Source organism: Rhipicephalus microplus, chromosome 10 (assembly GCF_043290135.1).
Source record: "Rhipicephalus microplus isolate Deutch F79 chromosome 10, USDA_Rmic, whole genome shotgun sequence".
Taxonomy (NCBI): domain Eukaryota; kingdom Metazoa; phylum Arthropoda; class Arachnida; order Ixodida; family Ixodidae; genus Rhipicephalus; species Rhipicephalus microplus.
This window is the reverse complement of record NC_134709.1, coordinates 30615236-30724715: the sequence shown is the minus strand read 5'-3', so window position 1 is coordinate 30724715 and position 109480 is coordinate 30615236. Positions and strand designations below refer to the sequence as shown.

The 109480-nt window shown below is 44.0% G+C and overlaps 5 protein-coding genes across 9 annotated transcripts; 1 reads left to right on the top strand and 4 right to left on the bottom strand.

Moving 5' to 3' along the window:
- Positions 1 to 9600: 9600 nt before the first annotated feature.
- LOC119180747 (dnaJ homolog subfamily C member 25 homolog) lies at positions 9601 to 23897 on the bottom strand. Of its 2 annotated transcripts, none has more exons than XM_037431882.2 (10): positions 23706 to 23897; positions 21572 to 21600; positions 21411 to 21476; positions 19539 to 19592; positions 18797 to 18851; positions 18173 to 18279; positions 16462 to 16533; positions 15683 to 15748; positions 12226 to 12552; positions 9601 to 9757 (listed from the first exon to the last, which is right to left on the bottom strand). In XM_037431882.2, the coding sequence occupies exons 1-10, from the start codon at positions 23815 to 23817 to the stop codon at positions 9638 to 9640; spliced, it is 1008 nt and encodes a 335-aa protein (XP_037287779.2). In that variant the 5' UTR covers positions 23818 to 23897; the 3' UTR covers positions 9601 to 9637. The 2 variants fall into 2 exon arrangements, with proteins under 2 accessions (XP_037287779.2, XP_075731469.1); XM_075875354.1 differs by lacking the exon at positions 23706 to 23897 and adding an exon at positions 22814 to 22864.
- Positions 23898 to 25349: 1452 nt separating this feature from the next.
- LOC119180981 (uncharacterized) lies at positions 25350 to 33567 on the bottom strand. Its single transcript, XM_037432134.2, has 4 exons — positions 30424 to 33567; positions 29089 to 29185; positions 26885 to 27133; positions 25350 to 25903 (listed from the first exon to the last, which is right to left on the bottom strand). Exons 1-4 carry the CDS (start codon positions 30454 to 30456, stop codon positions 25680 to 25682), a joined length of 603 nt encoding a protein of 200 aa, XP_037288031.2. The 5' UTR covers positions 30457 to 33567; the 3' UTR covers positions 25350 to 25679.
- A 146-nt stretch (positions 33568 to 33713) lies between these two features.
- On the bottom strand, positions 33714 to 81598 carry LOC119181767 (lysosomal alpha-glucosidase). 2 transcript variants are annotated; one of them, XM_075875349.1, is made up of 29 exons: positions 81460 to 81598; positions 79042 to 79176; positions 76092 to 76342; positions 75404 to 75573; positions 74089 to 74257; positions 72729 to 72825; positions 72047 to 72159; positions 70769 to 70894; positions 69472 to 69606; positions 68790 to 68942; positions 66759 to 66875; positions 65627 to 65756; positions 63526 to 63667; positions 62138 to 62271; positions 61440 to 61474; positions 61193 to 61309; positions 59562 to 59710; positions 58470 to 58554; positions 57285 to 57338; positions 56942 to 57072; positions 55965 to 56050; positions 42625 to 42860; positions 42091 to 42226; positions 40512 to 40643; positions 40255 to 40434; positions 38669 to 38766; positions 36901 to 37011; positions 36064 to 36202; positions 33714 to 34953 (listed from the first exon to the last, which is right to left on the bottom strand). In XM_075875349.1, the coding sequence occupies exons 1-29, from the start codon at positions 81485 to 81487 to the stop codon at positions 34787 to 34789; spliced, it is 3756 nt and encodes a 1251-aa protein (XP_075731464.1). In that variant the 5' UTR covers positions 81488 to 81598; the 3' UTR covers positions 33714 to 34786. The 2 variants fall into 2 exon arrangements, 1 of the variants encoding a protein (XP_075731464.1); XR_012886491.1 differs by lacking the exons at positions 33714 to 34953; positions 36064 to 36202 and having other exon boundaries at positions 40255 to 40454.
- A 210-nt stretch (positions 81599 to 81808) lies between these two features.
- On the bottom strand, positions 81809 to 95580 carry LOC119181766 (gamma-interferon-inducible lysosomal thiol reductase). Of its 3 annotated transcripts, none has more exons than XM_075875352.1 (4): positions 93683 to 95580; positions 92096 to 92372; positions 89224 to 89343; positions 81809 to 81946 (listed from the first exon to the last, which is right to left on the bottom strand). In XM_075875352.1, the coding sequence occupies exons 1-4, from the start codon at positions 93988 to 93990 to the stop codon at positions 81833 to 81835; spliced, it is 819 nt and encodes a 272-aa protein (XP_075731467.1). In that variant the 5' UTR covers positions 93991 to 95580; the 3' UTR covers positions 81809 to 81832. The 3 variants fall into 3 exon arrangements, with proteins under 3 accessions (XP_075731467.1, XP_037288904.2, XP_075731466.1); XM_037433007.2 differs by lacking the exon at positions 81809 to 81946 and adding an exon at positions 85594 to 86142; XM_075875351.1 differs by lacking the exon at positions 81809 to 81946 and adding an exon at positions 86151 to 89167.
- Positions 95581 to 102602: 7022 nt separating this feature from the next.
- Positions 102603 to 106893, top strand: LOC119181278 (gamma-interferon-inducible lysosomal thiol reductase). Its single transcript, XM_037432482.2, has 2 exons — positions 102603 to 102730; positions 105651 to 106893. Exons 1-2 carry the CDS (start codon positions 102624 to 102626, stop codon positions 106552 to 106554), a joined length of 1011 nt encoding a protein of 336 aa, XP_037288379.2. The 5' UTR covers positions 102603 to 102623; the 3' UTR covers positions 106555 to 106893.
- The last annotated feature ends 2587 nt before the right edge of the window (positions 106894 to 109480 follow it).

The following is a 109480-nucleotide window of genomic DNA, read 5'->3' as shown; positions in this document are numbered from 1 at the left end:
ACAAGTGCAGCCGATCACGGGCAAGCTGACGGGCTGCATGGGCTCGAGAAACGACATCGCTGGCGTACTCAGTAGACAAGGGGGCAGCCGAAGGAAGGAGCGTGTCAAATGGTAATGCTGGATGTCGGCCAAATAGCAAATAAAACGGCGAATAACTAGCTGTGTCGTGCCGTGAAGAATTGTACGCGAACGTGACAAAGGGGAGTGCTTTGTCCCAGTCACGGTGATCTGGCGAAACGTACATTGACGGTATCTGCGTCAGCGTTCGGTTCAGACGCTCGGTCAATCCATTTGTCTGTGGATGATAAGCGGTGGTAAGCTTGTGCTCAGTGGAGCAGGCGCGGAGAATATCCTCCACAACACGTGAAAGAAAGTACCTTCCTCGATCAGTAAGCAGCTGCTGCGGAGCGCCGTGATGAAGAATGACTTCATACAAGAGAAAGTCAGCGATGTCAGTGGAACAGCTTGTCGACAGTGCTTTAGTGATGGCAAAGCGTGTGGCGTAGTCTGTGGCGACTGCAACCCATTTATTTCCGGAGGTGGACGTAGGAAACGGGCCCAACAGGTCAAGGCCAACACGGAAGAATGGTTCCGTTGGTATGTCAATGGGCTGTAGGAGGCCAGACGGTAGCACAGAGGGGCGCTTGCGGCGTTGGCAGCGGTCGCAAGCAGTGACGTAGCGAACCACAGAACGATACAGTCCGGGCCAGAAAAAGCGACGTCGCACACGATCGTAGGTACGAGAGACGCCTAGGTGACCGGCTGTAGGTACGTCATGTAGTTGTTCGAGAACGCTGGTACGCAGGTGATGGGGAAGCACGAATAGTAATTCCGGGCCATCAGCGTTGAAGCTGCGACGGTACAGAATGTTGTCGTGCAGTTCGAACAGGCGAACGGAAGGGTCTGTCGGAGCAGAGGTCAGACGCTCGATAATGGAGAGTAACGACGGGTCACGTCGTTGTTCGGTGGAGATATCACCCAAAGCGTGGATGGAGAGAACGCAGGGGTCTGAATCAAGGTCTGTCAAGTCGGGCGTTTCAACCGGATAACGTGACAGTCTGCGTCTGTGTGGAGGCGTCCCGACTTGTAGTGGACCACGAATGAGTATTCTTGCAGACGGAGCGCCCAGCGACCAAGACGTCCAGATGGGTCCTTTAGCGATGACAGCCAGCAAAGAGCGTGATGGTCCGTAACAACGGAAAAAGTTCGGCCATACAGGTAAGGCCTGAATTTCGCCACGGCCCACACTAAAGCTAGGCATTCACGCTCAGTGATGGAGAACTTCCGTTCGGCAGGTGAAAGAAGACGACTGGCGTAAGCAATCACGCGGTCCTTCCCGTGCTGTCGTTGGCCAAGGACCGCTCCAATTCCATGGCCACTGGCATCGGTCCGAAGCTCTGTAGGTGATGCTGGGTCGAAATGGGCCAGTACTGGTGGCGTAGTCAGCAGATGGATAAGAGCCGAAAAAGCGTCCGCTTGCTCTATACCCCATGCGAAGGGAACGTCCTTCTTTAAGAGATCAGTAAGCGGTCGAGCGATGTCGGCGAAGTTGCGGACAAATCGACGAAAATAGGAACATAGCCCTACAAAACTTCGGACGTCCTTGGTTGAGCGTGGTTCAGTAAATTGTTGTACTGCTCGCACCTTTTCGGGATCTGGTTGAACACCATCGGCACTGACAAGGTGGCCGAGTATGGTGATTTGGCGACGTCCGAAATGGCATTTTGCAGAATTGAGCTGGAGAGCAGCTCTTCGAAAAACATCCAGAACAGCTGACAGACGTGTTATATGGCTGTCAAAGGTGGGCGAAAAGACGATGACATCGTCTAAATAACATAAGCAGATGGACCACTTATATCCTCGGAGAAGGGAGTCCATCATGCGCTCGAAAGTTGCCGGCGCATTACACAGTCCAAACGGCATTACTTTGAACTGGTAGAGGCCGTCGGGCGTAACGAAAGCGGTTTTTTCACGATCCATGGGGTCGACGGAAATTTGCCAATAGCCGGATCGAAGGTCGATAGACAAAAAGTATTGGGCACCATGGAGGCAATCGAGGGCGTCATCAATCCGAGGCAAAGGGTAGACATCTTTGTGGGTCACTTTGTTTAAATGGCGATAGTCCACGCAAAAGCGCCAACTGCCATCTTTCTTCTGAACGAGCACGACTGGGGAGGCCCAGGGGCTGGATGAGGGTTCTATTACGTCTTTAGTATTCATTTTATCCACTTCATTTTGAATTACTTGGCGTTCCTTGTGAGATACGCGATATGGACGCCACCGTATAGGACTAGCATTACCAGTGTTGATCCGGTGAGTCACTGCAGTTGTTTGGCTGAGAGGGCGGTGGTCAAAGTCGAAAACGTCTCTATATGATGTTAGCAGACTACGGAGGCTGGCAGCTTGCACTGCAGTGAGGTCGGGAGCAATCATCTTGTTAATGTCATCTGCAGGCAGAGTGTAATTGCGGCCAAGACAGGGGGATGTAGTGTCGGTGTCCAAACCAGTAACGTTGCAGCTGTCAAGTGGAGATAGGGTGGCCAAAGACATGTCTTGCGGAATAACTTGAGTCAAGAGACTCACGTTGAGTAGTGGTATAACCACTGTATTATTAGCGACGGCGACAACAGTGTGATCAAGGGCGACGTCTCGGGCCATCAGTACGTCGACTATAGGAGTGACGAGGTAGTCACCGTCGGGCACATGACGTGAGCACGACAAAGTGACATATGTAGCAGCTTGCGGAGGCAAGCGAACGTGGTGACGAGAGCGTAAACGGGGAGAATAGTCTGCTGGAAAATCGGCAAACTGCGGCAGTTCAAGCTGAAGAGCACCAGTGGCACAATCAATGAGCGCAGAATGACGTGACAGGAAGTCCAAACCAAGTATTAGGTCATGAGGACACATTTCAATGACGGCAAACTGAACTAATGTAGGATGACCAGCAATGGACACACGGGCCGTGCACATCCCTTGAACATCAGGGGTCCTCCCATCAGCGACACGAAGTTTGTGGGAAGCGGCAGGCGTGAGCACTTTATGTAGGCGTCGGCGAAGGTTCGCACTCATTACAGAAATGTGCGCTCCAGTATCTATAAGGGCAGAAATAGGCACACCGTCAACGGCAACGTCTAACAAATTTTGTTTCGTCGGAAGCGTCAAGAGAGGATTTGTGGAGGGAGTCGAAGATGCAGCGTCACCTCCGGGCGCTGCACCATTTAGTTTTCCGGGTAGGCAGGGGCGGGGTTGAATGGAGATGACGGCCTGCGAGTCTGCGGTGAGCGAGACGACTGGCGACGTCCTGGAGGCGAACGCGACTGATGACCATGCGGTGACGGAGATCGGCTGTTGAACCTTCTGTAGTTGTTTTGCGGAGAAGGCTGCACGGCAGACGCGAAGCGGGTGCTGTCCTGTCGGTAGTGAGGTTGAGATGAAGTCCGAGGTGGCGAGGACCAGCGATAATTGCAGTAACGGACGACATGACCGATACGGTGGCAATGAAAACAAATTGGTCGATTGTCGACGGTTCTCCACGCCGCAGGGTCGCGAGATCGGGCCGTGAACTGCTGCTCGCGATAGGACGAGGGTGGACGCCATGAAGCTCGCTGCGGGCTGGGCAAAGCGCACACCGAGGGAATACCTATGCTGGCGAGTTCTTGGCGGACGATGGCTTGAACCATGTTAGCAGTGAGTGGGGTGGTGTCACTTGCAGCGGTGTGAGCCGGAGCAGAGGCAATGGCTTCAAGTTCGCGCCGTACAATTCGGGTCACCTGATCCGATGAATCTAGAGGTGGTGGCTGTGTTCTTGCACGGTCTTTGCAAGATGATGTTGCAGCCGTATTCGGAAGGCGGGTGAACACGCTGTTAATCCGCCGGCTCTTCGCTTGCTCAAAGCGCCGACATTCTTTTATAATGGCGTCCACTGTAGAAAAATTTTTGCAGATGAGGAGGTTGAATGCGTCATCCGCAATCCCCTTAAGAATATGCCCGACCTTGTCAGCCTCCGGCATATCGGCATTGGCTTTGCGACACAACGACAACACATCTTCTATATAGGAGACGTAAGACTCGGTCGAGGTCTGCGCCCGAGACGCGAGCATTTTGTTCGCGGCCATTTTTCTTCCAATCGGCTTTCCGAACAGGTCTAGCATTTTCTCCCTGCACACTGCCCAACTCACAAGTTCTGTTTCATGGTTCTCATACCACGATTTGGCGGTTCCCCTAAGATAGAATTACAGGTTTGCCAGCATAAGAGTCGGGCCCCATCGGTATCGAGTACTCACACGTTCGTACTCTGCCAGCCAATCTTCAACGTCAACTTCATCTGGATCGCCGGAACCGCTGAACGTGCCAGGATCCCGCGGGGGTTCGAGCACAAAGGTTGTGGTCGCAGAAGGAGATGTAGTTACCGCATCATCTCCGGCCGCAGGAACACCAGGAGCAGATGCAGACGCCGTACTCTCTGTCATTGTTGTGGAATGACCCTTCAAACGTCGGCCGCTGCGAAGTTCCGTTGCGAGGCGGTTGCCCAGCACTTCCACCAAATGTGACGGAGCGAGGTCTTGGCTTACAGGACAGCGTCCACCGAGAGTCGGCAGCCGAACAAGATGTCTGAGTTGCCTCTCGTGCAAGCGCCTAACGCACAGGCGTCTTCTTCATCTTCGCTAAGTGCCACGCTTGCTCCTGTCGATGATGCACCGTAACAATATGTATGTATGCGAGTGAGACTGGACGGTAATTTTTAGGTGAGTTCTTCACTCCGGATTTATAATCAGTATTACTTTGCCAATTTTCCAGTCGTCTGAGTTTTCCAAGCCACAGCTACTGTCGAAAGACGTGGTATTTAATGCAACGATAGTTATGGAAATGGTATTTTTCAGAATCTTAGAGTTGACATAGCCAATACCGGCTGACAAGGATGCCTTAATTTACTTAATCCGACTCGCGATACCATCCACCGTGATTTCACTGGGCTGTATGTACTGAAAGTCGTATTCATGGACATTTGGCACATCGGAATGACCTTACTGGCTGAATACCGATGAGAAAAATGTATTAAAAGTGGCACCAATGAGACTGGTTGTTTTGTTCGGCTACAGTGCCTAGAATAGGAAAGTCACAGCTTTGGCTCAATTGCGAAGCAATGAATGCGGTAGCAACATATTGAAATGTCACGCGAAAAATGGCAAGCAGATCGAAACGTGTCCCCGCGTTGCTCACGCGAATAAGTGTCTCAGTTGTTACTTCACTATGTCTGAAAAGCGCGCCCTTTTCGCAAACGGGGACAGCGCAGCGAGTGCAGTAACCTTTGTGCGCCTGGTAACTACAGCGGAATCGTTCCTGTGAAAGCCCAGTGCGTGCGATTCTCCCCACCTCGAGATGAGCGCGCGCAGGCGGGAGCGTCCACCCTCTTCCTCCCCTCTCTGCGGGGCAAAGTACGCTTGGTAAATCAGAGCTCGCGCCACCGCGTCGCGATGATCCGGCGACGCGTACTCATGGTGCCATCTCGCTAGTAATGCTAAAACACGATAGTTCCCCCGAGATGGGCGTTGCCGGCGGTAAGTGGTAGATATAAATAACTTGCCGTTTCAACTTTGAGATAGGTGCTCCTCCGTGGCTCATAACGCCTCACACTCATAAGCAAGGGGTCGGACGCTCGATTCCGCGACTTCTTTTTCTAGATTATTTTTTTTTGCGTTTTCATGTATGTAGATACGTATACATACGGTGAATGTCACCGGCGGCAAAATCTAGCCAACAGTGTCCATACAATTGCTATCGCAATAATATATTCTAGGCACTGCAGCTCGGCTCTAGATGACGCGAAAACAGTCTGCGCTTGCTCTCGATCCCGCTTGAGCGCAAGCAGCCGCCGGAGCACGCAGGTCATGCCCTCGCGTAGTCCGTTTCATAAAAACTGACAGTGTAGTGTTCCACTCATGGAAAACGAAAGTGATACTTACTCGATGCAATGTCGGTAGCACGTCCGCTATAAACACTCGTCGATGATAGCGCGGAAGATGCGTCGTAATGGCGCGGGGCGGAGTGAACACGCGAGCACGTGAATGACGCACTATCAGCGCTGCGTAAACACCCATCGTCGGAAACACTGCACATGCGCAGCATGTGCTTAGCGGTACACTCTTTCCACCACGCGCACCACGTCATGAATACGCTTGTTCGTCGCCAGCCAGCCGAATTTTCATTTGCTAAGTTGATGCATCCTGCTTTTTCAATTATTTTTGTCTTTGAGATTTTTTTAATAAATAGTTGAAATGAAAATTGTTTACATTAACTCCAACATTTTATTGGAGATGGGCCTTGGAACGCTGGACACGCCAACTTAACAGACAAAAAAAGCGGCTAGCAGAAGACAAACAAGCGTACTTATGACGTGGAGCGCGTGGTGGAAGGAGTGCATCGCTGAGCACATGCTGCGAATTTGCAGTGTTTCCGACGATGGCTGTTACGCGGCGCTGATAGCGTCCTCGGCTACGCGCTCGCGTGCTCACCGCTGTAAGTACGTAGTTCCGCTCCATAATGCACTGCGCGAAAGACGGACGGAAACACGAAATAGAGAAAAAGAACAGACAAGCGCAGGACAGAGAAAAAGGACAGACAAGCGCTGCCTTATTGTCTGTCCTTATTGTTTCCGTCCGTTTTTTTTTTGTGCAGTACATTATAGATCAGTTTCAACTTGCCCAACTAGCCATTCTTCCGTAGTTCCGCGAGTCCATGTAAAGTCCACACACACAAGACAAAAAAAAAAGGGGTGAAACACGACTATGTATGTACAGTGTCAATTTTTATGAAAGGGAACACGGGAGCGCGTGGTCTGCGCGCTCCGGATGGATGGATGGATGGATGGATATGGCTGTACCCTTTAGATCGGGCGGTGGCTAGCGCCACCAAGCCGTGATACTTAATGAACCGAGAACTAGATTTTTTTTTCTTTAAAAAGTGAGTTTGAGGATTCGTACTTTGCAATGAAGGGTTTAATTTTCACTCGTGCCTTGACTTTAGCCACCAATCAGATAACCTCCTTCTAGTGAAGTCTACCCGCTTAAAGTCTATTTTGCCCTCCCGGTCCCTAAACCCCAGTGCTTTGAAAAACTCTGCGCCATCATCCTGAAGTATAGGGTGAAGCCCTTCACAGAACATTATCAAGTGTTCGGCAGTTTCTTCTTCCTCTCCACACGCACTGCATACTGTGTCTACCCCTTCGTATTTGGCCCGATATGTCTTGGTTCGCAGTACTCACGTCCTGGCCTCAAACAGTAGAGAACTACCCCGAGTATTATCATAGATCCTTTCCTTGGCAATTTCCTGCTTAAAAGTTCGATAGATCTTTAGTGCGGACTTCTTAATCATGCCCATTCTCCACATGTCAGTCTCCGTTTCCTTCACTTTCTCCTTAACCGATAGTTCTTTTTGGTTTGGCCACCTGCTGTTTTCTAAGTGTTTACCAGTCAATTTTCTGGTTCACTTTCTCCATTTTGTATAGACATTCTTCATGTACAAGTAGCTGAATACCTTCCTAACCAAATTCTCGTCCCCCCATTTCTCTCAATCGCTTCTCAAATTTTATCTTGCTGCTAGCTTCCCTGCCCTCAAATGATGTCCATCCCATATCACCTTGTACTCCCTGATTTGGTGTATTCCCGTGAGCTCCTAAGGCAAGCCTACCTATTCCACGTTGCTTAATTTCTAATCTTGCTTGAACTTTTGATCTCATGCACAAGACCGCATTTCCAAACGTCAGACCAGGAACCATGACCCCTTTCCATATTCTTCTCACAACATCATACCTATTATAATTCCACAGTGCCCTGTTTTTCATCACTGCTGCATTCCTGTTACCTTTAGTCGTCACGTATATTTCGTGTTCCCTTAGGTACTCGGTCCCATTGCTTACACATTCGCCCAGATATTTGTATTTATCTGTTATCTCTAGCATGACTTCCTGTATACTAAGCTCACTATATATACCTTCGTTATCATTAAAAATCATGACTGTCGTTTGTCGCCGTCTTATCGGCGAGACTACTGCGCGACGTATTGCCGCAGAAAGAAATTGATGTTACGTACACAAAGAATGATTCTCGGGCTCTAAAAGTTCTAGAAGCGCCTAAACTGCAGAGCTGAAGTGGTCCGGGTCGCTTTCATGCTGTCACCTTATCACGTACACCTCACGCTCTTTAATTGTGACCTAATTACCGGAATCACTTGCAATTATGTGACGAACGTGAGCAAATAATGAAGCTACATATCATTTTATTTGAGGTCACTGCATTAACTCTTGTTGCAGCGGTTTTTAGGTGCGAAGCTCCTTTGAATGTGGGTCGTCCCCTCGTAGTTGTATGTTGTAGTAGCCACTTCCTAGCTTTAGGAATTGCTCAATGCAGATGGCGTTATGTGTATACGTCCTTGGAAATAATATCACTAGATGGCGTTAAAGGTTTTCATATAATAAGAAAGTCGCAGCATATCCACGGAGCGAATAATGATCAGGGCGAAACGCACGTCCGTCCATCCAATGCGTACTCTGGTGTGATAGGAGCAGACTGATGAACGGTTCACCCTACTCATCATCATTCATCTCATAGATATGCTGTGATTTTTCGTTGAATCCGCTGCAATAATGAGAAATAATGTACCGTTTACTCAACTCGTACCTCAAGTCTGCCATTGTGAAAGCATATATGGTACTCTGCTGATGTCCTTAATGTAGCAGGCTCGATCCCAAGTTCAACGTAGATGGGAGGCAAAACGTCAGAGGCCCGTGTACTGTGTGATGCGTGTGCACGTTAAACCAATAGTCAAATTTCTGGCGCCCACCACTATGGCGCGCCTCATATCATGGTCTTGACTGGTAAAACAGTACGAGTATAATGGTTTTACTAGTATATGTATATACTTAAAATCTTAAAAATATCAAGCTTCTTAGAAAGATGTATCACGCAGTATAGACAAAAAAAAATTTAGAAAAAAGGCAGCGTTTCACAACATACAGTTTGTTATAGCTCTTAACTGCATTAAACTGGCTGTAGCTTGATTACGTGGCCACGTCCAGTAGATAAAAAGCGGCCCAGACATAACGATGAGGGTGACAACGTCTGCAGTCTTGTGCGGAATTTATGAACAAACAAAACATTTCTGGACATGAAACTAAAGGCAAATATAAAGTCACGTGCAACAGTAATAGCAGACAACAGTGCTTTGCAATAGGTGACGAGCTATAGGCGTGCGACAAGCAGAGTTTTTATCAACGCTTCAACTTGCAGCCTTAAAGAAGACAAGTCTGTTTGTCGAAAGGTTGGCTAGACTTCAAGCTAGACTTCAGACAAGCTTATGTGAACCAACGCAACACTGAATGTAACTTGAGTAAGATTTGACAAGAAGATCAAACTTTTTGGGGTAACATACAGTGAGTAGCATTTTTATCACAAGTTTGATTTGTACATATGCAAAAAAAAACAAACCAGAGAAACACACCTTTCAAAAACTACACCAAGCAGTCAGATGCCTTGTACCCCAAGACAGTAACCCTGACAACAGACTAGTCACGCTTCACACCCACTGCAGCAAGGGGGCAGCTCATGAAAAACATAAAAATAATTTATTGCCCGAACCCCGATCAGTCTTCAAATGTGATCTGTCCAGGTCCATGGTTTTTCATGTACCGCCGATAACTCTTGTATCGGGCACTTTCCGCAAGCTTGGCTTTCATTTCATCCTCCTGCTTTTGCTTCCACACCTGTAAATAAGCACACATGACGGCAGCATGTCATTTCCAAAGCAACACGATACAGTTGAGAAGCAACGTTTTTAGAATGAATTCAGTTTTGTAGCTCCGCTTGCGAGCCAGCACACATGGCCGAGGCGTGAATTTGCGACACTAAGGTTCCTTTCTGCTCCCTGATTAGCTCCTGCAACACGATGTATCAATGGTACGTTACGAGGGCTAATCGTCACGTGCCGCCAAGATCTCAGATACGCAAAAAATAGCTGCCAGTGACACATACCGCCTTTCTTCACGCTTGCTTGCTTCCTTGCGTCAATGTTTGCAAATGGCAATGGCTCGGGAAACAGTTATTTCAAATTTTGCACATGTGGCAGGGATGCAACTGAAGACTGCCATCATTTTGTGTCAGATTGTGTGGGTGGCTACAAAAGGGTCACCGGTCATCACTTTTTCGAATCACGGAGGGAACTTACAAGAAATATCTCGAGATTCTACAACACCCGAGGAAATGAGAACAAACCAAATTACAGGTTACCTAACCAAAAGGGTAAGTGTAAATTTAAGGGCTCGTTTTCTTTGTTATATACAGTATTAATGAGAACTATTAGACAATTAGGCCAGGGAAAATATAGGGGATGCTATTAGAAGTAATGGCAATGTAAATGTGAAGAAGAAAAAGTGGACGAAAAGATAACCTGCCACCAGCAGGATCCAAACCTGCGACTTTCAAATAACACGCTACCACTGAGCTACGGTGGCGGTCATCCCTCTGTCCCCTTTAGAGAGCATGTATGTCAGTCTACCTTGACGAAGTCGGGCTACTTTGATGAGCAGTAGTTAAAGTTGTAGATTTTTTTAAAAGTGGAAAGCGTAATTTCCCAGAGAACTAATAGTTGTCCTGTGTTTGGTGACTTGTTTTGGGAGGCAAATCTAAATACTTGAGCCTCTAGCATTTTCATTTCCGTACAAAATGTGATCGCCGTAGCCATAATCGAACCCGCAACGTGACGGCAGCCTCCCAGTCAGCAGCCGAACGCCGTAACCATTGTACCACCGTGGTGGTTAAACACAGGTCGGTGGCATGGGAATATTTGTGGAAGCGAAAAACTAGGCGTGCAAGACTGATACCATTATTGTAGGTCAAGTTGGATTATATTTTTACTATTAGAGAGCAAAGCTTGTGAAATGTTGCTTCTTGAAGCAGTGCGAGGTTATTGAAAATGATTCAACGGTAAAACTCAGCTGCTACGGCCGACGAAAGCTGCACTGACAATAGGGCGCAAGGGGCATGTAGCAGACAACGCATGATGTTAGGCATTAAATAAAAATGGCACTGCAGCGCCTCTAGTTTTCGCTACCGCCGTCGCGTCCACTTCAGAGAGCAAGCGCCTATGCGGAGCTGCAAAACGCACTAGGTTTTACAAACGTTTGTCCACAAGAGTGTACAACAGGAAAACCTAGGTACGCTTCATTAAAATGCATCCCTTTCTTCCGAAAAAAAAGCAGGTAAAACATTGCATATATATGACAAACGCATAGTAAACTGAAATCACACCTGAAATAATCGCCAGTATCGGGCAGCCAGTGTCATGACCACTATCATCACAGGAAGCTGGGAGAAGCTTCCACTGAGCCTGGTGACGGCAACATGCCACTTACACAAGGGAAGCTCATTCACTACATGATAAGTTGGAGATAACAAAGTTGTGTCACATGTTTACAGCACACTGGAAAATCGTGTTCTGTGTAAAGTAAAATGCCAAAGTAACGGAGTTTTCTTTCAAGGAAACTTATTCTATTGGTAGGTCACTTTAGATGCAGTCTAAAAGGGATACTGACACGAAATTTTCCAGTCTTTTTTTTGTCTGTGTGAGTGCTGAATGAAAGGCCAAGCACTTAACAGCCTAGACAGCATGTTGGTAAGCATGAATGCACCCTGAAAAATTGATTACAGTACATTGCTAAAGCTAGTTTCATTTCCACTGTAACCCGCCGTTAAAACGCAGTACGAGCTTCTTGCTGAGTGCGAGCACAAAATATGACATTTCCACGGCTGCTCTGCTCAGTGGCTCCATTTTCCACACCAAAGCAGCCATTTTGAATGTCTCGGAACCTGAAGTCATTACAGTTAGCGTTACCAGAGCGCGAAGTCACCAGGATAGATACTACAGCTTCATGTCACAATGGCGTGCGATCTGAAACTCTACATTATGTCAAAATAAAAATTTTACCAGCATTACAAAGTTGCACAACTGCTCAGAGCCACCTCTGTATACAGTAAATTTGTATGGTGGAGTAAACTCACCTTCGAAATAGCTGTCAGTACCCCTTTAATTCCTACGTACCGCTTTGTTTCTTTTGTCCTTTTTCCAGTTTCAATACCATAAATAAAGTTTTTAGCTGAACCCGAAACCCTACCTTCAAATTCCACTTTGCTTCCCACAGAGTGGGTCACATTAAAAAAGTACAATATGTGGCACCTTGAAGTTTTCGGGAATCCAGAGCTCGTCGCGGAAGAAGCCCTGCCGGTCACGTTCCTCAAGGGCGTCCCATTGAGACTGAGACAGTGCCATCTGCCGCCGAATGAGGTACTCCTTCTCAGGCAGGCCCAGTTCCTCACCCCGCAGGTTGAACTTGACGAACCAGCGGGCCTGCCACCAGAGATAGCTGCCTATAGTGTAGGGCAACAGCACTAGCTGAACCCAGAGAACGTGGCGCACTGTCGGCTTGCTGTAGCCGCCCCGGATGTCCACCTGCTCCTCGAGGATGCGCTTGAGCGTGTTTTCCTCCTCCTCCTTAATCTCCTCCTGCAAGCAGAGTGATGCCAGAAACGCAATGAACAATTAGCGAGGCGCCTAGGAGTGGTGTCGCCAGCCCACAGCACATTCCGGAATTTAACCCTCTAATGCCTGAATTATGAAACTGCTGAACAAAAAAAATTGTTTTCATTTTCCAGCTTTAAATAGCAACCTTTAAATAATTCCGAAGTAGTTAAATTATATAAGCTGCAACTTTATGCATTTGTTTATGCATGTTGAAAATTCTCCCTATGCCACAGAAGTGAAGACCTCGCAACAAAAAATGCACTTCAAAACTACTTAACATGTTGTATGCCACTGCTTGGGTTTGTACACAACAAACAAATGGAATTATTCAAGGTAGAAGTTACGTCACACAGGCGAGAAAGAAAGAAAAAGTGAGAGCTGTCGCATGCACTTCGTGCTATCCGCCATTAGCTACAAAATCATTCCTTCTAGCGTAGAATACCATAGCTGAGACGGCGCTAGATTTTTTTATGCTAACCGCTACGTTCCCCGTGAGTACTTAACAGCCAACATTAAAAACGGCACGAATTTCACGACTTGCTTGCTTGAAGTTCTTCCGTCAAATTCACAACACTCGGCAGTAACAGGTTGTGCCCCACAACACTTTCTTACTATTATTAGAAAGCGCTGCTGTTCGGTTGTAGGGGCTCCTCAGAATATGTGGGTGAGTACTTGACAGCCGGCATTAAAGGTGGCACGCATTTTGCTACTTGCTTGCTCGAAATTTTTCGGTATGTCGCGAATTCGCGACACTCGGCAGTAAAGGGTTAAAGGAGCCCGACAACACCTTTTTTACAATTATTAGAAAACGCTGCTGTTTGGTTGCCGGGGCTCTTCAGAACATGTATGCCGAACATCACTGCGCAGCACCCAGCTTAGAATTCACAATGAATTTTAATAGTCAGCCATAACTCACTCTTTCTACAAATGATGCTATAAACCCAAAAAAACTCTGCCATAAACCCAAAGTCGACGGAATATTGGCTGTTTGAGCATCGTGAGCTGTGTAGTTATTGTGACCGCAGCCGGATGTCACCACATGCACATGCGTGCTTGGAATTACACCGAACGTAAGCTGGACATTTGAACAAAAAAAGATAAAGTGCTCAATGTGACGAAAGGTGAAGAGCAGTCGTAGATTCTTGTCCCAATGTCATCACCCACACCCGAGTAACATTCACCCTGCTCGCTAAGACGAAAAGAGGGAAAAGGCATTCATTATTTGTTTATGAAGATTGAGCTGTATTGCTAATTACTGACTTTAGGAAACAAATGAGGCTTGCAAAATTCAACTTCTTTAGAAATTCACAGCATGGTAAAATGGTATACACGAGACTTCCTTTATCACAAATATTGCAGAGGGTTTCTGAAAACGCTCTCGAACTTTGCAAGTCCCATTTCTCACCTAAAGTCAATACAGTTGACTGTCAGTAATGATTGATATGTGGGGTTTAACGTCCCAAAACCACCATATGATTATGAGAGACGCCGTAGTGGAGGGCTCCGGAAATTTCGACTACCTGGGGTTCTTTAACGTGCACCCAAATCTGAGTACACGGGCCTACAACATTTCCGCCTCCTGTTGACTGTCAGTAAACAGAAATCTATCAAATGTAACTGCTTTTAGCTGGATCGGTTTCGCACCTGAATTCTGCACCCCTATTCACCTCTCAGTGAATGGAAGTCCTGTTCTATGGAACAAATTCTTCTGGTCTCTTCAGGTTCTGTTTAACAAGAGTCTACTGCATTTAGCAATTTAATTAAATAATCCTAATAACAATTTAATAAATCACAAAACGAAAAACTGTCTATAGTGCACAACATGGCTGTCAGCTATACGCAAGTCATTTCACCTGCTTGCCTATAATATTGCATTTTTAAGCTTTGGCTAGAGATAGCATGGAAACCTAGTATAGTGCATATACTTATTATTTTGATTTCAGTGAAACAAGTGGTATTTTGAGGGCCTCGTTTTTTTGTTAAACAAACCAAATGAGTCGAACATAGATTTAGGCCAGAGAAAGTGTAGGTGCTATTTACTAATTGTAATAAGGACATAAATTAAAATCAATTAAAGTGGAGGACAATTGATGGCCACTATGGTTTCCCTAGCCTAATTTAATTATCTATTGAATTCATTGGGTTGTATCTTGATTCAATGCTGTATACATTGGAGTTCTGACTGCTTTTACCAGTATATTCACAATATACGTGTTTATACTTGTTCTTAAATATTTTTGTCATACGTGTCTTTTCATATGCTTTCACAGTGTATATTGTATGTAATTATCTATCTTGATTAAATATTATACGTAAATTTCACTTTACATACATACCTACACTTGTTATCTTTGTGACATGCACCTATATCCTGTTATCCCTCACTTTCATCTGTTTTAGAATATTTCATATGTTTTAGAATATAGAAGACCCAGATGAGAGATCACAATATTGCCCCACATTTATTCAATTTGCCAACGAAACAATTTTTCATTTCTGATGCTTCCATCCGCATAGCCCCCAACAAATCCAAGCATTAAACCAGTAGTTTCCTGTTTGTGACTCCATGAATTTGTAACATGCCCCTATGGCCATGAGACCAGAAATTTAACCCTCAGAAAGGGTGAACGCCATTCTGTTTCAAAGAAATTTGATAAACCAGTTTATTACCTTTATTTATGGCCACAAAGAGCACACTAGATGAATTTTTAAAAAAGAAAGAAAATAAATACAAATGAAATGGTACTTTATTCAAAAATCAAAATCAATTCATTCAATCTAATCAACAAACAAATCGACTCCAGCATTAAACGTTAAAAATTATCAGCTGGTAGTATTGAAAAGTGTGCGCTCTACACACTGGGCTTCTAGTGCAGAATTCAAAATCTAGACATCTGACCCTCATTCACTATTCTAATGGCCAACATGTCACAGAGTTAACGAGAATAAAGCTACCTTATCTGCATCTGCCAAAATGATCCAGTGTTTTTCCTTTGCATTAAAGTATAGTTTGACTGCAGTTAGCTTCCTAACACAAAATGCGCAGTGAAGCTCCTGAACAAGTGAGGTGAGTGGTAAAGATTGGTGCGGTTTCTACTGCCAGAGGACTCACTTTTCTTCTTCTATCCTTCTTCTTGTTCGGGTTAAACAACCCTTCTTTTTTGGCAATCTCCATGGCCTGCAAACACACATGTTGGGGAATTACAAATAGGTCTGCAGAGAAGTAACAAGCAATGCGATTCGTCGTAGTAATCCATGGAGCATCTTACAAGAAATATAGGTGCTAAAGCGGTTTTCGTGCTGTCAATCACAAAGAAGTTGATCTGATAGCACAAATTAACTAGCCGTCTCTTTAGGCCTCGAGGCACTAGTGACTGCGCCCTTCGAACGACGCAGTCGCCCCCCCCCCCCCCCTCCAGAACAAAGCAATGAATGCGATACCATGATGCTTAATCTTTAACCGTCAGCTATTGACCCTGTAAAGCGAGGGGCGGATGTGTAACATGACGTAGCCGCCTGACAGTGGACCGACCAACACCAGGAATGTCAGCGATGGGGCCGCTGCTGAAAGCTCCACGTATTAAAACCGAATTGCCCCTGCTCTGGCCAGGAGATGAGATGACATTTTTACAAAAGCGCGTGACGAATTCGCATTGGAAACCTAGCACTCGCAATCTCGAAAGGGCAGGGCCTTTTGGGGGCGTCTACCGCAAGAGCGATTGCTATTTCATTCAATAATCCCGCTTGTACCTCCGAAGAAGTATCCCAGCAACACACTCCACACCTTAAATACACTATTAGCTGTACCATGATATGCAGCAAAACTGTGCGGTGAAGTGGCGTAGTTGCCATCCACTGAAAAAACATTGCAATTGAAAAATGACCACTCACTCTGAGCCTATATTTAGGCACTGTGATGAGGTGATCGATGGCAGCATGATACCTGTGCCACGCACCGTAATACTGAAAGAAGAGAAATTTAACTTTGTGAGCAAGCACAACCGGAACCTTGATATGCAACAAGGCAACTGTTTGGTGAAGAATTCATCAAAACCTTAAGAGCCCAAACTATCACTTGCCCTGTGCTATCGCATGCCAGATTTACCTTGGAACTGACCAAATCAGATAATGCCAAAGGCTGGCATTATGTAATTTCTTAATTCTTGCAGAAAAGAAAGATAAAAACCCATGTTTCTCAGTGATTTAAAATTAAGCACTCAATTTGTGGCCTACATCAGCTTTGGTAACTATTACACAGCAGTGCTGGACTTTGCTCTCAAATTATTACCAGCAAGAAGTTATCCGTGCTATACTTTCCTGCCAGTGTTTTTACGTCCATAATACAGTCTAATTTTGCTATGGCAAAGATTGGCACGTTAAAAACACCTTCATTTACACAACATTCGTTACAATCAGATTAATTACATGTTGATGTTACTGACAGTATCTTAGATTTGCATCATTATATTGGCATTCGCTATTGCATGGTTCAACTGTACCCTTGTTCCATGTTAAACATGCCAGCATGGCCTTGCTACATGTTTAATCCTTCGAGTGTTTTTGCCTTTAAGTACTACGGCAGTTTTCTGCTCCACAGTGTCTTTGCCGCATGGGTGCGTTTTCGACCCTCCACTTTATACGTCTTGCAGTAATAACGATTCATACTCGCTGGGAGGTGCTGCCGCCTCCTAGGACTCGCAAGAAGCCTTGGAAATGATTGTTCCTCCTTCTTGCGAACATGAACAGAACTGATTTCCAGCGTCAGCGCGGTGTGCGACAACGCTCGTTTGTGCTTTCGGTTTTGCCGCACGTTCGCAACGGAGGTGCACGAAACTTGATTTTCATCTCTATCGGCATTCCCTTACAAAGGCGGTGGAGGTCGATTTCGATTTTTTATTTGCATTGCACTTCACTAGTTTATCGACACTCACAGGACATTTTCGTTCTCCTTGGTTACCGAGTTTACTCTGCCCAAGGCAGCCACACGCAGAGAAGATGCCGTGCGTTTGGCAGCACAACTGTGATCGCTCCAGAACAGAGACGCTTGCTATATGTGCACACGGCCATAAGGTGCTGTGTGTATAGACCTGCTTGTTAAGAAGACCACGCTCTGACACGCTATTGAACATTTTGCAGTTCTCAATACCGCTGACATCAAAAAACTTCGTTTTCTTTTTAACAATTTTCCACCAAAAAACTGCAATAAAGTCATTTGACTACCTGGAAAAGGCTCTCTCAGGAAAATTTAACACTCAAAGAATTCAGCAGCACTGCCAAATAAGTCTGGACAGTGATACTAAATTCATTTGGCAGAATAGAACAATGGATACTACTAGGCCAGATGAAAGCATAACCTTTCTTTCATGAATTCCCCGCTGAAACTTCAGCACTAGTTATCAGTACAACATGAATTTTTAAATGTTGCCGATTCTTTCTAGTTTTGCAGTAAGGTTATCAAAACTTTTTTGACTGGTTCAGAACTTAAGAATCAGTCAATTTAGATTTACATTCCATGACTTCAAGCTTGTCAGAACAATCGCTATTTGACCAAATTGCCAGAAACAAGTAAATGCTGTGACAAGCACAACTAAAAACATCGTACCTGAACGGCTGAGATGACTGTAATAGTGACTGCAAGGACAATGCGAATGTCAACCTTGGGTGCCATGCGCGTGCGGTAGTACCGGTAATAATGCCGATATATTGCCTCTGAAATAGGGAGCAGGGTCACACAGTTATAGCCACAAAGCACAAATCTAACATCCACGAATAGCATCTCAAGGCACTTCTAATTTCATTACCTATACAAGACCTATCAAACAAATCAGGAGTTTGAAGTTCAACAGTGTGCTTTACCAGCAAGATACCACTGGGTAAGATTGAGTCAGCTGTTTACATGAGACATCATTACATCTACTATGGTAATTATACTACACTTCCCTAACAATAAGTAGTAATTTATTACACTTACATGTACTATAAATACACATGTTGGTGATCCAACCTAACTTAGAAAATTATCAATACTGGTTTATCAAGAGATATTGAAAGGGTGGTACACTAGAACAGTAAGTGACCTACAACAAACGTAAAAAGTTGCATTGGCAGTCAATATATAAAATACACACACACACACACACACACATATATATAAAGATGCACACATATATATGCAGTACAGTAAAAAATCTACTCGTACAAAAACTTCAGAAAATCTGCTTGGTACCTGGATTATCCAGCATGTCATCATAATCCTTTCGAGATTCATCATCTTTGAGAATCTGTCAGAAAAATTGCGCCAAAAATTGAAAAAACAGCACACGAATAGTGTGCTCACTTTTGAACAATCTGAATATTTTGGCAAACTTTATTTTGCATGAATATCATCATCAATATAATTCATTTTTATTTGCAAGAGCTTGAAGCAATTCTCAAAATGATTACGATGAAGAATCAAGGGACCTAGACTTTTTGTTATTCGATATCAAGCGCAAGGCAGTCATAATCTATTTACATCACATGGCTCATAAAGCCGTTGCACATATTTCCTGAACATAATGTTCTTCAATAAAATGGCCGTATCACTCATGTTCACCGCAAGCAAATTTTGTAAATTTTGGTTTGATATGACTGATTCGGGTGACACGAGACCTTTTCAGGCTTTTATTATTTTATTATCAGAGACTAATATTGAAGTGCAGATTATACAGTCTTATCAATGAGATTTAGAAAAAGAAGTGAAGCCTGACAAAACATATAACTCATACAACCAACATTTATGGTTCGGAAGTTGAGGGACGGATAACCACTGTAGGCAGTACATCGATTATGTTAGATCAGCATCTGAGATTTGGTGACGCAGAACCAGAGTGAGGTGAGGGCTTGAGGCCCATGAAAAATTTTATTACGTAGATAATCACAAAAATTTTTCAAAAATTTTTAATTGGGCTAATCCACTTATCTCTCACCTCATAAGCAGTCGCTATAAGTGTGAAACGTTCTGCAGCCTTGGCCTTGGCCTCCTGAATGATAAGAGAACAGGGGTAAAAAATAAATGCAATACAAGACATGTCGGATAAACATTCAAGCTTTGTTTCTGCAATAACTGCACTTCACATAATGGGCACAAGCTTGCATTGAACCCCGAATCGATTCCTGAATTCCGTGCCGAACGGTTGTGCCCCTGCGATCTCCGACGCCAGCGCAGCTCTGGCCGACTGGCTCGCTCTTCGCCATCTCCTGATGCCATGAAGCTCTCGCTGAGTGTTTCCCCGTCCTCGGACTCCTTCGACCGTGTCCCAATCCTTCCCTTTCTCAATCTATTCTTTTAATCCCTTCTTATCCCCTTTCCTCGTGAGCTATTGCTGAGGTGTCGCACCTAGATGCAGACAATTGCGGGGCTCACTTTTCTCTTCTTTTCTCTCATTTAAGAATCACTTCCCCCCCTGTCATACCCCACATTGTAAAATTAATTCCTTTATATTCCCGACTGTCTTTGGGTATTAAGGCGTTGTATGGTCATCACACAAAACTTTGCTATCAGTGAAATATTTACTGGAAGTAATGACATCATCTTCCGTGCATTCAGGGATATTATGGGCGTGAATTCCCTCCTTTTGTCAACGTAGTACCTAACATGCCACAGTATTTAGGGTATTAATGTATAATTAAGAAATGTGTAAATTAAAAATTTTCCAAGCATTTGCACAGGATGTTGATTTTCAGTAAACACAGAGCCTCTTTTGCATATCGCCGACATGCCTTGTGCTTTCCACACTGCAGCCGAAGCCATACTTTTCGCACAATGAAACTATCAATCACTCCTACTCTCCCTTTGCATGTCTGCATTTGTCTATCTTCCCAGTCCATTGTTCGTGCTCCAGACTGTCGTCTGCAGCTTCACGACTAAGAAATACCTGAAACAATGCCTCATTCCTTGATAGAAGACTCTCGAGGCACCTTACATATAATTATTTGCCTAAAACAGTCTCCATAGAATTAGTATGGGCATGCCCAGACAGTTTGCTTCAGATTAACCTTTTGCTTCCCCCCCCCCCTTACCATAGGTTTTAGTTAATTCTGTCTTTCTCAAATAGATTTCCAACAGCAAAGAGCCTACACAAAAGCGACTTAATGATCAAGAAGAATGCTGTACAATAAAACATTACTGTCAGTAAAAGCAAGCCAACAGTGAAATTATGTTAGAAGAGCAGTTGAATAGACAATGGTTCATTAAAGATCACCATATTTCATGTTATGTTGTGATGCAACAAAGATGTTGAGTCCTAGAAAGTCGATGCAATATGCTCAACAGTAAACAACATGAAATCTCACATACAAACACAAAAAGTAAAGGTGCTCATACATCGAAGAGTGGGATATATGTACTTCCACACATATGCAACAAAGTACATTTTGTACATTCTTGCTTTTGCAGATGTCATCTAACACTGTCTAATGACGAGTATGATGCTAGTGCAGCTATAAAAAAAACTTAAGTAAAATCTCTATCGTTTTCTGGCTGCCTGTCGATATTGATGGATGCAGTTAAGCTACGTGGAGACACACTGTTATGCCACCGTCGGAATTAGTCGCGTGAAACACGTCAGACTGCTCTCTTGTGCTTTTTTTCTGAACAAGCTACGCCATCTATACCGTCTCGCAATAAGTTGGCAGTGCACACTTAGCGCCTTCGCATAATACTATTTAGATTTGCGTGCCAAAGACTCCGGTGCGTCACGCCACGTTTGTCTGAGTATTTCATAATGTTTGGCCTTGTTCAAGATTTTTGTTTTGTCGAGAAACTTTAACAAAGATGCGTAAACAAACAAACTGCATACCTGTGTCTTGTGCATATCAGGGTGGTACTTCCTTGCCAACTGTCGATAGGTCCTAGCCATTTCGGCCTGCAAAGGAGTGTATTTAAGTGTCAAAAAGTCTGCGACAATCGCAAAATGGAACCAAGTGACTCGCTTAGGGGCAAACAGAAACCGGTACTGACCTTGGATGTGTCTCTTGTAATGCCCAATACTGAAAGGATAAGGAAACAGGCGATTCAGGTAAGGAACTGAGCAAGACATGTCGACAGTTGTTCTTATAGGTTTCGAACTAGGCAAAAGAGGCAGCTCTTAAAAAATATACATCAGCAATGAATATTACTGTATACGGTAAAACATACATTTTTAACTCATCTGCACTCCCCCTTGTCATCCGCATGTGGAACAGCCTTCCAGATGAAATCGAAGCTGAAAGCAATCGGGAAAAATTCCGGCACCTTCTACTCACCCCTTTCCAGGATTAACTGCTCATTTTATTCATATTAAAATCAGCTCCTACACGTTTACTCACTACTAGTATCTCGCTTTTTTTTTGATGGTTTGAATACTAACATGCCATTCAGTTCTGTTGTGTATCATTCAGTGATGTTTTCTTTTGAATAATGAAAAGTCGTTTCACAATTTGTGTTTATTTTCTTAGCTTGTTTTACGTCATTATATCACGCATATACTCATCTGATTTTCATTGCCGTTCCATTCCTATTAAAATTATTATTAATATTTTCTCATTGTTATTCTTTTTAGGACTTGCATAATAATAGACAATTAGTTCATGTTATTGTTTGTATGGAAATTGTACCAATTCGTGTATGTATTCCTTTTATGCTCCCCTTACACAATGCCCTGTTGGCTCTGTAAGGTATTTTGAATAAATAAATAAAGCCATGGGTGGATTTTCAGGTATCAGCAATGAAATAAATACTAACCTAAAATCTAAGGTATATTTGGTTAACACTGTAGGTTATTCTCAGATGACGTATGGGCGTAAATCCTGGATCTCACGGACATATGAAAGAGCTAGATTATTTTGAGTTCGGACACTGACTTATAGTTTCAACACTTCCATGAATTTCCAAAAAAAACCAACCTCTTGGTCATAGGGGAGATTAATTCAGAATGTCCGACTTCAGGCGAAATTTGTGCAACTAAAGCTTTATTACTGTAGTCATTTCGCGTGGGCTGGTGGTTAATTGCTGAATAAGCCAATGCTAGTCGAAGTGGAGTGTTCAGAGAATGCAATGCTACTCGTGCCTAAGATGGTTACATGGCATTCATGCCACAAGAAAATTTGTTACTGAGCTTAAATATGGTATTTGATGTTGAATACCATCGATGAAATTGGTGGTATTTAACATGTTGCACTACGCGTAAGCTAGAGTTTTAAAAAAATTGAAAGCAACAGCTACCTGAATGTCAGATTCTATAAATTGCCATGTTCTTTTCCATGAAGCTGAAAGCTTGGACCTCTTTTTGCCGTATAACCTTGTGCACTTGAATGGGCCGCGTAATAACGTGAGGATTGTTCGCCTGTTTTGCCCAGGCGCTGCCCGTCTGCGACTTTTCCACCGCGAAGGCCATCGTAGACAATGAACTCTTAAACAGACGCGATGACGGCAACAGGTTTCTCTTTGTTTCTTGTTTTTTTTTTCATGATGCCACTGTGACCGGCGTGCAACAAGAAACAGGTTGGAATAACCTATGAAACGTGCACTTTCGTTAACAGGTGTCAATATGCCACACGCATGACAAGTTCTGACAGGACCTAAAAGGCCAAGCCGACCGAGAGAATCCCGCGTTTAGATTGAGTAAAATTGCAAGGCGTGTTCTCGAATCTGCGAAGGTTTCACATGTGATGTTGCGTACAGTTTCGTCAAAGCGCGGTTCCGACAGGTGGGCCAAATCTGTCATTTTCCGGCGAAACAGCTCGACAGCAGGCTCGTACAACTTGCCCCCACACGAGGCACACGTAACTGTAACACTTAACGAAACCACGTAACCCTGAGCTGTGACAATCGTCATCGCGAAACAAGCTGTCACGATGCATATGTTACGCTCTCAACGAGCGAAAATCGAAGTCGGCGCTTATCCGTTCCGTTTCGCTTATCCTTTTCGGCAGGTCACGCCCAGAGACTGCTTTTTTTTTCCCCGCTGCGTTGCCAGTGAAGCGCTAGGTCTTCCTCGTGAGATGTCACGTCCTCACACCTTGGGTCAAGACATGCCGTGTGGAAACCCACGTCGTCGGCGGTTCCTCGAAGAACACGTCTTGCGGGGGGACGTGCGCGAAAGGGGTTCACTCACCATCGTAACAGTTCTCCCTGCCGCAGTAGAGTCCGTCGATAAATGCGTGCGACGTGGTGACGCAGAACACAGCGAGCAACGAGAACTGTAAAACTCGCCGGTGTATTGGCATCCCGTCTATCTCACGGATCTGTCAGCATCACCTACGCGCGACGTCCAAGTGGCAGAAGACTCCGTGAAGATCGGATTGGATTGGATTCGCTCCGCAACCGCGTGCGGCTTGAGCTGGCTTTCTTTGGTTGCCTGACCAGGGCACGGAATGCGGCTAATGAACGTGCCTAAATGTCCCTGGATTTTTTTTTCTTCTCAAACGAAAAAAATCTTGAGACTTTATTGAATGTCTGAGTTGGAAAAATGCTTCGCAACATACTGTCTTAATCGCACGCCGCCCGGTAGCATATGAAATGGTACCATCGACGACAGTTCAGATGCAGTGGCTGTAGTTCAGACCAGTACACTGTAGTTCAGACAAGGAACAGTATTTCTTGCACTGCTTTTGCGTCTCGTGCAAAGCCAGTTTCCCAAATAATCTGTTAGCGTTCACTCAGCTCTTGACACCAGAGTACAGTGAACTAGAAATAAGTGGATCCTTTCAGACTAAATTGCTAACTGATAAAAAAAGTGACCAGCGTCTCTAATATTTCTTTTAGTGCTACCAGTGAAATGTACAGATCCTTCAAACAAAAGGGCACGATGATCAACAGCACATCTGTTTTGTTTTGTTTCTTTTCGTGTTTTTTTTTCCTGCCTCATTTCTTGAATCAGATAGAAAAAGAAAGGTAACAAGAGACATGTTTTCTGGTACAGTCGACTGCTCGATTTAAAGCACCCTTCTTGAAGTACATTTCTAAGACATCTTTTTCCATGCAGTGCTCTAACAAAGAGAAAAGATTAACACGTTCCTCAAAAGGAAAAAAAAAAGAAATAAAGAAAAAAGAGGGGAAGGGGGAATGAAGCAGCACTTATAGAAGGCTTCAGATGTTTAGCAACAGCTTTGCCATTCAAATAAACATATCCTCCTACAGTGTTTGTTCACAACTCAGAATAGTTTCCTTTTGTTTGATTACAACTGAATCTACTAGCATGCCAAGAGATTCTGTACATATTCTGAAGAAGCATCAAGATGCGGGCTAGTAAATAGGGATAAGTTCATTTTTAAACGCAAAAACGGAGGCTTGCCTCACGTCTAGCTTCTCTCCTTTTGCTCCACCCCTTTTTGCACGATAAACACGAACCTATTAACCCTTTCGTTGCCATAAGAAGAAAAACGCGCCAAAATTACCAGAAGTGTTCTTTTCACTCAATTTATAGAGCTATATTTTATAAAAAAACTTTATCATTCTTTCAATTAACACATGTTCCTTTATTACACTAATTACAGAAAAATTATGTGCCAATCTTTTAAGTGACTTGGATTCAATTGTGTCGATGATTGTGCAAAATTGATAACTCGAAAAAGGCTTCACCGCATGGGAATGCAATGACAGATGGCAATATAATGAGAGCCGAGAAAGAAATGGCTCAACATGGAAGAGCGTGGCCATCTAGTGTAAAGAAACACAAGTATGACAAGTATAGCCCTCATTAGTTCTTTTGTTCCGAAATCTCATGACAAGTACTATACTAATAAATGGCAGCGAAATATTAAAACCTCGCACAGATGTACTTTAATTGCTACTTCTGTTGGGAACATGAAGTGTTATATTGTGTGCCAGAAATACAGCAGTACACTTTCACAATTTGTATTTTGCAGACCCTCATGACACTTCCCCAAGGTCAGTGCTAATATAGCACAACTTGGGATGCATCAGGTCGATGAAGCACCAATACAGTTGAGGACACACACAACAGGCTCCGGACATCTTGATAGCGCACTGTTCCAGCTTCCTTCAGCCCAAGCACCATATAATGATGCTTGCTTCTTAATCTAGCCATATTCAACTAAGGCAGCAGCACACAGTTCTGAGGGCAAGCTCATGCGAGGGAGTAACCAGAAGGTGCTTTGAAAATCTTCGGGGCCATGCTTGTGGTGCCGCTTCTGAACCACGGAAGGTTGGCGACGTAGAAGCGGGATGTCCACCGGGTTCTTAACCTATGCCTTGGCCTGTGGCCTGGTGTTGCTGATGTTTGTTTTGTACTTGTTGGTGCCCGCGCTCTTCTTTTAATCATGGCTTTGATGTGGCTGTACAAACTGGAAGCTGTAAAGAAACCACATGGCACACATTGCAACAGCTTCGTGTCACTGAATCTACACTCAGACCTTGATATAATGAACCCAAATATAACTAAATATTGGTTATAACGAAGTAAATGAAAAATAGCCTTGCAATAGACATAATGTTTAGAATATACCTTTAAAATGAATTTTCAGATATAACGAACTTATTTTCGTGTCCTATGCAACTTTGTTATAATGAGGTTTGAGCGTGTAGAACAACATGCGCTGCACAAGGAGGGTTCACACATTGAGTACATGAATGAGCGCATAGTGGCTCTATAAAACAGGAAAGCAGCCCAACTTGTGATTATCTCAACTTTAATGTACAGTTGACACATCTGTGGCATTTTATTTTTCGTCTAGCTACCATATAACATCACATTCGACAAAGAAAATTCAATTCATGCATAAGCAGATAACCTTGTACAAATGTTTGGACTTCAGTCAGAAGTTGGAGGAAATGCACAGTGGAACAATATCCGCTGTCCATTCCTACAGGGACTACAGTTTTAGTGTTTCAATGTAATTTTTTTAGGTCATAATGAGCCTGCATTTAGGCTAAACTTCACAGTTAGAAGAATTTATTACCACACCAAACAACCGAAGATGGCCAGAAACAGTGTGCCTGTATTTTTGTACGCTGATTAGAAGGACAGATTTGGTTAATCACAGGTATCAGAGTGGCAAACATTGAAAACTCATGCTTGATACTGCATATACCCATGTGAAACACATTTAGTGTCCTAGGAATAATTTCCGACATGAGCCACGCAACCCACTGCAGTAAAAACGCAAATATATACTAAACCTACTGTAGATGCATTGCGCAGTTGCATGGATGACCAGGTATACAAGACAGATCATCATGGTGGCAACTTCACGAGAAAGCGATAGCTTAACTTCTGCAACTCTGTCAGGTCATAGCAAACGCCATTCCGTATATGTTTTCAAGTTCTAATACCTTCTTCCTTATCCCCCCTGGCATCCGGTGACACTACATCGATGGACAGGATATCCTCCTGTGCAAAGTGCAACCGCAGGTAGGCTATGCCGATGCCTGTTACAGCCAGGTTTACAATGCAGGCAACGGTAAGGATGAGGACCATCAGCTTCTGGTTGCGCTTCTTGGCGTTTGACTCCTGGATAAAGCCAGGGTCACCTGCTTCCACATCTGGGAAGGCATGCCTTTGGAGACCACACCGGCAGAACCCTGCATGGCCAAGGTTTATAAAAGGAATTACTCACCACACTCAGACCTCCACATAATGAACCTTGATATAACGAAATATCAGTTATAACAAAGTAAATGGAAAATAGTCTAGCAATCGATATAGTGTTAGGAATATACCTTTGTAATGAATTTTAGGATATAACAAATTTATTTTCATGTAAAATGCAACTTTGTTATAGTGAAATTTGGGTGTACAACCAATCTCTGGCACAAATATGCACGGACAATTGTACAAATTTCTCAGAGAGCAAGATTCTTTGGTCAAAAACAAATTTGTCCCAGTACCGAGATCAAACTTGGGACCAGTGCGTTTCTAAGGCAGTCACTTCAAGTGAGCTAGCCAGGATGCTCGCAACTGGCAAAGCGAGGATGAAGTAATGAACAACTCGAAGCAGATGAACACAGAATATTGCCAATGAGTTCTGCAGAGTGCAATAAAGTGGTCAAAGGGCTATGAAAAGGATAATTACTAAAGGCCTTTGTCCTGGGTTTGATAATCGCACCAGGATGAATTCTTCTTTACTTAATTATTTATTTGTAAAAACCTCAGGGTACATTTGTACATTGTAGATAAGACAGGCAGAAATATAGTTGAACAGCAAAATAAATGCAGGGGCATGTTAACACATTACCGTGAAGAAAAACATAATAGTAAATATTACATGCAAGGTGTACACTTTATTAAAAGACAACTGAAGTCAAAACACAACGAACATACTAAACAGCCAATAATAGTTATGCCCGTTAGTACAATTCACGATTGCAAGTTTATTAGTGCATTCTTAAAACGAGTGGATTCGGTGATGGTTACTAATGATGCAAGTAGATTATTCCAATCTATTGAGGCCTTAGGAAGGAAGGATTGTGAACATGCTAAGGTGTTGCGACGGGGTACGTTAACCTTATGTGCGTGATTATGGCAAGCTGAATAGTACGGTGCTGAGTGAATCCAAAGTGAGCAAAGGAAAACTGTTAAATATTGTGTGAATGAGAAAGAGTGCCACTATCATCATTAAGAGAGCACTGGCATTTGCAATAATGAAGAGGTCGACGGGTGGGCTTGACAGTGCAGCCCCGTGAGTGCAGGCATCGTCTGGAGGCTCGCGAGACGGGAGCCCTCACGTCTTCTTCGGCTCAGTCCTGACTCGCTCTTCACGACGATGGCCCGATATGCACAAGATTATGAAGAACGATAGGCCGACAAGTTACAGATATTTGTTGTGCGCACCTTCTGCGATGGATGCCGTGTTGACTGTGACTTCGCCTCGTCACACGGCCAGCCAGTGATGTCTCCCGTTTTCGACACTGGACCGGATCATGGAGGCCCTCTACGAAAGGCGGAGTCACCACGGCATCCATCGCAGAAGGTTCGCACAACAAATATCTGTCACAAAGCATTGTGGTAACAAATTTATGAAATAATGAAATGCGAGATTCCTTTCTGAAAATAGAGAGTAATGAGATATGAAGCGTACTCTTCATTAATGTAACACTAGCAGTGTGATGATAATTACCAAAGATGAAGGGAACAGCGTGATTTTGTACTGATTCTATTTTGTTAATTAATGTGACTTGATGAGGATCCCAGATGGATGAGGCATATTCCAGTTTGGGGCAGACGTAGGTTATATATAGCAGTCGACGATCTTTTGCATTGCCATAAGACGCTACCGCTCAATTTTTGCGTTGATCAGGCATCTAACGCTTTCGCTTTAATAAGCACTATTGTCAAGGTCTTGAAGTAATGACTGAATTTGCACAAGCTCTTCAGGGAAAAAATTGGAGCTGTTTTTCTTCCAACATGACTGCTCTATTCCTATGAATAAAGCTGCCAATGAGCTCCACTCAGTTTATAAAATGAAACATTTATTCTGAACGCCAACAAGTTCACTGCCCCAGGCAGCAATGAGCGAAAGCAGCTGATAAAGACTCACTTTTAATATAAACCCCCGGAGTGTCTTCGCTGACTGTCAGTGTTGAAGCCACTTCGGTAGTGTTCTGTGACGAGCCCAGCACCAGGCGACAGTCATCCTGTACAAAAAAGGGTGCAAACCAGGGAAAATGTGTAAAGAACCTGCAAATGCAGGCATAGGGACAAGTGACACCAAAAAAGAACTTAACAGTGAACGCAGATAACTCAAACCTCGTTATAACAAACTCACATCCGCCAAGAAAATACTTTGTTATATTCAAAAATTCGTTATAACCATATATTCTTAACACTGTACTCGTTACAAAAACTATTTTGCACTACCTTTGGTATAACCAATAATTCGTTATGTCTGGGTTCGTTACATCGATGTTTGAGTGTAGCAGTTAAGTAGGCCATTGTTCGGCACGAACCATGGACTACTTGTACTTTAGAAATTAACAGTAGATCCAGGGTCACAAGTTCACAATGTGCTAAAATATAGACACACTGAGAAGATGGAATGTCAGCTCCAGCTTAGTACATATTCTCACAAATCAATGTGAAAGAATTAAACTTCCCATATGTGTTTTCTAGACCTAGACGTGTGCGGGTATGCTCGTAGAAAATTCAATGCCACATTATTGACATTTTATGAGAGCGTTGCTAGCTACTAGTACAGAAATGCTTGGAAGTACCGAGTTAACAGTAGGCCTATATAACAAACGTACGGCAGTTTGAGGCACCACTGTCAAATTTACAGACATTTGACGACACTGGCGCACTATTTCAATGTGATACCTACTGCACAAAGGCTTTGAGATCATCATCATCAGCCTAACTGCGCCCACTGTAGGACAAAGGCCTCTCTCATGTTCTGCAAGTAAACTTGGTCTTTTGGTTGCTGCCGCCACTTTATAACTGCAAACTTCGTAATTTCATCTACCCACCTAACTTTCTGTATCTCCCTCACTCGCTTGCCTTCTCTGGGAATCCAGTCAGCTACACTTAATGAGATGAATGTGTGTGAAATAACAACAAATAATGTTAACCTGCTCAGTTTGCATACTATACACACATTCCATTAGTTTAACGCCCTGTGCATTTCCCTTTATGCACATCACACTTGGTGAATTATGATGTCCTGTAATCTAACATCTGATATCACTAGCTTTGTACTCACCCCCATTTTGCTGTACTTGCTGCTGTTCTTAATGTGAATCTACTTTGTTTTTACTTTTGTGGGCTAGTAGTTCTTTATGCTAACATGCATTGCTCATAACTTTGCAGCTGATGCCCCTTACAAAATGGCTCTGTGAGGCCTGTAAGGTATTTGTAAATAAATAATAAAAACACTCACTGCGGGAGTCACTGTTGGGTCTTCAACTTCCATGTTCGTGGCTGGCGAGGGGGAAGCGCGAGAGCGCACTCTCCAAGGCCTACACCATCGTGGCTTACAACACACAATGCCTGGAAGCAGACACCATGGCTGAGGAGGCCTTTGTTATTGTCCAATGTATGGCTCATACCCACTATTTTGACCATATTGAGCTTGTTGGCAGATTTGTTGCTACTTATAATGAAGAATTAAAATTTCAGTATTGCTACAAAATGGGCTCGATGAAAATGGAAAATTATGTGGTGGAATGATAGCGATAATTGTTTTGAAGTATTCTCAAGTTTTCTGACTGATTACTTTAGGTTTACGTTCATGCTGTTTCATTAGCTCTTTTTAATTACATACGTGGTATTTCTTCATTGTGCCTCTAATGCTTTCTTGTTTCCTTTCAATTTTTTGCTTAGTTGACAGCCTTTCTTGTTTCACATTACCTTGATTTTCTCGCTGTCATTTCCTGTCACTGTATTTCGTAACATGCGTCCACCCCCTACATCTTCGTACCATGGGACACAAGTCAGTAAAAGAAGTACTGGTATGCTATGGTATTGCTTTATATTTATGCTAATAATAACGTTTAACAAGTAATACGAGTAGAATCAGTAAAAGTTTATTTAAAGATGATACTGTCGGACCGGGAATTGGATTGCAATCTATACGAAATTCCTTGATAGCGGGGCAATCATCCTCGAGGCTGAATCTGACAGCACAGGCCTAAAATGGAAGAACAACAGGTGCTGTTATTATGGAGACAGAAGATTATGATAGTTTTTTTTCTTGCAACAAGAGAAGCTGCTTTGGCTTTACTTCATACTTTTCATACCGACAGCTTGTTTTAAGAACAATACGAAACCCATTTGTTGCGAGGAAAATGTGTGGTCCTAAAAATTTTATTAAGCATCATTATTCTGGCTTTTGAATTTTGAAGCCAACTGCCAAAAAAGGAAAGGTAGTGTTAGTGTTTTTGAATGCATGAGGACAAAGTGTTAGAAGAAAAAGAAGACATGCTTAGATATTGCCACTGGGATGTCTTTGATGCTACTTGCAATTTCAGTCATGCTACAAGACATGCACCATTTTAATCTCTACTTTACAACTGTCTTTGTAGTAATTATAAAATGTATATATTAGTCTAACATATCTATTCAAAATTGTTCTGGTAGGGTTAATACAGCTGTCTCTCTAAATTACCATCGTCACTCAAAACTCTTTTGCTCCCCTGTCCTCCCTTCCCAGAGTAAAGTAACAGGCCAGAGCAAACTATAACTCAAACTAACCTCTCCGCCTTTCTGTAAATAAATTCTCTCTCTGGTCTACTTGCATTATTGCACAATAATTACAGTATTTTATTCACTCATTATCTATCATCTTATATATTATCATCATCTACTATTTCCTTTTATTAGAATAATTTTATTAATAACCTTCTAGTTATCAGTGAAAATGTTATGGTTTGCTATATCTGCTAATTTCCCAGTGGGTATGTGCTATAGTGTCATGTACACAAACAAGCACACTTTGATTAAAGTATCAATATTTTTATGTTCTAACAATTTTACCTCGTATTTCCTACAATGTACCTCTTATGATATATGCAGATGATTGCACGGTTCTCGTTCAGAGGAGATCTTGCAACAGCAACACAAGAGAGAAATTTGCTTTGTTATAAGTTGCAGGCGAGGTGCCAGCACAAAAGTAAAAAACCAAATGTGTGTTGTTTTACACCGAAGATTCTTAGATATAACAGATGACCATTTAGTGCAAGAACCATTAAAAATCAAAATGCGAAATTTCGTTAAAATTGTAGCTGTAATTGTTTTTAGATTATGTGTTCTAAAATAAACATGTAAAATTTTATTACCAAAATTTAATAATGCAGTGTATTATGTCGAAATTGCCTTACATTTCCAGTAAACATTAGTAGATGTTTTCATTTGCACTCTTGAACTCTTACTTATGTGTACTAGTAGGAGCTAGCACAACTGTTTCAAACTTACAAAACTGCTACTCATTCACAGAGAGGCACTTCGATCAATAAAGATTTCCTGGTTTTCGGACTGCACGGAACCTGTTTTATAAACAAAGATTTATTAAATAAACGCAAATTATGTTTTTATAAACCCAAACACGAATTTACATTTCATAAACACAAATGATGAATGGTACAAATATACACAAATGTAAACCATTGAGGACCTACAGGAGGGCCACATCAGATAGAGTGAAACTATTTTAAAATCTAGCCATTCATTGAAAAACAATTTCTTAGCCTTTCAGACATCACACACCGCACTGTTTTCTTCTCACGTATACATTATAGAAACAAAAAGCTTGAGTGCACACTGGCAACCACCCTAAATGAGCTAAGCAGAAAAAAACGCTGATGACCTTAGTCTCCCCATAATAACCAACAAAGCCTTACTTAGCTTGTTTGTGCAAGTGTCAGAGAAATTTTGATGCATGTTTAAATAAATGTATTGCAAAATCATTTTTGTAAAAAGTTAATGTAATAATATGTATTGTTTGCATTTGCTAAAATGCATCTACGTAAGAACCATCTACTATGTCTCTATCAAGAGTTACCCAACACACCAATTTGTCACTGCTGCTGAACGGACAGCCAGAACTCAGTTAAGCTGTGTGAATGTAGCTTTTTTTCTCTGGCCTCGTACATATGTGTGTTCAGCACATTGTATTGTTTGTATTGAAATTAAAAGTCAATTCATTGATTGATGGCTTGAATGGAACGAAATAATCGATTATTTTCTGTAATGCTAGAATTTACATGCAAAATATGATCTGTGAAAATATTTCCTCTCTTGCATTTGTCTACACAATCCAAATTTGGTTTTCTTGCACTGACTCGTTTCACTACTACGTTTACACAGTCTTTTAACCTCGCCTATATCTTCATTTTCGAAGAACACATTGAGTCGCACTATAGTCGAGTCATAACAATGAAAGTCAGTTGGAATTGTGTGCAAAAGGCTATAAAAAATTTAATGAGCGGTACAACTTCAGAAGAGAACACGGAATAAATAGCTGCCTTGTGTGACCAACAAAAAAACACATTAGGAAATGTTCAAAATGACCTGACCGAAATAAAAAGAGAGGTTTCCTGCAATTTAATCTTCATACGTGTGCAACACTTTAATTTTTTCGTTGATATGGCAATTATGCATGCCGTGGTAATAAACTAAAGTTGAATAACAGGAATTGAACTTGAAAAATGAGGCAGAAATTGATTACATAGCTGAGTGATATGCATGTCACCTTTATTTTTATCAAAAAGTACAATATACATCATCTATATTGAATTAAAATGATTCGTAGAAACAAGCGCTCAACGAGCTCAACTCCACAAAAGGTCTGCGCAGACCTGCGCAGTTGGAAGTTATATCAATGCTCAATAGAAAAAAAAACAAAATATAGTAAAGAGAGGCCTTCAACAATGCCTTGCCTAATGCCCCATAAAATATACCACATTACAGCTTCCCAAAGGAATAATAAATCATAACTAGAGGCCTGCTGTACAGCCTACAACAAACATGTACGTCTAAGTAGCACTTCTAGTCATAGAGCTAACACTGTTTAAACTTGTCACAGGGTATGATCAAATGGTTCAAAGTAAAAACACGGAGAAAAAATGTGGCACAAAGATGGGTGCGACACCGTTTCTGCTAATTCAGAGCACCAATTGCAATAGTCCTTCTCGTATATTACGTTACATACTCAGTTGGATCAGGTGAAGACTCATTTGAATGGGATCACGATAAGTGTAGGTAATACTCATTCTAAAGGTATTCAAGTTGACATTTCTTGCATATCGAAACTGAAATAGAAAAAAGACAAGAGTTTTCTCTGGTGCACTGGCAAGAAGCAAAATACATTTTAAAGAAAACACTGTGAGGTTATCTACAATGCAGACAAACAACACAAGACATAAGTAGACGTAATCATCCTCCTCAATAAGTCCTGATCTGTGGCAGGTACCTTTGCTATAACATTTATTTAGGATACTGAAGGAGTTTTTCGGGCGAAGGGAGGTATTGTCATGTCTAACCACAAAGACACCTATGTGTTTTAAATTTTTGTCTCTTAGTCACAGCATTTGTAGATTTGGGCATCTTTCCAAGGATTCAAAGAAAAATCATAAAATCCAGAACAGCGCCTCTCCGTCCTCTCACACTATGATATGATAGTCTTCAAGCTGAATGTTTGTCATCGCTTGATATTTCTAAAAAGAAAATGATGCGATGACAACAAGGTTTGTACGATGAAGTTAACGAATGAGTAGGCGGATCGTGGGAGTGATGACCAACGCCACTTAGTCCTTCTTTGGTCTCGACACTCCCATTTTCGCGTTGAAGTTCATCCCCGCGAAGAGCACCACAGACGTGACACCGCACAACGCCTCCAGGAGGATGAAGACAGCGCCCCAGTTGTAACGGTTGGCGACAATACTGAACGGAAGCCCGGAAATTACGGCGCCAACTGCAGACAAACGTGAAAAAATCGGTTACGCTTTTGACCTGATGAAACTGAAAACTAGTCTTAATTGTACATGTTTTTTTTTTTTTCATGAAACAGAAAGCTTACTGGTTCGAGTGTCTAATCATTGAGTAGCCACTCCAATGATAAAAAATTCTGAGAAAAATTTTTGTAAAAATTTTTTACAGCAAGTTTTTTTTATGTGCTCGCGACACACGCGAGCACATAGCATGCGTGCACCAAGGTGTGACATGGTTCCCCTAGTCCAGACGAGATGAAACGATGTGCCGGTTTTTGAGACTTTCACAAACAATTTAAAAAACAAGTCATATTAAGATAGCGAAAAGCGTGCTCAGATTCGTCACTATAATTCGAACAATGCCTTGTGGCATGTTCGGGATGGAGGTCCTTTAAAACATTTTGTAAAAGTCCATAAGTTCTAGTTGTACAGTGCACGGTTTCAAAATTTCCCAATTGTATTATTTATAGCACAACAGAGTAAAGTAGGGTGAGACTAAGAAATAGATTCATGTCTTTCATCTTTCTTTGTTCCCTGCTGCATGCGAAAGATTTTTTTTTGTTATGTTCTAACCTTGATTTTTTTTAACGAATGGGCTGAAAGCACCTACACTCAAATACACAAAGTAGCCGCTACATTTCAGCAATGATCTTAGACAATGCTTGAACTTCCTATTAGGCATGAACAGTCTGTATTTTAGAATACTTCCAAATGTAGCACGGAGGTACTGAATCTACGTGCACTACGTACTTAAGAAAATACACCGTGATACACTCAAACCGCATTATAACAAAGTTGCAACTAACACAAAAATAAGTTCGTTATATCCAAAAGTTCGTTATAAAGGTTCTATCCTTACACTATATCTATTGCAAGACTATTTTTCAATTATTTTGTTGTAAGCAGTATTTCGTTATAGCCAGGTTCGTTATATAAAGTTTTGAGTACTTCAACCTTTGCTGCCAGTTTGAGTGCAGAAACAAGGTAGACGTGACACCCGCAAGAGCACATTGCAATGAAACTGCCTCACTGATGCAGCATTCAGTATGGATGTAAAATTCGGTAGAGAGGAAGACAGTGGGAGAACCACTCACTGCTTGCTGCAAGTGCAACAATGGCATGTGATGTTCCCGACAGGTGGGCCGGTGCAGACTCCGAAGCAGCGACACCAAAGATGGCAATCGGTCCGTATAGGCAGGCACCCAGAACCAGGCCAATGCCAGATATCCACAGCTGCACAAGCAAATGACGAAATCGGAGATGGCTTCAGATACAGACGATCTCGAGTGACCCCTTGGCTATGGGTGCCTGCTTCGATGTATGCCTAAACTAACTATTTTTTAAACTGGCCTACTTTTTTGGTACGCAAAAACCATGGTTTCCTTACCTGTGCCGCCCTAATGCTGAATTTTTGAAGCAGACTTCCTTCAGAGAAACGGCCGTGTGCATGTGTGTGTGACTTTGCGTGCACATCCCGTCCACGCGAATATTCTAGGTCATTACCAGCAGTTCTGTTACAATCAACTGCAATAATCATCACGAGAACCTTACAATTATGTACCTCAGGAGTGTAGCAAGTTAAAAACAAATCAATAAATACAACACCTAGCTTTTTTTACCTGCTTTCACAGAAACATGCCTTTCAGTCGACACACAGCCGGCTGCACACAATGTGAAAGTTTAAAAAACAAATCCGCCTAAGCAAATAAAGAAATTTACAATCATACCTGTGGTCACTTTCAATGTACAAAGCAGTAACACAACACGTACTGAATTCAGTGAACGTGCTGGAAATTCAAGGTGGTGTATCCCTCTCTTTTGTTTTATTTGCCCACGTTCAGCACCAGTATTTATGTACATTTGTAAATCACCCAAACGTTTCAAGGCTACTTTCAAGAACAACACTGCCCAAAGAAAAAGTACCGCCTTACCTCCGAGGATTCCTTTCCTACATTGAAGCACAAAAGGTGGAAACAGCCAGCTGCCCCAGCCATGAAGAGTACCGCAACAGGTATTCTAGGGTTCGCATTACTTTTGCTGCCCTGGAAAAAGAAAATATAAACAGCGGTCGCCACTCCAGTTCAAATGTATCATAACTGTTTTCAAAACCTGGGAAGATAAAAAAAAATCATCAGGCATGCACGGAACACGCAGCACAGTCGCAGCAAAATCTGAAGCAGCAACCTTTCTAGAGCCCGTTATAAACCCTCTTGGGGAGACACAGTAAATCACCATCATTTTGCAAAGTTTGGAAGTACCCGCTATGCCATTATATTCATCATTCCGTGGAGAAGTGGGGTACCCACTACACATCTGAAAAGGCATTAAGTGCACTCTGTCGATGGCGTCGCTGATGAGGGAATTACGGATGAGCCCTTTGTAGCGAGAGGGAAGCTTTTGAACCACCCACTCATAACACAACTCACACCGTGTGGTACCTGTTGAAATTTTAGTCTTCTACCACACTATGTTGCAGCTGTAATGAGATTTCTTGCCCGAAATGACGTCTGCATAGGTCTTTTTGTGAAGGAATTTCAAGCACTGCCATGGTACTGGATAGAATGCTCGACTACCACGTAGAATTTCTCAGTCCACCACTAGATTCCCTTGATGTTGTTTTTTTCTTCTCATTGAGTACGATAGCTGTTGCAGACACTGGCAGCAATGGTTGCAATGAAAAACTACGCCGCAAAAATTAACCGTTGCAATCTCAAAATTGCTTTTGCTTAAATGAGCCTGCTTCGTAGTGCAACTCCGAGGAGCCAGAAGTGCACCAGCACCTTTTTATTTATAGTGTCCCATTCACTTGGCTTTGTCCCACTCATCTTGAATCAGTAGCTGAAACATAGTCATTGCCCGAGGAACAATGCAAGCAGGCTGGTCAGACCATGATTTCATAACACGTAGCTAAAATCTTACAGGAAAGGACACGCAACTTATCAAACGTTACTAGTTTTCATTACTGTTGTCACATGCTGCAATGAACTGTTCTTCCAAGAATATCACTACACGGTTCAAGTGACACACAAGGAGAGCCACTGTGAATTTCATTCTGAATATATACTCAGTTAGAATCTAAGAAGGAATAAGGAATAAAATGTCAGTTTCTCCCATAGCTATCACTGTCCCTCCAACAGACAGTTCAATAGCGTTTACTAATTTTGCCGAAATTAAGCCCCTCTGCAGTGCTTTAAATATAGCTGACCTTCTCACACAGACATGTCTGTTTCACTGGTTTTAGGTTATAAACTTGAATGTCCCAATGAATTTCGTCAGAAAATTTTGATATCACCACTCAGTCAAATGTAATGTTTTATGTAGTAGCAATGAACTTTTAAATCTTAATACAAGCAGCCCTTCACAAGTGAAGGGCAGGCCCACTGCAGTTCTGTGGGCAGAGCTTACATTTCTTTTCTCAAGTTGTAACGAAGGGTAGTGGCATAGCAAACTTCACAGCCAAGTTGCTGCAGAAAACATTTTGTATCTTGGAATCCTCACGATGTGCCACAAACAGATTAGTGAGGACGACACTTCAGGTTAGCACTGCCTCAATATCCACTCTCTTGCAACTTGGGTTACCCAAGCGACCGAGAGCAGAACACAGAATTAAAGGACACATATTCTGCAAGCAAATGCGGCTCACTCCATTGCAAGCATTTGTTTTTTTTTAGCTGATCATGTGTGGCGGTAGGAGCTCACCTTTTTGACATGCCAGTGCAGAAACCAGTCAGTGAGGTAGCCTGCCAGAATGCCTCCAAAGAACCCACCAGACTCTATGCTGCTTGTCAGGGCACTGCCTAGAAGAGCAGAAGAAAATGCAACTTATCCTCCAGGCAGGACGCAACTTATCGAAAATGTAACCCAACAATGATGTGATAAGGCTGGAAGAGGTGGCAAGGGGGACCCTAATTCAGTCTTAATGAACATTTTCCATAATGTGGAGAGTCATATGCATGCATTAACTACCAAAAAGCAGCTGCTCAAGATTGCACAATAAAATGCTAGAATATGCAAAAAGTGCTTTTTGCCTTTCTGAATGCGCACGGCATGTCACAATTTATGTGGGACAGCAGACAAAAGAAAAAGAATGCTGGAGCCATTGCACAGAGAGGATATGGACCTACATCGTCATTCACCTTCTCAAGTGCAGAGTAGCAGCCCAGGCACATGATTTCAAGTCGATCTCTCTACCCTTCTGCAATACTATAAGTGTGCTTCTTGTCTTTTTTTTTTAAAACCTACAGCTTATCAGTCATGTCCAAGTGAATCAAAATGAACTGAGGCTATAACCTGTTTGCGTCATGTCAAGTCAAATTATGCAGCACGTATTTGAACACGATAGTGTTAAAGAACTCATTTCGCAGAAATTCAGGCATAGGCGTCGTCGGTTGTGAGCGAAAAATTCTCTTCTTTTTTTTTTTCTAACCCTTACGACAAGATAACGTCGCATGTAGAACCTGCATACTCTGAGTATTGGAAGTCTTCCTTCAGAGAGAGCTGGCCACTGTCAACCTTTGTGCAAAACGTACTACGTAGGCACCTTAAGCACGCGCTAAGCAACTTAAGATCTTGGGTTCGTTGGCAACTAAGGTCGTCGCGGTGTGTCATGTAGTCACGGTACATCATGCACCACAATAATTGGGTATGTGCCGCGATGATTCGGCAAATCCCATCGCTAGTCCCCAGTCCACTAAAAATTAAGAAAAGAATAGTTGGCCAAACAAATGGCCAACGATGTAGTGGAGTTGAAACGTCTCTCCCTACATGCCATAGGGAACTGAAACTGGCCACGTAGGGAAGAAGAAAAAGAAGCGGCATTTCAATGCAGTTTTCCGACGACGTTTCCCTTTCCTACATGCCCAGTTTCAGGCTTGCCACCACTAGAGCCTCGTCAAAAAAAATGTCTCTCAAAACATTGCATGATCCACCCTTCTTCAAATTTCATGCTTGCGGAACTGAAACGCCCTTCTCTACATGCTTCAACTCTCCCCCAGCTTTTTTTTTTCCATTTCTCTAACAACTGTCCCTCACGATCTACCCCCCACTGGCTGGCTATGCAACAAAGTTCGAGACAACTACACTCGAACCTCATTATAACAAACTTGCATCTTCCATGAAAATAAGTTTGTTAAGTCCCAAAATTCATTATAAAGGTTTATTCATAACACTAAATCTACTGCGAGACTACTTTTCATTTACTTCGTTACAACCAATATTTTGTTATATCAGAATTCGTTATATCGAGGTTTGAGTGTACAACACCAACGACAGACACCTGCACGTACCTACGTACTGCGAGTGTCCCAGGTCTTCCATAACGTACAGCTGGCCCCAGTCGACAGCGCTCGTCTTAGCGCAGAATACGACCAGGTAGCTGAACGACACGAGCCACAGGAACGGACTGGCAACCAAGTCCCAAACGGTCGCTAAGCTACGGTCGTCGGCCGCCGGCGTCTGGGACCCTCCTGCATGCTCGGGTGAGCGACTAAAATGCGAAATTCCCGACGACTAGGCTGGCATCGCCCCATGTTGTGAGGCTCACCTTTGCTAGCTGCATCCTTCTCAGCTGTGGCGGTCTTCTTGCCAGCCACATCTTGCGCTTCTAGACCGACGTCAGTCGGGGAGTTGACCAGTGTAAGAAAGGCGACAGCCCCCATGGCGATTGACAAGGTTCCTGGTGAAACAAAAACAGCACAGGACAAAAACTGAGCCTGTCCGGACTATGCACGAGAATGAAAGGTTCCTCACAAGGTAAGCAATCGCTCTTAATCTTGCTTTTCACATGTTATAGAATGCACAAGTTTTACATAACTGCATTGTATGAATTACTGTATTTAACTGTCGAGTTAAAGTTACTGCAACCCAGAAACTGGCTGAGAGTACCACCCCAGCACTACTCAAGAAAAAACAGAAATTCGGGAATCTCTCTGCCACATAAAAATAAGCATCATCTGACGATTGCACTCGCCTGATCAAAAAGTTTTGGGGATTGAGGCTAGCCAGTCACCACTACGCGAGCATTTCGCCTATTTCTGCCATCCACATGTCCTAACATGACTCTCCACTCCTCAGTGGTCAGTCGGAGCTCAGAGATTGGGAGTGACATTGACCTAACTGTGGTGCCACGCTCGGAGTCTCACAAGACGTTTCGCACGTGCGCGGCCGGAGTGGGAGAACCTTTCTGGACAGCAAAGGGTAAGCACGCGTTTTCCTTTCCATCCGTCAGCTCCATTGTTTTTGGCGCTCTCCTGGACGAATTTGTCAACAGTGCCTTGTGCCCATGGCGAATGCTTACCTTTTGTTGCCTCTTTCGAACGCTAGGCCGAAAAGAGGTACGGTGAGTTCGTGTGTAGTTTTCTTACGACGAACCATGCCTCTCGAAGCCAATGCGAGCGGAGTTTGCCCTCGCTCGAGCGATCGGGCGTTGTGGTCAATGATCATGAGAACACGCATCATAGTCACGAGGGACCATTTCCCTCAGCGACATGTAACCGTGAGCCTTTTTGCCGGCGGAAACGTGCTCGCGGCACCTATGTATTGTACTTTTGCTCATGGCATGAATAAGCCTCCTTTGCTTTCCCACCGCCTTTTGCAACAGGCGCTGTACTGTGTTGTGGTATTGCTGCAGGCAATAATGTGTTGCGAATTGTTTGAATGCAGTATTGTATACTTGCCTCGCTGTGCTTGGCGCCTTGGTTGTGCGAACACTCGTGTGCAGCAGCATTAGCCACACAAGGCAGCGATGAACGTGGCCCTGTGGCTCGCTAATACCGAATCCATGCTAGTGGCAGTTCTCCAGCAGGATACCTGTACACTAGGAAGTGTACGCCAGCTACTCTCCTATCAACATAGATAGGTCATGCTGATATCACACACGCCATTCCTGACTAGGAACAAGTACGTGCTGTAAGAGGCGATAAGACAAGAAAAGCATGCGAGATAGATGACAAATATTGTTAAATGAGAAAGCTATGCCAGTGTCGGATAGTATAATTCACTCCAAAAAAAAATGGTTAAAAAATGTGGAACCATACTCATATATAAAAAGGGGGGGTGAAACAACATGTAGAAACAATGAAATTTCTGGTGCAAAATGAAATGTTTTGTCATACTTTACTTACCAGCTATTGTCAGGCTAAAGCGCCAGCCATAGTTCAAGATAAGGAATGCAGAGAGAAACGGAGCCACTCCGCCCGATATGTTTGCAGATGCCGAGAGGACACTCCACCAGGTCCCAAACTGAGATGGTGCGAACCACTGCAAAAGAGATGGCAATTTTGGCTTGATAATGTGCACCCTCGCCATTTATTGTTTCCTTACCAAAGCGGCTTCAACATTGTTTGGGTGATTTTAGCATTACATATATACTTCCTGTCTGATTGCAGCATCAAAAACACTTACCCTCACTGCCACCCAGCTGATTAATTGGTAAATCAAATCAACAAAAAATATTTTTTAGCCCTATATCACCCACAGTAACTCGAGAATAAGAGGATAAACAGTGTCCCTGCGTAAGATAAGCTGGAATTAGAAATAAAATATTACTGGGGGGCCATCAATGTCTACCGTTAAAGAGAAGCTGTGTTTTTGTGCCTACACATTTTCCTGGGCACTGAAGCTACGCTGGCACCTTTATTGCTGCAACGAGGACCCACCTTCCTAAGGATCTTCGCGCACGATGGCCAGCCACAACCCTGGGCCAGTCCGTTGAGGAACCAGAATCCACAAAACAGCAGCACAGAGTTGGGCGAAGTGCCAAACAGCAAGGTGGCTACACCGCTGATGAGGAGGCCACAGGTGAACAGCAGGCGGGCACTGAGGCGGTCAGAGAGCACACCACCCATGAACTTGCTGCCAGCATAGGCCAAATTCTGGCTGCTGATGATCATGCCTGCAATGCAGCAAAAAGGACAGCCAGGGCTGCAGATGATGTGTAGACTAGCAGGCAAAACAATTCAATGCTGCCTTGAAGTGACTGGGTCGTAGCGCTACAGAGGACGAAAGAAGTTGGAGTTTGAGGACATCCTTTTTCATAATATTGTTACGGAAGAGAAGATACGCTGTATCAACGAGGCTGTAGATGAAATATATTTCAAACCAGCAGCAGCGGTGTGACCGGTTTTCAAGACACCGAGCAGAGACCAATCTTCGTTCTCTTCGTCAGGCAAACACGCGCATCGACCCACAAAATGTGAACATGCATGTTGCAATACCAATATTAATAATAATAAAAATAATAATATTTGCATAAGAGTTGATAAGTAAGCTAGTTGGTATAGATTCATTATGACAACTTGGCAGTACAAATTAATGGGACATAGTAAGACGGCAAGACAATGTAAGGGACCTGTGTACAGTCTTATTTTGCTCCATTAGTTTGTGCTGCCAAGTTGTCATAATAATAATAATAATTGTTGGGATTTAAGGTTTCAAAGTCATGAGGGAATGTCGTAGTGGACTCGCTGTCTCAGCTACAGGCAGCGCTGACTGACGCTCCCAGGTTTGATGAACACATATATCTCATAATAATCACGGGGGGATAGCCGCCGCAGTAGCTCGGATGGTAGAGCATCAAACGCGTTATCTGAAGGTCACAGGTTCGGTCCCCGCCCAGGGCAAGTTATCTTATCGTCCACTTTTCTTTCTTCACATTTACATTACAATTACTTCTAATAGCATCCCCTATACTTTCCTTGGAATGAATGTCTGTTTATCGTTGATACTGTGTCTAACAAAGAGAACTAGCACTTAAATAAACACTTATTTTTCTTATATCTTGCTTGGTATTATTTATGAGTACTTAGGCTGTGTGCTAACTGGCTAAGCAGACCAGTTTCTTGTAAACACTATAAGCAATAATTTCAGTATAGAAAAAAATATAAACTGATTTTTTGATGTTCCAACACTCCAAAATTGCTTCGGGTATTAAGAAACCTTGCAAAGGAATGCCCTGGATTCATCTTAACCATCTGGAATTCTTTTCTGGTTAAATTACATTGCTACATTTTTCTTACATTTTGCTATAATCATTATTGCCACTATATGAATGAAGGTCACGGTATGTTCAGCTTTGTAAAACGTTATGATAGTCATTGTAAATGATGAAATGATGAACTAAAAGATCGAACTGAATTGAACTGAAAGTGATGCTAAAGAGAAGGTCAAGTTACGATGACCTGGAGAATGCTGGCACAAATCATGAAGGGTAAGGGGGATTCTGATCCTCTAGTGTGTAGGATGGAGGGGCATCTCTTGCAAGATCCCCCTCCCTTCCTTCCTCCTCCAATGATAATTTATCAAATATCACATTTAAATTACTTAATTGCTAACTATAGCGCTTTCAACTTTTCTTTTTTAACATTTTCTTTTTCTGTAGTTCGTGTGTGTTTCCAGTTTGGCTCGGCTGTCCAAAGCAGCAGTGAAATCGAAACTGCCATTTGATCAGTTTTCAAGAACACTCAATAGCACAATTCAATTAGGTGAGGTGTCAACCGATGTTAGCTGTGTTTTCATTTGATTTTAAAGCATGATAGCAAATCTTTTTAAATTACAAATAAAACCAATATTTATAAAAAAAATGGTTGCCATGGCAGGAAAGATGTGCGGGTCCGCCCTACGCGATTTTGCTGGATTTATGTTACAGCTGAAAGTTACACTCCTGCAAAACTGAAAAAATTGCAGTCTCTACACAATTATCATGTCTTACTTTATGTATGAACAAAGGATGAATGGAGATGGCACCTTAGGGGGAAATGCGATACGAAAAAAAAAAAAGTTGTGTTACTCTATAGCCTAGGACAATGAAATTTATGCTGTTATATGGGAACTTATACTAACTTTAAATATGTAATTAGTTTTATAGTTAGTTGTACAGTTTTAAGCTTTATGCCAATGACATTGGTTATTGTATAGTTAATTTTGGACAAACTTCTTATGCCACTAAACATTTATTGTTCTCAGCCATTAATGGCTCCTACTGCTTTACATTAACTGTAAAATGCAAATGACTATCACAAAAGTGCATATAAAACATTTTAGTGGGCAAGAAAAATTGTAACGTGAAAATGCTCAGAATCATTCACACATACCAATTGTTTGCAATAATTATACAGGTCATACCAAGTTCTAAAGTAGATACCTGCACCCTTCACATGTTAATGAATATGGGGGCGAAATTTCATCCCAATTGGGCAATTAGAAGTACTAAAAACATGATGTCTAAACTCAAGAAGTTGCCCAAAAATGGATCTTCTGAAAATACGCATTTTAAACGTATAAGTGATAGCTATGTGGAAAAGATATGTTTTTTTAAGGATGATTTCATCCATCATGAGAGCTTGGCAATTATGGTTATTTAGAGCATATGGCTTTAGTGAAGTCCTCATGTGAAATGCAATGGTTAGTAGCCAGATAACAATTTTCAGGGGACTTCCGACAATGAGCTCTCTTTTGTCTTGAATAGCCCCACAGTGCTTTTTAAAAGCGATATCAAAGCTACTTCGAGTTTATTTTTGTCATGAAAATAAAGAAACTATACACGTCAAGGCAAATTAAACCAAAAAATACATAATCTTGGGAAAAAAAAAGTTCTGTTTTCCGATTCGCATCTCCCGTTAAAGTTGTTACACCATATTTAAAAGATGCAACAAATTTTCCTAACATTTTGGTCCTTCCTAAGTATTCTTCGAAAAAGAATTATGGTGTGTTCAATAACAAAATGATTTGACATGGCAAGCTACCTGAATACTTTTTTGCAAAAAGATCACATGTAACTGAATATGCTTTAAAATCGGTGTTGTCACACACGCAAGCCAGGGCAATGGTCTATTCATGAAATTCAAGAAATCGCAATTCAGAAAAAATTTTTTTACAAGTTAATAGTGTCTGTACTTAATTATTAAAAGCATAGTGAAAAGATTTCGAGGCACTGCAAAAAGACACATTTTTCATTTCCTTTATGTGCAGTGGCAATGTTCTCCACGCACTAGAGTGAGGCAACATGAATTTAATATTTTGCTTCAGTTTTATTAGTTCTGAATGCTCAACATCTGTAAGACAGCTCTACTGCAATGGGAATTTTTATGAGTCAGCAGACTCTGCATCCTGCATGCAATGAAGACTCTGCATCATGCATGCAATCAAAACAGCAGAAAACGCTGTCACAGTTGATGTACATGCGAGTGACAGTAGGTGTCAGAGCTGCTGCTGTAGTATGCTCTGAGTTGCCGTCTTTCCATGACATCAGACTGTGTTTACACATCATTGCTACACCACCTCCTAGACATCAGAACCAGAAATGTTCTTTTAGGCCAGTAGGATAAAAAATATGTTCTATCCAGGCACCACGACACTCATTTTAGAGTTCTCAACAACAATGTTTTCATTTAGAGCAACAATCTAAAGGTTCTTAAAATTTTTGCCAGTACTTCTTTAAATGAAAGCCAATAAAGTTTTGAAGAATTTCCCAGCAGTTCAGACTGATATACTTCACTTTTAGGAGCCCATTAAAATTGAGTTGTAATGCAAGCGCTGACCTGAAACCTGGACACGTACACCACAATATTTCCCGAAGAAAAAAAGAATGCCCTTTCGCAATAGCTTTTCTACAGTTCATTGTTACAAATGGGATAGACATTTACTAAGGAATAAGTTGGCACATTAAAATTTTGAAGGAAACAGTGTGCAAATAATGATGCAAAAAAGAATAGCACCAGTCTCATGTTATTTCCCGATAGGTGTCTTGCAGTTTCACGTGACTTTCTTTAAGATGCCAGTTGCTGTGATAAATAGATGCCACAACCTACTCTGTGTGTTCAGTATGTGCTCTAAAACACAAATATTTTCAAGTTTTATTCAATATCAGCAATGACAGTAAAATGCCTCTATGTTTAGCATCATATAATGTTAATGACAACTGGTGGACCAAAATGAACCAGTCATTGACACTGATATATGTTGGCAAATGAATTCCATTTCAGACGATGGCTGTCATATTAATCATGTTAAGATAGATAAAAAATAATAAAAACTGGTGGATCAAAATGAACAGGTCACTGACACCAACATGTGTTGGTGTATGAATTTAATCTCATGCTGGAAAACAAAAAATATATCTGGTAATTACATTGACTGTCATTTTAGGATACACAAAGGGCAATGCCTGAAACGGTGGGCAAGGTATCACAAGAAAATAAAGACACTTTTTGCTTCTTGACGATACCAACAGACAATGAAGCCAACAAACGTACAGGGGACATTGCTTTCATGTCTTAACTATAGCGCTGTAATAGTGATATAGATGAAAGGGAATTAGAATGGATGAAGAGTCAACTTGATGATGGTAGACAAAAGCTATAGTAGTTGGACAGCACGCACATTTCCCTCAAACACGTTATCCGCATCTTTTGTTTTTCCTTCGTGATCAGACATCCTCTTCTATGCAGATACGATGATCACTCTGCTTCATATTATTATCGGACACCTGAAGGCAGTTGGAATTTTACAATTACTGCCAAGGTAAGCCAAGTTGCAGGCGCCGCTTAATCAGCAGGCTCTTGACAGTGAGACAGAGCAATGTCACTAGGATGAGCGTAAAAGACAACGCTAGCCGAGAAACAGCCATAAAGGTGTAAAGAAGTTAAGAAACGGAGCACACGCCACTCCGGCAACAACGCCTGACAGCCTTTTCTTATCTCCAGGGTTGGTGCGGCGATAGCACGTAAGTCATCACGGACAGACCACTCAACATGAGGTCGGAGAAAGGCAGGGGGGACATGAGAAAGTGGACGGCACTTATCGAACCTTGCTTCTTCCGAGAAGGTGCCATGGTGGTCTACTACAACCGGGTCAAAACGACGTTTTATCTGTCGGCAACGATATGGAATGAGGCCAGGAAACAATTCAGATGCACGATTGCTGTTTGTCCCTTTCGCCGTGATATCCATTCTGACATCCAATCTCGCGTTTGGCTTGGCATATTCCCACATGCACAATGTCGTTCTGGCATTATGAGAAAGCTCACAGGCTCTTTGAAAGGCCGTGCTGCTTTTCTTTGAGATTGTGGGCGCATTGAGTATTCTTGCTGTGGCATCATTGGGTGTTGCATCGCAGTAAAATTTATTTCTTGGAAAAAAAAATGTTTACGAGTACCCAGCTGAGCAGAGTTGCATCTACACATTAATAATAGATTTCCTGTTTGTGCTATGCATGTGCAAGTTTCGTTATCCATTGGAGAATACTTTAATGGTTTGCTTTTTCCTCAGGAAACCTCTGACACCACTTGGCAAAACTTTCTTGCGGATGAAGCAACGACATTGATTCTAGACGTGAGCAAGAGCTCACAAACTTTTTTATCACAGCTATAATCGCAAAGAGCTAAGCGAGGAGTAATTGTACGTGAGTGAGCCGATTGTAGTAGTAGTACAATATTGCCACGGCGGCTATTACCTTGATAGTATAAGAGCAGACCGAATGCGCCACCGATATTTTTTTATGACACCTCAGCTCATGTTACAATACGCCACGAAGATCAAAATCTCGTCGTCAATAATCCCCTAGCAGCTGATCTCGAGCGCTTTTGAATCGGCGCGCACATCATGTTTATATTGTGATGAAGCTTCATACCAGTGACGCCGCATACGTGCAGCAATTATATCCAACCCGACAAATCGTGAAACGAAATACGGAAGCGTCGTAGCAAGCAGATAAAGTGTAAAAGTTCAAGGCCCTCGTTAAGGTGACATCCGGCAGTCAATAAGAAAAAAAAAAGTACCGACCCGCACCAGTTTGAAGAGTGTACGCACAATGACAAATGGGCCTTGGAACAACAGAGAGCTAAATTAGTACGTATTTGTGTTGAAAGACAAAACAAACACGGACACGAAAGAGAAGTGAAGACCGAAAACCAGTCAAGACAGAGTTCAGAAGACCACAAACGCCGGCGTTTGTGGTTCGCTCTTGTGCCCGTGTTCTAATGTCCTGTCTTTTTAACACGAGCAAGTTGACCAATCGGAAAGTTAGCTCGCGCGTCAGGTTAACTTACCTGCCTGCTCCTTGGTCAAACCCTCTTCCATCAACTCAGGAAGCGCGAAAGAAACGCATTTTCGGTTGTACGCGTAGAAGGCGTAGCCGAAAAACATGGTCGTGAAGATGGACAACTGGTAGCTCTTGAGATCCATGGCGTGGTGACGTTTGCGACGGAGTCGTCGCGTCCTTGACCGCCCTTCGTAGTGCTCTTTCCGCGGCTCTCGCCGTTTCGTAAGCTCAGCATCAGCGCCAGAGAACCCACCGCCGCCGGCCAACGCACGATGGTCGCACGTGCGATCGCCGGCAGCGGCTGCTTGTCGCGGCCGCCGGTCGCTTTCCAGGCTCCACAGGTTTGCCGACGCCTGCCGGCACCTGCCGGCGACGGCGCGACCTTTGCCGGCGCCCTGGCGGAATGCGAAACCGAAAGCGACAAATGCATGCCCTCCGAGACTGCCAGCGCAGAATCTCGCCCTCGGAAACCGCGCCCGCGTTTTCGCCGGGTTCCACAGAAAGAGCGCCGAATGAGCATAGTAGTGTGGCAGCTTGGGCTAGTTGGTATGACATGACGATAGTTATAGCGCGAGAACAGAACGACAACACAGAGACAAGAAGTGTCCTTCTTGTCTCTGTGTTGTCGTTCTGTTCTCGCGCTATAGCTATCACCAAATGAGCGTGTTATTTTTATGTGCGTAGTGTGCACTAAACAGACGGCCAGCGCAAACAAGACAAGAGGAAGATTAAACGCACGACACAGACACTGTCACATCTTTTGTCTCTTTTGTGTTGCAGGTAGTTTGCTATGTTACCACAGCAACACAGCACAAAGCTAAGCTTTCGAACTTAGTGGATATTTACACCAAAACACTTTGATCCTGCAATGTGCCATCAAGAGAAAAAATGTCTACGCTTGCAAAAAAAAAAAATCAATTTTGTTAAAATGACATTCGCTGCCATTCCCTGCATTTCTATACTTGATTAAGAGCTTTCTTTCTCGTTATACTGTGTCTGCTATCAATTAATTGTCCAACTGACCTAGCTGCTTCAAACTTTGCCTGAATTGCAAACCTATATATTTTAATTGTTCTAATCCAGCACCACTGTAACATATGCTAACCCTGCAACATTCATTAACCTTACAAATAATTACAGGTGCACTCATAACACGCTTAGATATTTTTATAATACTCCATCACAATGAACCCGAACGAAACACTACATTTCCCTTAAATGCAATAGTGTGAGTCCCCAATAACAGTTATTACACGTATTCAAAAGCATACATGTATGTACCTCACGAATGTGAACCTTTTCTAAGGGTAAATTTAAGTGTGTCAATAAACAAATTACTGAACAACAAAAGATAGGCCTCAATTATTTGCAACCTTCACTCAATTAGTACTCTTCCACGTCGGCACAAACCAAGCTTCTAAACTTAATATGTATGAAAAGCTCGCCATCACTGGCCTTCATTAGAGATGATGCACGAGTTTAAAATGGTGCATGATACAATTTAGATATAGATGTAGTTAGGCAATGAGGCAGCAATGGCTGCATTCTGTAGCAATCACTTTGAGATGGCCAAAATGTAATTTTCCTTGAGTGGTGATTGGCTGGTAGAAAAGGCAAGCATGACTGAGGTGCAGCTCAGTCACTGGACAGACAACATTCTATGTCAAACAAAGTGACACTGTTGGAGAAGGTGATAACAAAGTGACACTGTTGGCGAAGGTGAAAATAATAACAAAAGCTCAGGGCAAAGGACAAACATCTGAGCCTCAATAATTCTTTTTTTCTTGCAGCACTCTTGCACAAGCTCTGTTTGCTTGCTACAATCCACATGCATTGCAATATTTGGGCGACTTTTAAACTTCTTTTGGTACTATTCTGAGTGCCGGCATGTGCCACGAACTCCCAAGTGCAACAAATACAAAGCAAGGATTGCAATTTGTAGGCTATAATTCATGATCTGCTCATCGATACAATGCTGGGCTACTATGGTACCCATCATCAAATTCCACCATTTTAAAATTTTGCAAAATTATCACTTTTTATGTAACAACTCTATAATACATTTTGAGTCAATGATCATAGAGGTTGTAGCGACCATGCGAGTCAATTGTATACGAGAAGATGACATAATTGACAACATAACTAGGCAGAACCTTGCCTGTTGTGACATATATCATTCTAGACATATTGAACACAGACAGAAGTCACAGGTGAAGACACTAGCTGTATAAGAAACTTATAAAACAAAAACGATAACTCCACTTCTTTTTCGTAAAAGTAATGAAGATAAGAAGGCAGAAATCACGCTGGAAAATGTTTATTATACCGAAAGTTCAGAATTTTTTTTTAGATGAATCATTCATCTGGTAGTCCTAGCTGGGAGGCCGGCCTCAATCGAAACTTCAATTTTGCCTTCGACAGCCACAGTCGTTTCGTACGTAGCCCGGCAAGGTTTCTGGACTGCTCTTCGGACGCTTCAGCCATGCTTGTTTCGTGTTACGTCACGCATCTGTTTCCCTCGCCTTCCCACTCGATGCTGTGCTCTGTTTTGTCCAAGTGGAGACTCAGCTTTACCTTGAATTCGTACGCCTGCATACACAAAATACTGCATACATGTAACACCAGAGTTAATTTTCCTTCAAAGCACACTAAAGTGAGTAAATTAGTTTAGGCAGGCAAATTATTACCTGAAAAACCCTAGCTTAGTTACCTTAATCACCATATGTTTATTTAGAATTAGAACATCACTGTCAAAAGTTTTACTTTTAAATATCCCCGAGGAAGTTTTCAATGATGATGGCAAGGGTTTCAAAGTGCTTTGAATTGCTTTCACCACAATTTCTCAATGATACAGCCGAACCCCTTTATAAGAGACACTGATATAAAAGATGCCACTGTGCCCACAGTAAAATACAGATTGATAAAAAAATGCATATGTGGTAACCTGCTTATAAGAGACATCTCGTATAAAAAGACTAGAATCGCTGCCCAGAGCACACCTCTTATAAAGGGGTGTAACTGTTTTTCTTGAAACTTGGCGTGCCAACTCTCTCGCTCTCTCAGAAGTCAATGTACTTTATTTAGGCGATTAAGAACTATTTAGACCCAAGTAGATGTCGTCAAAATTCATGGTTGCATTGATTGGTGTGGGAATTTCAATATGGCATCGCCACGCACATTATCTTTTAGTGCTTTTTCTAGCTTACAAAATAGTTTTTTCCAGTAAGGGAGACAATTTCAGTGTTGTAAAAGATCAATTTGATGATACAATAACAGTTTTTTTAGCGATAGTAATATAGGTTGACTTCACACTGACTGATGACATTCATTGTCCAAAAAAGACAAACATGCAGGGATCAGAAATAGACAACACGAAGGCCATTTATTATCTGTGTAAGACAAACTAAGTAAGGTATAAGTCGAAAGAACTACTAACCAGGCAGTCGCCATCTCATCTCTAATCATGATTTTAAATGCACACCAAAAATGTGAAGAATGAACAGTTTTACACATGTAAGAATAATGAGACATGTCCGATAGTTGAGGCTGCACATCACTATTAGTATAAGTGTGCACAAAAGCCAAGCCTCATTATTTTTGCATGAAGCTGAAAAGTAGTGTTGAGACAGTTACTTTTTATGTAGACCCACACGTCTCGATCCATTTCTGGGAATGAGAAGACGAAGCTTTGTGTACGCATACATTTCTTCACACCGGATCTCATGTGACAGATTACATTTGTGTAGACTCTTTCCTTTTTCTTGTGTCTCCTCCTGTATGTCTACATTTTCTACAATAGATTCCTACAAACCAGCACAACTTTCTGTTGTTTAGTAGGCATGTAAAAGCAAACAAATGTGGGCGATGATGGCGCCAACATAAGTGTTCACAGGGTCCCCCTTCAGGGGAGGCGAAGGTTTGTCGCAGCGCCCCCCTCCCTATCATGTCAATGTATGGGGTTGGCTTTGCACACTCCCTCTCACCCCCTTTCGCCCCCCGTGCGCACGCATATGGGCATCAATGATGTCTAACTCAAGCGCCTCAAATTCGTATGCTCTTTTAGATAAAGTTAGGTGAAAGCGTATTAGAAATTTCCGAAGACCTTGTTGGTGTATATTGCAACAGACAAAATGGAACAGACAAGGAACCGTATACAACTAATGAAACCGAGAGACAACCAAGCCGAGAAAAACATAGGGGAGGTTATTTGGGGTATCTCAACTGTACGGCAATGATCCTCACTGACATTGAAAGAAATGAAATTGGATTCCATATCAACCTTTCATTGGTGGGACGATTTTTCGTCTACTAGAATTTCCTTCAATTTAAGTGAGCATCATTACAATGCCTTTAAGGTACCACAAATGATGTCCCCTCTCCTCTATTTGGCTTAACTGTCTGCCAGTTTCATTCGTGCTTAAATAAGATGATTCGTTTGTTGTTGACAGGTTGGCTAGTGCTACAGTGACTAATGCCAAGAACTCTTAATTTTTTTGCATCTACAAAAGTTATATACTAATAGTATAAATCAAGAGGTGTCAACCTTGTTCCCAAGCGGAGTTATGGCATTCTTCGGCTGCAACTTTTCATCAACGTAAAGGTGTGTGGGTGCGGTTTCCATGTGAACGACCACGATGGACCCAACGATCAGTGGCACAGGCACGGTGTTCTTGTGCAGCCGAGCAACGGCCAAGTGACACTAAAAAAAAAAGGAAATCAGGCGCAAAAGTAAGGCATAAACATCTACCACCTTTTTGTTGTAAAGATCTTTAAGGTGAAAGCCTTAGATGACTCATCAAATACAAAAATTGACTGTCAGCAGCGTCAGCGTGAACACAAGCTATGCAAAAAGTCGTCATGTCATCATGTCGCCATATGGCGTGACAGAGAGGCAAAATTTGTGACATCATTATGACATCACTTTCTATTAACTTTATCTCATGCTACACTTCAAGTAAAGGAAACTACACATAACATTCCCTAAGCTTTCCTTGGCTTCATTATCTGCTGCCTTCATTCAATTCTCATTGGTTTTTGAAATGCTCACTTTCTTTTTTGATGTATTTTCGGATTAGTTTGTTTCTGTATAAAATACAGTCATTTTAGTGTTTAAATATTAATTCGATGCAATATGACAAGCTGCTACTGTTTTCAAAGTTGCTGGTATATAAAGGTCCAGCTGCTCAATGCAAAGCTTTTTATGTAACTGTGTTTTTCCATTCAACAAAGAGCAAGTTAAGATCAACGCATTAAAATACTAGATTCAACAGAGGGGTTCCACTGCGTATTCCGCATTTGTGCATTCAGACCCTCAGAAAAAGAAAACACGAGAAAATCATATGCAAACGGATGTGGGATTGGAAAGTTTAGAAGGAGTTTGAGACACTACGAAAAGATGGTTTGTTTCACTTACAGCCACAATGCGGAATCGGATGTAGTCATAGGCACCAGTTTCGATGTTTCCTGTTGAACAGATATGTAAAGCGAGGTATACGACCAAACAAACTCTCAAGATATGTCGATCATCTACGCAAACCCTTACGCCATCAGCAAACACTTATACGATAAGTCAGTAATCGACTTTCCGAAGCATTGAGACCTTACGAATGGTACCCACGTACCCATCGCGCCACATACTTATCAGTACCAGCACGGTCACCATAAAGTCCTTTACTTTGTTCTCACAAAAGCATTTCAAAGGTGGCAGCAAATGCACTATGTACATACGTGTATAAGTCAAATGTGAATATACTCTTTCTTACAATGAAAACGTTTGTTTTGTAATTCTTCTATTGACGAGCAACAATGAGTCACAGTTAGCTATGCCAATGCCTAAATACTGGGTAGCACGCCCACACTGAAATATCTTTCACGCTATAAGATAAGCCAACAGTTTCACTAAATGCTTCATTGTTCATTAAAAAGAGGTCATTATAGTATTTCCTGTGCTATTATTATTTTCTTGAAGGGAAGTCCTCACATTTCGATTAGGAGTGCGCAAATATTGGAAGTGTCTCCAAATATAGAATATGTCATCATCCCCTGCATCACCATCAGCCTATCGTATGTCCGCGGTAGAACAAAGGCCTTACCCAATAATCTCCAAGCCATCCTGTCCAGTGGGAGCTGACCTCATTTCATTCCTTCAAATTTCATTATTTTGTTACTGTACGAATATGCTTTGAAATAAGAGAATATTTAGTTCGTACACCGAGTATGCTTTGAATGAAGTAAATGTTTAGTTCGTAATCAAAGTTTTTAATATTTATGCTCCCCTAAATCTTACGCTTCCCTTTGAAGGAATGCAGAAGAAATATTGAAAGATGTTAGTCTTAGTTATGAGAAATTATCTGAAAGTGAACCAGTTCCTTGGCAGTGAAAAATTCTTGAAATTCTGATTTATACATCTGGCAACATTAAACGGCTCTCAGAATGTTTATATATCCCATTGCACATGAGTGCAATACGCTATTTTAAAGCAATACATTCCCAAAATACTACATTCAAAATCTTCTACGCTTGTTGCAGAACTTTTACTAATGTCTTGACATAAAAAGACCAGAAATTTGGTTAGCAACAGTAATGCATTGGTAAATACTGTATAGTAGGTATAATAATGACCTGTGTGGAAGTCTTCGGTGAGTTATAGTCTTGGTGCAGTTATAGTGATATTACTGCCAAAAATAATATATAAAAACTAAACCTTCCAGGTTTCTGAAGAAAACTGAGAGTACACAGAAAACATAGACGTCTACATACACACACACAGGCACTGTGTGTGCTCCATTGTATGTGTACGCGAGTGCCTTTCTTCGTTTTTTCTATATTCTCCTAGTGTTCCTCAAAATGGATTGCCAACAATTCCCAATGAGCCGCATTTGTTAACTCCTCGCTTTCCAGGTTTCTGCATACACAGCCTCATCATATAAACATTGACGCGATTGTGGACCCATTCACTCACGTTTCCCGATGCCATCATCCCAAAAGAGAGTACCGGAGGCCTTGCCGTTGTTTGGGTACACCATGAGAGTTACAGTTTTGTTCAGCCTGTGCATCAAACGAGAATGAATATTTTCATTAGAAAAAAAAAATTCCATTTTACTACATAGTACATTGGTATTAGCATCTCGTGGTTATGGCAACTAAAAAGCTGTTAGCAGTCAACAAAAAAAGAACGGTACTGCATGGCAATCGAGGCCCAAACTCACACCCTTGGCAAAGTCACTACATTTATGTTGTAACTGTACTGGCTATGCTTATGCGGTTCATATTCTAATAGAACATAAATGCTGAAAACATCAGAAGATGTTTGTGTCAAAAGACACATTCGACATACGGTCTTCTTAGCTGCAAGAATGTTGAAGCCTCAATGTGAACGCACCTCTATGGTCTGCTAAGCTGACTCTGCAACAGAGCCAGGACCACATTCCAATTTTCGGTGCTGGCATAAGCGTTTTGGACATATGCATCATCATCCCTGTTGTGCCATGACTAAGCGGTTGCATGCAAGTACTGGTCTGACATTAGGCAGTGATAAATAACAATGCATATTTGTTGGTCTCATCTGTAGCAGGTTCGATGGCTGGAACACCTGCGGCCAACACTCGTGGCTAACACCTGTGGCTAACACCCGTGGCCAACGTCCATGGTCACCCGACATGTTACCTTGAGACACCGCGTAACTGTTAGGACTTGGAATGCTGTATCTGCGAGAAAGCAGTATTTGTCCTGTGTGCTAGGTCATGAACATCAGTTTGTGTCCAAACGTATCGTATAGCTAAAACACCTATTTCCTGAAAAGCTATAGAGCGCAACACTTTTATAGAAAGTGACAGTTTCACACTTAGTTAAATCCATTTCATTGGAATTTTGACATTTATATCCACACTATTGGCAAACATGCGCAACTGCTTTACCAGAAGTGTGACTAGTTCATACCTGTCCCATGTGCTCGTCCCTGGGGTCTGCGTTGGGAGAATGGAACCTGCCCGGACATACAGCGGTGTTGGCGTCTTCAGTTTGAGCCAGTTGTGCACCATGTACTCGCCTGAGCTCAGGAATGGAGAGTTCTGGTAATGAGGTGTTAATTCTTGTGAACAGAATTTTCATTAAATGGGTACACGTAATGCTCTTCTACAGGCCCTCACTAGCGTTTGTGTTATGTAAGTGCGAGTAATCATTCAGTCCACCTTTTACATCTCCACCAGCTCTGCTTTTCACAGGGTGTGTCTTGCAAAAGAGCAACATCAATTCGCTTAGGTATATGTGTGCAATGACTTACATCATAGTACTCGTACCACAGTCCTGTTGGCAGGTAGAAGGACATGTACGAATTCTGCAATGAAGCATTGAGAGGACTAAGGAATATAGCAGGCACTGTTGACTTTGATTGCTTTCTTGAAAAAGGTAACTGGGCCTCACTGCTTATGTTATATTCGAAACAAACAAAACCGTATTGAATGAGTTCTGTAATCCAGTTCGCTGCTGTGCTGCACTAAAAAGTGATGTGCAAGTGTACAGGAAACAGCCAGAGATGGTGCATAGAATAGTGCTAAGGTGTTCAATGTACACTTGAACCTCGGTATAACAAAACTGCCCCTTACATGACAATAGGTTTGCTATATCTGAAAATTCTTTATGAAAGTACTATCAACAGCAAGAGTTTGTGGGACGTGAAATGTTCGATAAAGCTGAATTCCCGCTTTGTCTGTTAATGTCATTTTAAGATAAACGTTCTATACTGCACTTGGCATTCTGACCTATAGGGTCACCAGCTTGATTACATGCATTAAGCTCCGATATAGCAGAAATTCACATTGGTTGCAGATCCAACATCCCAAAAGCATTCGCTGTTGATAGTACATTCCTAACACTATCTGCTCAACACTACTGTACATTTACTTCGTTATAACCAATATTTCGTTATATCAGGGTTCGCTATAACGAGGTTTGGGTATTGACAAACTGTATCAAGCACACTATAGGTTTAAAAAACCTACAGAAAATACCAAGGTACAATTCTTGTTGTGAGGGGAATCTCTGGCTGGCCCGCTCCACTTAAACCTGCCTGTCTCCTCTCAATATGATGAGTGTACAAAGAAATCATATCATATAATCATATAACCTACAACAGGTAAGAAGGCTTCCAAAATGTGCAGCGAGTTTAGCTGCTGAAGCAACAACACAAGATTAGCACACTATCACACTCTGCTCCACTCAATAGGGTGTAGCAGCATCTACAACTTTTGCTGGTAGAATTAGAAAATTTTCAAAGACCCACAGTTCATTTGGCTAATAAAGCTATGGTGCCAAACAAAGCCGCTTCGTTTAGTTTACTATATATTAGAAGTAGAGGCATGTGTGCTGAGCTAACACTCTCACATAACATTGACAATAAAGGTAGAATCTTCCTTTTTTTTTTGAGACACCATAGCAATTTATGATTACTAGCGACAAAAATTCTTACGTTTCGTATGATTGGTGATATTAACAGAGACTTGCCCCACATGAACTGTGCATCAATCTCGTATGTATGAGGTTCATGTGGAAACCTGCGTGCATGTAAAAGAGTATTGATCAGGGAGGTTGCAACGAAAACCAGAAAACAATTAGTATCACAATAAATCTGTATAGAGTTGCCTGCAAAACAATGGCTGATTATATAAAAATTCAGTGAAAGCTATGTTGGGTAACTTACATTGTCTGTTTCCATATTTAAATAAATCATGAAACCTTTTTTGTTTTTAAAATATGTTGTAGCAATTTTTTTTGTCATAGTTTATGTGTGCTGTGTCCCTTTCTTTTCCCATTTAGTACCTGCTTCCAATGGAGACTGGTTGAAAGTCTATACTCTGTGCCTTGTTAAAGTTCTCTCATTTCTTCTCACTCAGTCTATGAAACAAACGAAAAGGGTATTTTTTCTTAGAGACTTGTTTTTATATACGCTCAAGCCAATGAATTGAATAGACAATTAGGCCAGGAAAAGCATAGAGGATGTCAATTGATGCATTTAAAAAGTAATGCACTAAGTGTGACATAAAGGAATATAAATTGATCTAGATGAAAAATCGCCCTTTCAGTCGATGGGACTTGATCGAACTTACAACATTTGAATTACGTACCTACCCGATGCTCTACCAATTGAGTTATGATGAAAGAACTCCCCATCCACTTCATTAGGTATTTCTGCTCATGTAGTCCCCGAGAGTGCTAGCCCGTACCACTTGTAGCCCGGGCGTAACTTAAAGTGGCTGATTGGACGAGTCGGCGATTCATGATTGTTTTAAATACGAGCACACAATGTAGCCAATGCGCTTGTCCGTGTCTTCATTAGTCCTTCTCTATGTTAGGCCCTTTTATTTCAAACAAGCATGACTCAAAGAATGTGGGCTCAGGTCTCACCAATAGAACAGGTGGTTTTTCATCTATTTCAATTCCTTTCGATTTAGGGCACAATTTGTACACTGCTAATAAGGTCCTCATTGCTTTCCCTGTCCCAATTGTAGGTTATATTTATTTAGTTCGGTCTATGAAATGACACGCAGAATGTGCTGCTCACTCGAAAAACAGAGGCCTGATGACGGGCGTGCCCTTGTTGTGGGCCTCATAGAAAAGCGTGTACAGGTAGGGTAGCAGGGTGTACCGCACCTGCAGGGCCTTTTTCATGATAGCCTGCGCAGCGTCGCTGAACTTTGCGGGGTCTTGGTCCTGGATGCATTGAGCAGTGGGAGAGATAGGTGTGCAACACGTGCGAATGATCACAGATTCTGCTGTATGAATTCTTGTTTGGGCATACATTACAAACTGCAAATGTGAATTGTGAGGCTAAGAGAAGATGTATACCCTAAACAATTTTTACTAATCGGGTGCACTGAAATAAACTTATTATATTAATCCAGCTTTTCTCTGCAGATTCTGAACCTCCAAGCATATTTATTTATTGAATTATTGATTTGTTTGTTTATTTATTCATCACATAAACTTTCACAGCCACAAAGCATTACAGAAAAGAGCGGTTAGCATATCGTATAAACTCAACTAGGGGCCGCTCCCCCCAGCTTATTGGTTCAAATTATGAGAAAAAAAATCTGGCCAGCAAACGGCAGCATTGTTTAGATGATGAGATTTTTGCAAACGGCAGCATCCTCAGTGAGGATGCCTGCAGCTGGACGCCCAATATCTCATCGTTAGGTATATATGGCACAACTAAATAGGTTCTTGCATATGTGGATATAAAACTGAAAATAGAATTCCCCGCTACCGTAGAAGGGCTGCACTCCATCAAAGTTACATTAGAAAATGCGGCCCTTACATGAGTGTAAACGTACGAATTCGCAATAATACATTTTCTAAGAATACAAATTAACAATGCACCGTGTTATGAATGGCACTTTTCAAGTTGGTATCAGTTGTTGTGATGGAGGCGTGAAGGTGGTTCCATTCTCTGCTAGTTTGGCGGATAAAAGAGTGGTTGGACAGGTTAGTTTGGCATATAGGCATTCGAACTTTTCAACGCCAAGTTTTCAATAGCTGCATTAAAAGAAAAGACATGGGAATTTCCGAAAAGTGTATTGAGCATATTTCTTATAGGGTTTTCAAGCAAGTTCCCTTTGTCCAACATAAAACAACAAATGTGGCAAGATTGCCAGAGTGCTGGTATTGCTAGTGAACTTGGAATGCAAAATAAACATAAGCAAACATGAGTGAAGCATACTTTCTGAGTACTATTTCTGATTATTGAGAAGTCCAATTCAGTGAACAACATTAATAGCATAATCGGCAAGACCACCTACTCCCAGCAAGCTTGCCCCATATTTTTTTTTGAGAAAGCCAAGTTGCTAAAGACTCTGTAAGAAGTAGGCTAAATTTATTTTGAAAACTTCATGTCTTTTGTTTTAATGCAGCTATTAAAAACTACTCAGAGACTTGAAAACTATACAAGAAAGTTTTATAAGTTTATTAAATTTCATTCAGCCCATGCAAGTATTAAAAAAAACTTTTTAAAGACAACATCTCCCTTTAAGGAATTGAGTCTTTTGCTAGCAGAATGCAACCGTTCGTTTATAATGCTTTTAGATGAGAACATGAACTAAGCCACCTAGCACATATTTAGTAGTCAACGGGTCCTCAAAATGCTCCTGCTCTGAGGCATCAACCGTTAGCGTAATCAACAAAACTGTGCACACTCACGACTGCCTTGATGTCGTTGTGGGACCTGCTGAACGGATAGAAGGCACCCAGCTGCATCCACCGGACGCATAGATCCTCGGTGGCATTGCCGATGAAGCCACATATGTCGGCACCTACCTGGAACGCGATCAGTTTGCGGCCACTGCATTTCCGTTGAATTCGCTACGCCTCTGCACGCTTTTGTCAAGATTCTTTTTTTTTTGTCATGGTGACCAGCAACTTTTTGTGTAGGCAGGCATTTACTTACATACGGTATGCCAAACATGTTGAACTCGAGCATGCCTGGGAAATGAAAAAAAAATGGTTGGGAGGGTAACTGTAGGCAACATATGAAATTTACGAAAAGGTATATATTTCAAAGCTATGAAAATGCTACAAAGAGTAGTGCAAAAATAAAATGCGTGTTAATGGATTTATTAACTTTTATATAGTGGTACATGACAAAACCACGATGACATCACTACGAGGGATGTCGGAGACTCTATAGGCTAACAATTATCGCTGTTTTTAGCACCCTAATGAACATGCAATGTACTTGAACAGGAAACATCATAGCAGTCAACATTTCAACAAGTGGACGAGTCAAATTGTTGGCCTCCATTGAGATTTCGTTTCTTCATGCAGTGTTAGATGAGCATTTTCGTACTTCGCTCCACTCAAAATGTGGGTGACATAGAACCTGTGATATATTGCTCAGCATTATGCAAGGAGTTTAACAAGTCAACTTACCGTGAACACAAGCAAAATATGGTGACTGCATGGAGTTTTTCTTCAGCTAACCATCACTTTCAGTGTGAGTATTGCGTTAGAAAACTTCTGAGAATATTAATGTTGTTTTATAAGGAGATGTTACATTATGGCAGGAAAATGAATTATGTTCTGACAATCATAGTTTTTTCAATAAAGTAAAGAGCGGGGAATGGAGCGATTAAGGTGTGGAAGTACCAATTATAGAGCGGCGGAGATGCGACCAGGTGCTGTAGTTATCCCCGAGCCAATGTCCTCCGTATCGGCCGCTCGAAGGGTACGTTGACCGGCTGATGATCAGCTGCCGTTCATCCAGCACTTCATTGAGGGCACTGTAGGAGTGATTCATCATTCGAACAAAATATGACACTGACCGAAGTGACAAAAGTAAACTTTCAACACTGAGCTTGTAAATGCACAGAATCTATGGAGACCCCGAGACAATTTGTTTTTTTTTTTTTTTTGACACTTCCCCATCACAAGTTCTACTGATAATGCTTTAACCTATCAGGTGTTTTCAAATACTTCCCAGGTGAAAATATTAAACTGGTTCTCAGCCATTTTAAACTAGACCCAGCTAGGTCCAGCTGGGAACAGCTGGAAATCAAAGGGTTACCAGCTGGCTCTAGTTTATCGCCAGTGGGAGCTACTAGTTTGCAAGTAGAACCAGCTGTTGGTCTGGAAATAAAACAGCAGCCCAGAACCAGCTGGTTTGAAAACCAGCTACAACCAGTTGGTCTGAAAATGAGTCAAACCAAGTGGCCTGCAGCCAAAACATGCATACCAGCTGATCTAACAGGAACTTTTTGTTTGTGTAGAACCAGCTGCACTTCAGGCTAATCACACCCAGGATTAAATATGGAGTTCATGAGGTTCTAATGCAAGTATTAGCTCTTGCAGGTGGTCTCAGAGTTAGCAAGTCAGTCAGGTACTGTAACACGAGCTATGTTTGTATTTTGTAAGGCATCGAAAAGGGCCTTAACAGAAGAAATAATATTTAAGGCTTGCTTACAATTAGTTCATATCTATTAATTTACCAAAAGTTCTTGGTCCTGTGGTTCAAAATGAAAACACTGCCTAAAATAAGACTTGCTTATTACAATATGTTTGCTAGCAAATCAATATGCTCAGTTCTGCTGATATCGTATGCAAACCGAACCGTATGCTTGCAAAAGTGCATTGCAACTTTTCTTAAACTGATGCTGTCTTATGTTAGTGAAAATATTTGACTCGCGCTTATGTAGTGTATAGCCTAGCATCATTACTTAAATCATTGGTAGTCATTAAGGCTGATTTGAGTTGGGGCCAGAAGCTAATAAGTTCTAGCTGGGAAGATTGCGACCAGCTGGCAAATGTTTCCAGCAGCAAATTGTTTCACAACCCAGTTCACCTGGTTCCAACTGGAACAGGCTAGAACCAGTTAGAATTTTTCATGTGGGTTGATCACAGAAATGATAAAGTTTTGAAATGCCCATAAATAGACACATACAGTTTACGGACACGTTAAAGCTTACCAATTCTGCAATCAATATTCTTATGGAAAACTGTCTATTAATGTTAAATGGACACATTATAGTATACTCTACTTGTGTGTGGCTCGCATCTCACTCCAGCCATACAGGTTGTGCACATTATAGTGCCAGTAGCAGCTCGTATCGCCGAAGCAGCCACTCATGCACAGCGTACGGTCGCTGAGACGGGCTTCCGGGCCATATTGTGTGGCTGCTTCTGCAAAAGATGTGTTCAAGATTGGTTAGGCTGAAATTGAACTATAGTGTTCACGTAAATGCAGCGAGTCAGCTGAGCTGACCAAGTGTAATGTGTGGCTGGGTTGGCCACCCTTGCATACAGGGTCTGTTACAAAAGTAATTTGCATTTACTGGGAAATTTATGTTTATAGATGGGACTTGTGCAAATGTGTAAAATTCTTCAAATTACTTTCCCCTTGCACGAATAGACTTATGGAGACGCGTCTGCCGTGCTTGAAAAACACCATGAACTCGTCAATAGGAATGACGTCTCTCAGGAAAGTTGCAACATGCTTTAATGGTTTTCGCACTCTCAAAAATGCTTTCCATTTAGCTCACTCTCTCGTTGGAGAAACAAAAAGTTATCGCACGGAGCCAAGTCAGGACTGTAAGGGGAATTCAGGACCACTGGAATGTTGTTCCAAGCCAGGAATTTGCAAACAATGAAAAAAGTGCAGCTGGGGATTATCATAGTGGAGTGCTTGACCGTGTCTTTGGTGTCAGCCCTCACACGCATCACCTGGTGTTTCAATTTCTTGAGCTTTCAGTGAAAGCCAGCATTTACAGTTTCTCCCTGTGATACAAACTCAACTTGCTGGATGCTCAATTTATGGTCGAAACACAAAACTTTGTACAAATGATCAACATTTTCTATGTTTCTGGTGATTGTTTTTCACCCAGAACGGTGTTCATCGGCATTTTCATCACCTGCAGCCCCCATTTTTAGCAACATGAACATTTTATATCTGCATAAACTCTTCAGCTACAAAATTCTACTGATCATGTTTTGTATACTTAATAATGAATTATACATTTCCAGTTTCTCTGGAGTTACTCTTGTAAATACTAGCAACACGATGTTTTCAGCTAGCCGTAATCTACTTCTACCTAAAGTACGTACCAACTATGGTCAAATGACGGCAAGATTTTCATGCATAATAATGTGAAACATGCTGCCTGTTGATCTCAAGTCATGCTCAATGTACTCCTTTAGTAAGTGCTTGAAGGTCTTATTGTTAAATGACTTATGACTTGAATGTTTTCTTTTGGGTTTCTTTGTTTCAAGCACATTGTCGCTATTGGTCATATGGCCCTACGTTTCTGCACTATTTCCTTTTAAATATTGCTGCGATTTCATCACTGTTTGCTGACTAAAAAGCTAATCCTCTTTTTACTTTTTGTTAGGAGGTCCCCCTGACAGTTTTTACTTTGGGACCTCCGATTGTTCGTTCACCATGCAAAAAATGTATTTGTAAAAATGTATGTATTTTTGAATAAACAACAACAACAACAACCACCTCTCGGTGCTCCTTAAATGCCCTGCGCCACCTCCCGGACTGTGACCTTGAAATGCGTCTATCCTTGTAAGCCTTCTGATGCATCTGAAATGTGTTGGTTTCATTCTTTCCAAGCTTGCCACAGAACTTAATAGCCTATCAGTGCTGAAGGGATTGCTTCATTCTGTTATGCTACAAAGTCGGAAAAAAAAAAAAAACTTTTCATGCGGAGGCACGTCTTTCCACTAACTCTGTTCGACGTAAACTTTCAACTGGCTGTGCTGAAAAGGAAGCTCCCCTACCACATTGACCGACCGGTTTTACTGCGCTGCCATGGATAGTTGTGTCACAATAAAATCTTGCAAATTACTTTCATAACTGACCCTGTACGAGCTCGGCACTCTGTCTCAAATTTCAGAGGTAGATGTGAAGTGAATAACTTACTCTGCCAACTGATTTAAGCAGGAGAACTTTGTACACTGTGACACGGTACACAGAATACAGGCAAGGAACACGGTACTGCCTAGTTTCTCTTATTTTTGTCGCTCATCATGCTGCTTAAAATTTTGTTGCTACGTAACCAGATGTTTAATTGGCCCTGAAGAACATGCCAGTGTTAAAGTATCGCTATGAGACTACATGGCCGACACAGTATTGCTCACTGGTAGGGTATGGCGGATCGTCAAAGATGGTCACGTGACACAGGAGCTTCCAGTCCTTGAAGCAGTTCTTGCGAATTTCGGCACTGAGCGCCCCAAGATTGGTGCTGAACTCAGCTGGTTCGTTCATATCCTGCAAAGAACATTGACAGTGGTATATAGGTAAACAACAGGTAGTGAAACCTTTCGTTTACGTGCAGCATGGCTTGAGCCAGTCACAGTGCTCTACTATGCTCACCAAACTCTATGCATTCGCACATTCTCAGAGGCTTTTAGCAAAACTTTTTCGTTGTAGAAGCTACAACTAAATGCTGTACATATAGTTTCATGCAATCACATCAATAAGCTCCTAATTGATTCCAGCTCAACAACTGCTCATTCATGTGCTCCAATTCGGTGCTTATTTGTGAGACCCATGGATTAAGGCATGCTTCTGTTTCAAGTCTACCACAAACCATGCGTGCTTTGTGGTAGACTTGCGGTGGTATGTTTTGTCTAGCTCCTCCTTCCAGTCCTCAATGTTTTAAGCTATGATATTGGTATCCTGTAGATATCAAGCAGACAAGATTTCATCGGCTACATTCTCATGATATTTTGAAAAATTGAGCACATTCATAATTAAGACAGTGGCCATTAGGCCACATTTTTCTTACAACAGACGAATTGTAACTTTCCATAAACTTCTGATGTTTTTTTTTTTCCACAGTAAAATTTTTTGTGCTATCAACAACTAACCTTGTACTATCAGCAACTAACCCCATCACATTCACAAGAATAGAATTTCACTGTAAGCTTTATATCCAAGAAAATAATAATTAATAATAATAAATAGTGAATATTGTCTCAATACACTTACTTAGTAATGAACTAATGAATTATACATTGTGTTTTTAGCTCAAACTCAAATGTAGTAGGCAAAAAGTACTGTTGTGAAAGGCTGAAGGTAGGCTGATTCCAATTAGAAGACAAGATTGCTTTATGTGCCACAAGCATTGTGTCCATGCCTTGTAGGCATGGATACCCTTAGGGATTGGACCCAGTGCCATGAGCTCAACAGAAGCAGTAGATTGCTATACCGCTAATTATGAAATTATTTGCCAAAAAAGCTAAAGGACAGCATGCTAAAGTTGCTTGCCAGCCAGATGCCGTCGAACGGCAGCTTCTTTTGCATCCTCGCTAGTTCTTGCTTCCACCAGAAGGCAGTAGAGTTCTTGAAGAAGTCCGCATATGCCACTGGACTGCAGGGCCACAGCTACATGATAGAAGTATAAAAGTTTTGTTTTAGCATGAACACAAGTGAGCTAATCAAGTAATACTTTATTCATTTATTCGCTGAACCTCGTACGGTGCTCTCAAAAAAAAACCGGCGGGTATGCACGGAACGTGCAGCACAGTCACAAAGAAAGCTGAAAGAGCAGCCTTTCAAAGCCTTTCTTAAACAATATTTGGGTAACCACCACTAGCACATTTACTGGGTAACCACTACGCCATTAATCATCAAATTTTATGTAGTAGGGAGGCACTCACTATGTCATTCTTTGTCATTCTTTGGAAAATGAGGCACCCACTACATACTTGAGCAATTTGAGCAATTTTTTATCCTGTGTTCGATAACAATGAAGAATTATGCCTTAAGAATTGAAGCATTCGATGACCCACTTGTTATGCAATTCGCATTGTGTGACACCTCGTTGTTCTTTTGCTGTTCTGAAACGCTTTATTACTCATAATAACTTTCCTTACTACTTTACTCATAATTCCTTTCCTGACATCCAACCTGCCTAAGGCAAGTTTGCAACAGAGTTTCAAGCACCGGTGTGGGTCTGTGGTAGAATACTCTGTTGGCACAGAGGTGACCCAGATTAAAATCCCATTGTGTTTTTGGCATTCTTTATTACTTCTTTTTCTAATTTTGGGCGATAGTGGTTATGGGCAGTGGCGGTGTACAACTATTGCGCACGCGACCTTTGTGATCTGATAACAACTCTCGCTGTAACGATGTTGTGCCGCATTAACCCTTACATAGAAGGTAAGGAGATGGAATGCATAAATGCCTCTACATGCTACTTCATTGTGTATTTAAACAGGTGCTATTTCAATGGCCTGTAAATTGCGGCAAACCCAGGTAAGGAGATGGAATGCATAAACGCCTCTACATGCTACTTCATTGTGTATTTAAACAGGTGCTATTTCAATGGCCTGTAAATTGCGGCAATACTACTACTTTTAATACCTGTAACTTACAGCTGGGTGAGCAGTGCATATTCACCTTTAACCCCTTGAGGCACTAATTACAATTCACTCTCTGCAAACGTGTCGAAGAGCGTCGAACGCATTATTCGAAGGTCGCAGGTTCCGTCTTTTCCCAGGGCAAGTTATCTTTTCATTCCCTTTTCTTAGCATTTACATTACAATCACTTCGAATAATATCACCTATACTTACCTTGGCCTAATTGTCTGTCAGTTCTCATTAATACTGCTCCCAACAAAAAAAAAAAAAAATGAGCCCTCGAGTTTACCTATCTTTTTTTTCATGATAACTCTAAGGCACTCGACACTACATTCCAAGAGGACGAAGTAATGGTTTGAGCAGATTTCTGAAATTAGTCATAATAGTCCTTAATTAAATACCTATATATAACCAGTAAGATAAAACAACCAAATTATAGGCTCAAAACACATGCACAATTCGTATTTGGGTGAATAAATTTCGAGCAACAAAAAAAAATTTACGTTTGAGGTTGGTTTGAAACGTTGAATGTTGAACGACCTGTCTAATATTGTAGTGTCTTAACCAAGGTGACCGGCCACAGTCATATGCAGCACACTGAGGTTAAATTAAGATGCATCGATTATGAATAAGGTTAAATTCATAATATGCACAATATATTCGCCTCTTTCTTGGTCCCTAGTTCAAATAAATAACAAAAAATGAGTTGTGTCCAGTGGCATCACTACCTCAAACCTCATTAGAACAAAGTTGTATTTTACATGAAAACAAGTCCTTTATATCTAAAAATTCACTATAAAGGTACATTCCTGACAATATATTCATTGCAAGACAATTTTCATTTACTTTGTTATAACCGATATTTTGTTATATCCAGGTTCGCATATACTGATTTTCCACACCTATATACCAAAAAGAATCAAGGTGGATGCTCACAATTCCGAACATGGTGTCTCTTGGCTTGCGTGCAACAGGTGGCACGCTGCGGCGCTCCAATGGTGTCATGCTGGGATACTCGACAAACGCCTTGTACTTGCGGCCCCGCACAAATGGCTTATAGTCGGGTAATGTGCTCGGAAGTGCCGGTGTCTGTGCATTAATGTGGAGAAATGCTATGAGATGTTAAACAAGATTCGTATGCACTAGAGAAACTGTTACATGGCTGTCGCTCCGTTACTCAAAATAAAAATGGCCAGTAAAAAATGGCTGAATCTTTTATATTACGAGATACTACAACCATTAGTGCTGACTACTATTTGCCACAGGATAAATTCATAGTCAGTTTTTTCAAACTCTTATAAAAAAACAGGCCCATCACATTGCCTCACCTGTATAAAGAGGCACCGGACAGTATCAGAATGTATGACACAGCATTTGTACATATAATTTAAAGATGACCCTCTTGGAGATGATCTTGGAGTACACAGACACACTAGCACCAGATAGCAAGCTATGCCACGTCACATTGCATTTGACAAAGGGGGAAGACGACATGCATCTACATGTCGCTGCCATGCCAAGTATCCAAGCTCAAAGTCTACGAGTGGCAACATCACACAAAGTATAAAAGATGGAGCTCAAACAGATTAACCTGTTTCTGTGCATATGCAAGTCATACCAGATTGATGACAAATCGCAGTCCGTTCTTTGCTCGCTGCTCAGCCATGAAGTCGGCCAACCCGGCGTAGCGCACAGTGTCAACAGTAAACGTGGTCGAATTTCGCATGTAGTCGATGTCCAGATGTTGCACGTCCTGCACTGACAAAGACAGCAAATAGAAGCAAATGAATAAATTTCATTATCTAGATGCCTATAACTATCAATGTGCACGTCCTGCCACATAAGTGCAGGTACACTTGAGCACGACATGAACAGTCAGATAAGGCATCGCTCCAATTCATCTACAAAATTAATAACGAATTATTCATGAAAGTTACACACTTATGTAGAGGAGGTGATCAACACTTATGTACAGGAGGTGATCAGTGAATCCGGGGATGCTACAAGTCGCAAGTACTGTACTTTATATGGGGCACATGGAAAGGATGCAAGTCCTACGATGATTCAGCTGATTGTGATGGGATACCCAATATATTTACCTAACTAGGACGGTAGGGAACGTCCAGCTTCCGGAACCACTATGTTTCGATGCTACTGGTGCATTAACTGGTCAGTGGTTGAGGTAAGGTAGAGACAGTCTGAACACCAATGAGAAATAACTAATGTAAAATGTGGAGCTGACATTGCCACAACCATAGGTAAGTGTACAATACATACAGAGGTTTTATTGAAAGGAAAGAGCAGATACAGGTCAAATGATAGGCTGCGAATATTCGTAACAAAATTTAGTTAACTTGGGTAGTCCAAAGGGCTTTTTATAGCTGGCACATTTTCAAGAAAAATACATGAGAGTTAACATTGATGAAATAAAGCGAAGCATATCTCTGACACTGTTTTAGGCTTCAAATTGCCAGCAGTTCTCTTTTTTTTTTCAGCCTGTTTACGAACAGAGTTACAGCGCTGGGCCAAAATGTGATCTATGTTGTACACTCAACCCTCATAAAAATTTTCAAAAAAAGCCTCTGGAGTGTTTTACTGCTGCTTTAGTATGTTTTACTCCATACTAAAGAAAGACGTAGGATAACTGCTTTTAGACAACTGAAAGAGTTTTTTTAGACTTTTTTTCATTCTTTGCAAGTTCTACAAATTTTCTATAAAAGGAAGATACTATAAATGGAAGCTGCTGATTATTGCAGTGCCCCATGAGGGCTGTCAGCACCAGCTGCTTTTAGAAAGCTCGCAGAGTTATCACAAAGTCCGCAGACATAATTCAGAGGCATGCATATATTGATCTCACTGAAAAATGTCAACAAAATGTCTGAAAAAAAAAGAAACATTAAAAAGAGTGGGCTCACCACGGGGAATCCAGCCTTCTGGTTCCTCTCCAGCACTTTTTTAAGTTTGTCCAGTGACCCATATCCATATCGTGACAACTGAAATCCCAGTGCCCAGTACGGGGGCAAAAAGGGCTTGCCGATCACCTGCAACCGTACAAGTCAAAACAACAATATACGATGCACATGGTGCCAGCCACAATTCTAGTATGCAGGTTTGTTAATACACATGGAGCACTTGCACTGCACAGTGCAGAGAACACACAGAGGCAAACGAAGTGAATAACAATTGGTTAAAAAAAAGTGACACCTCCAAACAGAGTTTGGCAGTCTTGACTAGCGTAGTCTTGAAGGGGTCTCGTCATCCAAAAGTTGGCCCTGTTAATGTTGGCCACTTCAAGTCTCCATTTAAACTTCGTCTTGCTTGGATGCAAACGGGGTTATTTGTAATATTTGGAAGTCACAGGGTATATTAATGCTATAAAGATGGTACACCACACCAGAAGACGAATAAAAGAAAAGAAAGGTGCTTAAAAAGTAACAAAGTAAGAAGCAAAGTAATATAAAGGTAAAACGAAGTAAAGGGCAACTCTATGATGCTTCTAGTAACATTTGTTGAATGCTGTACTCTTCAGATTCGGCAGGATTACAAGAGAGCTGTTGTAGATACACTGCAGTGCAGACAGGCCAAATAAAGGCCATAGTACGTAACGCTGTGAACAGCACATCCCTCTAACAAGTGCCACACGCAGACTTAATCCAGCTACCAGTGAAAATATTGGACTATGAAGGCAAGCGTGACCATAACGTTGGTGTAAAACACATAGAAACAAAGTGAGTGTTTGAACAATTTTTATGTATTGTCTTGCATGGTGCCAGTACTGCATAGTGTAATTGAATCCACACCACATAATAATCCTCACAGAAACGACTTACACCTACAGTTTCTACGTGCACTTTATTCTTGTGTTCTCTTGAAGAGACCCGTTCTGGGCATTGTCACAAGAACTTTCCGGTATTATAGTGAAGCAACCAGCCTACCAAGATGTCATTGCAAAGTTTATCAGCTCAGCTACGAACTACAGAATCCTGAATAAGCCGCTGCGGTTGTGTGGCGATGGTGACTGTAGTTCTCTGTGCCGGGCGTGAGGCCACAGTTTTGTTTTCCGGCCATTAGCCAAGAGCAGTGAAAGGTTGGATGGCTCTGATAAACACCAACACTCACCTTCCAAACAGTAGTGACCTTTGCGCCCGCTTATGTGCTAATGTGGCACTGAAAGTATATGGATGAATACTCACACTGGAGTAGAGTTCAATGACCTGCACGGGGTTGTCGCCCACGAAAACAAAGAAGTCGAGCACTCCACCTATGGTGGCCAGCCGCAGCGCCGGAGCCTTGAGAAGCGTATACTCTGCAAGTGAAACCCATGTGAAACAGAACACGTGACTCATTTGGCTCGGTGCATCTTGACTATAGTTGGCGACTTCCACACATTTACCTAAGAAAAATTAGCATGAATTATTCGGTAGCTTTGTGCCACAAATACGTGAATGTAAATTTTTCATTACATATACCTGGTACAACAAATTGAAGCAAACACAGTAGAAACAGCCAAAAAATTAATAGCAATGTCTAATTATAAGGTGAAAATAATAAGAAGTAGGAAACAAAGTGAAAATTTCGTGCAGGTGATCAAAACCCACACTTGCATAATGTGAGGTGTCAGCCACAGATTCATCTTGATTATATGTGCAATGTTAGCCATGAGAGCATTAGTTAGTACACCTGTGAGTCATGACGGTGAATGCGGTACATGCAGGCAACTGATTAATAAATACTTGTATGCTGCCATATTTACTTCATGGTATTCCACTGTGTGGTCAAAATTTGTGCCTAGTGTCACACAATGACAACTTTTATAATTTTTTTTAATTTTATTATCTGAAGCCTTGCAACATTTTTAACTCCTTAAGAACTCACCAATGGCATTGCTGTTCAAGAGAAGTACACCATGTGCCTTGCCCCCGTCTTCTACACACATGTAGAATGGGTGGGCGCCGTAGAGGTTTTTACCATCCTAATTTCACAGCCGGGAAAAGGAAAACAATTACCACTCATTTTCAAATCAATCAACTAAAGCTTTAGTAAGACAGTTAGAGGTAATTATATGTTATAAAACTTTCAATTTCCTGCAACATTTGTAGCATAGCAGTCACAGGCCTGCTAGGCTAATCAAAGAGATGTGCGAGCGCATAATAGGCGACCCGTGCTATCCCATGCGACTGAGCGACTGAACTTGCATTGTTTCTGGGATCGCCCAACTTGATGTATGCCACTTATGAGGTCACTTTAGTCCTCTAGCACACTTTTACACAAGGCAAAGAACTGATCAAGACTATTGAGCAGAAGCAGCATATCTAGAGAATGAAGGTCAATAAAGATTCGCTTCAACAAAGGAATTATCTGTCAATAGCATATGCTTGCTAACTGAGATTATTTAGGCACCATAATTTGTTTGACTGTAGATGTAGAAAACGAATTGCATCCAATCAAACATCTACAGATGTTGTACAGGTAGGTCACTGCATGTATTTACCTACATGAGACTACTCACTAGATGACTGCTGTCCCGATTAGCAAATTGTGTGGAAGGAGAGGCAGCAGGAGCAAGGTAGACAAATCCCAAGTTTCGGCTACAAAACTTCACTTCTATAGTGATAAGGCATTGACACAAGAGTATAGATTCTTACCACTTAAAAGAACACCTCATAGCACAGCTATGCAAAAGGTATGCAAGACATTCAGTCAAGAAAAGTTTGCGAGCGTTGTTTTGCCATCCCTTGAAACTTGTATCATGCATGCACTTTGTTTCATTGGTGTTGTACCTTACCTAGTATGTGCATCTATTTGCATTATCGATCAGCAAAGAGTTGTTTCTTTGGATCCTTCAGTGCATCATAGTTATATCTTCCTTGTTTAATAATAGTGTAACAATGACATTGCCAAGATTTTTACAAATTTTTTTCACGCAGTATACTTGTTCAGTGTATCCTTCACTGGATTGGTCACTAACCATCATAGGCTATCTGTCTATATAGTACTATATGCATGTAGAAATATTGCTACTAGTCCAGGTAGTACTTTCTTTTTGTTATTTACCAAATAATTGATTGAGTGACTGTTTCAACATGAAGTGCCCGATATTAATTGGTTCTTATTAGACCTCTTATGGGTGCTTCTACTGAAAGACAACATCAGAGAAAGTCCACATCAGAGCACTTCTGAAGGCAGGTTTTAGTTCACTATGCAGCCTCGCATTACATCGTGACATGCTCCTTACCTCAACCACCTGGTCCCTGGCAAACATGACGTGCGTTGTGAAGTCAAACTCGTGCCGCAGTCTTTTGTGCCCCAACTCGCCAAAGCCATACAGGTTTGTCGATGGCAAGTACGTGACAAACTGCAGGTACTGGTTGGTCATCACCAGTCCGCCAATACTAGTGTCGATGCTGCATTCGCCCAGAAACTACTATCAATATATAAGTTCTTAAAACCACGCTACCAGTGTTCAACTGAGCAAAGTTACACTTGGTTGAACTTAATGAAAGCAACGAGCAAAGCAAAAAAATTATGAAAGAAGACTGTTTTAGATGTTGCATTTGAAATGTAGGGAAAAAAATAGTACACAATTTGTCTCCAGTTAAAGCATGGGAGTGACCTTGAGTGAATTAACAAGTACCATGTTGCACGAATTATGGCAAATTGTGGCAAACCATATCACTGGCACCATTCCCGCTTTCCTTGTTTCTTTAGTTGCTTGTCTTCAACTGTCTTCCAATGCCCAATTCATATCATGCACTCCGTACTACATTCATGCCGATGCACAGAGTTTACCATGGCCTTTGTGGTGCATGTAACGGTGGCTTTTAACTGTGGCCGCTACACATCTCACTTTCTGGTGACTGCTATAACGTCAAGATAAGGTTTCTGAAATTAATATCTACAGCTGTAGTCATGCAGCCTGCAAGTGGCTTCCAGAGCCATCACTCCATGCTTATCTGAAAGTAGATGGGTACTGTACGTAGTCAAAAGATCCCCGCCTCGGCAAAATTTCCTACTTAGGGTGACCGCCTTACTGCTAGAAAAAACACTCTGACCATGGTGTTAACACAGTATGGGGAAAAACCAAATTTCCAAATTTATTTTTTAACTTTAGAAGACTTGGTGAGAAATTTTTCTTTAATTTTTTTTATCTCTGAAACAGGACAGTAAAGTAAGTCATCAAAGTTGAAGTTCAAATCTGTGCCTGTGCGAACAACACAATTTTATATGTTGCAACATGCTGCGACACAAAGCGAATTTAATATTACAACATTAAAAATTTGGCACTTCAAAATAGACGTTCACAAAAAAATAATGGCTTAGCTTGCGCACGTTATGAATGCTGTTGAATTCAATGCACTGCTGAACAATAGTTATAAGGTGTGAAATGCATGACATTTTTTTGTCTCTGGTGAGACATGCGACAACCTCCCTCAGTGCAGGACAGTCACGCAAGTCAGGGGCAGGTGACCACCTTATTTCTAATACCTACTGAAGCATATTTTGTTTGGGATGGCAATAATGCATTCGTGCATGCCGGAGTCTTCACTCACAGCCTGACATCCGTGTGTCGACGCAGAATGCTGAAGTAGAAGAAGCCGCCCCTACTGCTGGTGCCCATCTTGAGGGAGTAACGTGGGTTGTCGGTGCGCCGAGGCTTGTGGAGAAACTCGAAGGTGTCTTGAACGGGCACTTCGTAGCGTTTCTCGGCAGCATTTACAAACTGCATGAAATGTTGGGCAGGCGGGCATGAAAAATGCTACAGCTACAAACGACAAGAATTATGCTACTCTTTATGAAAGCAAGTGGCGTGCTGTGCAGTTTTCCTCATTTAATGAACCCGTATGATGACGTAACATGCAATGTTACAGACCGCTAGTCACAAGATGGTATTAAAGTAAAAAAGAAAATGACCATAAGAAATAAAAAGAAACAAGCAAGCAAGAAGACAAGCCTGTAGTGACTAGGGAAAGCAAGATAAAAGAGCACATCATGTTAACAATGAAAATTATAGCCATAGTAGAGTAATCGGTGTTGTTACAATCAAATGACAAACCAATCTGTATGTTGCAATTGCTGCTGTGACAACCGCTGCATGCTCCGAAACACAATAAAATCCTGCCAGAATGTATAAAATCCTGCCAGAATGCATATACCATCGAGCCTTTCAAATGGGATCAGTATTCAAAACCAGCACAGCACAGCTAGTAGCATTGTACAAACAGGTTAAGTTGAGCACACCTTGAAGCGGACGATCCGGTTGCTGTACTTGGTCACCTCAAACTGCATATGTTGTATGAGACTGTCTGAGTAAGGGCTGTACGGACCACCCGCATAAGTCAAGTTGAACAGGGCATGGTCCGTGTCTTGCACTGAATAGCCAAGCAACCTGTAGCCGTAGTAGTCCTTCGGCTGGAAGCAGCGAGGATACGGTGCCTCGGCATCTTTCCACAGACAGACGGCAGCCTCGCAGTCCTCTCTACGTTCCATCACTGTACGAAACATGACAAACAATTTCAGTATGAATTTTCTATCCATTCATCGAGCTAGGGAGGGCCGGAGAGGCGATTAGAGTGTCACCCAAGGTTACCATTCGAAAGAATGCCTGTCTCATATGCCTATGTCGTTGTAGGAAATCATCAATTTGCAAGCTGAAAAGGCTTCTTAATTCAGGATGAACATGTTTATAGAAGCACATACATGTCAAAAATAATTCCTATGCTGGCATAAGCCCCATAGATGCAGCTTCCACAGACACAACATCCCCACAGTTATCCCTAATATTTTCTATAGGAAACTTCACTGTAAGATTTCATCAACTCAAGGTATGAGACGAACCGTACTCCTCAGTTTTTTGTGGCCCTGACATCAAATTAGGCTGCTTGCCAAATGTTAACACATACATCTCCACATTCATTTTCAAGCATATACAAAGAGACCGCAATCAATAACATGCATGACTGGTTACGGTAAGGACTGCAATGCCGATTATGCCAATAAGTCACCAATGCTCCTGCAAAAATATTATTTTTCTTCCATAATTGTTCTCATTGCCAAAAGACATCTGACAATGCTTTAAATAATTTTCACAATCAAGTAGGTAACTATATAGTGCCTGTATTTGCAATGTCCATAAGACGCATCGCTATAAAAAAAAAGTCACAGCATTGCCGCAAAGGCGAAGCAATGAACACGATAGCAGCAAATTTAAAGGTCACGTGCCGAATGGCAAGCAGATCGAAACGTGCCCCGAATTTTTCACGCATAAATGACGCACGAAACGTACTCACAGGTACCTATGAACTTGTGATAAGCGTCCCAGTTCTTACAAGGCTGTGTCTGAAAAGCGCGCCTTTTTCGCAAACGGAGACTGTGCAACGATTGCAGTGGCCTTTGTTCCCCCGGTAACTACAACAGAATCATTCCAGTGAAAGCCGAAGGCCAGCCAAGACGTACGATTCTCTCCACCACGAGATAAGGGCGCGCGAGTGAACATCCACCCCCCTTCTCACCGCGGGGCGCACGCCACCGCGTCGTGACGATGTGGCGAAGCACGCTCATTACGCCATATTGCTGGTAATGATGAAAACACGATAGTTTCACCCGAGATGCCCATCAACTGAGGTAAGTGGTAGGTATAAATAGCTTGCCATTTGGGCGTTGAAGAAGGTGCTCCTCTGCGGCTCATCGGTTCACGCCTCGCATTCACGATTCAGAGGTCCCACGTTCGACTCCGCGCGCTGAAATCTTTCTCGCTATTATTTTTCTCGCGTGTGTATATATATGCCTTGGAACTTCACCACGAAGAAGACATCTGCATGGATGAGGACATAGAGCACGGAGCAAGTGGGAAAACTTCCTTTACAGGAGCTGATTCGCTAAAAATTAATTTGTCTGCTTTCGAAATCGAACCAGGGTCCAAGGACTTCCAGGAGCGCTTCCTTTGCCATCTTAGCTGAGCAACGCAAGACAACTCGCGCAGAAACACCACGGCGAATATGCATGGTCTCCGAGATCTGCACCATCGCTTGCACCCCGTCAAAAAACGTTGCCGCCAGCTGCAGATTTTGCAGCGGAGTGCGGCATGATCAAGCGCATTGCTTCTGCGACCGCATGAAGAGAAAAAAATTCGCGAAATATGATAAACTTATTAAAGGAGCCTCGGAACTCTTATTTTCAAGTAGCCATATAATGGATCTACTAAAGGAGCCTATTGCCTCACTTTACTGCCGCAATAATATTTAGAGCCCGTTCAGTACGAGTTGATCGAGTTACGAAGACTGATTTGCTGCGCGCTGCAACTGCAATCTCTCATCTCCAGTCCAGACGAAAGCACTGGAAGCTGTACCAGGGAAGGAAGTGCATCGCAGGTGCGACCTTGATCAACTTCTTTACTACTTCTTTTCTTTTTTTCTAACGCACGGCTTTTCAGTGCAATCGCGCGCACACGCGTACCCATGTCACAGCCTCCCGCGGCGGCCCCAGTAACCACCGACCGAGCGCGCCATGCTCAATCCAGCCAGTGGCTGATACTTGGCTTGTGAGCAGTGATCTCCAAGCCTGTAGCATCATTTGTCGAGAGAAAAGAAAGCAAAAACTTTAGCTGGCTTTGAGAATTTATTGTGAATTCCAGGCCGCGTGCTTCTTTATAATATTTGGCTAGCTTGTTTCCGGGAGCCTCGACTACCGATCGGAAGCGTTTTCTGACCACGCTCAAAGTTGCAGGGCTCCTTTAGGCGCGATAGACGTAAACAGCGCTGTGGTTCCCTGAGACCAGTGTCGGATTTAGAGGGGGGCGGCAGGGGCGATTCCCCCCCCCAAACTGGTCGGCATCCCCTCCCCCTCTATTCAGTGCTTGCCGTCCGCCTGCTGTCATTAATCAGGACAAATGAGTGGGACCACTTTGACCACATTTTACAGCATTTATGCTATGACAAAGTTTTTGTGCTCGTAAAAACAAAAAAGTTAAAAGTTATGACCACACACCCCTCTCCAGTGTTACTTCAAGCGACCCCCCCCCCCCCCCCCCACACACACACTAAAATGAGTGGCTGGATCTGCCCCTGCCTGACATTCGCTCGCAATCTCGGGAGCCCATAGCCTGCACATATTGGGAAAGAATACACGCACACATGCCGCGACACGACAATGAAATACGACGAACGAGCACACCCCGAGGGGGTTTCCTCACTCGAAGGCACGGCAGCGCATGGTATCCTCTCGTCCATGGGCGGCTCGAACGTGTAGAAGCTCACGCGCTGCCGGTTGAACACGTAAGCGCCCAAGATGGCGGTCACCACGAACGCGACTTGCGTCCACTTGCTGCCTGCGTATTTGAAAATAGACACATTCTCCACTCGTTTCCCGTGGCGTGTTTCATCTATTTGCCAAGACAAGAATGTTGATAATTTGTTGTGGTGTGAAAAGTATCGTAATTTGTCACAAGCGACAAAAGAAACACATACGAAGGAGTCGACAGCCTTCGAGACGTGCAACTGACCTCAGAGGAATGCGACTAGGCACAACCATCTCATGGCCTCCTCTCTGAAACAGCATCTTCTCATTTCTCCATTGTTTTATTAAAGTCGAAAGCCTAAAGGTACATCACCAAACTTAAAAAAATGACCAACGGCGGCGTCAACGCGAGTGACGCAGACAAGACCATACCATGCAGGTTCTGTAAACCTTGATATTATGTGTGTAACGACACCTTGTGGCCAGGGCCGTACCTCCATTATTTGTGATCTATCTATCTATCTATCTATCTATCTATCTATCTATCTATCTATCTATCTATCTATCTATCTATCTATCTATCTATCTATGTATCTATCTATCTATCTATCTATCTATCTATCTATCTATCTATCTATCTATCTATCTATCTATCTATCTATCTATCTATCTATCTATCTGTCTATCTGTCTGTCTGTCTGTCTGTCTGTCTGTCTGTCTGTCTGTCTGTCTGTCTGTCTGTCTGTCTGTCTGTCTGTCTGTCTGTCTGTCTAACTAACTAACTAACTAACGCGTCACTAAGCGTTGCAGCACTCAAGAAGCCCAAAACCAAAAAAAAAATCAAGTACGTTATCCTCGCGCATATATTCCGGCGCTATGATAAAAATCGATAAACAACTGGTGAGTATGAAACGCAATCACATCCTGGGGAATTACTGGCATAGTGGTATCTGAAATTCACAACCGTATTTGAATTATATTCATCTTCTTTCAACACGTGCTTTCTCTCAAAATGTAAATCAGATCGCTCCGCCCTATGATGACTAGTTCACGCATATATTCTGTACCTGGACTCGTAGATCCGCATCCCTTTTATCACTATAACTTTAGAATAGTTTGCGCGCGCGCGCACGCACGCACGCACGCACGCACGCACACACACACACACACACACACACACACACACACACACACACACACACACACACACACACACACACACACACACACACACACACACATGAAATCTTCAACTCAATAGTAAATGTTTCAAAGGATCTGAAGCACATCATCCTGTTTTCATATAACAATAACTCGCATAAGCGCGTGCATGGGAGGAGGGGGAGGGCGAGTTGCCTAAGAGGGGGGGGGGGGGGCACAACCACTTGATCAGTACGAAAGGGGGCACTTCGATGAAACTCTGCCACCCCCATCCCCCTTTCTGACGGGAAAACTTGCGCACGCTTAGCCGACTCGCATTGAAATGCGTTTATGTAGACGCACTTATTTACAACATAAGCTCTCCATCATTTTGCTTTTTTTTTACTTTTGTGCACTTTTGTTGACGCCAAGACCAGTGTGTGCGCGCGTGCGTGTGTGTCCCACCTCTACGACAGGAGCTTCACAAGCCAGAGCACTGACTAACAATTAAATGACATTTCTAGAAGCGGTGTGAAAGAGCATCAGAATATTGCTACAATAGAAAAAAAATGATGGAGATCTAATACAATTCTTTATCGTGGCATTGCAAAAGACAATCGGCGAATACTTGTAATATTGATGACTTTGTGTACTCATCTGTTACTAAAGGATTTGGATGTTAGCGCTTTTGTCAGGGCGAGTATATATGGCAATCCTTGCCCTAATGACAGAGCGTTAACCCAATCCTCGTTTTGTGTTTCGTGATGTCATACTTATTTAAAACAAATTTTCTAACCACCCCCAGGAATACGCGCTGTTAAGTGTCGCCTTATTCCTTTCACCCGCATCACATCTGTAAGTATGGTAGAATCAACGGCAAAAGTTCAGGGACCACGAAACACGTGAATAAACTGAATGTTATCGCTGCTCCGGCAGGCACGGTCCTGATTTCAGATTTCCAGCGTGTTCTAAAACGGGCTTACAACTGCGCAAGTTCGACCGAATAGAGTCGCATAGCGATGCTAAATTCAAGGTTTTCTCAGACATGGTGGTTTCTTGACTTCAGGCGCCGACCGTATACGTGCGGCACAGCTCTGCATTCACAGGCGAACTGTCTCGCGTTCTCTGGTATACATGCCGGGTGCGTCTTCTTCTGCGTTGTCCGTGTCGCTTTTGTTGCGCAGTAGTACTGAAATACACACAGAAATCCGTCGTAACATGCGCAAACACTCACCATGCATCGTGGCGCCGACGTCGTCCATCGAGGTAAACCCAGCTCCGGACGCCCGGCCTGCGGTCGCTCCGGCTGCTCGACCGTCGTTCACGCCATCTCGCTGGCAGCACCGAGAATTCCCGCGCTACTTGGCCCGAGCTCTGTCACTTAACGAGGCGGTGAGAATTTCGGGCGCACGGGACTAGCGAGGGTGAGTGCACCCCTCCCTCTCGCTCCACCCCACCTCGATCTCAGGGACAGAGCAAGGCCGCCTGATCGTTCGCCGTCGGCATCCCAGACGTCGAGCGACCGGCTCCCCAGACCACGGGTTGATGATTGCGATGGTGATTGCTGTCACTGGATCATGCCCGCAACACGAAGATGATTTACAGCTCTACGACGATACAGGAAGAAAGATGACACACAGCTGGAACCCTTCTACCCGAGTCCTCGTCGGCGCGTTTGGCGGTTTGGCTGAGAGCCGTTCAACCGACGTGCAACCAACAACCTGAGCAAAAAAAAAAAAAAGTCACAGCTTTGCCCCAAAGGAGAAGCAATGAACGCGATAGCAACAAATTGGAAGGTCACGCGCAGAATGACAAGATCAAAACGTCCCCGCGTTTCTCACGCTCAAATGACGCACGAAACGTACTCAGAAGCATAGATGAACGTGAATAAGCGTCTCAGTTGTTACTTCGCTGTGTCTGAAAAGCGCGCCCTTTTCGCAAATGAAGACTGCAACGATTGCAGTGACCTCTGTGCATCCGGTAACTACAAGAGAATCATTCTGGTGGAAGCCCAACACTAAAGAGAGAGCGAGTAAAAAGGGTGTCTTTTTGTCCCGCAACAATAATAGTAATATATATTGCGTTCCATCCTTGCGCTATCGCTCCGCGCCCGGTACATTCCGGTCACGATCAACATGCCCATTATCAGGGTTACATTGCATTCTCGATAGGAATGTGGCCAGCACCGAGTTTTTAAGAAAGGAAGCGCACGCAAGCCTGATGACGATTATTGTTGTGGGACAAAAAGACACCCTTTTTACTCGATATTTTTTTAGAGTGAAGGCCACCCAAGACGTACGATTGTTCCCACCGCGAGATAAGCACGCGCGTAAGCGTCCGCCCTGCTCCCTCTCCGCGGGGCAAAGTACGCGTGGGAGATGAGAGCGCGCGCCACCACGTCACGATGATGTGGCGACGCGCGCTCATTCTGTCATCTTGCTGGTGATGCTAAAAACACGATAATTCCTCTCGAGATGCCCGTCACACGCGGTTACGTGGTAATTATAAATAGCTTACCGTTTGAACGTTGAAGGAGGCGCTCCTTCGTGGCTCAGTGGTTAACGCCTCGCACTCACACTTCAAAGGTCCGCGCACCGGAGTCTTTTTCTCAATTATTCCTCTTCCTTCAGTTTTCATATGAGGAGCTTTTTTTTTTTGAAATGGGTCTAATCCAAAACCGGAACTAGCTCACATAAGGCTCTATTTGTACATACATACTCTAAATTTTCCTTAAAAAATCACAGCATATCGACAGAGTGAATGACGATGAGTGAGGCGAAGCATCCGTCAGTCCGTCCATGCCTCCGTCCATCCGTTCGTTCTTGCTTCCGTCCGTTTCTCTGTCCGTGCATCCGTCCATCCGTACGTCCACGCGTCCGTCCGTGCGTCCATCTAGTGAACACCCCAAGTACCTCCATCTCGTATTCCCTGTGGCACATACCCGCCGATTGATTTGTGGGGTTTAACGTCCCAAAACCACTATTTGATTATGAGAGACGCCGTAGTGGAGGGCTCCGGAAATTTTGACCACCTGGGGTTCATTAACGTGCACCCAAATCAGAGTACACGGGCCTACAACATTTCCGCCTCCATCGGAAATGCAGCCGCCACAGCCGGGATTTGATCCCACGACCTGCGGGTGAGCAGCCGAGTACCTTAGCCACTAGACCACTGTGGCGGGGCTGGCACATACCCGCTCTATGTGCCTCTGGCTACTAATAATTTAGTGACAATAATGAGTAATTTATTATTACTGTTTTAGAGGAAAGATAAAAGTATGTATGAGCCAAACAGCCTAATTGAGCTAGTACCGGTTTTGAATCGTGCCCATTTCGAAAAAAGATCCTAATATATAGAGATACGTATTCATACACGGTGAGTGACGATGAAGCTGGTGGCAAAATCAAGCCGAGAGGGCCTGTTTAATTGCTGTCGCAATAGAAGTTCACCGACGATTATGTTACTGCAGGCCTAATACGAACACTGAACGCAACTGCTTAGGTCTTTCAAATTTGCGATAAGTTGTGCAAGTGCACACGCGTCAAAGCACGACGTGGTGCGGCGCGAGTGTTGCAGACGCTCGTTGGATATCGTGGCTGATGGTTGCCCCGTCCGCGATGTCCTCTCATCGAAGACCGCTCAACGATCGGGCCTCGTTTGCGGACTTTTCTAACCGTCTCCCAATTAATATTATACTTTTCTCTCAATCTTTACATCTCTCTCTATCTCTTTTAATCGCTCCTTATCGATTCCCTTGTGAACTATACTGCTGAGGTGTCGCACTTTGCTGCAGACAGTTGTGGGGTTCACTTTTCATTTAAGAATCCCCCCCGCCCCCCATCCAACTGTAGTGCAGATTACACGGTTTTCGTGCGAGCGTAACGTGGTGAACCTGGCGTCGCCAACTTTCACCTCCGGTGACTGGTGGCGGTTAAAAGCATTCATTAACAAAAGAGGGCATGTCGTCCATACATCTATCTTCTGTTGAAGCGAATGAGCTTGCCGACCATATCTTCTGCAGAAGTGAATCTCGTGATGAAAACGGGAAGGGTGGATGACGTGTAGCCGAGTGTTCTGTGCTTTTATGGCTGTAACGTGTGCCTTTATAACCGGTAGGTATTTGAACAACGCGCGAAATCAGTTGAAAATTGCGCGTAGATTCTTCTACTTATGCCCTTCTCTATACCCCTTCTTAGTTTTTTTTTTTTTAAGACAGCGCATAACTAGACTGCGTTCAGGACACAGCTTTTTCGGAAGCCTTTCGGGTGGTTTCGAATGAATAACATGACGATTCAGCAGCAACGGCAGCGACATAGGAACATACCGGTTACATGGATGGTCCCTTGCCCCGGCCATCCAAGTAACCCTCTTCTGTCGTTCACTCTTATTCTCCTAGACCTTTACCTTTTTTACCACCCTGCACTGGCTGGCAAGGCGGACATTTCAGCCTATCCTCCCTGTCGCGATGACTTTACTATTACCAGCAGTGGTCAGCGGCTTCTAACACAGATGTGGTTGCACTGACGTAACTCACACAGGCATGTTTTGAGGACAGCATGCAGTAGGGCGCAAGGTTCATGGCGTTGTGTTAATGTTATCATCACAGCACATGCTACATGTTTTTTTTTGTTATTCATGTACAGAACCTCATAACACATGGTAGCATTGTTATCATATGAAAGCTTGTTTATCGCCAAGTAGTATTCATGCTGCCTTTACGCCATCAGAGCCGCGATGTTGGAGACACAATACGTTATGAAGCTTGATGTTATATGTGTAAGCTATCAATATCTATACGCACGAGGCAGTGACAAGGATCACACAGCCAGTTATCTCGATTGAATGACTACAGATAACAGTATTGGCGCAAGCAAGAAGCACAAACAAAAAGGGAATAAAATTGAACGAATACGCTTCAAACAAACTTCACCGTTGCTTTTCGGCGGATGCTCCTCAACAACGGCATTAGCAGAATCAAAGCTGGACAACTTCATAGCAGGGCGAACATGCCGATGATTGGGAAGTGTGATGTTCCTGGTCAAATATACATTGTTATCATTATTGTTTTATCATACCGCGAACAGAACCATCGCGCACGTTTACTGTTGCGCACATTTCGCTCAGGCACAGCGCGCCACGTTATAGAACGGATTTCTCGACATTTACGTTCTTTCATCTCATTAAGTTCTTAATTGCAGCCAGACCGCCGAGCCTCAGCCCAGCTAAGGGTCTGTACACGCGCTATCCGCAAAGCCGAATCACACATGACGGGACACCTGCCACTCGCAAGCGGAGGGCAAGAGCGTCACCGCTCTTGCCCTCCGCTCTTTCGATACGCTCTTCCGCTCTCCGCTTGCGTGCGGCAGGTGTCCCGCCACGTGCATGGCAGCTGTGCGAATAGCACGTGCACAGGCCTTAACATGAAATGACCTGACCAAAACGATACGCGCTGACGGGAACACTGGAATATCGGAAACATCAACCGGTCATTTGATATGCGTGATCATACTGTATACATATGCACTCCCCCCCATCCCCCCAAAAAAGTTAGGTGTTTATAAAAGGGTCACGTGAACTCTAGAACAGGTCCCAACTCAAAGACAAATCGCGAGCCGTCCCGAAGACGAAGCATTCACGGCGGGCGATACGAGTGTTGCACGTGTACGTCAGACGCCGGATGCACCAGTCAGCGCGGCGAATTTGACCGGACGAGGAGGCGGGCCCCCAATCGTCAATCTTGGACTTCCTTGAGGCTGTGCCCGGCGGCGGACAGTCTCCTTATCCGTAGGGACCCGTTGGGTGCGTCCTCGACCTGCTCCTCGACGGACGCGGACAGCTTCTGAAGGGAGCGACGTTCCTCCATGTCGGCGAAGCAGGGCGGTGGTTTGCGACCGTCGGGTGTCGCGTCGCACACGACCTGCGGCGTCGAAGTTGTGTGGCGGGGCGCATTAACGCTTGTTTTGAGCTGCCGACGACTGCTGTTTGACGTCGAACAACACATCTAGGCCTACTTCAGTAAAACGTCGCCGGTAGGCTAGTTGGTTCGTTGCAGAAAAGCTTTCTTAAACTGCGCGAGAAGTCGACGGCACAAGTAAGAAAGCATTTAGAACACCGAGCGCAGACTGCCTTTCTGGAAGGAGAGATATTTCAAACAGGAACCCCGACACGTGACCAATTGTTGAATTTCGCGTGTGCAAAGATGGGTCACCTGTCAAATTTCCTGCTTGAAATATCTGTTCCTTGCTTTCAAAAAAAATGAACAGTTGGCAGTCAACGCCCGTGGTGTTCTGAATGTTTTCTTACATGTGTCATAGTCTTCCAGAGCCGGTTTAGAACAACCACGCTATTGGCTAACAGCTGACATGAATGAAGAGCACCGTTTGGATCATATGCACGTCTTGACAAGGGGTGCCGCCATGAGTCCATGCCGCTCTCCACAGTCTGCCAACATCACACAGTGAGCCATGCTCGCGCACAGGAATCACAACTGAAGAAAGCGATTGTATATTCCGTCACGCGCGCTCAAGGCCATGACGCCCTGACGTAACTTCCCTCCCTCTATATTCCCTGTAACCCCACTTGTTTTTTGACAAGTTTGCTGGGATTTGGCGGCAATCGATGAAGTCATTCTACTATATCTCAGAAAAATGATTCAGTATCCCTTAAGAGCACTCTATATTACTTAGAAAAATGGTTCATCATCCCCAAGGAGCACTTTAGAACACGTTTGCATCGTACTTTATACTTGTGGAGGGATCCATATAATCCAGCAGTTCTCCCCATTCTCAACCGTATACCCAGTCTCGATGGTACTCAACTTTACCCTGGGCGACCACAACGACAGTCGGTGAACCCGGCTCGCCCAGCAGCCAAGGCTTAAGGAGCACCGTACAGTAAAAAAAGCTCATCTCGCAAGGGCGACTGGCTTCAATCAGAACGACAAAAAAAAAAGTTTGCTACTGTTGCTGCTACAGCTATACAGTAGTAGTTGTTTACTAGTGGCAGTATACATACTAATACTTCTTGGTCTAAGTATATTGCCACCCGTCCTACAAAATGAAGTTAATGAAAGCTTAGCGTAAGTTTTCACACACCTTTTTGGAGGAAGAAGGTTAGCTGATATGTCACGCGCTTGAAACATTAGCTGACGCTCTTCTTCGCGTACATCGGTCTAAGCCATGTAAAAGTTTTCTTTTCTTTGATATTACGGTGGTTTGAATTCAACACGAGCATCTCACTATCTGATACGCAATTTCGTTGAGCGCGGTACAAATACTCGAGGATCATTTAGATGGCAAGTTGACTTAAGCAGGTTAAAAAAAATGGTACAGTGTCCAGCCGTACCCACCGTAAAATGGCGTCTGCGCCTGCCGCCTTAATAGGGGTATAATGAGCTGCAGGCGTTTGGCGAATGAAAATGAGCGTTTTTCTCGCTGTTCCAACGTGTTTAACTTGATAACATTTTCGAGTGAGATAGTGCTCAAAGTGCGTCTTTAGTAAGCCTTGAATTCAAGGCAAATTTAATTGAAGATTAAGTCACCGTTACTCGTCTCTATGTGTTTTCATAGGAAACAACTACCTCTTAATTTATAATTAACGTAGCCTTTAGACTAACAGATCAGAGCCACTTGATCTCTAAAAGGGCAACACCAGAAAATACCATGTTTCCGAAATCTTTGAAAGGTAAAAGCTGGCTTTGCTATTGCTGGCAAAGCATCGCGAGAGCTTCCACTACAGCAATATTTTTAAAGCCTCCTTGGGCTGCCCAGTATCGGAGATCTCGGAGGCCGGAATGGTTGCTCAGATTGGCGTTCAGCGCGACACACATTGCAAGCGCTACAGGAATACAACTCGGACTCACCAAAGCAAGGTGTAGAAGCGGGCTTGCCGGTGTTCCACATTTAAAAGGGTCAGCGCCAAAACGTACACACACACCAAAAAGACATGACAGGCACAAGCAAATATTTCCGACCGTTCGTTGTTTACGGCACCAACACACGTCTACCTTACACACGTGATCACAAGTGGTTCGGAACCCTTAAACCCCTTACACACGTGACCGCATCTACACAAACGTATGTATTGTTACACCCACTCCTTTCTACCATTACACTGTAACTGCTGCATTTAGCAAAGCGCGCCTGAATGACCGGGAACTACCTATAGATGATATTAGAACCGTCCAATGAGATTACGTGCTCAACGTGAACATTCTGCAGTCCTGAAACTTACGCGGCCGCTACAGTGATAACGCTTTAATCTTCTATGATACGCGTGTCAAAGCCGACGCGCTTGACCCCGAAGTTCTGTTCACCGACATCAGTCTACAGTGTGTATTGCTTGTAGGGTGACGTTTCGGGTTTTGGGGCACGGGTTCGCCTAAAATAAAGAGTTATGACTCGAAAACGCCGACAAACTGCCTTCGAAACGTCACAACCCCGCGAATATATATCTTGCACAAGCGATCTCATCTTGTCGCATGTATATATATGTCTCGAATGATGATGACGAACAAACTTAATTTAATTAGCAGAAATATCATCCTCCCCTTTCTGGTACGAAGTAGGGACGGGGGGGGGGGGGACCCACCCTATAGACGACAGCCATGATCCCATGGGCCATAGCGGCATCTTCGGCCTGCCGTATTAAGCGGGCTTGTAATTGCGATTAAGAGCTTAGGAGCACGGCATTCCATCCACTCCCGTCAAGGAAATTAGCCTCTCATGGGGGTGCTGCGGGCATGGCCATAAAACGTGGCTCAAGTCCGCCCTGCTATTGCAAGATCTACACTTGTCCGAATGAAGTTCCGGCACGCAGCGGTTCATTGTTACCGGACTCTTCGGAACGTGTGGGTCTGGAGTAGGCGCCACGCCACCGCCTGTCCTTCGTTCAATGACGATCGAGTGTGCTGGAGGATACATTTTCCTGCTTGGTCTGTAATACTGCGTAATATATCTGGTAAGTGGCGCTGAAAACTTTTGGAAGAGGAATCACTAACCTGTAAGAGGTCTGTCTGCGCCATGGCTTGCTGTTCGTCGTTGTGCACGCCATTGATGACTATCCAGGGTACGTAGTGGTGCGGAGGATCCAGATTCCATGTGCGCTCGCCCATCTCATCCTGCGGATATCGTATAGTTGTCCGTCATGTTAGTTAATTAGTCTTCAGCAGACACCCGGTTGCAAAGAGTCATCGTCCGATACGACTTGCGAGGAGTCCGGAATGTACTGTCGCAATTTACAAGATTTATTACAACAGATCGCCCACTGAATCACACAGCCTGTCCCCTGCATGCTACTGACGCGATACCACGCGTCTTTGAAATTCATACGTTATTGTGAGATGCTTTAGATAAGACAATAGTGGCCTTGTTGGATGTCATGACCTGTTGGCACAGTTGAATCTATGATTATAAGTAACTCTGATATAGTGAACTATAAATACTAACCTTGGGTGGTCAAACTGCGTATTGGTTGTAATTATGTTTTTGCAACGACACTAAAAAAACTCGAGAACCGCCGCGATATACCAGCTGTAACGAAGAAATATTTGATTAGTGTGAGGCTGAAGACACAGAGGGCAGCATTAAGCGTAATATAAGCATTGGAAGACAATCATCAGCCACATTGTTTTTTGATTGGTCAAAAATGTTGCAAGAATTTGCATTTAACTGGTTGAACCACTGCATGAATAGAACGGCAGAACTTTGGATGCTCATGGTGATGACGAACAGTAAGGGCGAAAGCAGTTTTTTTTGGGGGGGGGGGGGGGGTCTTCACCGACGTAGCTGAGCGTTTATTTTGCATTGTTTCGCCACAAGGGCGAAGAAATGAATGCTACAACAACAAATCGCAATTTCATGCGAATAAAGGCAGGCAGCTCGAAACTTACAGTGCGCAACTCATGCAGGAGGCACGCACGAAACGAGCATACACAGTACAAACACGGCCAAACAACTGTCTCAGCTCTACACTTAAAGCACGCTGCTCAAACAGAAAGAAATACGCACGAGACGAACGCACAAATATACACGGGATGGGCTCGAACAAATGTCACAATTCTTACTTCGTCGTACGTGAGCAGCGTGCTTCTTTCGCAAACGCGGCCGCGGCAGCGAGCGAAGTGACCTTCGTGCTTTGCCGAATCCCGACTCTGATCTGATAAGCGCGGGCGCAGGAGAGACCACGCCCCGTGGAGGCGCGCGCTCAAGAAAACGCGAGAGGCGCACAATGCTAAAGCCCCTGGATATCTTTAGGAAAGTACCGCAATCCTTTTAACCGAACCGCCGCACCACGCACCCTCCTCTCTCGCCTTTCGGGCCGCCACGAGCATCGCGCGTGTTATCACTGTGACACAACATTCTTGATATGACAGTAGCGCGATCCGAGTTATAGGGCCGGCGCCCGTATGGTGGCCGTTCGGGAGAGGATACAGATGATGGTCTGGACACTTGGGAGAGGAGGGTTGGACACTTTGGAGAGGACATAGAGGAGAGTGTCGGTATACTTTCTCTATATTAAGGGACTTTACTCAACGCGAGCCTGATGCGCCATCGAATTACTGATGACGAAAACGCGGTGAGGTTGAGGAGCACTGGGGATTGCCAATGGCACGGCCGCTGGATCAAAGCGCTTTGATCCAGCGGCCGTGCCAATGGTATATGGTGTATATAAATGGATCGCCGTTAGCAAGCTTCTCAACGTGTGCTCCATAATTTAGCGGCTTGCGTTGCGCGCTTCTAACTATGAGGTCTCTGGTTCGACGCCCTGTGGCAAAATATTCCGCTGTTTTTTGTTTTTTTTTGCAGTTTCTGAGTATACATTTCATTACGTCATATCTGTGACAGAAATGCGTCAGCTAAGCCACGGTGGACCCCGGCATAAAACGCTGTTGTGGTAGAAGTTGCACTTTGAAGAATGATGGGTCATCATTGTTTAAAGTGACTGAGTGAACGTATGGAACAGACTTGCCCCTCCCACCCCCGAGGCGGCAGGGGGAGGGGCTGCCCCTTCATCAACCACCTGCGCACGCGCCTATACTGACAAGGCCCTGTTGAACCATCATATAAGACATATACATACATATATATATATATATATATATATATATATATATATATATATATATATATATATATATATATATATATATATATATATATATATATATATACAAATACAAATTCCATCGGACTTACGTCACGAAAATGTAGTGGCGCTGTTCTGGTAGGCAAAAGACGCTCTGCCTGCCGCAGTTTCTGCTCGCTTTTCAATGGTGCGTGTGGTGTTATCAGTGAAGCAACGAGGAAAAAAAATGGTATGCCGACGAACTGCACCGCGGTTGGATGTGAGTCGCGTCTCGCAACTTAGTTTTGTTTGTTGGCGCACATCGCAGTTCTCAGCGCTTATGGCTTTCACAACGCTTATGGCGTCTCACAACGTCGTTTTGTTGGCGCACATCGCAGCCCTCAGTGCTTGTTTGGTTTGGTTTGGTTTGCTTTTATTCAAGGCAAAATTGAACAAGATTGCCTTGGGGGACACGACTAAAGGCCAAGTAAAAGCCTGACTAGGTCGTGCCACCCTGGCAGCAAAGCAGAAACACACCGCAAGCACAGCACTGAGAAAATTATAACATCACGTGTTTTCTTACACGGGCACCATAATCAAACAGGAACCGCCAGAAGTGTGAACAAAAGAACAGAAATACAAACAGTCCTCATTCGAGTGGTGGCAAACACAAACAAATGCATGACCTCTATCAAATAAATTAACAAGAAACTTGTGGCGGAAGTTACGTGCGGACGTCGCTATAATTTTACCCATAATCTCGACATCGGCCTACCTGTGTTTACAAACATGGAATGGGTCTATACCTGCAGCACGCGTCCCTTGCCGCCGTTGGCACACCGCTGGATGGCGTTCCAGTTGCGCGCGATGCCTCGGGCGCACTCCCTTCCCGCCTCGTGAGGGCGCTCGGCCAGCGACATGCACGTGACGAACGCCAGCGACAGGATGGTGTCGTTGAAGATGTGCGCCGCGCAAGACTGCACCACGTTGCCGAAGCACTCGTCGGGCCCGTGCTGGCAGCTGTACTTGTAGTCGGGCTCCTGGCGGCGGCCCACGGCGAAGCGTTCCGCGCGAGAGGAGTTGCTGGGAAGACGCGTTCACGGCAAGCTTTTTTACAATCATGGTCGTCGGCTCGATTTCCTTTTCGGGGGTGCGAATGGGTGTTGCATTGCGGATGGGAGAGGGGGAGAGCACTGGTATAGATTGGGTGAGAGCAAGTGCTGGTGAGGCTTGAGGGGGGCAAGTGCCCCTTATGCACCCCCCTACCGACTCCCATGTAACGAACTAAGTTTCCGAAGTAAAATTTACCTCTAAGAAATACGAGAGCACAGCGCTCGCTACATTCTTTTGCACTGACATCTTTCTTGGCTTTAAATGGAAGATATGCAGTACCAACTTGCCAAGGGCGTAGACAGAATGTTTTTTAGGGGGAGAGCACCTCTTTGATCTGAAGTGGGGGCCGGCCGCGTTGGCAGATGTAACCGAGTGTCATTTTGTGCTCTATGTGCTATGGGGGAAAATATTCGTGCGGGGAGGGGGGGGGGGACAAGGGTTTAGTGTGCCACCCCATGGCTACGCCAGTGCAACTAGCCCACGTTCGAATCAGGAAACGGTCGTGTGCACAGACGGAACGTACGCACATCCTACTGAAAGTTCGTTCTGTTATTCGTACAAGATGATGCGGTGCGGTATCGAGCCCCTCGAAAAACAAGGATTTTTTTTCGAGGAGCAGGTCGTGACTACTTCATATGAGGACGTCATCACGTGATTCTTGATAACTCGTTATCACTCGTTACTGTGTCGACGGTCTATTTTCGCATGATGGGGCACCTAACGTGGCATTAGATCCATTACTCGCAGAAGGCCTTCTTTCTAGAACGCTACATTCAATTCAATAACGAAAACTCTCAGGAGAGGTGCCTAACAAGATCGGAGGAGACACTTCACCTGGTTTTGCATTACCTCTAATCGGGGTACCTTTCACCAAGCTACCGTACCATGCGATGACGTCATCATGTAGCGGCGGCTGCATTTCCGATGGAGGCGGAAATGTTGTAGGCCTGTGTGATCAGATTTGGGTGCACGTTAGAGAACCCCAGGTGGTCGAAATTTCCGGAGCCCTCCACTACGGCGTCTCTCATAATCATATGGTGGTTTCTGGGCGTTAAACCTCACATATCAATCAATCATATGTAAAGTTACGTTACGTGACGCAACTGTGACATCATAATGACGCCAACGTTGCGGCAATCTGAGACGTCACAACGCTTCGCCTCACTCGTCCCCGACGCCACGGCACGCCGACAGATTTCGCGTTTGCCGAGAGCATCTGGGGCTTTCGCCTAAATAAGGGCAAGATCTGTCAAGTTGGCCCGTCTGGCTGGTTCACGTACGGCTTTTCTTGCTGCTGCTCCTTGAAGGCGTTGCCGAACGGCACCAGCTGGACGTCCATGAGGTAGCCGACGCGCACGTACGTCGGCCACAGCTGCTCGGTGATGAAGGCGACGCTGTACGGGCAGAGCGACTCGTAGTACAGCTGGATGCGCGCCGTCTTGGGAATTTGCGAGAAGTCGACGCGACGCCGGCGCACGAAGCCTTGCATGGCGCGCCCGCAGCAGGCGACCGCGGACAGCGCCGCTAGCCACAGCAGAAGCCGCGACGTCCGGACGACGCCGCCTTTATCGCGCAAACGTGGAGCCATGACGACAGCCACGCCACCACCACCAACTCTGTCATCGGGGTGCTCCTCGGTGGAGCGGTCGCCGCTCACCGCGAAGACCTCCGAGATGACGGTTAACACAGGACGGATCGCGACGAGGTCCGCCGAGCGCGTCGTCCTGTACTCGCAGCTGCCAGCGCTGCTGGGCGACCCATGCGTGAATGTCGTTGTCGGTGATGATGACGATGATTTACAATATATAGGCTTACAAAAGACTCTCTGGGGAATTGGCCAAGACAGAAATATTTATAAGGAAAAGTGATCATACAGAAATTGCATTACTAATGAAATATAAAATAGAACAACTTAATGATGCAAATTTACATATTTGTGATTAAAAGCTCCCTCATTTATTAAATAAATTTTCTACCCCACGACAGAGAACCAGGTGACAATGACCTAATGAAGAGGATCCCAAGCTAGGAATATTTAAAAGTTAAAAAAGTTCACTCTAATGGGATTGAACGCCGATTTCAGAATGTTTCTCCTAAAAAAAATCGAACCAGTCGCATGTTAAAAATACTGTTCGATTGTTTCGTCCAATTTATAACACGAACAAAGACGAGAAAGAGCCAGACGAGCTCTGTGCATATACAGTTTTAATTTCGGAACGTCACAGCATATATATTTTTAAAATAACTTCCTCTTCTCGTGTTGAACAGAAACACCTACGCCAAGGGAACAAGAGGTGTCGATACTCGTTTAGAGTTACTCCTTTATCGTTGTCGGTGTGGCTTGTGAGTTGATTTTCGAGCACGGCTCATACCCAATGCACGGGAATACTCGAGTAGTGGTTGAATTCTTCCATATTTCTCTGTGGTGTATCATTCCTAGATGCTACAGTTATATAAAACACCGATTGAAAGTACCGATCACCAGTAATGAAATATTTATTCCCAGAGAACTTATCGAGATATTGGGTGCACGTTAAAAAACCCCAGGTGGTCAAAATTCCCGGAGCCCTCCACTACGGCGTCTCTCATAATCAAATGGTGGTTTTGGGACGTTAAACCCCACAAATCAATCAATCGCTTAGTTACGAAGATGACTGATGAACGAAACATCCCCGTAGCTGCATGTGTACAAAAAGTGGCCCCAAAAGAAGGAATAGTTGGTTCCGATGACTCCAGGCCCAGCTTTCGAAAAGTAATGAGCCACTATTATTAGTCTCCTCGATGTCGTTAACTGGCGACAGCATAAAAAGAAGGGACCGATCGTTTCCTCACGTCTATAAAAGAAGCTCGCCATGGAAGAAATCATTAAACCTGATCGACGCAAGCAAAAATAGAGGAAAGGAAAGCTTCAGGATTCCTTAATTGTACAGAGGAGAAAAAAAAAGGGGGGGGGGGGGGGCATCCCTGACAGTAGATTTCCCGGAGTCGGGGCGTGGTTGTGCGCGTAATTTTTAATCGGGGGGCAATAGGCACCCACCGGGCAGGCAAACGGTCATTTTGCACTATGTACGCACGGCGAAAAAAATTTCGTGGGTGGGGCTTTCCGGGCTCTGGCGGAACCCCTTTTTGGACCGATAAAAGATAAAATCCGTCAGTCAGTCAGTCAATGAACTTTATTTACAAATTGTCCTGAGGAGCCGATTCCCCTCAAGGGGGAGGGTCGGCTGCGGGCCGCACCCACGTGGGGACAGGAAGAGCGAGCCCCTCCGCCAAATTGCGGGCCCTCTGGACAGCCCGGATTTGGACCTCTCGGTCCGAGCTGGTAATTGCCGTCCTCCAGGCAGCTTCTGTGCTGAGAGGCTCGCCATCGCGCAGCGCCGCGCATTGCCAGAGCATGTGGGGTAACGTGCAACGTCTCTCTTCGCAATGAGGGCATTGCGGCTTTTTCTGTCGATAAACTTGCTGTACACTAAAGGCGACGGGTAAGTACCCGTTTGCAGCATTCTTAAAGTGACTGACTGGGCCCTAGAGAGTTGCGGGTGCGGGAGCGGAAAGCTACGCCTGGCCAATTGATAATTTTTGCAAATTTCGTTAAAGGTGAGGAGCGAATCAAGCTGCCGGATGCCATCCCCAAAATTAGATGCCGATTGCCCGTCACGGTGGGACAGTTCGCGTGCTCGGGCATGGGCAAGCTCATTGGCATTGGGGATAACAGGGTGGACATCCTTGCCCATGTGGGCAGGAAACCAGGTGATGTGGCCGTCGATTTCCGTGCAATGTGGTCTTTTGGTAAGAAGATGGGCCGCCTGCTCACAGACTGACCCGGTCATGAACGCTCGTGCAGCAGCTCGAGAATCAGTGAAAATGCGCGTGCGCAAGGGAATCGCTACGGCCATTGCTATAGCAGCCTGCTCTGCCCTAGCCGGCGTGGTATCTCGAAGAGATGCTGCTGTGAGGATTTTACCGCGAAGGTCAGTGACCACAGCCACGAAATTGGATGTGCCGGGATACTGTGCTGCGTCAACGAACGCCACACGTTCAGGGGTGGCAGCGGCGGAACTGAGGAGCGACCTAGCCCTAGCGGCCCGGCGGCCGACATTGTAGAGAGGGTGAACATTTCTAGGAATTTGTGAGACCGTAATCTGCTCCCTCAATTTGGGTGGAAGCTGTATCTTTTTGTCTGCTACCATAGTTGGTTCGCAGCCCAGAAACTCCAGGATGCGTCTCCCAGCTTTGGAAGAGGACAGTCGTGCAGCTTGTGCTGTTTGTTGCGCTTCTGCAATCTCACTAAATGTATTATGCATACCAAGAGCCTTGAGCTTTTCCTCATTTGTGTTGTTTGGAAGGCCCAAGACCCTCTTAATGCACTTTCGAATAATCGCATCCAGTTTCCCTTGTTCTTTCCTTTCCCACCTATGCGCTGCGGCAATGTAATTAATGTGACTCATAAGAAAGGCATGGAAAAGCCTCATGAGGTTGGCCTCACAAAGCCCTCCACGCCTGTTAGACACCCGAAGTATAAGCTTGACCATGCTCTCCGCCTTTGCCGCAATACGAGTCAGAGTATGAGAGTTACTTCCGTGCTCCTCCAGGAACATGCCTAATATCCGAATTTTATCGACACGGGGGATGGCCTGCCCTGACCGTGTGTGAATTTCGATCCTGATCTCTTCCGGCGGAAATGGAATAGTGGTGAACTTGCGTTTCTCCGGCTGTGTGTACAGGAGGAGCTCCGACTTGGCGGTCGACAAGTGCAGCCCCGTGCTATCCAAAAACTCCTCCGTGCACCTGAGGGCCTGCTGGAGGGACTCCTCAACGTCTCCGTCCCTACCCCCAGTGCACCATATAGTAATATCGTCCGCATACAGCGCATGTCCGATGCGGTCGATACGAGAGAGTTCGAGCGAGAGTTTCCTCATCGCGATATTAAAAATTAGCGGCGAAATGACCGATCCTTGAGGGGTTCCCCTAGGTCCAAGGTGAAATTCCTTGGAGCAGAGGTCCCCGAGCCGAATGGTGGCAACGCGATCCCTGAGAAAAGAGCGGACGAACCCGTAAAAGCGGGCCCCCAATCCCAACTCAGAGATCGAATCCAGTATGTGAGGATGTGGGATATTATCGAAAGCTTTCTCCAGATCGAGTGAAAGAATCCCTCGGACATCTCTGGTGTCTATGTCGAGAATTTGATGTTTAATCATTTTCATAACGTCCTGCGTAGAGAGCGCGGGATGAAAGCCAATGAGATTGAAAGGGAAGAGCTCGTTTTGTTCAATGTGATGGGAGATTCGGTTAAGGATTGCATGTTCCGCGACCTTACCCACGCAAGACGTGAGCGAGATTGGTCGGAGCGTGCCGAGCCCGAGAGGCTTACCAGGCTTGGGAATGAGGACGACAGAGGCCGTTCGCCACTCCTTCGGCACCTGCCCCGACTCCCAAACCCGGTTGACCTCGTCAGTTAGTAGCTCAATGGATCTATCGTCCAGATTTTTAAGTAGCCTGTTAGTGATACCATCCGGCCCGGGAGCCGATTTTCCATTGAGATCAAAAAGGACCGCCCTGATCTCTGCCGTGTTGAAGGGGGAGTCCAGCTCCGCATCCTCCAGACCAGAGAAATCCGGGTAGTCTGCATCCGTGGTAGCCCCCAGGGGGAGGTACCTATCCGCCAGCTGTTGTAAGATTTGATCATTGGAGAGCCCAGCAGACCTCTCCTTGTGAATGAGCCGATCAACAGTGTGTTTCTGATTAGCTTTAGTTTGCTTATCTCCCAGGAGGTGCTTGAGAATGTTCCATTTCGCCCCTGACCGCATCTGCCCATCGACAGCGTTACAGACCTCATCCCATTGTTGTCTGGCCAGGGTTTGGCTGTACGATTCAATCTCCTGTTTGAGCAGAGCAATTTTCTTTCTGAGCCGCCTGTTGAGTCGCTGCGTACGCCATCTGTTAAGTAAGGAGTTTTTGGCTTCAAGGAGCCTCGCTAGGCGGCTGTCCATGCGTTCCGTTTTAAGATCCGTCTCCACCACCTTAGTGGCAGCTTTAACATCTGCCTTAAGACACTCAAGTAGCTGGCCAAGGTCATCGTACTCTTTTTCATCGCTTTGTCTGAGTTCCCGAAAGGCATCCCAATCAACAATTTTGAAAACCCGCGGCGGCGGTGCTTTAACATCGAGGGAGATAGACGCGATGAAATGGTCGCTCCCCAAGTTCTCATGCAAGTTCTGCCAGAAAGGGCACTCGACGTTCCTGACAAAAGCCAGGTCCGGCGTGGTGTCCCTTGCTACAGAATTGCCGAGACGTGTGGGAAAGTTGTGATCAGTAACTAGTAACATATTAAGATTGGTAGTATGCTGCAGAAGCGCCCGCCCCTTAGCCGTATTATTGATATAGCCCAATGTCTGATGTTGCGCATTGAAGTCGCCAGCAACTGTCAACGGAGCCGAGCCCGCGATTTTGGAGGCTTTGCAGAGAAGCGCATTAAAAGTCTCCCGAGTATCAGATGGTGAGCTATAAACGTTGATAATGAATGGGTGCTCCTTAAGCCGAGAGTTTGGGATTAACTCAATGAGTATGTGTTCCACCTTTAGGTCTGGACGTACATCGCGAACCTCAAAGGAGAACTCTTTGGATATGAGGGTGGCGACCCCGCGTTTTCCTTCCCCCCAGCAGGCCACGGAGCGATAACCCCGGAGGGCCACCTCTCCTTTAAGGGTCTCCTGGAGGAGTATTACGGCTGGCTTATTCTCCTGTGAGCTGACGAACTGCTGCAAGACTGCCTTCTTCCTGTGGAAGCTCGCGCAATTCCATTGCCAAATGACAAATGTTTTATTTAGCTTCGCCATGATTGCTACTTAGGTTTTGCTCCACCACCACCACCCTTGCAGAAAGGGACTGGATGACAGAGCTGACACCAGCGATGGCCTCCTTAATTTCATGGACCACCCCCATAATTTCCTGTTTAAAGTCACTGAACTCCTTCTCGATATCTACCGGAGGGTCAGCGGCTTTTCGCTTACCGCCTATAGGTTGTGCCTCGGCCTGCTGCACTTTCACCGCCCCTTCCGGCGTGCGTTCGCGCTGCCTAAGCTCCTCAACTAATGCTTTAATCTCCTGAAGCTCATTCCTCAGAGTTGCATTCTCACGCTCTAGCTGCTGTATTCTAGCCGTAGCTTGCTCTGGCAACTGGCGCTGCACGATAGTGCGAGACTCACGTTTTGGGCCCACTCGTTCAGCCCAGGTAGGTTCCTGCTGAATCCGGGCACAGGAGGCAGACCTATCCCTCGAGCGAGAGCGGTGACCCGCACCCCGCCCAGGGTTATCAAGGCCACTCCCCTGGTTGAACCCAAGCCCGGGAGCTTGCTGTGGCACGAACTCCGCGCGCTGCTTGTTTGCTTTTCTCCGTCGTCGCCTTCTACGCCGAACGATGTAGGGAACCTGGTACCTGCTTTGGCAGGCCCGATCCGCCGTCGGATGCGCTCCTCCACAGATGGAGCACTTCGGCTGGCACGTATGATTCTCAGGGGGCGATGAGACCCCACAGTCCGGGCAGGTGATGACTGTAGGAGTGGGACAAACGTCCGAGCGATGTCCCAGCTTTCCGCAGGTTCGACAGGCGTCGATTTGTCGTCGGTAGAGCGTGCACCGGATCAGGTTCGTCCCACACATGACGTAGTTTGGAACTTTCATACCGTCAAACAGGACGATCACCGTGGGCGTTTTCTTGATGCGCCGTACTCCAAGAACCTTCGGATTTCTTGCGTGCACGAAGAGCTCACCAAGCCGGTCATCAGAGAGCTCAGGGTCGATACCGCGAACAACTCCTCTGCACATATCCCCGGGTGGCGTCACGTAAGTAGAGACTTCATGGAGCGTTTCTCCCACTCGAATTTGCTTCACTTTAGCGTAGGCTTCTGCGTTCCTAGCGTGTGGCGTGCTGATCACAAAAATGTTCTGCATTTCATTGGCACAAACAATATCTTCCTCAGCCTGCGGCGGGCCGAGACAAGCAGCCATCACCAAAGCTTGGGTAACCTTGATTCCACTGACCTTGCGCACATCCATGCCTCCCTTGGGACGTACGACAACCCGGTAGTGATCTTTAGGCAATCGCGGCAGGCGCGACGCGGCGATGAGCTTGTTTATCGGCCCCTTCGGGTGCGCTGGACGGGCGGCACGATGACCGGCACTGGGGCCAGGGCTGTCGCCGGGCGTAAAATCCTGACGCTGCTTCTTCCGAGAGTGGGCAACAATCCATCCGGAGGCTTCATCCTCCTGCCTGGAGATTTCTTCGCCGAAGACCATCTCCTCGAGCGGCATCCTCGAAGCGTCTCGCTCGGCAGGCCGAGCTGAGCGCCAACGTGGCACAGGGTGAAACACCCAAATAAAAGTTCGAAAGCTTGACCTACCCGCAAAAGTCGGGTATCCACTCGATCCTTGAAAGAAACTGGATCAGATGAGTCGAAAAACCGAGGTCGATCGGCAAATTTGCGGTCAAAAACATTTAAAAAAGCAGGAGCCGATGCGAGCGCGTCCGGCTCGCGTCTAGCAAGCGGCGTTCCTCCATAAAATCCGTATGCCAGCTCGCGCTGCCTTCCATTGGTTACGATGGAACGCGGCATTCACGTCAAGAGCGGTCGACAAAGTTGGGTGTAAATATGGCGGCTCGCTAACTCACGGCTTACAAGATCGCTACTGCGCATATGCGAGCAAAATTGTTTTTCACAAACTTGTCAATGGGCCTCTTTCAAGTCTAAACAGCGCCTCCATGGAGATCGCCAGAATCAAAATTGGGGGTCCATAGCCTCTTAAGTTATCCACCACGCACCAGCAAAAAAAAAAAAATCTCGTGAGCTTAGTATTTTTCGGGGTGATTTGGAAGCAATGCCAGGTGCCCCTCGGTTCGCCCTTGCCGCCACCCTGTGCAGAGTTTAGAGAAGCTGTTTGGCCTTCTGACCTCGCGAAAAACATGGCACGCGTCAAGAAGTCACCAGCCCTGTTATACTTTTGTTCAACCGGTGTCACGTGAAATAGTCGAACACAAACTGCCAAACACTCGTCACCTCCCCGCGAAGGGAAAGCAGACTATACCGAGTAATGTCCAACAAGTCTCAAGGAAAAGTCAACTTTCGTTGTGTACTTCCAAAACGCTTCTGCGGTCCCCTGGCTACACAGGCGAGCAACCACGCTGGTCCTGGAAACGTCCTCGTCAGAAATGCGACACGCTTTCTTCCCTTCGTTGTTTCTGTCGATCCCTCTCTTTCTTTTCCTTTTTTTTTCGCAGCCCTCCGGGGGGTTACATTGTGCACTCAAGACGTAGCGACTAAATTTAGCCACTGGGCTAAACACTGAACTTTAGAGACTGGAGAAATAACCCATAAGTGTTTCGACGGCAGTCATGTTTAGCGGCGTCACCTTTGACAAACCTCAGAACTGACGGGAGACAACTTCGTGTTTTTTTTTTTTTCACAGCCGGCGTCACCAACAAAAAATAATTGCGAGATTTATTATTTTTTTTGAAAATCTGTTGTTTCAAGCACGGCTTTGTAAAGTTAGTGAGCACTAGTAATTGCAAGACATGCAATATCTGTTGTGCATTAGCCTATAAAGTAAAAATAAAAGTAAATTTGTACGAACCTGGTAAGCAGAAAAATGAGGTGAATTCACTGTTGTCCTACAATTTTTCTAATTACCTCAAGACAATTTTTTCTTCATTAAACCCAGAGAAAGACTTGCTGCTTGAAGATTGATAATTTAAAAATTTAAGCTTAGTTTTGTCACGTCGTCGGTAATGCCTGAACATGTGGTGCCGTCAATTGCCGCATCCAAGTAATAATAATTCATGAACTATTAATCAGAACAACAAACAACTTCGCGCTGACATTAAGTACATTGTAGCCTAAAAATCCCTTCAATAATGTTGTTCTACACAAAGCAAAAAATGTTATTCACTCATAAACTTACATTGTTTTGTCCATTTTCATTGGAGCTTGCAGCACTTATTATTTGCATTACTGGTTATATCTCATCACAGAAAGCTTGCACAATGCTTGATTAAGAGGCTCAGCAAATTTCATTTGGTTATGTTGAACGGTTTCGCCGCACGGCCAGTACAACAATGGCTTGTACAGCAAAAACAATGGCTTTCGGTTGCACTGTTTCCATTGCCATGCAACACCGCTTCAGACTAGGCGACAATGCTAGCTGTAAGTGGAATGCGTAAGCTTTGTAATGCAATACAATTCGCACCGATACTGTAGTGCAGTATGCGTAGTGCGTCAGCAAGCAATGACCCAAATGCGAAGCGGGCGCCGCCGGAGAGGGACCGCCACCTCAATGTAAGTACGTTACCCGCTACAGTTCCTAAATTGTAATGAGTTACGAGTATGTCACTGAGTTACCCAAGATCGTGGCTGTAAGAGGAAAAGGAAGAGAAAAGTGAGCCCCGTAACTGTCTGCATCAGCGTGCGACACCTCAACAGTAGCTCACAAGGGATGGTGGAGGTGAGGAGGGATTAAAAAGATAGAATTGAAGGTATATATATAGAGAGAGATAGAGAGATGCGCTAGGACAGCGAGCAACGACATAAGAGAGATAGGAGGGATAGGAAAGATGGAAACACGGTCGCACGAGTCCGAGGACGGGGCACCACTTGCGAGAGCTCTTGTCGGCGACAGGAAATGGCGTAGGGCTAATCCAGTCGGCCAGAGCTGCGCTGAAGTCGTCGTAGGGGACCGGCGGCAGGAGGTGGTGTAGGACCAACCCAGTCGGCCGGAGCTGCGCTGTGGTCGGAGATCGCGAGGGCACAACCGTTCGGCACGGAATCCAGCGAGCGAGTCCCCTGAGTTACCTAAAAAAAGCAATGTACTACTATACTAACGCGGTTACTTGTAACGCGGCCAACACTGCACGAACACAGCGGTCAGCATGCGTCTCTGATTAAAGAAAGAAAGCAAGGCTCATGAATTCCTTGTTGCCGTTGTAATGGCGGCGCTTACTTCAAATACCTTCTACTTAGTAGACTAGTGGTTCGGGCTAGTTGGTTTCCAGTTTTGCTAAAGTGGCCTAGTGCGAAGCAGGAGTGGAACACATAAACAATGAAGACGAGCGCTTATTTTCAGTTCAAGGTTCGGTTTGTCCTAGAAACCTAGAAAAAAAAAGCAAAAAGAAGAACGAACAAAATAAAGACTGCGAAAGAAAACGCAAAAGGACCTCCTTCCAATCGACGTGTGGCCACGCTGGCGGCTTCAAGAAATGCTTTGGAGAAAGAAGTATTGTTGATGGCGAACGGCACCACACACCAAATTCTTTGGGCTGTTTGTGGCTCCCGTGATAATCTGAGGTTCTTCAAATGGGCGCCGCAAAAAAAAAAAAAGAGAGAAAAAAAGCGCGAGAAAAAAAAAAGCACTGCACATTTTAAAAACGACGCTGTTGTTTGGCGCCCATTGTTCAGTATACAATGCTCCTCACAATGAAATTTTACTGCTGGAATTCAAAATGATGGTATAACACTGTTAGCAAGCTCAAGCAGGCGGTGATTCAAACACATTCCAGTTCTGCCTGAAGTTGCACAATGGGATGAGGTAGCGAAGGGGCTAGCACGTTTTCAAGAAGTTAGGAGTCAGTTTCGTTCTCACTATAGAAATGTAGAAATGTTGAATGCATATCTTGCCGTGGTCTGCCACAGTCACAAAAAAAAAAAAGTAACGAGATACCCGGTGTCCGAGGTAGTATCGCGATACGGGCGATACATCGTGAAAGTATTTCACTACTGATATACCAATAAATTTTTGACAAGTATCTCGATACAGCAATACAGATATTGAAAAGTACCTCTGAAATACTATCACGATACTCTAGTATCGCGATAGTGTTCAGCCCTGGCTGCAAGCAACTGCTGAAATGACAACGCACAGCGGGAATCGGTGCGAGCGTATCGGCATTTTCCGCAAGCGGTGTCGAAGATACTGAGGTCAGTATGCATATTTTTTATCATCGAACACAGTGAAGGGATTCGGGCCGTCTCCTCCGAAAATCAACGAAACCACCCATTGAAGACTGAACGATAGATAGATAGACAGATAGACAGATAGACAGATAGACAGACAGACAGACAGACAGACAGACAGACAGACAGACAGACAGACAGACAGACAGATAGATAGATAGATAGATAGATAGATAGATAGATAGATAGATAGATAGATAGATAGATAGATAGATAGATAGATAGATAGATAGATAGATAGACAGATAGACAGACAGACAGACAGACAGACAGACAGACAGACAGATAGACAGATAGATAGATAGATAGATAGATAGATAGATAGATAGATAGATAGATAGATAGATAGATAGATAGATAGATAGATAGATAGATAGATAGATAGACAGATAGACAGACAGACAGACAGACAGACAGACAGACAGACAGACAGACAGACAGACAGACAGATAGATAGATAGATAGATAGATAGATAGATAGATAGATAGATAGATAGATAGATAGATAGATAGATAGATAGATAGATAGATTATGATTTGTTCTTTTCAGCTGTACTGAAGTAATTATGACGTCAGTTCAAATGAAGTAGGGTCGACGGAAAAACACCCTTTCTGTCGATGGGACCCTAACCCGAAAACCTACAAATTGGTCACCTGCCACATCTCGCAATAACAATAAATCGAAGTTCACGCGTAGAGAGCGCGCGTGCGAGAGAGAGGGAAAGAGAATAACGTATTTATTTTGAAAAGATAATTTGTAAATTATTTTTCATCTTCCTTTGTACATTTTAGTAATAGGATGGCAATCATTGTGTAGTTATCATACATAGGCTACAACAAGCGTTCTTGGCCAATTCTCCACAGTGGGTATGTGCCAGAGCCTTTGAGTTGACAAACAAGCGAACAAACAAGCAAGCGAACAAACGACCGACAGACCGATTCACCGATCGGCCGACCGACCAAACAAACAAACAGTACAGCTGTCAAAAAAAGCGTTCGTAATTTAAAATGCTTTGAGCATCGACGTGGTTCCTCGGGACCTGCTAGGCCATTTCACGAGGTTAAAGAGCTGGCCTAGGCTCAGTGGTGTGTTTTTGGTTGGGGAGCTTCCGTGGGGAATGAAAGCAGTGTGCCGAAAAGACGCTAGTTCTCCGCAGAAGCATTCGCGAGCCTAATTTTGCAGACGCTATATGGGGTTATTTCTAGTTCAGTGGATACATATGTTGACACTAACACCCCTATTTTTCAGCCTGCGGAACTCAACCTGCACCGTTATGCTGCCCATGAAACAACCCTGTGGATCCAGCGCGTGCAGGCATGTGGCTCCGAGAAAAGAACGAAGACGACGGCGAAAAGGCAACATGACGTTTCGGTGGTTCGTACCGGTTATCGTCTTCTGCTTTCTGTGTCAGCTGACCGCGGTCGCCTCCACTGACTTCGACGACGGCCGTGGCCAACCGTCGAATCGCGTCGAGGTCAAACTATTCTACGAGACCCACTGCCCGTACAGCCGCCAGTTCATCACGTCACAGCTGTGGCCAGTTTACCTGAAGCTCAGCGACCGGCTCGACGTCGACCTCGTGCCCTACGGCATGGCGCTGAAGAGAGAGTTCGTGGACGCCGACGGGCGGAGGAGGACCGAGATCTCGTGCCAGCACGGCCGCAACGAGTGCGTCGCCAACATGATCCAGGCGTGCGCCGTGTCGCTCTACAGGGACACCTACCAGCTGCTCGCGTTCGTCGTCTGCATGGAGTCCTCGGAGAATCCGCACAGGGTGGCCAAGTCGTGCTCGTCGCGAGTCGGCATCAGCTGGTCGGCGCTCGAGCACTGCATGACGACGCGAACTGGACACCGACTCCTGCTGATGATGGGCCGCAAGACAGCGTCCCACCGGCCAGCGGTTCCGTACGTCCCGTTCGTCGTCGTCAATGGGCGGCACGGCGAGGAGGTCCAGCGAAGGGCAGTCTCGGACTTTTTGGGCGTTGTATGTTTCATGTTCGCCGAGCCCGTGCCGCCAGCTTGCGTGTCGAGGCAGCGGTCGGAGGTCAAGGGCGCGCCTTCTGCGGGACTGCTCGACATGCAAGGGTTGAACGCCACGGATGCTGCTCTGAAAGGGGCGACGGCGAAAGGCACCGACGCGCAGTGGGCGTGAACGGGGAAAGAGACGCGCGAACAAGTTCTGTGTGCTTTTTCTGTCATCCATTGCGTGTTTTGTCTTTCTGGAGCTTATAAAGGGGCTTAGATGACACGCTGGCGGATAGGTTGCGAAAAAAAGCACGCTGATAAAGAATATTGAAACTTACGCAGTAATATGGTCAGAACCCTGAATAGACCTATATGCATAGTGTAGATCCCTTGGTCTAGAGGCTCTGGGAGGAAATCTGGCACCATAAAGTTTTGGGAAACGGAGGCTGCACCATGTCGTAGTGTTTGTAAGAGTTCGGGGAAGAATGGCACAAGGGAATGATGTGGATCGAGATACAGGATGAAATATCAGTATAGCTCCTGATATGTTTATGGTTTAGTAACGACGTCGAGAACGAAACACGCGGAGAACGCAAAGTAGAGTACATGTGCGTGATTCATCGACTGAATTGTTGCGATACGAATGCGGGTTTCTCTTTGCCGTGTGGCAGCTTGGGCTAGTTGGTATGGCATGACGATAGTTATAGCGCGAGAACAAAACGACGACACAGAGACAAGGACACGAAAGACACGTGGTCCGTGGTCCGTGGTCCATGGTCCTCGTGCGCCAAGCTTCGACCGCCGCGCGCAGGGCCCGAAGGCGGTTCGTCACAGAATAACCTCCCGAGTGTCGACTAGGAGCCGGTTTCGCGCTCTGCCAATTATGAGTTACGATCTAAATACTACTTCATCGACGTGAGTGACTACAAGCATTGCTTCTTAGGCTACAGAGTGAAGGAAATACGAAACAAAGCAAAATGCAGACTATATATATGCATGCGTTATTGTGTTATGCCGCTGTATATGATATTCTCCGCGTTATTTTCGCCACGATATATTAATTTGGGCGCTGCAACGCCAGCTGATACGACCCTGCTGATACGACCCTGCTGATAACACCTGCTAATATGCGATGTTCCATGCTCATACGAGTTGGGGGGTACCATGACAACGGGTAGATATTAGGTAACATCAAAGACGTGTGCATAAGGATACTCTTCAGGAGAACATTTTGGATGCATGACCATTGCAAAGAAACGTTAGTTGAATCTTCTTAAAAGGAGGTAACACTAACACATCTTTATTGCGAAAGTAACCATAAGGTGGAAATATTAACCATACGGTGGAAATAGTAAGAGCTATGTTCTACCACCAGCTTTACGACTGACCATGACATTAGAACCCAGCAAGATATGTTAGCCCGTAAAGCAGCACGCGAGCGTACGCAGCTGCTAAAATTGTTGATTCTTCTGCTGATGACCATCATTAAATATCGCATAGCGCCTATTGAGTGGGATTTCAGAACACCGAATCGTTGCGAAACTCCCGCGCATTGTCAGCTAGCGCGATTCTACGCCTCTGCCACGGAATATTACATGCATTTCCACTTTATGATATATATATATATATATATATATATATATATATATATATATATATATATATATATATATATATAGAGAGAGAGAGAGAGAGAGAGAGAGAGAGAGAGAGAGAGAGAGACAGAGATAGATAGATAGATAGATAGATAGATAGATAGATAGATAGATAGATAGATAGATAGATAGATAGATAGATAGATAGATAGATAGATAGATAGATAGATAGATAGATAGTGTATTCTTCAGCAGTTTAAAGCAACGGCGCGGCTCCGCAGAACCATGGTAGGTCTCAGAGCTACTTTTTCAATAGACTCTAGTGTTCGTGAAACGTCAATAGTGGTCGCAGTACTGGCTATCCAACTTCATAAACATTACAGATGTACTTCTATGATACGACCGTCTCGTCGGGTTATCGCCAATCGTAGTTAAGCGCAATCCGCTGAAGTTTATTTGTGTAGCATTGTCCAGTGCTACCATCCTCGCGAGAAGAAGCGCTTCATACCAGATTCTGGTGTTGCGGGTTTCCATGCATGTTGCTGTTTGCATCGTCACGCAAACATAAACTGGGTGCATGCGGCTGTTTAACACGTGTTTGTGCGTGCATTTGTGCCTATCTTGCTGACTACAAACAGAGTCTCTGCTACCAGTGAGAGAACGGGGGGAGGGGGTGAGAGGGAGGACAAGTCACTCCCCATCCCTCTCTTTGGTGGTCTGAAACATGTTTCACAATGGATGCATAAATGAACATGAAACGATGACGTGTTTCGCCAAAGCGCCGGCCTGCATGCGTCTCATCACCGGCTTTGCGGGTATACAGGTGGAAAGTTAACACTTCTTAAATGCCAGGGTTTTTCAAATGTGTCAATTGCGGAAGTGCGTTTCAAAACTCGAACACGCCCGTGGCCGATTCTGCGGGTGCCTGCAGTTTGTCGCGCCATCTGGGAGCAGCAATACAAAACACTAGATCATCACGGTGTCACCCCTGCGTGCGCTTCTGGCCAGCTGCTCGGCGCCGCATGCAGCGCTGGCGTCGTCAAGATCATTTATTAGGTTCTTTTTAATGAAATGACATACTCATATATCTTAAAGCCAGAAGGATATTCCAACCGTCGAGTTTTGAGCTAAACAGAAAACAGGCCGTCACCTGCAGAGAGCTTCAGACGAACACCTTTCCTAACCCAGCCCGCATAAAACAGATATCCGCACAAACATGAAGAAGACACGTGCTAATTGTGCCGGGAAGAACCATAAACACTTCAACATGTGTTGTGGGCTTGTAGTATGGCTGACAAAATGACGGCAATTACTACGGCGACACTATTGTCAAGATGGGCAACCACTCTGCGCAGCTCAGACTTCGGTATCCAAACGTGGGCAGTCCAGCAAGCTTGCAAGGCGGCGTAGAGACAAGTCCTTGACGTTCCCCAGTGGGAGACTTACAAGCCCGGGTCACGTTGAACCTTGCTGGACGTTGAATAGTTATATCCATCCCTCCATGGTCAGCAGATGACG

What these genes read in the sequence shown, in the direction of transcription:
- LOC119180747 (XM_037431882.2), bottom strand. Translation starts at nt 23,817, where the DNA reads ATGCCAATACACCGGCGAGTTTTACAGTTCTCGTTGCTCGCTGTGTTC. An exon ending in CTGATATGCACAAGACACAG is followed by an intron (nt 19,593 to 21,410) that starts GTATGCAGTTTG and finishes CTTATCATTCAG; the next exon opens with GAGGCCAAGGCCAAGGCTGC. An exon ending in CAGTCATCTCAGCCGTTCAG is followed by an intron (nt 16,534 to 18,172) that starts GTACGATGTTTT and finishes CTCTTCTTTCAG; the next exon opens with TATTACGGTGCGTGGCACAG.
- LOC119180981 (XM_037432134.2), bottom strand. Translation starts at nt 30,456, where the DNA reads ATGGAAGTTGAAGACCCAACAGTGACTCCCGCA. An exon ending in ACCCAACAGTGACTCCCGCA is followed by an intron (nt 29,186 to 30,423) that starts GTGAGTGTTTTT and finishes TTTTTTGTACAG; the next exon opens with GATGACTGTCGCCTGGTGCT. An exon ending in CAGGGGGGATAAGGAAGAAG is followed by an intron (nt 25,904 to 26,884) that starts GTATTAGAACTT and finishes GTTTCTTTACAG; the next exon opens with CTTCCAGTTTGTACAGCCAC.
- LOC119181767 (XM_075875349.1), bottom strand. Translation starts at nt 81,487, where the DNA reads ATGGACGACGTCGGCGCCACGATGCATG. An exon ending in TCATTGAACTCTACTCCAGT is followed by an intron (nt 70,895 to 72,046) that starts GTGAGTATTCAT and finishes GTACGGTTGCAG; the next exon opens with GTGATCGGCAAGCCCTTTTT. An exon ending in GGATGATGGCATCGGGAAAC is followed by an intron (nt 42,861 to 55,964) that starts GTGAGTGAATGG and finishes GCTGCATTGCAG; the next exon opens with GCATGATCATCAGCAGCCAG.
- LOC119181766 (XM_075875351.1), bottom strand. Translation starts at nt 93,990, where the DNA reads ATGGCTCCACGTTTGCGCGATAAAGGCGGCGTCGTCCGGACGTCGCGG. An exon ending in GAGCAGCAGCAAGAAAAGCC is followed by an intron (nt 92,373 to 93,682) that starts GTACGTGAACCA and finishes GCGTCTTCCCAG; the next exon opens with CAACTCCTCTCGCGCGGAAC. An exon ending in CGCAGACAGACCTCTTACAG is followed by an intron (nt 89,168 to 89,223) that starts GTTAGTGATTCC and finishes TATATTACGCAG; the next exon opens with TATTACAGACCAAGCAGGAA.
- LOC119181278 (XM_037432482.2), top strand. Translation starts at nt 102,624, where the DNA reads ATGCAATACAATTCGCACCGATACTGTAGTGCAGTATGCGTAGTGCGT. An exon ending in AGAGGGACCGCCACCTCAAT is followed by an intron (nt 102,731 to 105,650) that starts GTAAGTACGTTA and finishes CCTATTTTTCAG; the next exon opens with CCTGCGGAACTCAACCTGCA.